Below are 123,974 nucleotides of genomic sequence, written 5' to 3'. Positions count from 1 at the left end.
ATTGGGTTAAAAGTATTTAGTGAAGTAAGGGCTAAATGCCTGGGTTAGAGTGCGTTTGACTGCTGAAGTCATGTTTTAAAAGAATCTTGGTTTGAAAGGCAACAAAGTTATTAGGAGCCTGAGGTGCAATCACCATTGTAAAACGCTGGGGCTAATGCAATTTTGTTTTGATAAAGGGGGTCCCCTGGGAAGTTAATTAGATTTCAGCTTGGTGAGGTCGTGCCATCGCTGAGTGGAGATAAGGCATCAGGCATTTTGAGAAAACATTTTTTCAGTTGAGTTCTGATTCTGGCTGAAGCTGAGACCAAGCAAGGCAGGCTTTGTTTTCTTACTGTAGGTTAGTTAAAAAAGATTAACTGTATTTAAAGCAGTGCAGACTTGACTGAGGACAAGGGGGAGCTGAATCAAGCCAGTTGAAGACAGACATCCAGCCAGAGTTTCTGCAGGGGTTCGGACCAGAGTCAAATCTGTTCTCTAAAGCACCGTCAGGAGAACTCTTTCTCAAAGAATAACTCTGTAAAGCAAGCATTACTCAGTGCTATTGGTATTTAGGGTCGATTGTGAACTGAGATGGTCTATTTTCTTGTTGTTTAAGTTTAATAAGGTTTGCAGGTAAGGGTATTGTATTCACTGCATTGAATAGTATTATTTAAGGGGTAATTGTAAGCTATTTTCTGGTGTGCTGTTAAACAGGTTGTAATACTGTGTTAGGAGTAAACTTTGTTTTAAATACCATATCCCTATTTCTTGCTGCATTCACTCCTGAAGTGAAGTATCCTTTACTCACAGTCTTATAAAATAAAAATAAAATATTGGGGCTTTGATGCAGTATCCTAGCCACTTTTGGGGTCTGGTCTGGGATCGTAATCTACATACATGAGGATGCTCTGCAATCCTTTTAGTTTAAATGGAAAGGCGCTGTAGGAATGGCCCATGTCATCTGCAAACTTTGGAATTGTGCCCTGCACACTGAAGTCTAGGTCGTTAATATGTATCAGGAAAGACAGTGGATCTTGTACTGATCACAAAGCCACAGAATCACAGAAAAATACAGTGCAGAAAAGGCCCTACGGCCCATCGGGTCTGCACTCCCGCATGAAAGTCACCTGATCTGTCAATTCTAATCCCATTTGCCAGCGCTCGGCCCATAGCCGTGAATACTAAGTCGTGCCAAGTGCTCATTCAGGCACTTTTTAAAGGATGTGAGGCAACCCACCTCTAGCACACTTGCAGGCAGTCCATTCTCACCACCCTCTGGGTAAAAAAAGGTTTTCCTCAAATCCCCGCTGAACCTACCACCCCTCACCTTGAACTTGTGTCCCTTCATAACCGACTCCTGGAATCCTTCCTCGAGTCCAAAAAAGCAGCTGGTCACCATTAATGTGTCTCCTGTCGTTCTGCCTGCTTTATATGCATGCTGTCCCTTTTTCCCCCAAGGTCTTTATCTTTGCTGACAAATCTATTTTGTGGCATTTTTCCCAAATGCCTTTAGCAAGTCCATGCAAACCACACTAAATGTAAGTTCAGGAGGCCTTTAAGTGGTCTTCAATTTTTCATTTCAGAACCTCAATAGGCCCATGGGCGAACGGACTGTTTGCACTCCACCAACCCCACGTAAAATTCCAGTGGATGCATGGAGGAAATGGGCACAGCACTGTCATGATATGTATATTGATTGGGATGTAAAGAGTTAACAGGTTAATGATAATGCTGCTTACCACGAGAGGGAACCACAGAACAGTCATATATATATCATGTGACTTTGGGGATTCAGGGAATGAGAAGGTAGTAGAAGATGGTGAGGCATAGGAGCAGTTGTGTATACTTGAGAATTCTGTAGTTGGACATAGCATAGTTTAAGAGAGTAATCTTCTACTTTAGGAATGTGAACGAATCTTAGTTAGTAGTGTAAATAAATTTATAGTTTTGTTCGTTAACAAAGCTTGATGCTCTTTATTCAGCGCTATGCATCAAAGCCATGCAGGTAAAGCAAAGTAGAGAACACAACAAGCGCCACCGCCATGACACCCAAATATACGCCGTACGACCTGCCAACCCACTCCTGGGGGGTGTTGCGGAGGATTGGTGTGGACTAAAGTGACATGTTAGCTGAAAGGTACACTTCCTTCCCTAAAGAACAGCAATGATCTTGTTCGGTTTTTAACAATAAATCTGATGTTTGCACAGTTGTTTTCTTGTTTTTGGGTCGTGTTTATTGAATTCAATTTTGAACGTTACATTTAATGAGTTTTATATTGACACTATCAAAGCGCAATGACGCTATCATTCCTGAGCTATAACCAAAATTACCCTGAGTACTCCAAAGGAACCAAAGGCCATGCACAGGGACAATGTCAGACCTTTGATTTGTGTTCTATTGCGCACATTATAGAATGCAAGATTCCATTTGCTTTACCTACAGCTGCTGCACACTTCAAATGGTCTCAGTGATCCATTCCCCACTACTCCCGCTCCTCTTCCTATGCTACATCTTGTGGACTAATTCCATGTAATTTATATTTTCAACTTTTGTTCTCTTTCCCCAGTGCAAACACTTTAGACTGACTAAAATTAAATGTCATTTGTTATATTTCACTCCAGCTTCTCAGACTAAAAGAACCCCTCTGCATCTTTATTTAAATTAATTCATTGGATGCCAACCTTGATTCCAGTGAGCAGTGTCCACCTGGTGGAATGTTTCATACAGAGGCCTAACCAGTGGCATTTTAGAGGCTATTTTGAGAGTATGTGTTAAATTGATTTGATGGTTCCTGCAGCTCCAGGAGAGGTGTGTAAGTTCCTTTCTTGACTGCATGCACGGTAGGACACTGTGGCTTCACAGCGCCAGGGTCCCAGGTTCAATTCCCCGCTGGGTCACTGTCTGTGCGGAGTCTGCACGTTCTCCCTGTGTCTGCGTGGGTTTCCTCCGGGTGCTGCGGTTTCCTCCCACAGTCCAAAGACATGCAGGTTAGGTGGATTGGCCATGCTAAATTGCTCCTAGTGTCCAAAAAGGTTAGGAGGCGTTTTTGGGTTATGGGGATAGGATGGAAGTGAGCGCATAAGTTGGTCGGTGCAGACGCGATGGGCCGAATGGCCTCCTTCTGCACTGTATGTTCTATATATCTACGTATCTATGCATGGAAATCATCCTGCCCACAGCTACTCCTGATCAGAAAATTGGTGACTGGCTTCAATGAACAAGCTGTTAGAGTCCCCCCCTCCTGGATGGGCCAACTTGTCTTTTAAAAGGTGGGAGGGTGGGGATCGTTTCTGGATTGTCAACTGCTGGTTCAGTGTAAACTCTCCGCACCTCGAGTTCTGAAATTTTCAGACTGCTCCTGCCTACCTCTCGCTTTCTACATATAACTTGGAAAAGAACAATCAGGACTTCACAATGGTTTCTTCAAACTCAGAAGCAAGCCCTCAGCCGAGTTGACAGTGGACCATCTGTGCCCATGGAGCTCGGAGGCAACAGGAATGAGAAAGCTAGTTGGAAAGAACTGTTTTGAAAAAAAGTGAAATAAGTAGCATCATGGCTAAATGATTACTCAAATCCAGATGCAGTCACCACTGTAAAAATAGTCCAGAAAGTCTGAAATTACCATGCATATTTTATTATGTGTTACAGAAGCAAAATCAGCTTGCTTTTCGATAGCAGCATGATATGTATCTCACCAAATGTGCAGTTAATCTATTATTAAGTGCGAAATCTGGAGCAGGAACATCATCTTAATTGGACTGGAGAGAATGTAGGAATTCCAGCCCATTGTGCAGAAACCCCGGTTCAGTCATCACGGTGATGTTCAGCATTTTTCAAAGGAACAAGCTTCCAGGAGCTCTGTAAGAGAGAGGATCAAATGCTGAGAATGTGGCTGTAAGAAGCAATTCAGCTTTTACATTTCTGTAGTGTCCTTGATGGTTTGTGCTCCTCCAAGCGGTGAGAAATGGATCGTTTTATTTTTATTACCTTTTCAAATTGTGTGTGGGGGGGGGGGGACTGAAGTGACATCACAATAAAGCTGTGACCTGATTGGCTGGTTGGGAATCTACACTAAATTGAAAAATTAAGCATTGTTAAACTAATTAAACATTATTATTTAATTACTTAATTATAATTTAGAGGGGTATCTAAGCCAGAGATCGGAGAGGACTGTATTTAGCTTTCACATTTATAGTAGAAATCTAGTGCTAGAAAACATATAGGGGGGCCATCCTCCGATATTGAGCCCAAGTGTTCTCGCCGTCGTGAGCACCGTCGCATTTCACGACGGCGCAAATAGAGCCCGGACACCACCTATTCTGGCCCCCACAGGGGGCCAGCACGGCGCTGGAGCTGTTTATGCCGCTCCAGCATCCTTACGCAGCGCCAAATAGGCGCCACGCCAACCCGCGCATGTGCAGTTGGAGCAGCCCAATCCTACACATGCGTGGGGAACGTCTTACGCACGCTGGCTCCTCACCAACATGGAGCCGGTGTTCTGGGGCAGCACGCGGAAGGAGGTAGGCACAGGGGGGCAGAGGCCCGCCCGCCGATCGGTGGGCCCCGATTGTGGGCTAGACCCCATCGGAGGCCACAAGGAGCCCCCCTTCCCCTCCCACAGGCCCCCCCCCCCCCCAGCGTTTCCGCAGAGTTCCCGCCGGCAGCGACCAGGGGTGGACGGCACCGGCGGGAACCTTTCGTGTCGTAGCGGCCCGGTGCGAATCGTGCGCCGCTGGTTTCCGGGGGGTGGGAGAATCGCGTGCGGGTATCAGGGCGGCGTGGCGTGATTGGCGCGGCGCCCTGGCGATTCTCCCACCCGGCGTGGGGGGGAAGAATAGCGCCCATAGTTAACAGTAACATTAAAAAACAAAATGTAACTTTAATTTACTAATTAATTGATGCAGTGTCAATTATAAGGGTGCAGTGCCCTGACTGTGAGATGTGGCTGGTCCAAGAGGCTTCCAGCGTCCCGGATGGCTTCATCTGCAGAAAGTGCACCCAACTAGAGCTCCTCACAGACCGCATGGTTCGGTTGGAGCAGCAGTTGGATGCACTTGGGAGCATGCAGGTGGCGGAAAGCGTCATAGATAGCAGTTATAAGCACACCCAAGGTGCAGGCAGAGAAATGGGTGACCACCAGAAAGGGCAGGCAGTCAGTGCAGGAATCCCCTGTGGTTGTCCCCCTCTTGAACAGGTATACCCCTTTGGATACTGTTGGGGGGTAGAGCCTATCAGGTGAAAACAGCAGCAGCCAGAGCAGTGGCACCACGGCTGTCTCTGATGTTCAGCAGGGAGGATCAAAGCGCAGAAGAGCAATAGTCATAGGGGACTCGAAAGTCAGGAGCACAGATAGGCGCTTCTGTGGACATGAAAGAGACTCCAGGATGGTATGTTTCCTCTCTTGTGCCAGGGTCCAGGATGTCTCCGAACGGGTAGCGGGCATCCTGAAGGGGGAGCGCAAACAGGCAGAGGTCATTGTACATATTGGTACTAACGACATAGGCAGGAAGGGGCATGAGGTCCTGCAGCAGGAGTTCAGGGAGCTAGGTAGAAAGTTAAAAGACAGGACCTCTAGGGTTGTAATCTCGGGATTATTCCTGTGCCACGTGCCAGTGAGGCTAGAAATAGGAAGATAGAGCAGCTAAACACGTGGCTAAACAGCTGGTGTAGGAGGGAGGGTTTCCGTTATCTGGACCACTGGGAGCTCTTCCGGGGCAGGTGAGACCTGTATAAGAAGGACGGGTTGCATCTAAACTGGAGAGGCATAAATATCCTGGCCGCGAGGTTTGCTAGTGTCACATGGGAGGGTTTAAACTAGTATGGCAGGGGGTTGGGTACCGGAGCAATAGGTCAGAAGGTGAAAACGTTGAGGGAGAACTAGGGAATAGGGACAGTGTGGCTCTGAGGAAGAGCAGACAGGGAGATGTTGCTGAAAACAGGGGGTCTGGTGGCCTGAAGTGCATATGTTTTAATGCAATAAGTATAACGGGTGAGGCAGATGAACTGAGAGCTTGGATTAGTACTTGGAACTATGATGTTGTGCCATTACAGAGACCTGGTTGAGGGAAGGACAGGATTGGCAGCTAAACGTTCCAGGATTTAGATGTTTCAGGCGGGATAGAGGGGGATGTAAAAGGGGTGGTGGAATTGCACTACTGGTTAGGGAGAATATCACAGCTGTACTACGGGAGGACACCTTGGAGGGCAGCGAGGCTATATGGGTAGAGATCAGGAATAAGAAGGGTGCAGTCACAATGTTGGGGGTTTACTACAGGTCTCCCAACAGCCAGCAGGAGATAGAGGAGCAGATAGGTAGACAGATTTTGGAAAGGAGTAAAAACAGCAGGGTTATTGTGATGGGAGACTTCAACTTCCCCAATATTGACTGGGACTCACTTAGTGCTAGGGGCCTGGACGGGGCAGAGTTAGTAAGGGGCATCCAGGAGGGCTTCTTAAAACAATATGTAGACAGTCCAACTAGGGAAGGGGCTGTACTGGACCTGGTATTGGGGAATGAGCCTGGCCAGGTGGTAGAAGTTTCAGTAGGGGCGCATTTCGGGAACAGTGACCACAATTCAGTAAGTTTTAAAGTGCTGGTGGACAAGGATAAGAGTGGTCCTAGGGCGAATGTGCTAAATTGGGGGAAGGCTAATTATAACAATATTTGGCAGGAACTGAAGACCCAAGATTGGGGGAGGATGTTTGAGGGTAAATCAACATCTGACATGTGGGAGGCTTTCAAATGTCAGTTGAAAGGAATTCAGGACCAGCATGTTCCTGTGCGGAAGAAGGATAAATACGTCAAATTTTGGGAACCTTGGATAACGAGAGATATTGTAGGCCTCGTCAAAAAGAAAAAGGAGGCATTTGTCAGGGCTAGAAGGCTGGGAACAGATGAAGCCTGTGTGGAATATAAGGAAAGTAGGAAGGAACTTAAGCAAGGAGTCAGGAGGGCTCGAAGAGGTCACGAAAAGTCATTGGCAAATAGGGTTAAGGAAATTCCCAAGGCTTTTTACACATACATAAAAAGCAAGAGGGTAGCCAGGGAAATGGTTGGCCCACTGAAGGATAGGCAAGGGAATCTATGTGTGGAGCCAGAGGAAATGGGTGAGGTACTAAATGGATACTTTGCATCAGTATTCACCAAAGAGAAGGAATTGGTGGATGTTGAGTCTGGAGAAGGGTGTGTAGATAGCCTGGGTCACATTGAGATCCAAAAAGACGAGGTGTTGGCTGTCTTGAAAAATATTAAGGTAGATAAGTCCCCAGGGCCTGATGGGATCTACCCCAGAATACTGAAGGAGGTTAGAGAGGAAATTGCTGAGGCCTTGACAGAAATCTTTGGATCCTCACTGTCTTCAGGAGATGTCCCGGAGGACTGGAGAATAGCCAATGTTGTTCCTTTGTTTAACAAGGGTAGCAAGGATAATCCAGGGAACTACAGGCCGGTGAGCCTTACGTCAGTAGTAGGGAAATTACTGGAGAGAATTGTTCGAGACAGGATCTACTCCCATTTGGAAGCAAATGGACGTATTAGTGAGAGGCAGCATGGTTTTGTGAAGGGAAGGTCGTGTCTCACTAACTTGATTGAGTTTTTCGAAGAGGTCACAAAGATGATTGATGCAGGTAGGGCAGTGGATGTTGTCTATATGGACTTCAGTAGGACCTTTGACAAGGTCCCTCATGGTAGACTGGTACAAAAGGTGAAGTCACACGGGATCAGGGGTGAGCTGGCAAGGTGGATACAGAACTGGCTAGGTCATAGAAGGCAGAGAGTAGCAATGGAAGGGTGCTTTTCTAATTGGAGGGCTGTGACTAGTAGTGTTCCACAGGGATCAGTGCTGGGACCTTTGCTGTTCGTAGTATATATAAATGATTTGGTGGAAAATGTAACTGGTCTGATTAGTAAGTTCGCAGACAACACAAAGGTTGGTGGAATTGCAGATAGCGATGAGGACTGTCAGAGGATACAGCAGGATTTAGATCGTTTGGAGACATGGGCGGAGAGATGGCAGATGGAGTTTAATCCGGACAAATGTGAGGTAATGCATTTTGGAAGGTCTATCGCAGGTAGGGAATATACAGTGAATGGTAGAACCCTCAAGTGTATTGAAAGTCAGAGAGATCTAGGTGTATAGGTCCACAGGTCACTGAAAGGGGCAACACAGGTGGAGAAGGTAGTCAAGAAGGCATACGGCATGCTTGCCTTCATTGGCCAGGGCATTGAGTATAAGAATTGGCAAGTCATGTTGCAGCTGTATAGAACCTTAGTTAGGCCACACTTGGAGTATAGTGTTCAATTCTGGTCGCCACACTACCAGAAGGATGTGGAGGTTATAGAGAGTGGGCAGAAGAGATTTACCAGGATGTTGCCTGGTATGGAAGGCATTATCTATGAGGAGCGGTTGAATAAACTCGGTTTGTTCTCACTGAAACGACGGAGGTCTACAAAATTATGAGGGGCATGGACAGAGTGGATAGTCAGAGGCTTTTCCCCAGGGTAGAGGGGTCAATTACTAGGGGGCATAGGTTTAAGGTGCGAGGGGCAAGGTTTAGAGTAGATGTACGAGGCAAGTTTTTTACACAGAGGGTAGTGGGTGCCTGGAACTCGTTGCCGGAGGAGGTGGTGGAAGCAGGGATGATAGTGACATTTAAGGGGCATCTTGACAAATACATGAATAGGATGGGAATAGAGGGATATGGACCCAAGACGTGTAGAAGATTTTAGTTTAGACGTGCAGCATGGTCGGCACGGGCTTGGGGGGCTGAAGGGCCTGTTCCTGTGCTGTACTTTTCTTTGTTGTTTGTTCTTTGTTCAAACAGCCAGGAATACATAGTCAATGCTTGGATTTCAATGTGAGAGATGCAGCCCAACCTAAACTCAACTAGATCAAGAGCTAGATTTCAGGAGACTAGAGAAAACTAATACAACTGCATGAAAAGGACAAGCGTGGAAACTTAGCACTTGCTTCTGGTACCAACAGGTGCAGAGCAAACCCAGACGCCAAACTCTCCAGTCACCTCATCAAGATGAACAGGGAATGTGTACGCTTTTATAGTGCTTGGTGCCAGCAGAAGGTCTGTTTGGATGCATTCCTATTCCTATGGCTGTCGTATGACTGGATAGTCTCATTCTTCCAGATCTCAGTTTAGATCCATAAAGGATCAGTGAAGCTGCACAGAGCTTGGGCTTGAGACTTAGGTTACAGTAAATGGACTCTATACCTTCAACCCCCACTTGGCAAGATCTGGCCACTAAGAATTATACATTGAATGAATCACGTCACCCACAAACTCCATCATTGCAGAGATTTTTCTTTGGATAGTGGGCTTGGCATTGACAGAGGCCATGACTCGTATTGTCATTCCCAATTGGGCTCAAAGAATGTTGAGAAGATACCTGCACCCAACATCCCAAGCATTATCATTGCTTCTCCCAGAGTATCTGAACTTGATCTGGACCCATGCATCCCTTGTTTTAAAGTCCCGCTAAAAATCCAACAAGCCTTAGGAAAGGAATCACATTGATTGAAGTCTTTAATTCACTAATATTTACCACGAGGTTCACAGGACTGGATGCCTTCCATTACACTGATGTAGCTGTCACCCAGGTAGCTTTTGTAATCACCGATGGGAACTTCAATCAGGCACTGAGTGGAGTCCTTAAAAAGGAGGTCCTTCCCCGAAAACAACACCGAGTTGAACATTGCGAATTTGCTTTCGTCCAATCCACCACGACCGTGTTTCACCTGGAATTGGAAGCAAACCTGTTACTGGTGATGACAGCAAACCCGCTCCAATGGTCTGAATGTGTCTTATATCAAGAACCCGCAAACAGGAGGCAACCATTCAGCCCCTCGAGGCTGTTCCACCTTTCAACTGTGTCACAGCTGATCATTCATTTATGGGATGTGGGTGTCACTGGCTTGGCCAACATTTGTTGCCCATCCCTAATGGTCCTTGAGAAGGTAGTGGTGTGTTGCCTTCATGAACCTCTGCAGTCCCTGAAGTGTAGGTACGCCCAGAGTGTTTTGTTTTTTGGGGGGGGGGGGGCAATATTCCAGGATTTTGACCCCGTAACAATGAAAGAATGGTGATATATTTCCAAGGCAGGATGGTGTGTGAATTGGAGGGGAATGTCCAACTCCATTTATCTGCCTTTGCTCTATATTCTTTGACACCTTCATGAAACAAAAAATTATCAACCTCACTCGTAAAAGACTCAATTGTTCCAACATCTACAGCCTTTTGGTGGACAGAGTTCCAGATTGTCACTATTATGAAAATGGTTTCGCACTTGACTGATCTAATTATCACAAGGATGCATTGGAATGCTGACCGTCACCATTGTCTAACACATACCAACACCTAGAGGATCCCCCACTGTACACTCTTCTGCTTGCAGGTTGCCTGTGGTTTGATTTTTCTGCAGTACCTGTTTGTCTTCATGGATGTCTCCTTTGCGAGGCTGAAGAACTAACAAGGCTGGGAATGTCACTGAGCTGGGTGTGAGCCTTGACTGAATTTGTAACAGGAGGAAATTAATAAAAATTAATCTCAATGCCTGCTTCTTGGTTGTAGGGACAAGTGGAATCGAAGTACTGACACTATCGTTCAATTCCCAAATTCAGGCAGGGTCCTGGCAATGATGGCTAATGATCTTCCGCCATTTTGCCATGGAAACGTTCGCCGGTCCTAACGACTGGATAACTGGAGTAGGCCTTGGATCAGCTGGCATGTCCACTCCAATGAGAAATTTGGGCGTGTTCATGTCAGTAGAGCCTTAATCACCTTTTTGACGAGAACCAGGCAGAGTCTGCGCATTGGACACTCTGACCAGTGTCGGCCAGAAGCCCAACCACGAGGATCCTGAAGCTAAATTGCTCTTTCCATTTGAGATGTGAGTGGTTATTTGGGAAAACTGGGGCGAGATTCTCCGACCCCCCGCCGGGTCGGAGAATCGCCGGGGGCTGGCGTGAATCCCGCCCCCGCCGGTTGCCAAATTCTCCGGCACCAGATATTCGGCGGGGGCGGGAATCGCGCTACGCCGGTTGGCGGGGCCTCCCCTGCGATACTCCGGCCCGGATGGGCCGAAGTCCCGCCGTTAAAATGCCTGTCCCGCCGGCATAGATTATACCACTTACATTACCGGCGGGACAAGGCGGCGCGGGTGGGCTCCGGGGTCCTGGGGAGGGCGCGGGGCGATCTGGCCCCGGGGGGTGCCCCCACGGTGGCCTGGCCCGCGATCAGGGCCCACCGATCCGCGGGTGGGCCTGTGCCATGGGGGCACTCTTTCCCTTCCGCCTTCGCGCATGCGCGGGAATGCCGTCAGCGGCCGCTAACGCTCCCGCGCATGCGCCGCCCGGAGATGTCATTTCCGCGCCAGCTGGCGGGGCACCAAAGGCCTTTTCCGCCAGCTGGCGGGGTGGAAATTCGTCCGGCGCGGGCCTAGCCCCTTAAGATTGGGGCTCGGCCCCCCAAGATGTGGAGCATTCCGCACCTTTGTGGCGGCGCGATGCTCGACTGATTTGCGCCGTTTTGGGCGCCAGTCGGCGGACATCGCGCCAATACCAGAGAATTTCGCCCCTGATCTCTGACGGTTTCTACTTGCTCCAATTCACCAATGAAATTTGTAATGGACCATATGTATTTCCTAAAGAATAAAGAATAAAACACTCACCAACTCATTTTTGAGCAATTTGAGAACTTTTGCCCTCTTTTCTGGACGTGTCATGACGGCGTGTGATGGGGCTTCCGCCAGGTGGCAGCTCATGAACTGATTGATCGGGACTGTGATGCCATTTTTGCACAAGAGGTAATAATTAGAAGATTTCAGATTCTGATTCCAGTTGGCCTTTCCATTCCCTAAGAGAGAAAGTGATTTCAATAATTATCCTCTTGTACCATTTGAAAGAATTTTCAATCAAGCCTTTAGTGAGCTATCTCAAATAAGATTTTCGAAAATGGAACATACGCTATATTCACTGCATTTACTTTATCTGTCCAGCCGGTCACTTCATCCAGAAAATGTTGTTAAACCTGTTGAACACGACTTCTTTCTTGTCTTTAAACAAATCCTTGTTGGAGGTCTGTACCGTAAATTATTCCATGTCTCCTGATTAACCCGTGATGTTCCAAATCCTGATTAAATTCACTTCAAATTACAGGGGTTAGTTCTGGGTGATGATGTGGTGGGATGGATCCCTGCCCATTTGTATAGTGCACCCAACTTTCATTCCATTCAAATGCCCAGGTGATGCAGGTACACGTTACTTTATCACTGACCTCTTTCAGTCATTTAAGGTACATATTATCCACCTTGAGTTCTGCTCACTATTTCAGAACTGACCCCATATTTGTCAGTACACTACCAGTGATCCTTGAGTAGGTCTGCATTCTAACTATCAATAACAATTGTAAAAATGTTTAATATCTACTTTGTGCCTTTACTCTCCATAATTAAATTTCCTCATTCATTCAGGAAGGGCAGTCATACCCTCCAACTATTCCTTTACTTTCCAAATATTTATAAAAGATCGTCCTTTCATATTATCTGTTAATCTTTGCTTGTATTTACTCTTAATCTCCTATCTCTCGCTCTCTCCACATCCAAACTACAACTGGTTTATTGCACACTTTGGTTGGAATTTTCCGATATTTTTTCAAAGTATTGGTCCCAGCGAGAAAACTGGGGAGAATCTTGCTGACGCCGATAGTGGGAAAACGTGACGTGTTTTCAGCCCTTAAACAATTTTTCTTTTTCATGTGATTCGCACCGCGCTCGTGGTGGCTTGCCTCTGATTTGCTCGCCCTGGGAAAATTTAATCTTTGTAATCAGTGGAGCGCTCCTTTTAAAAGACTTCGCTGTGCTTGTTCAAAGTCCAGTCTGGGGTTGGGGTATTGGGAGGGGGTGCCAGGAAGACAGCACCACGTTTCACGGAGGGAGCCTTTACCAAACCTCTGGATGATGTCGAGCAGAGGAATGACGTCCTTTATCCGCGATCGACCAGACATCCAGCAAACAGGGTCACTACCCCCGTTGGGAGGCAGTGGCAATGATAGTGAGATAGCTCGCTCCAAAAGAGGATGGTGGTACAGTGCGGAGAGAAGGTGGATGACCTTCTTTGTGCAGTGAGGGTAAGTCTGCCTCCTCCTGTCTCCCGCTGAACCAGTAACACACCCATCACACCTCCACAGTGATCTCTCACCCAGCAACATCACAGGTTCCTAACACTTCTCATGGCCCCACCCTCCTCCCCCACGCCCCATGGTCCCCTCAGTAGATAGTCTGCTTTTTAAAAATTCATTTACAGGATGTGGATGTCGCTAGTTAGGCCAAAATTTATTGCCATCCATAGTTGCCCTTCAGAAGGTGGTGGTGAGTGGTCTTCGTGAACCACTGCTATCCCTGAGGTGTAGATACACCCACTGTGCTGTTAGGGAGGGAGTTCCAGGATGTTGCCCCAGTGACAGTGAAGGAATGGCGATATATTTCCAAGTCGGAATGGAGTGTATCGACCCCTGAGAGCCTCAGTGGTCTGCGGGTGTGTGTGGCCCCCTCCCCCCCACCGCAAAGGTGAGGAGTAATGCAGTTGAGTGCATTCAATGGATCCGCATTCTGACCTCATGGGGAACCAGACGCTGCCACCCGTCATCGACTGAACAGTGTGACTGATGTGACTGATGGGAGAAATCACCATAACACCTTGCATTGGGGACTTCTCTGTCATGGAGAAATGAGTAATAGCCTTTGAGTTCAATGCAAGGGGCTTCGGCTTCCAACTTGAAAAACATAAATAACCAAATAAACAAAATCAAATAAACTAAGGGACAAATTAAAGGGACAGTCCCTTAAAGGGAAACTGCCTTAAACAAAAGCGAATCACAGATGAGAGTTAGAACATAAAATCAAAATGTGATTATCGCAGTCAATAAGGCACCCCAGCCCATGCAGCGGCCAACGGACACGGAAGGCCTCGATGGTGCCAGTGGACACCGCATGCTCCCTCCCCAGGGACAGCCAGCCGTGAATGTAGCTGTAGTCGATTGCCCGCTGCCTGGACCTGTTGATGGCAAGTTTGACCAAGCCCAGGAACAGGTTCGCAAGGAGGTCTTCCTCCTTCCTCTCTCCCCACCTAGTATCCATAGATCAGGAACATGGGATTTCCAAAGGTTAATAATTAGGCGGAAATCAGTGGCAAACTCATGCATTGCAATGTTGGCTAAATTGGCACAATTGATTTGCCAAGGAAAGGTCAGGGAGCTCATTAGCCGACTGGCTTTCACTTGTGGCAGGCAAGACACACCTGATGTGTGTGAAGACTGCAATTTACAGTGAATTTAATCTTTAGAGTTTAGATAAGCCTTACAACTTGAAGACCTAGCCACCCAGACACGAATTCCTGAGAACATGACCTCTATAACCATAACCATGAATCTCCAGACATCCCCTGGCTTGAAAGTGCAGCCTGAGTGTGGAAGTTCATTCTAACTGTACTCATCCTTCCCATTGTGTGAGGGTCTTCAGCCCTCATGAGCTGGAAACCACCCCTTGTCAGAGTCCCCCATTTTGCAGCCTGGCATCTCTACCCAGGTACTTCACAGTTGACCCCTAGGCTGACCCTATGGATTCACCTGCTCCCACCCATTTTTCAGCTGCCACTCTGGAAGGGTGCATGTTACATGCACCACACCTCAGGAAGGACATACTGTCACTGGAGCGGGTCCAGCGGAGATTCACACGGATGATCCCAGGAATGGTAGGCCTAACATACGATGAACGTCTGAGGATCCTGGGGTTATATTCATTGGAGTTTAGGAGGTTGAGGGGAGATCTAATAGAAACTTACAAGATAATGAATGGCTTAGATAGGGTGGATGTAGTAAAGTTGTTTCCATTAGCAGGGGAGACTAGGACCCGGGGGCACAGCCTTAGAATAAAAGGGAGTCGCTTTAGAACAGAGATGAGGAGAAATTTCTTCAGCCAGAGAGTGGTGGGTCTGTGGAATTCATTGCCACAGAGGGCAGTGGAGGCCGGGACGTTGAGTGTCTTTAAGACAGAAGTTGATAAATTCTTGATTTCTCGAGGAATTAAGGGCTATGGAGAGAGAGTGGGTAAATGGAGTTGAAATCACCAATGATTGAATGGTGGAGTGGACTCGATGGGCCGAATGGCCTTACTTCCACTCCTATGTCTTATGGTCTTATGGTAATCCCTCAGCGGTGATATCGCCACAAACCCAGCAAGCAGGACCCTGCAAACCAGCCAGCAGATCCCTTTAAATCTAAAGGCTCACAGCCATGATGGATCGCTAAGGCCTGCAAGCGACCCACCCCCCCCCCCCCCCCCCACATGTCCGAGAATGAACCCCCCCCTCTCCCCAGCCCCATGTTTCATTTCTCTGGGTCCCTCACATCCTCTCCGGTGCCCTCTCTGCAATTGGCACCTTAGAGGATGATGGCCAGGTTCTTATTGATACAGGTGTCATAAACCGTGATGTCACACAAGGTATCTGATAAATATTCAGCATGGGGAAAGATGTCCCAACAGGCGGACTTGCTAATGATATTATAATGTGTTAAAATGATGTCCCCCGCCTTCCGCCACAGATTTCTCATCGCATCACCGAAGCGCCTGGAAAATCAGAAAACGTGATCTCGCCATTCTCGATGACGGCTAACGCTGGCTGAAAATTGGCCCCAAATCTTTAATCCAGGGACTAACACTCCAGTTGAAATTAGTTATAACGCAAGTCAGGAATCAAAGTTGGAACCTCTGGTGTATGTGGCTCAGGGTGGATCAACTCAAGGTCATCGAGAATATCACGTACCATCAGTGTTCTCAAGCACGGTGGTGTGTTTAATGAACGCAACGTCACCCGCTTCCACCAGGCACCTGAAAGAGATTTGGGCAAGTTAATTTGGAAATCAGAATAAGTGGATTCATTGTTTCCCTTGTTCTCCAATCTTCTCTCTTCTTCAGGAGAGTCTGGCCCTTGCTCACATCTACCAGCTGTCTTGCCTTTGTAAAAATTTGAGTGAGACAATGACAATCCTAACTCACCAGGTGGGGAGAACATGGAATCAGATGGAACATTGATTTTACATCCACCCAATATTATTTGTCGGGGATAGAAAACCAACATTGTACCTAGTCTGCATGAGACCTACGGGGATGGACCAATTAGCCTCCCTTTAAGCATACGAGCCTCCCCACTGGAGGACGGGGAGTAATGGCCCGAATGGGAGACGAGCAGAGTAGTCTGGCTGGGACCTGAAGTGTATTGTGTAAATAGATGTTTATTAATAAAAACAAGTATCTTTATGCCTCTGATTGTGGCCTCCTCTGTGGCCACTAATTAGTGAAGAGGGTAAAGGTGGAGCTGCAGACGGCGCTGCTAACTGTTGGGAGCACTGCCATCTCTTCTCGTACTGCTGGGATAAAGTTTGCACTGATTTGAAAATGGCCCTCTTTGTGCCACTAAAGTACCCAATCCCGTCAAGCTTCCCACTTGGGTGAATTAGGTTCTCCCCGAGTGTCAGCAGGCAATTTGGCTCAACTGGATTTACACCCGAACTGGGTTCTGTCCAGAACCATAACCACCCCTTCACTTTCCAGCAGCAATCACTCTCTGTTCAATCAGGTGGCTACGATTTCCTCTCTCAATTGTAGCAATCTTATTCACCCAGTCAGCTTCAGTTACGTGCTAAACAGCTCATGCCATTGCTCCCGCCATTTTCTATTTTCACTTCTGATGGTGTTTGCTGGATCATTTCAACAATATGCATCCTTTCTCACCCATGCTCTTGAGTCAGAAGGTTGTGGGTTCAAGTCCTACTTCAGAGGTTTGACCCAGGCTTCAGCACAGTACCAAGGGAGGTGTTGTCTTTCAAAGAAGACATTAAATCAATGACCCAGCTGCCCGTGCAGCGATGCGGACATAAATGATCCACACAAACGGTAGTAGAAGTTTGGAACTCTCTTCTGAAAACAGCAATTAACGTGAGATAATTGTTAATTAGGATTAAGAAATTTTGGTTAGCTGAAGGTACTAGAAGGACTGCCAAATGAAGAATGATTAAAGAAGTTGGGTTTATAGTTCAAAAGAATGAGAGGTGATATGATTGGAATATAGAAGAATAGGGCAGCACGGTGGCGCAGTGGTAGCACTGCAGCCTCACGGTGCGGAGGTCCCAGGTTCGATCCCAGCTCTGGGTCACTGTCTGTGTGGAGTTTGCACATTATCCCTGCGTTTGCGTGGGTTTCGCCCCCACAACCCAAAGATGCACAGGGTAGATGGATTGGCCACGCTAAATTGTCCCTTGATTGGAAAAATGAATTGGGTATTCTAAATTTATATTAAAAAAAAAGAAATATAGAAGAATCTTTGGGGGTGGGACAGGGTAAATGTTGGGAAGATGTTTCCACTCAAGAGTGTAGGGCCAGAGGGCAGAGTTGCAGAATAAGAGCTTGCTCATTTAAAACGGTTTTGAGGAAGAATTTCTTCAATCAATGAGTGGCGAATCTTTGGAATTCTTTACCCCAGGAAGCTGTGGAGGACGAGCCCTTGAACATTTTCAAGGCTGAGGTCGATAGGTTTTTTTAATCAGCAGAGCAATTAAGGGTTACTGAAAGAAGGCAGGAAAGTGGACTCTGTGAATGTTAGATCAGCCACGATCTTATTAAATGGCAGAGCAGGCTAGAGGGGCTGAATGGCCTATACTCCTGCTCCTATTTCTTATGGTCTCATCACAGCAAAAAAAAATAATCACTGTAGATGCTGGAAATACAAACTAAAAACACAAAATGCTGGAAATACTCAGCAGGTCAGCCAGCATCAGTGGAGAAAGAAACAGTTAACGTTTCAGACTGTGGGCTTCTCATCGGACAAAGGAAATGGGGCAAAGCCTGGTACATGGCGTTAAATCGCAGACCAGCCACAATCTCATTGAATGGCAGAAAAAGCTTGAGGGGCTACACGGTCTCCTCGTGTACTTATTTTCTTGTGTTCCTATCCCATTCCATTATTTTGAAGGTAGCCATGATGTGGAGATGCCGGCGTTGGACTGGGGTGAGCACAGTACAAAGTCTTACAACACCAGGTTAAAGTCCAACAGGTTTGTTTCGATGTCACTAGCTTTCGGAGCGCTGCTCCTTCCTCAGGTGAATGAAGGAGCAGCACTCCGAAAGCTAGTGACATCGAAACAAACCTGTTGGACTTTAACCTGGTGTTGTAAGACTTCGTATTATTTTGAAGAAAAGCAGAGATTTTGTCCAAGTACCCTTGTTAAGATTTATCCCTCGACCAGCATCACTAAAACAGGTAATCTGCTCATTATTTCAGCATTATTTGTGGGAGTTTGCTGCGCGCAAATCGGCTGCCATGTTTCTTACATTTCGATAGTGACCACACTTCAAAAGTACTTCATTCGCTCCAAAGGATTTTGAAAGGTGCTCAAGTGTTTGTTTTTTTACCTGAAGGCGCCGCTGTAGCTGTAATATCTCTCATTGTTGTTGGCTGCACACTTGTCTGTAGGTGGCATTGCACCTTGACTACCGATGCACAGAGAACATAGCTTGGGGTGCAGGGCTGCATTTGCTCCAGGGGCACAGCTCTCACTGAAATATGTCGCTTAATTAAAACAGAAAAGATATATTAATTTACGTGTCAGGTTCTGGCTGGACTGTGTCACTAACGGAAGTTTATAACATTGCTGGTTGCTGTGTGATATCACACAATCTGGACCAATCTAAGCCTGGCATTAGTCCGTGCCAATCACTGCCACCATGAACCAATCAGATAATTGGGAAAAAGGTAGTTCAATCATTTTCTTGGTCATGTTGGTTCTCGGTAACACCATCCGTATCCGGGTCATTCAACCCATTATGCTGAGCAGCTGCTCCCTACCAGAAACCGCTCCCAGCCTCTTCTCCAGCACCATTCTGCCTCCTCCAACTCTCTTCTCCCTCTCTGGGGATGTATCCCACTTTCCACAGTTTCTGGGTCCCTTCTTCCTCCACCATTCAAAAACCACTCAAAATCCACCCACTGGCCTGCAGAAACATCCAACTGTGCTTCTGAAGAGCCATTATCTTTTACAAGCCTCTTGATTGACAGGTGGATCTAGATCACAATCCATCCACACTTAGAAATGTTTATGGAGCCAGGGGAGAAACCCAACGAGATGAGAGCTGGCATGTCTGGTTTCACAGAGATCGGGGCATCGTTATTAAAGGGTGCTCCAATCTTAGAATAACAATACAACGCCCACCCAACTGCTGGCAGTTGGCACTGCCAGGCTATCGTGGGCTACACTCAGACAGAGCACCTGGTCTTTCTAGGTTGCACTTTAAAACAGAGGACACCGCAGCAGTAAAAACTGTGGTTAGAAACAATCCCTGGGCTTTGTAGGAAACACTTACTTCAGAACAACGATAAAGCTTCTATAAAAAAAGTGTGGTTAGAAACTACACCTGCTCAAAAGAGAAAGCACTTCAGAGTTAATGGACCGTTCCCCTCCAAGTCATTTCTTTTTTAAAAAAAAATATTTTATTCAACTTTTTCGGCCATACAAAACAATACAAAGGTTTTTCCCCTTTTTACAACAGCAAAACAATATAAATAACCGTGACCGTATTTTAACAAATAAATAAATAATATATAAACTAAATGGCAACTGCCATAACAAAAATAATAGCTCTCCCAAATAATAAAATCAGCACTTCAATTCAATATACATAACCAAGTACCAATATCTTGACAAAAACACCCCTGAGGACCCACTTGAGCCCCCCCCCCCCCCCGAGCCCCCCCCCCCCCCCCCCCCCCCCCCGAGCCCCCCCCCCCCCCCCCCCAACCGGGTTGCTGCTGCTACCTTCCCGTTTCCTTTATCGGTCTGCGAGGTAGTTAATGAACGGTTGCCACCGCCTGGTGAACCCCTGAGCTGAACCCCTTAGTGCAAACTTTATCCGTTCCAGTTTTATAAACCCTGCCATGTCGTTTATCCAGGTCTCCACGCCCGGAGGCTTGGCTTCCTTCCACATAATCAGTATCCTTCGCCGGGCTACTAGGGACGCAAAGGCCAAAACATCAGCCTCTCTCGCCTCCTGCACTCCCGGCTCTTCTGCAACCCCGAATATAGCCAGCCCCCAGCCTGGCTCGACCCGGACCCCCACCACCTTTGAAAGCACCTTCGCCACCCCCACCCAGAACCCCTGCAGTGCCAGGCATGACCAAAACATGTGGGTGTGGTTTGCTGGGCTTCTCGAGCATCTCCCACACCTATCCTCTACCCCCAAAAATTTACTGAGCCTTGCTCCGGTCATATGTGTCCTGTGCAAAACCTTAAATTGTATCAGGCTAAGCCTGGCGCACGAGGACGAAGAGTTTACCCTACGTAGGGCATCTGCCCACAGCCCCTCTTCGATCTCTTCCCCCAGCTCTTCCTCCCATTTTCCCTTCAGCTCATCCACCATGTTCTCCCCCTCGTCTCTCATTTCCCTGTATATATCTGACACCCTACCATCCCCCACCCATGTCCCTGAGATCACTCTATCCTGAATCTCCTGCGTCGGGAGCTGCGGGAACTCCCTCACCTGTTGCCTCGCAAAAGCCCTCAGTTGCATGTATCGAAATTCATTCCCTTGGGGCAACCCATATTTTTCCGTCAGCGCTCCCAGACTCGCAAACGTCCCGTCCAAGAACAGATCCCTCAGTTGCACAATCCCTGCTCTCTGCCATGCTCCAAATCCCACTTCTATTCTCCCCGGGACAAACCTATGATTATTTCTTATCGGGGACCGCACCAAGGCTCCCGTCTTTCCCCTATGCCGTCTCCACTGCCCCCAAATTTTCAGTGTTGCTACCACCACTGGACTTGTGGTGTATTTCTTCGGTGAGAACGGCAGCGGCGCCGTCGCCAGTGCTTGTAGGCTGGTTCCTTTGCAGGACGCCATCTCCAATCTCTTCCTCGCCGCTCCCTTCCCTTCTCCCATCCACTTACACACCATTGAAATATTGCCGGCCCAATAGTACTCACTTAAGCTCGGTAGTGCCAGTCCCCCCCTCTCCCTGCTACGCTGCAAGAACCCCCTCCTCACTCTCGGGGTCTTCCCAGCCCACACAAAACTCATAACGCTTTTCTCGATCTTCTTGAAAAAAGCCTTCGTGACCATCACCGGGAGGCACTGAAACACAAAAAGGAATCTCGGGAGGACTACCATTTTGACCGCCTGCACCCTCCCCACCAGTGACAGGGGCACCATGTCCCATCTCTTAAAATCCTCCTCCATCTGTTCCACCAATCGTGTTAAATTAAGCCTATGTAAAGTTCCCCAACTCCTGGCTATCTGGATCCCCAAGTACCGGAAATCCCTTGTTACCCTCCTCAGCGGTAAATCCTCTATACCCCTGCTCTGCTCCCCCGAATGTACCACAAACAACTCACTCTTCCCCATGTTCAATTTGTACCCCGAGAATTCCCCAAACTCCCCGAGCGTCTGCATTATCTCAGGCATCCCCTCCACCGGGTCCGCAACATACAGCAGTAAATCATCTGCATGCAATGATACCCGGTGTTCTTCTCCTCCCCTGAGTACTCCCCTCCACTTCCTGGAGCCCCTCAGTGCTATGGCCAGGGGCTCAATTACCAATGCAAACAGTAACGGAGACAGGGGACACCTCTGCCTCATCCCTCTATAAAGACGGAAGTAGTCAGACCTCTGCCTGTTCGTGATCACACTTGCCACCGGGGCCCTATATAGCAGCTGTACCCATCCAATGAACCCTTCACCGAAACCAAATCTCCTCAACACTTCCCACAGGTAGTCCTACTCGACCCTGTCAAATGCTTTCTCGGCATCCATCGCCACCACTATCTCCGCCTCCCCCTCTGGCGGGGGCATCATCATCACCCCTAGCAGCCTCCGTATGTTCGTGTTCAGCTGTCTCCCCTTAACGAACCCAGTTTGATCCTCATGGACCACCCCCGGGACACAATCCTCTATCCTCATCGCCATTACCTTGGCCAGGAGCTTAGCATCTACATTCAAAAGGGAAATGGGCCTGTAGGACCCACACTGCAGCGGGTCTTTATCCTTCTTCAAAAGTAACGATATTGTCGCCTTCGACATAGTCGGGGGCAACTTCCCCCTTTCCCTGGCCTCATTAAAGGTTCTCGTCAAAAGAGGGGCCAGTAGGTCTATATATTTCCTATAAAATTCCACCGGGAACCCATCCGGCCCCGGGGCCTTCCCCGCCTACATGCTCCCAATCCCCTTTACCACCTCCTCCACATCAATCTGTGCTCCCAGTCCCGCCCTCTCCTGCTCCTCCACCTTCGGGAATTCCAGCTGATCCAGGAAATGCATCATTCCCTCCTTCCCTTCCAGGGGCTGAGCCTTATACAACCTCTCATAGCATGTCTTAAACACCCCATTCACTCTCTCCGCTCCTCGTTCCATCTCTCCCTCCTCATCCCTCACCCCACCTATTCTCCAAGTCATTTCTGACTTTGACACAGTTACCATCCATTTATCAGCACAGGTTCCAATTCCTGGAGCTCCCTCTCCAACAGCACGAGCAAGAGGCAGCCATGGAGAGAGAATGATTACTTTTAACTTGAACCCAGAACAATTTAACAGGAGAAGCGTAAGCTCGAGCAACATGCCAAACCACACCTACAATTGTACATGTCACATGGGCTGATTTTTCCCTCCGCAATCAGGAGTCCCATGGGCACGTTCCAGCCAGCAGTCCGCCCCACGGCTGTGTGACAGGATTTCTTCCCTTTCAGTGTTTCCCAGGTCAGCTGTGGATCCTTTACAACTGCCACGGCGAAGTAAGAGGCTGTGGGAAGAAAACAAACAATGTCATACTTTCACTGGAAAAGGGAAGCAGGATTCAGGGCAGTGGGAAGACAGCAGGGCAATGGGTTAGTTTTAGATTATTCTGGAACAGACACAATGTGCTAAATGGCTTCTGAGGCAGAAAGCTAGTGGTGAGGGGGTGGGGGGTTGACTCAAGCCCCACTTAAGGATTTGAACATATATTGGGCCCGATTTTGACTCTGTGCGAGGGGGTGAGTATTGAATAAGTTAAATCATTATAATGTTTGTTCGTACTCTTGTGCAGTACTCAGAGAGCATGATTTGTTCGCAGAATCAGCTTTAGATCTTAACATTGGTGATACTTCAGCTCAGTGTTAGGACACCCTCCCCCCTTTCCCACTCCCGCCTGTCTCCCTGGGCAGAATTTTCTGATTTTCTTTCCATGTTTTGTCTGAGGTGGGAAAAGTGGAGGGCAGCCCGCTGGCTGCCTTGCAGGCTTTTCCAGTCATACTTTGAAACGCTTGGATAAAAGAAGTGAAAGATGTGGTCCCACGACAGCCCCGATTAAATAACAATAAAAACAAAAACACCCCACCCAGGGCACAGACTCCCCAGGCCCATCACCCCAAAATGGACATGGGGGCATTGCCAGGGTGCAGCCTGGGCATGGCCACCTCTCTCCTGGGTGCTGTTGGTTACCTGTGCACCCCCAACAGGGGCTGTTCACCCTTTCCCTATTTTTTCAAAACACGTTGTAAACCCCACCAACGAGATGTTACGGGGTGGGGGGAGGGGTGTGCTTGGAATTCCCCATGTGGGTGGATGATGCTGCAGGGAGGCCTGTTAATGTATTTGAATGAGGTTCCCATTCATTGCAGGGCAAGAACCCCGTTACATCATTGGCGGGGGTGCAAGGACAACTGAGCAGGGAAATCCCACCAGCACAAAAGTCGGTTTGGGCTCCCCCCCCCCCCCCCCCCCGGAATTCTCTGCACCCAACACCATTCTGGCCTGTTGGAAACAAGAACAGAAAATCCCCCCCACTTGGATGTAGAGCCCTTGAAGTCATTTCAGTGAATCTGTTGTTTTGAGTGTCCTGGAGAGGGAGAATGCAATGGGTAGAGTGGAGTTTCAGAGAGGGACACTGTAATGGAAAATGAGTGGGACAAATGAGAATGCCTTCCGGGTATCTCAGAGGTCTGCCGTTGGTGAGGAGTCACTGAGGAGCATCCTGGGTAAACTCAGCTCGGTCACCATTTCCAAGGAGGGGATTGCAGAGGACCCAGCATCAAAGAGAGGCAAAGCCTCAAACATTACATTCCTGTAGTGTTTCCCTCCCTCCCTCCCCCTCAAACCAGAAACAGAGAGAGAGATGTTATTCGCTAAGTGTTTGCAGCTTGGAAACAGCAGGGGCCCAGCAGTGTGCATCATCTGATTGGTTGCATCAGAGGCTCCAGAGACCATCAGCTTTCGGAGGTAACATCACAGTTCAGAAAGTGACGTGGGACCAAAGTTCAGAAAGTGACGTGGGACCAACCAAAGCAGCTGATTGGTGAGTAAGTCCTGTGACTACTTTCAATCGATTAAAGTAATTCATTGCTTAATACTAAGGTAGGGACTTAGTAAAAAGGAGTGTAGAATAGTACTGTACAATTATAATAGAAGTGTTTGGTAAGAAACAAGGTTCCTATCCAATGTAAATGAGGCCCCTAACCAATGAAAATTGTTCAAAGGAGTAACTAACTTAAGCAAGAGTGACGTCATGGTAGGATATGCTCCTCCTGCACAATGTGGGAAATGAGGGATGCTTCCAGCATCCCTGATGACCATATGTGTAGAAGATGTGTCCAAATGGAACTTCTAGCTAACTGGATTTCAGAGCTGGAGCTATGAGTGGACTCACTGGGGAACATCCACGATGCTGAGGAAGTCGTGAATAGCACGTTTAGCGAGGTGGTCATACCGCAGGTGAGGTTTGCACAGGCAGAAAGGGAATGGGTGACCATCAGGAACAGTAAAAGATTTGGGAAGGTAGTGCAGGAGTCCCCTGTGGTCATGCCCCTCTTAAACATAGATATCACTTTGGATACTGTTGGGGGGATGGCCTCTCAGGGGAAAGTATCAGCTGCCAAGTTCACAGGTGGCTCTGCTGCTCAGAGGGGCGGGAGGAAAATGAGTGGCAGGTCTATAGTGATAGAGAATTTAATACTTAGGAGACAGTCAGATGCTTCTTTGGCTGCAAACATGAATCAAGGATGTTGGCTCCCTGGTGCCAGGATCCGGGATGTCACAGAGCGATTGCAGGCCATTCTGGGGAGGGAAGGTGAACAGCGAGTGGTTGTGGTACACATTGGTACCAACGACATAGGTAAACTAAGGGATGAGGACCTGCAAGTGGAGTACAGGAAGTTAGGAGATAAATTAAAATACAGGGCCTCAAATGCAGTAATCTCAGGGTGACTCCCAGTTCCATGCACTAGCGAGGGCAGGAATGAGAGAATAGACTAAATGAACACGTGGCTGGAGCGGTGGTGTAGTCAGGAGCCACTAGGAACAATGGGGAGGGTGGGACCTGTACAAACTGGACAGGTTGCGCGCAGGCAGAGCTGGGACCAATGTCCTTGTGGGGGCTTTTCCTAGTTCTGTTGGGGTATGTTTAAACTAGTGCGGCAGTGGTGGGATCCCAGGAGTAGGATCAGGTAGGTCTGATACAGGTCGGGAAAATGGAGGTAGAACATTAGCGAATGATGTCGAAGATGTAGTGATAGACTAGGAATTACAAGAGAAGTAAAGTTTAAAAAGTATCCAGCAAGGGAAAATTGTGGGATTAAACTGTTTATACTTCAATGCAAGGAGTATTACAAACACGGTAGCTGAGTTAAGGGCACAGGTAGACACATGGCAGCAGGATGTCAATGCTATAATGGAAACCTGGCTAAAGGAGGGTTAAAATTGGCAGCTCAATATCCCTGGTTATAGAGTTTTCAGACAGGATAGAGTGGGAGATAGAAAATGAGGGGAGTAGCACTAATGGTTGAAGAATCAATTCCAGTTGTGGGAAGGGATAATATATTAAGCAGCTCAACAAACAAGGCTTTATGGGTTGAGCAGGGGCAGTCACACTACTGGGAGTATACCACAGACCTCCAAATAGTGAAAAGAAGATAGAAGAACAAATATGTAGGCAAATCTCTGCCTGTAAGAACAAGAGGGCAATAATAGGAGGAAACATTATCCCAATGTCAACTGGGATTCAAACAATATAAGGGAACTGAGGAAGAAAATTTCATGCAGTGTGTCCAGGAAATTCTTTTCAACCAATTAGTGACAAATCCAACGAGAGGATATGCAATTCTACACCTAGTCTTGGGGAACGAAGAAGACAAGTGGGTGAAGTGACAGTTGACGACCATATCACGGATAGTGACCACAATTCAGTTAGATTCAGTATTACCATGGAAAAGGTTAGAGATAAAACAGGAGTAAAAAAATTAGGGGAAGGCAAATTTTGCAGGAATGAGAAGGGACTTGGCTGAGGTGGACTGGACAGCACAGCTAGAGGATAAATCAGTGGATAACCAATAGGAAGCACTAAACAGCGAGATCCTAAATGTAGAATGTAGTCATGTCCCCTCCAAAAATAAGAGTGGTATTGACAAACCTGGACCCCCCTTGTTGTCTAGAGGAATACAGGGGAAGATCAAGCAGAAAAGGAAAGCGTACAACAGGCTCAAAGAGCTCAGAACTTCAGATGGCCTAGACAAGTATAGTAAGTGCAGGGACAACGTCAAAAACGAAATAAGGAAATAAAAGAGAGGGCATGAAAAAAGATTAGCAAGTAAAATTAAAGAAAATCCAAAGGTGTTTTACCAATATATTAATGTTAAAAAGTTAGTTAAGGAAAAAGTGGGACCTATCAGAGATAAAGAGAGGAACTTATGTGTAGATGCAGAGGCTGTGGGAAGGGTTTTAAATGAATATTTTGTCTCCATGTTTACAAAGGAAAGGGATGATGCAAATATAGTAGTCCAGGAGGAACACTGTGATTGAGTGGGATAATCGTAAAAGAGAGACAATGTCAAAGGGTTGGAATCCTTGAAAGTTGATAAGTCGCCAAGGCCAGATGGATTGTTTCCGAGGCTGCTGAAGGAGGTCAGGGAGGAGACAGCAGATGCTCTGAGGATGAGTTTCCAATCCTCACTCGATACAGAGGAGGTACAGGCAAATTGGAGCAATGCAAACGTGGTTCCATTGTTTAAAAAGGGATCAAAGGAAATGCCAAATAATTATAGGCCAGTTAGTCTTCCGTCGGTGGTGGGAAAATCAGTAGAATCAATCCTGAAAGATAGGATTAACTGTCATGTCGAAGGCATGGACTAATCAGGGATGGTTAGCATGGATTTGTTAAAGAAAGGTCTTGCTCACAGATTTGATTGAATTATTTAAGGAAGTGACAAGGAGGGTTGATGAGGGTAGTGCAGTCGGTGTGGTGTACATGGATTTTAGCAAGGCGTTTTACTGGGTCCCACATGGCAGATTGGTCAAACAATAAATGTCCATGGGATACAGGGTAATGTGGCAAACTGGATAAAAGATTGGCTCAGTGACAGGAAACAAAAGGTAATGGTCAATGGCTGCCCTTGTGAATAGGAAGTTGTCTCAAGTGGTGTTCCACAGGGCTTGGTGTTGGGACCCTTACTGTCTGTGTTATATCGTAACAATTTTGACATGAATGTGGAGGGCACGATTTGGAAATTTGCAATAGTGGATACTGTAAACGATAGTTATAATCTCCAAAATGATATAGATGGGTAGCTAAAGTGGCAGATGGAGTTAAACACAGAGAAGGTCATGCATTTAGGGAGGTCAGACAGTTATCGGAGGTACACAATAAATGGGAATATTCTAAATATATTAAGAGGGGTAGATGAAGTGAGAGATCTTGGTGTACAAGTACACAGGTTCCTAAAGGCAGCAGTTCAAGTAGACAAGGTTGTAAAGAAAGCATTTGGAATTCTCTCCTTCACTGGCAGAGGTATAGAATATGAAAGTAAGGATATAATGTTGGAATAGTATAAAACACTGGTGAGGCCACAACTGTGTGCAGTTCTGGTCACCACAATATAGTTATTGCTCCGGAGAGAATGCAGAGGAGGTTTACAAGGACGTTGCCAGGGCTGGAAAAGTGTAGCTGCGAGGAGAGATTGGATAGGTCGGGGTTATTTTCCTTGGAACAACGAAGCTGAGGGGTGATTTGATTGAGGTGAACAACATTATGAGGGGAAGAGAGAGAGTGGACAGGATAAAATTGCTTCCCTTGGTGGAGAATTCTGGAACCGGGGACATAGATTCAAGATAAGTGGCAGAAGGTGAAAGGGGAACTTGAGGAAAAATTTCTTAATGCAGGGGGCAGTGGGTGTCTGGAATTCGCTGCCCGAGTTGGTGGTGAAGGCAGAGACCCTAAACTCTTTTAAAAAGTACCTGGATCTGCACCTTAGGTGCTGTAAGCTGCAGGGCTATGGACCGGGTGCAGGATTGTGGGATCAGAAAGGGCACCTGGGTGTCCTCAGGTTGGCAGAGACAAGATAGGCTGTGCTTTCTGTGGTTCTATCTCCGTGCTGCTGGTAAAACATTTTGCAAAACTTCTGACATTTTCCATATAGGCCCAGTTTTTTTTAATTTTTAAAATACTAATCCAATTTTCTCTGCTTGTAACAGCACTGGATGCCGGTGGGTGCATAGATATGTTAGGAATTCAGCATTGTTGATCCAACAGATTTAAAAAAAATTATTCCTTCATGCGATGTATGGATGTCGCTGTTGCCCATTCCTAGTACCCTCAAACTCAGTGGCTTTTACAGCCATTTCAGAGCACAGTTAAAAGTCAACCACACTGGTGGTGTCTGGAATCACATAGAGGCCAGACTGGGTAAGGAATGCAGATTTCTCTCCCTAAAGGATGTCAGTGAACCAAATGGGTTTTTACAACGATTGATGATAGTTTCATGGTTACCATTATTGAGATTAGTTTGCAATTCATTGACTGATGGGCTTTAAATTTAAAGCCCATGTCCCCAGGGCATTAGCCTGGGCCTTGCCCAGTGGATTACTTGTCCAGTGACATTACCACTACACCACCACATACTGCAGTGAAGAATGAAAGTTAATGAATGATATTTACCAGTTACTTAGATATTATAATATATTGTACTACATTTGCATATATGAGGACATATCATTTGCTACCTGCCACTTGTGGTAGTAACTTGAATAGATGTAAAAATGACCTTAAACTGGCAGAACAGTTTCACAGCACATTTCCTACCTCTTTCCACCCTAGTTCCACCCAAAAATCAGTGGAGGAAGTTTGAAGTATCTATGGTAACATGTGTTCCATTGTCATCGGTGGTCTCCTTTGATTGAGATGCTTAACCGTGGCCTTGTTTGCCACCATTAGAGATCATTGATTAAAGGAAGCTCTGGGTTCTGGAGAACTTCAGGCCCTCTTGGTGCCTTGGCCAACATTCCTCTCTCAGACACTTACCACAATCATTCTTGTAACTGCTATTTATGACATCTATGTTAGTGCAAAATGGCTGCCTACTTAAGAACTGTGACTGCACTTCAAAGTAATTATTGTAAATGGAGCATTTCCCAAAGGTGATGCTGAGGTACTATAGAAATAAAAATTCCTCCTCCACCCACCCCCAACCCCACTTCCTCAGCACACATGGGGAATTATACCTGGAACCTTTTGTCCTGTTTGATACACCATCATATTGTGATTTTAGTCACTTGGCTAGCAAAGATCCTTCGGCTTGGAGGGCCGAAGGGCCTGTTCCTGTGCTGTATTGTTCTTTGTTCAAGGCTGAAGAATTGAACCGCAATCGTGTCATTAGATTTTAGTCTGTATCCAACAGATCCACACTCTGTCTTATTTTGTCCTCAAATGCCAGAGGAAGCTTGAGGTTGACCTGCATCTTAAGCCACCTCTACCCCCTTTGCTTGATTCCCAAGAAGCTTGATCCAGGCTCGCCTTTGGGAAATATAACACTCTGCATTCAGTATGAGCCTTCTCTCGCCTGAGAAGATATTCCGCTCAATTGTATTTCCAGCATTGGACCAAGGTTGTGTTATCCTAAAGGACCACCTTGTCAGGTAACAGCATGGCACTGTTTCAATTGTGTGGAGCTCACTGGCAGCTAGGAGCATGACAATGTTTTCAGTGGGGTGGAGCGGAGCTCATGAGTAGCGATTCCACCGAGCCAATGAGATTTGCCTGAGAAGTAAAGGTTTTAGCACTTACGTATTTTGGTGTTCACTGCTGTGGATTTGCATGGTTCAAGATCAGCTATGGGAAGAAAGGTTCAAGAAAATAATTTTAAACACTAATTGGATCTTTGACATTCCTTACATTAAGAGGCAGGCAAACAACCTCAATGCACGGGTTTTCCGCTACCCGCTGAAGCCAGGCAATCCAACGCGATCCAGGGAAATCTCCCTGAGGTGTTGTGTCAAATCATTACACTTCTTGAACAAATCAATGTTGGGTAAACCCATTGGGTTTTCATATGTATCATGGCTTTATAAAATGTGGGATCGCCTGAAGGCACATTGAAACATGGGCTACTTCTTCGATGGCTAGAGAACACTTCAGCGGAACACCATGGCACCCCAGGCATTGTTGCTATTCAGGAGTTCTACAGGAAGAAAATTAAACCTTGCAGCCTTAAATATGATGCAACGAGTGCACACAACCGACAAGGAATGCTGTGGGAGGTTAAAGTCCCCCTTAAGGCTGGGTGCAATGTTCCAGGATATGAGGAGAGGCTGGTGTTGCCACTTCAAGAAACCAGACTGAAATTCTACACAATATATGAGACCATTTACTCCTTATCAAATGCAATGGGTTCTCATGAGGGATTAGCTTTAGCCAGATCAACTGTGCTCGGGTCCCAGTGACTTTCACACAGAGATCCTTTCCACATGCTGTTTTCAATCCCACTTCAAATAAAAGCAAATTGGAATGCTGTGAGAGATACTTACTTGTGTTATAATACTCTGCCATGACTGGGACAAGACCACACTTTCCTCCAACATAAACCTCTCCCCCATCAAAACTTGCAGCATCAGCATCTCCAAACTGCAACCAAAAGATTTGATTAAAGTCTCTTTCTCTAGTCTCGCTCACTCTCTTTCTCTCATTCCCATTCTCTGCATCCTAAATGCAAAGCTTCTCTCCACGCTTGAAGTTAATGATTCCGAGTGTGCAGTCAGGAAAGATTCCAGCCCTTCCCCCTCCTGCTATGAATGTAGCCAGGGATTGCGACTTTCTTGAATTGCCAAGAGGTCACTTGATTTTACCGAGACTTTCATCACTATCAGCGACTGGGAGTATTCTGAAATATTCCTGAAGTAGAGGCTGTTCGCATCCATAAGATTCTTGTGGACAAAACAAAGATAAATGGACAAGTTAAGGGTAGGGTTCCTTGGGGAACTTTAGCCATAACGTTAATGAGTTTGATTGTCAGCCCCACTATGAGTGAGGAGACCATGAGTGAAGAGACTAGGGTGTGTGGTTGTTTAAGAAGGTGGATGTTGGAGGAGTGAGTGACCAGCTGATGAGGTTGGACTGGGAATGGTTCTTAGAAGACCAAAGCTGGAGGAGTGGTGTACTTTTAAATGCAAAATGTAAGGATTATTAAGTAAATTTATACTCTGTATGTGCCCTTGATTCTTGGAATAGAGGTGACGCTACCAAGGCTACATTTATTGTCCATCCCTAGTTGCACTCAATAAATGGGCCTTCTCCTTGAACCACTTAAAGTCCTTGTGGGAATGGTGTTAGATGATGAATTCCAGAATATTGGCCCAATGATGTTGAAAGAACAGCAATATACATCAAAATCGGAATGGTGTGTGACTTCGAGACAATGGTGTCACATTTATATTATTGCTTTTCTTCAAAGTTGTAGAAGTTTTGATGATGGTGGCATTGGGCATGATTGAACGGCCTCGCTGTGCCCGACTTGGGCCTCGAGAGGCCTCTTGCGAGATTTATGAAGCTTGTTATGTTGCAACTTGGATCCTGCGTACACTTAAATATGTTTACGCCGGAGTTACCCAAGGCACAGAGCATAATGGCCTCGCCTCAGAGACCCTGTACAGGCGCCGCTGAGCACTGCTTTCCACCAATGTGAATCAGGTGTACCAGCACTTGGGGGAGGGGGGGGGTCTCCCAGGCAATTGGGGGAACTTGGGTGGTCAAGTCCTCCACAGGGTGGTACCCTGGAACTTTTGTGCCACCCAGGCACTGTGGTACTGCTAGCCTGGCACCCTGGCACTGTCACACAGGTACCCTTGCAGTTCCACCTGGGTGGCACTGCCAGGCTGGCAGGAGCACTGCCAGGCTGACAGGGGTACTTCCAGTGTATCAGGATGGCAGTGCCAAGGTACCCAGGTGCCATCTTGACCATGCCAGGGATCAGGCCTAAAGGTGTCCTGTCCTTATGAGGTGGGGCATGGGGGGATTGAGGATCTCCTCATTGCTAAGTTGGGGTATGGGGGGGGGGGGGGGGGGGGGCGGACCTGGAGGCTGCAGTTGGTGTTTCAGAGATGGGGCACCCCAATCTCTTTCTGCACTGGGGAGCTGAGCTTGTTAATGCAGGAATGTGCCCAAGTGCGGCCTCAACAGTGAGTTCCTTCCTGAGGCCCAAAAATGAAGCAGCGTCCCATTGAAAAACGGGGTCGTTCTCGGCGCTCCAAGTGCCGCGAAACGCCCCGCTAAGCATGTCCAAAGTTTCATTTCCATTAAACTGCGCCCATTGTCAAATTATGTTTCTGGGTGTGCTAGTTGCAGAGTGGGCTGAATATTGAGTTCAGGGATATGAGGGCCACTCAAATAAACTGCTTCCTTTGAATGCTAGTGAATCTGTTGAGCCATGTTGCGGCAACACACATCCAGGTGAGTGGTGAGTATTCCATCTCACTCTTAACTGACGTTTAGATGGAGACAAGTCTCTACCCTGTTCTATTAGCCATGGAGTCAATATGCCTGGTTCCTGTTGAGCTCCGACACGGACTCTGCAGATGCTACCCGACCTGCTGACTGTGTCCATTGCTTTCAAATTTTATCCCAGCTTTCTAGCAACTGGAGCATTTTGCTTTCTGGGACTGAGACGAAGGGGCTGTGCAGATGGAATTTTAGACGGTGTCCAACCTGAGCTCAGCTCAATCCCAGGGTCTAAAGGATAGGAAAATGTTCCACTTGTTAATTTTACAAACACAAAATTCATTCAGCCCCTAAAAAAAGTGATGTCTAACATTGCTGTTACTTACCATAATTTTTTTGATGCAGTCCTCAGCACTGAGGCCCATCACACAAATTACAGCCCCCCAGCTGTTACACTTCTTTTGTTCAAGCTTACCAATAGTGCACCAACGTATCTTACAAGGATTCAAGGTACTCCTGTTCCCTGCAACATAAGCATTTTGAATGGGTTATTATCTTTCCTTAATACATTATAATCTACAGACTGGGGCAGCCTTGCCATCTGTGAGTCCGTGTAGAAATAGTCTGGTAATGCCTCACACACTGACAAACTCAGAGCTCCAGCATCCTACAATACAGAGAAGGAACAGGGAACATCCTCATCTCCAGTAGCCCCATTGGTAAAAGTCATCGTGGAACTTTGTTTCACTCCGCAGAGTTAGGAACTTCTGAATTGTTAGATGAAAAGAAACCAAAGTCCTTCTCATTCACCTCACAGGTGATACAACAATGAAGTAGTTGACTAACCATGGGAATTAATCTCTGCAAATAGTCGACAATAGACCCAGTCGTGAGGCAAGGCAAACCCTAGTGGTGGAGAACTTTAAGAACCATTGGTCTAAAGATGCATTCTCCACTTAACGCATTATGTCTCAAATTACTCATATAGAGAGGACTGCAAAATGTTACTTTCTTGGTCCTTTAGTTTGGACAGCCGATGGGGTACAATATGGGTTTCAGCACCCCTGGACTAGGCAGATGAAAAATCAGCTGAGGTCTTCCCACTGGATCCCTTACCAGGGATCCTTGTTGGGATTGAGCATGCCTTTATACCCACTGTGATTTTTTTTCATCAAAAAACAAATTGCAAAAAAAAACCTGGACAAGTTCCTCAAAAACCACTTGTTACGCAACAAACAGAAAATGGACGTAAAAATCAACCATGACTTGCAATAATTTACCCAGTTCACAAACCTGACGTTAACGGAACTCAGCATCAGAATCTTCCTCGATAATATATCACCACTTGCCTGCCGCAAAGTCTTACAGTGCAGTGGATGGCATCCCTGCCTCTAAACCAGCAGCACCGAGTTTGAATATCACCCCAGGACCTGATGGCCATTGAAGATGTGTTGATAACGTAGCTAAACAATGGCTCATAGAATCATAAAATTTACAGTGCAGAATGAGGCTATTCGGCCCATCAAGTCTGCACCGGCCCTTGGATAGAGCACCCTACTTAAGCCCATGCCTCCACCCTATCCCCGTAGCCCAGTAACACCACCTAACCTTTTGGATACTAAGGGGCAATTTAGCACGGCCAATCCACCTAACCTGCATATCTTTGGACTGTGGGAGGAATCCGGAGTACCCGGAGGAAACCAACGTAGGTGCGAGGAGAAAGTGCAAACTCTGCACAGACAGTCACCCGGGGCCGGAATTGAACCCGGCTGGAGCTGTGAGGCAGCAGTGCTAACCACTGTGTTACCATGCCGCCCTCCAATTCCTTCCAACACACACCAATGGCAGGTGGCACGAATGGGAGACATTCCTGGTCAGCTGTGTAATGGAAAGAATGTTGTAGCCTCTACCATCGTAATCCACGGCTTCAGACTCCAGCATGCATCCAAAAGTGCATGTCGTCATCGCAACCCGGACTCCCTGTGTGACCTGTGACACACCACCACCTGCTACCATGAAGGTGATAGAATAAAGATTGAAGATTACCCGAAGAGGAATCATCATGTTCATGTTTTCGGAAAACAATGCTTTGTGCGTGAGACTTCTATCCGCTATCGGTATGGTAAATGTACCTGGTTTTCCTTTCTCCATATCTAACTAGGATTGGAAGACTGAGGTTGGTTGGAGGTCAAAAAAATATAATTCCCTGATGGAGATCCAGATGCACTTCAAAACAAATCTAAATCAAACAGTTTCTTTAAAAATGAATGGGAGTCCAGAGATGCTTACACCATATGACTGATGTCAGCACTGTATCTGTAGCGGGCAGGATGTGTATACTGATGGATAGCTATACTCATGGCTCTGGGGAGTTCCCGGTGGGACACACCCTACCCAAAATCCCAAGAATAGGCATCCACCAGCACATTGTATTACCTTTCCCTGATCTCTAGTCATATGGAGGATGCCAGAGGCCACATCCTAGCACTCGTACTAGGAGCTCACCCGTGGATTCCCAAAGCCAGGATGTTTACTAATAATCTTCATCAAAATGCCTACCACTTTCAAAAGTCTGGAGAGCATTTGCATATTCGCTGCCGAGATACAGAAGGGAATCCATCCCTTTGGGGAGTTCAATGAGGTTCTTTGTTGAATCTTTGAACAACAAGTTCTTCTTTCCATATTCTGTTGAGTTGAAGATATTGAAAGATGCCTGACTCAACGGCCCAAATAATTCCTGGAAAACATATTTGCAAACTCAGTGGTGTTATATGACACAAGCATTTAGATTCTTGCAAGGAATTTTCACCCTGCCATTTTTTTTCAATGCTATAATATTCCACCAGCATTTAAAGGCACCTGACGCTGTTTTTAGTCTCTTCTGCAAACTAGACTCAATGCCAAGAGTCAAACATTCTCCTGGTTGACAATAACGATGACCAACCCATTGCTCAAGATAAAAACATTAAAGCAGAAAATCTGAAACAGGGAACCTGAAAATAAACATCAAGAGAATAAATGGAGTGAGAACCTGAAGTGTGGACTCGTCGGGTGGGATTTTCAGCCGGCGGGATTCTCCGTTTGGCCGGTGCCCGGGGGTTTCCCGACGGCATGGGGCTGTCCCACAATGGGAAACCCCATTGACCGACCAGAGTTACGGAGAATCCCGCCAGCGTGTCGAGGCTGAAAAGTGCCGTGGCGGGACAGAGAATCCAGCCCTTCATTATTGAAACTTGAAGAGTGTATTCTCAGGTCTGAAGCCGGTCTTCATTAATAGTCCCAAAATGCAACTTGTCCTGCAAATACTCTGTCACCTTCATCACATCCCACAACAAGTTGCATTTAGTGCATTTAACATGTTCCACTCACATCACCCCCATCCTTATTAACCTTCATGGAATGGGATCTCTCAACTCACGAATTTCAAAATCCCATCCTCTTTTATAAGTTGCCTGTAGGCCCTGACCCTTCCCCTCAACTCTGTGTTCCAGCAATACTCTTCACTCTTTTCTCTTTTCTCCTCTCTTCCCTGTAAATATATTGTTATAGCTTCGATCAGTTGTGTTCCCACACTCTCAAATGCTCTCCATATAAATGCGTCTACTCTGCTCCTTCTCTGCTCCTTCAGACAGAACCTCAATCATTGATCCTGCCTCCATCCACTTCCTCGACCATTTTCTCAGCTCCTGTTCTCAGCTGTCGTTGCTTGATGTGTAGTATTTTCTTTTAAATTTCATCTCTGTTAAACTCTGGTCAACACATTACTAGAGAGGCTACAGATGAGATTTACAGCAGGAATGAAGCAAATGAGATTTACAGATGAGATTTACAGCAGGTTTAGCGACAAGGAAAGACTGGATGGGTTGGAGTTTCCGTCTTTGGACAGAGCAGGTTGTGGGGACATTTAATTTAGGTGGATAAAAGTATGATGGACCTAGAGAAGTGGATAAGGAAGATCTGCTAGATCAGAGAGGTCAATAACCAGCGAATATAGATTTAGTGTAATTGATGGAATTATTATAAGTGAGTTGAGGAGGAATTTCTTTCATCCAAGGGATGATAGCATTCACTCCCTGGAAAAGTGGCCAACACAATTACAACACACAGACACAATGGGCTCAATGGTTCACGTAGAAATAGTGGGGGGATATTTTGCCAGCATTCGCCGCGGGGATGCCAGCGGGAAAGCCCACGAGACCGCGAGAAATAGGATCTCGATGGCGTGATCTCGTTTTCTGATGTTCCCTGCCCCTCGCCGGTTACATGTCGAAGTTCCCACCCAGAAAAGGTGGGAACCTCATTTAAATAAATTAACATATAGTTAAAGGGCTTCCCCACCATTTGTTCCCCCCAGATAACAAACTCCCCCTTTGCTGATGTGATGTCACGTCGGCGAGGTAGACAACAGGTATTGAGAAATGTGAAGCAGTGGAGGGGAACCTGCCAGTGGCACAAAGCCCCGGGGGGAGAGGAACATGCCCGGGCAGGAGCCCTTGGCAGTTCCACCCACGTTGGCACTGCCAGGGGGCAGTGTTAGGGTGGGCTCTCAGAGGAGCGCCATTACAGGGGTTTCCCTTATGTATGGAGGGTGGTTTCCCATGCTGCTTGTTGGGGGACATTGCCCCAGTGCTTGTGAGCGAGGGTTGCCTCACAACTTGTGGGGTTGCCCCAGTCCTTGTGGGTGGGGGTTGCCCCGCATCTTGTGGTGGGGGGGATTGCCCCACTGTGTGTGTGGGGGGGGGGGGATTCCCATTTCCGTGGCAGTGGGGTGGAAGATTTGTTTTAATATAAGTTTTTTAAAGGGCACCCTGATCTTTGGGGAGCCAGCATTGCCCACATTATCAAGCCTCGCCGATCAACGTGACGGTAAAAACTGCACCCCCAGATGAGCCAGAGAATCTGGATAGAAAACTCAGTTGTGCGGGTGGAGAGCCACATGTGAGTTTTCTTGTCCCTGCCAGCATTCTGTGCACAGAGTACAAAATGCCGCCAAGTGGCTGGTATTTTACAGGACCCCACAGGCAGGTTTGAAGGTGCCCGACACTTACCCTTCTGCCTTCGACCTCTCTCCAATTTTTTACAGGGAGCAATGGAGGCATTGGACAGTCCACCCATCCTTGGGTCCACTGAGGTCCTTAAGGTAGTCCTACCCCGTATTTTATCTTCTCCGTCACAGCCTCTCAGAGCCAATCCCCTTGCTGCGGCTAGCCAGCCAGGCCCCATCGATACACACGATTCGCCTTCAGTCCGGCCTCCATTCACTCCTCCTCTTCGGGCACTGGCTGTAGTCCCAGCAGTGGCTGTCACTGGAATCTGGCGCCCGATTGGACAGCAGCTCTCTAAGGCAGAACCTCATCCCCAGATGGTTGCAGATTTCCTACCTGAATCTAATTAACTGCCGCCAGATGTTAAATGACTACAAGGCAGACCATTTGGCCAGGGGTGTGTTCCCCGCAGACTCTTCAGTTGGTGCAGCGGGAAATCCTGCAATCAAAAAAATCCTGCCAATGGAAAATGTATGGCACAGAAGGAGGCCATTCGACCCGCTATGCCTGTGCTAGCCAATAATTAGAAAGTAAATGTGATCAGCATAAATAAATCTGCTAGGCAGTTAAGTCTGTCACAGAAACAATGGACTGAAGTTGTTACAATTATGTGACCTTTACCGTCGGTTTTCTGACAGTCAGCTACAAAATTCCAAAAGTATGCTAGCTGCCCTGAATCTGAACCAAAACTGGAGCTGACACCAAAGGTCAAGCTTAAAGCTAGAGCCTGCAGATGCCATTGATCACTCAGTCATACCTGGGCTAATGAGAGGAATCTCAAAATCGCTTTATTCTTCTCACCATCCATATCCCCACTTCGTACCACTACTGCGTGAGATGGTACTTTTGCCCAGTGACAGTCCTTGTAAGCTTCAATTGGCATTCTGCTTCCATTGAGGCACAGGAGCTCATAGTCTTGTCTCTCGGAGACTGGGAACAAGAATACAAAATTACAGGTGACCAGGTCAGTTTGTGCACTACCCCAACACCTTGTTCCAGTGCTTTCAGAAACAGCATAAGTTATAGGTCAGAGTTTCATAAATATTGTGACGCAACACACTGACACAGTCACGGAATTAACAACTGACATAGTCACGGAACTAACACACTGGCTGTGATGAACGGTTACTGTAATACTGTACCCTTGTCATCATGTAAGGTGATGTGTCCCCTTTAAGACCGGGCTTGGAATCCTGGGGGACTCAGCCTCCGGCTCCGCCCATCTGGGAGCCGTATATAAGGGGCCACCTTGTGGGCAGTGCAGCAGTTAGCACACGTCTCGGCACCAGGCTAGTTCTTAGCTTCTTAAAGCCTCCTTTACCGTTTACACTCTAAGCGTCGTTATTGAGGGTACAACACTGGCATAGTTATGGAACCAGCTCATTGACACAACTAAAGACACTAAACACTGACATAGTCGCAGACACAACACACTGACACAGTCATAGTCACAACACACTGACATAGTCACAGGCACAACACCTGACACATTCACAGACACAACATACTGACACACTCACAGACAGAACACTTTGACTCAGTCACAAGCGCAACACACTGACAGTCACAGAAATAACACATTGAAACAGTCACGGACACAACACTCTGAATCAGTCACAAACACAACATACTGACTCAGTCACAGGCACAACACACTGACACAGTCACAGCCACAACATGCTGACACAGTCACTGACACAACACACAGACAGTCACAGACACAACACACTGACACAATCACAGATGCAACACACTGACACAGTCACAGAGGCAACACACTGACAGTCACAAACTCAATGCACGGACACAGTCACAAAGACAACACACTGACAAAGTAACAGACAAAACACACTGACATAATCACAGACAATGCACTGACATAGTCACAGACACAGCAAACTGACAAAGTCACAGCCCCAATGCATTGACTCAGTCACAGACACAACACAATGACCCAGTCACAGGTGTAACACGCTGACTCAGTCACAGACACACACTGACACAGCCACAGGCACAGACAGACTGACAAAGTCACAGACACAACATAATGACTCAGTCACAACACACAGACTCAGTCAAAGGCAAAACACACTGACCGAGTCACTGACACAACACACTGGAACAGTGACGGACACAACACACTAATATAGCCACAGACAAAACATAATGACACTGTGATGCGATCAATTCACACTAGACAGAGAGTTGATGTGAACAGTGGCTTTAATCAACTAGAACTGTGCCTGCCTGCGTCTGCTCTTCAATGAGAGCCGCCTACAGGGCAGCTGCTCTTTATGCCTCCCCTCAAGGGGGCGGAGCCAGGGGCAGAGCCCACAAGGGCACCAACATGATACAATCAGTGTAGTACAGTACAATGGTCCATAGGTGGAGCACACATGGGCAACAGTGTGGTACAATGTAGTACAGTGGTGAATGGTTACTATAATACGTTCACCACATTCACCCCCTGTTAAAAAATTGAAGTCCGGCGGGGGTGAAGGGCTCACGGGTTCAGTCTGTCCGGTGCCCTGATCATGCGCTGCGATCGCCGGAGCTCTGGTTTCGCAGTGGGCACGGTGTCGAACTTGTCACTGCGGGCATGGGTGGTGAACTCATCGATGCGGGCACAGGTGTGGACTCCGGGAGCGTGTCTTCAGGAGCTTCATTCCTGTAGGTCGGCGAGGGGGTATAGGAGGGGGTGTGGAGGCCATGCAGGGGCGGGGGCGCTGTTTGGTGTAGGTTGGGGGGGGGGTAGGTTGGGGTGATGATAGGGGATCCTGCGGGTGCCAGGTCCCGGAGGGAGACCGTATCCTGTCAGCCGTCGGGGTGCTCTACGTATGCGTACTGGGGGTTGGTGTGAAGGAGCTGGACCCTCTCGACCAGGGGGTCGGACTTATGGGTCCTCACGTGTTTCCGGAGGAGTACGGGCCCCGGTGTCGTCAGCCAGGACGGAAGCGAGACCCCGGAGATGGATTTCCTAGTGAAAACAAACAGGCGGTCATGAGGGGTCTCATTCGTGGCTGTACAAAGGAGTGAACTAATAGAGTGGAGCGTGTCGGGGAGGACCTCCTGCCAGTGGGAAACTGGGAGATTCCTAGACCGTAGGGCCAGGAGAACGGCCTTCCATACCGTCGCGTTCTCCCTCTCCACCTGTCCGTTTCCCCGGGGGTTGTAACTGGTAGTCCTGCTCAAGGTGATGTCCTTACCGAGTAGGTACTGATACAGTTTGTCGCTCCTAAACGAGGAGCACTGTGGATATAAGTGGGGAAACCGAACAAGGTGAAGATACTATGTAGGGCCTTAATGACGGTGGCTGCGGTCATGTCAGGGCAAGGGATTGCAAAGGGGAAGCGGGAGAACTCGTCAACGACGTTGAGGAAATACGCGTTGCCTTTGGCGGAGGGGAGGGGCCCTTTGAAGTCGGTATTGAGGCGCTCAAAGGGCCAGGATGCCTTCACCAGGTGGGCCTTATCCGGTCGATAGAGGTGTGGCTTACACTCCGCGCAGATTTGGCAGTCCCTGGCCATGGCTCTGACCTCCTCAGTGGAGTAGGGCAGGTTGCGGGCCTTGATGTAGTGGAGAAGCCGGGTGACCCCCGGGTGGCAGAGGTCATCGTATTTGGCCCGGAGTCGGTCGTCGTGCACGCTGGCGCATGTGTCGCGGGACAGGGCATCTGGGGCTCATTGAGCTTCCCAGGACGATACACTATATCGTAATTATAGGTGGAGAGTTCGATCCTCCACCTCAAGATCTTATCGTTTTTGATCTTGCCCCGCTGTGTATTGTTGAACATGAAGGCTACCGACCGTTGGTCGGTGACGAGGGTAAATCTCCTACCAGCGAGGTAGTGCCTCCAGTGCCGTACAGTTTCCACAATGGCTTGGGCTTCTTTTTTGACTGAGGAGTGTCGAATTTCGGAGGCGTTGCGGGTACGGGAGAAAAATGCTACTGGCCTGCCTGCCTGGTTAAGGGTGGCGGAGAGGGCGCCCTCTGACATGTCGCTCTCCAACTGGAAGGGGACGGACTCGTCCACCGCGCGCATCGCGGCTTTGGCAATATCTGCCTTGATGCGGCTGAAGGCCTGGCGGGCCTCAGCCACCAGTGGGAAGATGGTAGCTTTGATCAGTGGGCGGGCTTTGTCCGCATTATTGGGTACCCACTGGGCATAATAGAAAAAAAACCTGAGGCATCTTTTCAGGGCCTTGGGGCAGTGGGGGAGGGGGAGTTGCAGGAGGGGGCGCATGCGGTCAGGGTGGGGCCATAGGACTCCGTTTTCCACGACATAGCCGAGGATGGCTAGTCTGGTTGTATGGAAAACACATTTCTCCTTGTTATAAGTGAGGTTCAGGGCTTGGGAGGTTGTCGTCGTGGTCCTGCTGGTCGTGGCCGCCAATGGTGACGTTGTCCAGATACGGAAATGTGGCCCACAGTCCGTACTGGTCCACCATTTGGTCCATCGTTCTTTGAAAGACCGAGATCCCGTTGGTGATGCTGAAGGGGACCCAGAGGAAGTGGAAGAGGCGGCCGTCTGCCTCAAAGGCCATGTCTTGGCAGTCCTCCAGGCGGATTGGGAGCTGGTGGTATGCGGACTTCAGAACTACCGTGGAGAACACCCGGTAGTGTGCAATCTGATTCACCATGTCCGCTATCCGGGGGAGGGGGTACGCATCGAGGTGCGTATACCGGTTTTTGGTTTGGCTCTAATCTACAGCCATCCGGTTTTTTTCCCCGGTCCTGACGACCACCGCCTGAGCTCTCAAGGGGCTATTACTGGCTGCGATGATCCCTTCCCGCAAGAGTGGCTGGACCTCGGACCTGATAAAAGTCCTGTCCTGGATACTGTACCGTCTGCTCCTGTTGACGATGGGTTTACAGTCGGCGGTGAGATTTGCAAAGAGCGGGGGAGGGTCGACCTTCAGGGTCGCGTGGCTACATACGGTGAGAGGGGGTAGGGGCCCGCCGAACTTCAAGGTCAGGCTCCTGAGGTTGCACTGGAAGTCTAGTCCCAACAGAAGAGGAGCGTAGAGATCGGGGAGTACATATAGCTTAAAGTTTGCGTATTCGACGCCTTGTATCGCGAGGTTTGCGACAGTGTACACCCGGATCTGCACTGAGTGCGATCCGGAAGCGAGGGCAATTGTTTGAAGTGTGGGGGAGATTTGGAGCGAACAGCGCCTTACCGTGTCTGGGTGAACGAAGCTCTCTGTGCTCCCGGAGTCAAACAGGCAGGGCGTTTCGTGTCCATTGACCCGGATGGTCATCATGGAGTTCTGGAGGTGCTTTGGGCATGACTGGTCGAGGGTGACCGCGCCGAATTGCGGGTACCCGGCGTGGTCAGAGGTGGTGGTGTGGTCCCAAGATGGCGCTCCCATCGGTCGCAGGTGTCGGTCGGTGTTGCAGATGGCGGCCAAGATGGTGGCCCCACTCGGTCCCACGTGTCAGGCTGCGAGGAAGATGGCGTCCAAGATGGCGGCTCCCATGAGTCGCACATGGCGGGCCGCGTGGGAGACGCTGGCCAAGATGGCGGCCCCCGTGAGTCGCACGTGTTGTGCGTACTCGAAGATGGCTACGCCCACAGACAGCACGAGGCGGGTGACGCGTCCGAAGGGGGCAGAGCCGGCAGGCACGCAGCCACGCCGCGGGGTCCGCGGGCCTGTGCGTCCGAGGGTCGGGCCTATGGTTTGGAGGACTTGGACCTGGCCAGGCAAACTTTGGCAAAGTGTCCTTTCTTGCCGCAGTCGCTACAGTTCGCGTTTCGAGGCGGGCAACGATGCCTGGGGTGCTGGTGCTGGCCGCAGAAATAGCAGGGTAGCCCCCCGGGTTGGGCGGGCAGCCGCGCGGCACAGGCCTGGGGTACTCTCTGGTCGGGCGTCCATGAGGGGGTCGCGTGATCGGAAGGGAAAGCGTTGAGGCTCTGTAACGCTACTTCTAGGGAGGTGGCTAGTTTTACCGTCTCTTCTAGGTCGAGGGCGCCCTTCTCGAGCAGGCGCTGTCTGACGTAGTTGGACCGGACCCCAGCCACTTGGGTGTCCCGGACGATGAGTTTCATGTGTTGGGAGGCCGTGACGACCTTTTAGTTGCAGCTTCGCGCGAGGACCTTGAGGGCGCGTAGGTACTCCTCCGGCGATTCCCTGGGGCGTTGGCGGCGAGTGGTGAGGAGGTGCCCTGCGTACACTTTGTTCACCGACCTCACATATAGGCGCTTCAGCATCGCGAGGGCGTCTGTGTATGTGGGCGCTTCCTCGAGTTGTACGGAGATTCGATGGCTCACCCGGGCGTGGGGGAGGCTCAGCTTCTGTTCGTCGGTGACGGAGGGCGAGGAGGAGGCGGTGAGGTAGGCCTCGAAACATCGGAGCCAGTGCGAAAAAATCCCTTTGGCTTCCGCGGCCTGTGGGACGAGTTCCAGTCGGTCAGGTTTGAGGGCTGCTTCCATCGCGATGTTGTAGTTGATTAAATTGTGGCGACCATCAATTCACGCGAGACAGAGAGTTGAAGTGAACAGTGGCTTTAATCAACTAGAACAGTGCCTGCCTGTGACTGCTCTGCACTGAGAGCCGCCTACAGGGCAGCTGCTCGATATACCTCCCCTCAAGGGGGCGGAGCCCACAAGGGCACCAACATGATACAATCAGTGTAGTACAGTACAATGGTCCATAGGTGGAGCCCACATGGGCAACAGCGTGGTACAATGTAATACAGTGGTGAATGGTTACCATAATACGTTCACCACACACTGTCACAAACACAACACACTGACTTAATCGCAGCCCCAATGTGCTGACACAACACACTGATAGTAGTCACAGAGCCAACATACTGACACAGTCATAAACTCAACACACTGACACATTCACAGAGCCAACATACCGACTCAGACACAAACAGAACATACTGCCAGTCACAGACACAACACACTTACAAAGTCACAGCCCCAATGCATTAACACAGTCACAGACACAACACACTGATACATTCAAAGATGCAACACACTGACACAGTCAGACAGAACATACTGACATAGTTACAGGCGCAGCACACTGACACGGTCACAGGCACACACACCGACTCAGTCACAGATGCAACATACTGACAAAGTCACAGACACAACACACTGACACAGTCACAGAGGCAACACGCTGACAGTCATAAACACAATGCACGGACACAGTCACAAAAACAACGCACTGTGTTTCAAAGACAAAGTAACAGACAACACACTGACATAGTTACAGCCTCAGCACACTGACTCAGTAACAAACACAACACGCTGACACAGTCACAGACAAAACACACTTACAAAGTTACAGTCCCAAAAAATTAACTTAGTCACAGACACAACACAATGACACAGACACAGACCCAACACACTCACGTAGTCACTGACACAACACACTCATGCAGTCACAGACCCAACACACTCACTCAGTCACTGACACAACACACACACTCAATCACAGACACAACACACTCACTCAGTCACTGACACAACACCCTCACTCAGTCACAGACCCAACACACTCACTCAGTCACTGACACAACACTCTCACTCAGTCACAGACACAACAAACTCACTCAGTCACAGACCCAACACACTCACTCAGTCACTGACAACACACTCACTCAGTCACAGACCCAACACACTCACTCAGTCACTGACACAACACCCTCACTCAGTCACTGACAACACACTCACTCGATCACAGACACAACACACTCACTCAGTCACTGACACAACACACTCACTCAGTCACTGACACAACACTCTCACTCAGTCACTGACACAACACACTCACTCAGTCACTGACACAACACACTCACTCAGTCACTGACACAACACACTCACTCAGTCACAGACCAAACACACTCACTCAGTCACTGACACAACACACTCACTCAGTCACTGACACAACACACTCACTCAGTCACTGACACAACACGCTCACTCAGTCACTGACACAACACACTCACTCAGTCACTGACACAACGCACTCACTCAGTCACAGACACAACACACTCACTCAGTCACAGACCCAACACACTCACTCAGTCACTGACACAACACTCTCACTCAGTCACAGACACAACACACTCACTCAGTCACAGACCCAGCACACTCACTCAGTCACTGACAACACACTCACTCAGTCTCTGACACAACACACTCACTCAGTCACTGACACAACACACTCACTCAGTCACAGACCCAGCACTCTCACTCAGTCACTGACCCAACACACTCACTCAGTCACTGACACAACACACTTACTCAGTCACAGACCCAACATACTCAGTCACTGACACAACACACTCACTCAGTCACTGACAACACACTCACTCAGTCACTGACACAACACACTCACTCAGTCACTGACACAACACACTCACTCAGTCACAGACCCAGCACACTCACTCAGTCACTGACACAACACTCTCACTCAGTCACTGACACAACACGCTCATTCAGTCACTGACACAATACGCTCACTCAGTCACTGACACAACACTCTCACTCAGTCACAGACCCAACACACTCACTCAGTCACAGACCCAACACACTCACTCAGTCACTGACACAACACACTCACTCAGTCACTGACACAACACACTCACTCAGTCACTGACACAACACTCTCACTCAGTCACTGACACAACACTCTCACTCCGTCACTGACACAACACGCTCACTCAGTCACTGACACAACACACTCACTCAGTCACTGACACAACAAACTCACTCAGTCACAGACACAACACTCTCACTCAATCACAGACACAACACACTCACTCAGTCACTGACACAACACACTCACTCAGTCACTGACACAACACATTCACTCAGTCACTGACACAGCACTCTCACTCAGTCACAGACACAACACACTCACTCAGTCACTGACACAACACACTCACTCAGTCACTGACACAACACACTCACTCAGTCACTGACACAACACACTCACTCAGTCACTGACACAACACTCTCACTCAGTCACAGACACAACAAACTCACTCAGTCACAGACACAACACGCTCACTCAGTCACTGACCCAGCACACTCACTCAGTCACTGACACAACACATTCACTCAGTCACTGACACAACACTCTCACTCAGTCACAGACACAACAAACTCACTCAGTCACAGACACAACACGCTCACTCAGTCACTGACCCAGCACACTCACTCAGTCACTGACACAACACTCTCACTCAGTCACTGACACAACACGCTCACTCAGTCACAGACACAACACGCTCACTCAGTCACTGACCCAGCACACTCACTCAGTCACTGACACAATACGCTCACTCAGTCACTGACACAACACTCTCACTCAGTCACAGACCCAACACACTCACTCAGTCACAGACCCAACACACTCACTCAGTCACTGACACAACACACTCACTCAGTCACTGACACAATACGCTCACTCAGTCACAGACACAACACGCTCACTCAGTCACTGACCCAGCACACTCACTCAGTCACTGACACAATACGCTCACTCAGTCACTGACACAACACTCTCACTCAGTCACAGACCCAACACACTCACTCAGTCACAGACCCAACACACTCACTCAGTCACTGACACAACACACTCACTCAGTCACTGACACAACACACTCACTCAGTCACTGACCCAGCACACTCACTCAGTCACTGACACAATACGCTCACTCAGTCACTGACACAACACTCTCACTCAGTCACAGACCCAACACACTCACTCAGTCACAGACCCAACACACTCACTCAGTCACTGACACAACACACTCACTCAGTCACTGACACAACACACTCACTCAGTCACTGACACAACACTCTCACTCAGTCACTGACACAACACACTCACTCCGTCACTGACACAACACGCTCACTCAGTCACTGACACAACACACTCACTCAGTCACTGACACAACAAACTCACTCAGTCACAGACACAACACTCTCACTCAATCACAGACACAACACACTCACTCAGTCACTGACACAACACACTCACTCAGTCACTGACACAACACATTCACTCAGTCACTGACACAACACACTCACTCAGTCACAGACACAACACATTCACTCAGTCACAGACACAACACACTCACTCAGTCACTGACACAACACATTCACTCAGTCACTGACACAGCACTCTCACTCAGTCACAGACACAACACACTCACTCAGTCACAGACACAACACACTCACTCAGTCACTGACACAACACATTCACTCAGTCACTGACACAGCACTCTCACTCAGTCACAGACACAACACACTCACTCAGTCACTGACACAACACGCTCACTCAGTCACTGACACAACACACTCACTCAGTCACTGACACAACGCACTCACTCAGTCACAGACACAACAAACTCAGTCACTGACAACACACTCACTCAGTCACTGACAACACACTCACTCAGTCACTGACACAACACACTCACTCAGTCACTGACACAACACACTCACTCAGTCACAGACCCAGCACACTCACTCAGTCACTGACACAACACTCTCACTCAGTCACTGACACAACACGCTCATTCAGTCACTGACACAATACGCTCACTCAGTCACTGACACAACACTCTCACTCAGTCACAGACCCAACACACTCACTCAGTCACAGACCCAACACACTCACTCAGTCACTGACACAACACACTCACTCAGTCACTGACACAACACACTCACTCAGTCACTGACACAACACTCTCACTCAGTCACTGACACAACACTCTCACTCCGTCACTGACACAACACGCTCACTCAGTCACTGACACAACACACTCACTCAGTCACTGACACAACAAACTCACTCAGTCACAGACACAACACTCTCACTCAATCACAGACACAACACACTCACTCAGTCACTGACACAACACACTCACTCAGTCACTGACACAACACATTCACTCAGTCACTGACACAGCACTCTCACTCAGTCACAGACACAACACACTCACTCAGTCACTGACACAACACACTCACTCAGTCACTGACACAACACACTCACTCAGTCACTGACACAACACACTCACTCAGTCACAGACACAAAACACTCACTCAGTCACAGACACAACACACTCACTCAGTCACTGACAACACATTCACTCAGTCACTGACACAACACGCTCACTCAGTCACTGACACAACACATTCACTCAGTCACTGACACAACACTCTCACTCAGTCACAGACACAACAAACTCACTCAGTCACAGACACAACACGCTCACTCAGTCACTGACCCAGCACACTCACTCAGTCACTGACACAACACTCTCACTCAGTCACTGACACAACACGCTCATTCAGTCACTGACACAATACGCTCACTCAGTCACTGACACAACACTCTCACTCAGTCACAGACACAACACACTCACTCAGTCACAGACCCAACACACTCACTCAGTCACTGACACAACACACTCACTCAGTCACTGACACAATACGCTCACTCAGTCACTGACACAACACTCTCACTCAGTCACAGACCCAACACACTCACTCAGTCACAGACCCAACACACTCACTCAGTCACTGACACAACACACTCACTCAGTCACTGACACAACACACTCACTCAGTCACTGACACAACACTCTCACTCAGTCACTGACACAACACACTCACTCCGTCACTGACACAACACGCTCACTCAGTCACTGACACAACACTCTCACTCAGTCACAGACCCAACACACTCACTCAGTCACAGACCCAACACACTCACTCAGTCACTGACACAACACACTCACTCAGTCACTGACACAACACACTCACTCAGTCACTGACACAACACTCTCACTCAGTCACTGACACAACACACTCACTCCGTCACTGACACAACACGCTCACTCAGTCACTGACACAACACACTCACTCAGTCACTGACACAACAAACTCACTCAGTCACAGACACAACACTCTCACTCAATCACAGACACAACACACTCACTCAGTCACTGACACAACACACTCACTCAGTCACTGACACAACACATTCACTCAGTCACTGACACAACACACTCACTCAGTCACAGACACAACACATTCACTCAGTCACAGACACAACACACTCACTCAGTCACTGACACAACACATTCACTCAGTCACTGACACAGCACTCTCACTCAGTCACAGACACAACACACTCACTCAGTCACAGACACAACACACTCACTCAGTCACTGACACAACACATTCACTCAGTCACTGACACAGCACTCTCACTCAGTCACAGACACAACACACTCACTCAGTCACTGACACAACACGCTCACTCAGTCACTGACACAACACACTCACTCAGTCACTGACACAACGCACTCACTCAGTCACAGACACAACAAACTCAGTCACTGACAACACACTCACTCAGTCACTGACAACACACTCACTCAGTCACTGACACAACACACTCACTCAGTCACTGACACAACACACTCACTCAGTCACAGACCCAGCACACTCACTCAGTCACTGACACAACACTCTCACTCAGTCACTGACACAACACGCTCATTCAGTCACTGACACAATACGCTCACTCAGTCACTGACACAACACTCTCACTCAGTCACAGACCCAACACACTCACTCAGTCACAGACCCAACACACTCACTCAGTCACTGACACAACACACTCACTCAGTCACTGACACAACACACTCACTCAGTCACTGACACAACACTCTCACTCAGTCACTGACACAACACTCTCACTCCGTCACTGACACAACACGCTCACTCAGTCACTGACACAACACACTCACTCAGTCACTGACACAACAAACTCACTCAGTCACAGACACAACACTCTCACTCAATCACAGACACAACACACTCACTCAGTCACTGACACAACACACTCACTCAGTCACTGACACAACACATTCACTCAGTCACTGACACAGCACTCTCACTCAGTCACAGACACAACACACTCACTCAGTCACTGACACAACACACTCACTCAGTCACTGACACAACACACTCACTCAGTCACTGACACAACACACTCACTCAGTCACAGACACAAAACACTCACTCAGTCACAGACACAACACACTCACTCAGTCACTGACAACACATTCACTCAGTCACTGACACAACACGCTCACTCAGTCACTGACACAACACATTCACTCAGTCACTGACACAACACTCTCACTCAGTCACAGACACAACAAACTCACTCAGTCACAGACACAACACGCTCACTCAGTCACTGACCCAGCACACTCACTCAGTCACTGACACAACACTCTCACTCAGTCACTGACACAACACGCTCATTCAGTCACTGACACAATACGCTCACTCAGTCACTGACACAACACTCTCACTCAGTCACAGACACAACACACTCACTCAGTCACAGACCCAACACACTCACTCAGTCACTGACACAACACACTCACTCAGTCACTGACACAACACACTCACTCAGTCACTGACACAACACTCTCACTCAGTCACTGACACAACACTCTCACTCCGTCACTGACACAACACGCTCACTCAGTCACTGACACAACACACTCACTCAGTCACTGACACAACAAACTCACTCAGTCACAGACACAACACTCTCACTCAATCACAGACACAACACACTCACTCAGTCACTGACACAACACACTCACTCAGTCACTGACAACACACTCACTCAGTCACTGACACAACACACTCACTCAGTCACTGACACAACACACTCACTCAGTCACAGACCCAGCACACTCACTCAGTCACTGACACAACACTCTCACTCAGTCACTGACACAACACGCTCATTCAGTCACTGACACAATACGCTCACTCAGTCACTGACACAACACTCTCACTCAGTCACAGACCCAACACACTCACTCAGTCACAGACCCAACACACTCACTCAGTCACTGACACAACACACTCACTCAGTCACTGACACAACACACTCACTCAGTCACTGACACAACACTCTCACTCAGTCACTGACACAACACTCTCACTCCGTCACTGACACAACACGCTCACTCAGTCACTGACACAACACACTCACTCAGTCACTGACACAACAAACTCACTCAGTCACAGACACAACACTCTCACTCAATCACAGACACAACACACTCACTCAGTCACTGACACAACACACTCACTCAGTCACTGACACAACACACTCACTCAGTCACAGACACAACACACTCACTCAGTCACTGACACAACACACTCACTCAGTCACTGACACAACACACTCACTCAGTCACAGACACAAAACACTCACTCAGTCACTGACAACACACTTACTCCGTCACTGACACAACACGCTCACTCAGTCACTGACACAACACATTCACTCAGTCACTGACACAACACTCTCACTCAGTCACAGACACAACAAACTCACTCAGTCACAGACACAACACTCTCACTCAGTCACTGACACAACACACTCACTCAGTCACTGACACAACACTCTCACTCAGTCACAGACACAACAAACTCACTCAGTCACAGACACAACACTCTCACTCAGTCACTGACACAACACATTCACTCAGTCACTGACACAACACTCTCACTCAGTCACAGACACAACAAACTCACTCAGTCACAGACACAACACTCTCACTCAGTCACTGACACAACACACTCACTCAGTCACAGACACAACACTCTCACTCAGTCACTGACACAACACACTCACTCAGTCACTGACACAACACACTCACTCAGTCACTGACACAACACGCTCACTCAGTCACTGACCCAGCACACTCACTCAGTCACTGACACAACACTCTCACTCAGTCACTGACACAACACGCTCATTCAGTCACTGACACAATACGCTCACTCAGTCACTGACACAACACTCTCACTCAGTCACAGACACAACACACTCACTCAGTCACAGACCCAACACACTCACTCAGTCACTGACACAACACACTCACTCAGTCACTGACACAACACACTCACTCAGTCACTGACACAACACTCTCACTCAGTCACTGACACAACACTCTCACTCAATCACAGACACAACACACTCACTCAGTCACAGACACAACAAACTCACTCAGTCACAGACACAACACACTCACTCAGTCACTGACACAACACACTCACTCAGTCACTGACACAACACTCTCACTCAGTCACTGACACAACACTCTCACTCCGTCACTGACACAACACGCTCACTCAGTCACTGACACAACACACTCACTCAGTCACTGACACAACAAACTCACTCAGTCACAGACACAACACTCTCACTCAATCACAGACACAACACACTCACTCAGTCACTGACACAACACACTCACTCAGTCACTGACACAACACATTCACTCAGTCACTGACACAGCACTCTCACTCAGTCACAGACACAACACACTCACTCAGTCACTGACACAACACACTCACTCAGTCACTGACACAACACACTCACTCAGTCACTGACACAACACACTCACTCAGTCACAGACACAAAACACTCACTCAGTCACTGACAACACACTTACTCCGTCACTGACACAACACACTCACTCAGTCACTGACACAACACATTCACTCAGTCACTGACACAACACTCTCACTCAGTCACTGACAACACACTCACTCAGTCACAGACACAACAAACTCACTCCGTCACTGACACAACACGCTCACTCAGTCACTGACACAACACATTCACTCAGTCACTGACACAACAAACTCACTCAGTCACAGACACAACACGCTCACTCAGTCACTGACACAACACATTCACTCAGTCACTGACACAACACTCTCACTCAGTCACAGACACAACAAACTCACTCAGTCACAGACACAACACACTCACTCAGTCACTGACACAACACTCTCACTCAGTCACAGACACAACAAACTCACTCAGTCACAGACACAACACACTCACTCAGTCACTGACACAACACGCTCACTCAGTCACTGACACAACACATTCACTCAGTCACTGACACAACAAACTCACTCAGTCACAGACACAACACACTCACTCAGTCACTGACACAACACACTCACACAGTCACTGACACAACACACTCACTCAGTCACTGACACAACACACACACTCAGTCACTGACACAACACTCTCACTCAGTCACAGACACAACACACTCACTCAGTCACAGACCCAGCACACTCACTCAGTCACTGACAACACACTCACTCAGTCACTGACACAACACACTCACTCAGTCACTGACACAACACACTCACTCAGTCACAGACCCAGCACTCTCACTCAGTCACTGACCCAACACACTCACTCAGTCACTGACACAACACACTTACTCAGTCACAGACCCAACATACTCAGTCACTGACACAACACACTCACTCAGTCACTGACAACACACTCACTCAGTCACTGACACAACACACTCACTCAGTCACTGACACAACACACTCACTCAGTCACAGACCCAGCACACTCACTCAGTCACTGACACAACACTCTCACTCAGTCACTGACACAACACACTCACTCAGTCACTGACACAACACTCTCACTCAGTCACTGACACAACACGCTCATTCAGTCACTGACACAACACACTCACTCAGTCACTGACACAACACTCTCACTCAGTCACAGACCCAACACACTCACTCAGTCACAGACCCAACACACTCACTCAGTCACTGACACAACACACTCACTCAGTCACTGACACAACACACTCACTCAGTCACTGACACAACACTCTCACTCAGTCACTGACACAACACTCTCACTCCGTCACTGACACAACACGCTCACTCAGTCACTGACACAACACACTCACTCAGTCACTGACACAACAAACTCACTCAGTCACAGACACAACACTCTCACTCAATCACAGACACAACACACTCACTCAGTCACTGACACAACACACTCACTCAGTCACTGACACAACACATTCACTCAGTCACTGACACAGCACTCTCACTCAGTCACTGACACAACACATTCACTCAGTCACAGACACAACACACTCACTCAGTCACAGACACAACACACTCACTCAGTCACTGACACAACACTCTCACTCAGTCACTGACACAACACACTCACTCAGTCACTGACACAACACATTCACTCAGTCACTGACACAGCACTCTCACTCAGTCACTGACACAACACATTCACTCAGTCACAGACACAACACACTCACTCAGTCACAGACACAACACACTCACTCAGTCACTGACACAACACACTCACTCAGTCACTGACACAACACATTCACTCAGTCACTGACACAGCACTCTCACTCAGTCACTGACACAACACATTCACTCAGTCACAGACACAACACACTCACTCAGTCACAGACACAACACTCTCACTCAGTCACTGACACAACACATTCACTCAGTCACAGACACAACACACTCACTCAGTCACAGACACAACACATTCACTCAGTCACTGACACAGCACTCTCACTCAGTCACTGACACAACACATTCACTCAGTCACAGACACTACACACTCACTCAGTCACAGACACAACACATTCACTCAGTCACTGACACAGCACTCTCACTCAGTCACTGACACAACACATTCACTCAGTCACAGACACAACACATTCACTCAGTCACAGACACAACACACTCACTCAGTCACAGACACAACACACTCACTCAGTCACTGACACAACACACTCACTCAGTCACTGACACAACACATTCACTCAGTCACAGACACAACACACTCACTCAGTCACAGACACAACACACTCACTCAGTCACTGACACAACACACTCACTCAGTCACTGACACAACACACTCACTCAGTCACTGACACAACACATTCACTCAGTCACTGACACAGCACTCTCACTCAGTCACTGACACAACACATTCACTCAGTCACAGACACAACACACTCACTCAGTCACAGACACAACACACTCACTCAGTCACTGACACAACACACTCACTCAGTCACTGACACAACACACTCACTCAGTCACAGACACAAAACACTCACTCAGTCACTGACAACACACTTACTCCGTCACTGACACAACACGCTCACTCAGTCACAGACACAACACACTCACTCAGTCACTGACACAACACACTCACTCAGTCACTGACACAACACACTCACTCAGTCACAGACACAAAACACTCACTCAGTCACTGACAACACACTCACTCAGTCACTGACACAACACGCTCACTCAGTCACTGCCACAACACACTCACTCAGTCACAGACACAACACATTCACTCAGTCACAGACACAACACTCTCACTCAGTCACTGACACAACACATTCACTCAGTCACTGACACAACACGCTCACTCAGTCACTGACACAGCACTCTCACTCAGTCACAGACACAACACTCTCACTCAGTCACTGACACAACACACTCACTCAGTCACTGACACAACACGCTCACTCAGTCACTGACACAGCACACTCACTCAGTCACAGACACAACACATTCACTCAGTCACAGACACAACACTCTCACTCAGTCACTGACACAACACATTCACTCAGTCACAGACACAACACACTCACTCAGTCACAGACACAACACCCTCACTCAATCACTGACACAACAAACTCACTCAGTCACTGACACAACACACTCACTCAGTCACTGACACAGCACACTCACTCAGTCACAGACACAACACCCTCACTCAGTCACTGACACAACACACTCACTCAGTCACTGACACAACACACTCACTCAGTCACTGACACAGCACACTCACTCAGTCACAGACACAACACATTCACTCAGTCACAGACACAACACTCTCACTCAGTCACTGACACAACACATTCACTCAGTCACAGACACAACACACTCACTCAGTCACAGACACAACACCCTCACTCAATCACTGACACAACACTCTCACTCAGTCACTGACACAACACATTCACTCAGTCACAGACACAACACATTCACTCAGTCACAGACACAACACTCTCACTCAGTCACTGACACAACACATTCACTCAGTCACAGACACAACACACTCACTCAGTCACTGACACAACACACTCACTCAGTCACAGACACAACACATTCACTCAGTCACAGACACAACACTCTCACTCGATCACAGACACAACACACTCACTCAGTCACTGACACAACACACTCACTCAGTCACAGACACAACACTCTCACTCAGTCACAGACACAACACATTCACTCAGTCACAGACACAACACTCTCACTCAGTCACTGACACAACAAACTCACTCAGTCACAGACACAACACACTCACTCAGTCACTGACACAACACACTCACTCAGTCACTGACACAACACACTCACTCAGTCACAGACACAAAACACTCACTCAGTCACTGACAACACACTTACTCCGTCACTGACACAACACGCTCACTCAGTCACTGACACAACACATTCACTCAGTCACTGACACAACACACTCACACAGTCACTGACCCAACACACTCACTCAGTCACTGACACAACACTCTCACTCAGTCACAGACACAACAAACTCACTCAGTCACAGACACAACACGCTCACTCAGTCACTGACCCAGCACACTCACTCAGTCACAGACCCAACACACTCACTCAGTCACAGACCCAGCACACTCACTCAGTCACTGACCCAGCACACTCACTCAGTCACTGACACAACACGCTCACTCAGTCACTGACCCAGCACACTCACTCAGTCACAGACCCAACACACTCACTCAGTCACAGACCCAGCACACTCACTCAGTCACTGACACAACACACTCACTCAGTCACTGACACAACACACTCACTCAGTCACTGACACAACACTCTCACTCAGTCACTGACACAACACTCTCACTCCGTCACTGACACAACACGCTCACTCAGTCACTGACACAACACACTCACTCAGTCACTGACACAACAAACTCACTCAGTCACAGACACAACACTCTCACTCAATCACAGACACAACACACTCACTCAGTCACTGACACAACACACTCACTCAGTCACTGACACAACACATTCACTCAGTCACTGACACAACACACTCACTCAGTCACAGACACAACACGCTCACTCAGTCACTGACACAACACACTCACTCAGTCACTGACACAACACTCTCACTCAGTCACAGACACAACACACTCACTCAGTCACTGACACAACACACTCACTCAGTCACTGACACAACACTCTCACTCAGTCACAGACACAACACACTCACTCAGTCACAGACCCAACACACTCACTCAGTCACTGACACAACACTCTCACTCAGTCACTGACACAACACTCTCACTCAGTCACAGACACAACACACTCACTCAGTCACAGACCCAACACACTCACTCAGTCACTGACAACACACTCACTCAGTCACTGACACAACACACTCACTCAGTCACTGACACAACACAGTCACTCAGTCACAGACCCAGCACTCTCACTCAGTCACTGACCCAACACACTCACTCAGTCACTGACACAACACACTTACTCAGTCACAGACCCAACATACTCAGTCACTGACACAACACACTCACTCAGTCACTGACAACACACTCACTCAGTCACTGACACAACACACTCACTCAGTCACTGACACAACACACTCACTCAGTCACAGACCCAGCACACTCACTCAGTCACTGACACAACACTCTCACTCAGTCACTGACACAACACGCTCATTCAGTCACTGACACAATACGCTCACTCAGTCACTGACACAACACTCTCACTCAGTCACAGACCCAACACACTCACTCAGTCACAGACCCAACACACTCACTCAGTCACTGACACAACACACTCACTCAGTCACTGACACAACACACTCACTCAGTCACTGACACAACACTCTCACTCAGTCACTGACACAACACTCTCACTCCGTCACTGACACAACATGCTCACTCAGTCACTGACACAACACACTCACTCAGTCACTGACACAACAAACTCACTCAGTCACAGACACAACACTCTCACTCAGTCACTGACACAACATGCTCACTCAGTCACTGACACAACACACTCACTCAATCACAGACACAACACACTCACTCAGTCACTGACACAACACACTCACTCAGTCACTGACACAACACATTCACTCAGTCACTGACACAGCACTCTCACTCAGTCACAGACACAACACACTCACTCAGTCACTGACACAACACTCTCACTCAGTCACTGACACAACACACTCACTCAGTCACTGACACAACACACTCACTCAGTCACTGACACAACACACTCACTCAGTCACTGACACAACACACTCACTCAGTCACTGACACAACACATTCACTCAGTCACTGACACAACACTCTCACTCAGTCACAGACACAACAAACTCACTCAGTCACAGACACAACACGCTCACTCAGTCACTGACCCAGCACACTCACTCAGTCACTGACACAACACTCTCACTCAGTCACTGACACAACACACTCACTCAGTCACAGACACAACACGCTCACTCAGTCACTGACACAATACGCTCACTCAGTCACTGACACAACACTCTCACTCAGTCACTGACACAACACACTCACTCAGTCACAGACCCAACACACTCACTCAGTCACAGACACAACACACTCACTCAGTCACAGACCCAACACACTCACTCAGTCACTGACCCAGCACACTCACTCAGTCACAGACACAACACACTCACTCAGTCACTGACCCAGCACACTCACTCAGTCACAGACACAACACACTCACTCAGTCACTGACACAACACTCTCACTCAGTCACTGACACAACACTCTCACTCAGTCACTGACACAACACTCTCACTCAGTCACTGACACAACACTCTCACTCAGTCACAGACACAACACACTCACTCAGTCACAGACCCAACACACTCACTCAGTCACTGACACAACACACTCACTCAGTCACTGACACAACACTCTCACTCAGTCACTGACACAACACGCTCATTCAGTCACTGACACAACACTCTCACTCCGTCACTGACACAACACGCTCACTCAGTCACTGACACAACACACTCACTCAGTCACTGACACAACAAACTCACTCAGTCACAGACACAACACTCTCACTCAATCACAGACACAACACACTCACTCAGTCACTGACACAACACACTCACTCAGTCACTGACACAACAAACTCACTCAGTCACAGACACAACACTCTCACTCAATCACAGACACAACATACTCACTCAGTCACTGACACAACACGCTCACTCAGTCACTGACACAACACACTCACTCAGTCACTGACACAACAAACTCACTCAGTCACAGACACAACACACTCACTCAGTCACTGACAACACACTCACTCAATCACAGACACAACACACTCACTCAGTCACAGACACAACACTCTCACTCAATCACAGACACAACACTCTCACTCAATCACAGACACAACACACTCACTCAGTCACTGACACAACACACTCACTCAGTCACTGACACAACACACTCACTCAGTCACTGACAACACACTCACTCAGTCACTGACACAACACACTCACTCAGTCACTGACACAACATACTCACTCAGTCACAGACCCAGCACACTCACTCAGTCACTGACACAACACTCTCACTCAGTCACTGACACAACACGCTCATTCAGTCACTGACACAATACGCTCACTCAGTCACTGACACAACACTCTCACTCAGTCACAGACCCAACACACTCACTCAGTCACAGACCCAACACACTCACTCAGTCACTGACACAACACACTCACTCAGTCACTGACACAACACACTCACTCAGTCACTGACACAACACTCTCACTCAGTCACTGACACAACACTCTCACTCCGTCACTGACACAACACGCTCACTCAGTCACTGACACAACACACTCACTCAGTCACTGACACAACAAACTCACTCAGTCACAGACACAACACTCTCACTCAATCACAGACACAACACACTCACTCAGTCACTGACACAACACACTCACTCAGTCACTGACACAACACATTCACTCAGTCACTGACACAGCACTCTCACTCAGTCACAGACACAACACACTCACTCAGTCACTGACACAACACACTCACTCAGTCACTGACACAACACACTCACTCAGTCACTGACACAACACACTCACTCAGTCACAGACACAATACACTCACTCAGTCACAGACCCAACACACTCACTCAGTCACAGACCCAGCACACTCACACAGTCACAGACCCAACACACTCACTCAGTCACTGACACAACACACTCACTCAGTCACTGACAACACACTTACTCCGTCACTGACACAACACGCTCACTCAGTCACTGACACAACACATTCACTCAGTCACTGACACAACACTCTCACTCAGTCACAGACACAACAAACTCACTCAGTCACAGACACAACACACTCACTCAGTCACAGACACAACACACTCACTCAGTCACAGACACAACACACTCACTCAGTCACAGACACAACACACTCACTCAGTCACAGACACAACACACTCACTCAGTCACAGACACAACACACTCACTCAGTCACTGACACAACACACTCACTCAGTCACAGACACAACACGCTCACTCAGTCACTGACCCAGCACACTCACTCAGTCACTGACACAACACTCTCACTCAGTCACTGACACAACACGCTCATTCAGTCACTGACACAATACGCTCACTCAGTCACTGACACAACACTCTCACTCAGTCACAGACACAACAAACTCACTCAGTCACTGACACAACAAACTCACTCAGTCACAGACCCAACACACTCACTCAGTCACAGACCCAACACACTCACTCAGTCACTGACACAACACACTCACTCAGTCACTGACACAACACACTCACTCAGTCACTGACACAACACACTCACTCAGTCACTGACACAACACACTCACTCAGTCACTGACACAACACACTCACTCAGTCACTGACACAACACACTCACTCAGTCACTGACACATAACACTCACACAGTCACAGACCCAGCACACTCACTCAGTCACAGACACAACACTCTCACTCAGTCACAGACGCAACACACTCACTCAGTCACTGACACAACACTCTCACTCAGTCACTGACACAACACACTCACTCAGTCACTGACACAACACGCTCACTCAGTCACTGACATAACACACTCACTCAGTCACAGACCCAGCACACTCACACAGTCACTGCCACAACACACTCACTCAGTCACTGACACAACACACTCACTCAGTCACAGACCCAGCACACTCACTCAGTCACTGACACAACACACTCACTCAGTCACTGACACAACCCACTCACTCAGTCACTGACACAACACACTCACTCAGTCACTGACACAACACACTCACTCAGTCACTGACACAACACACTCACTCAGTCACAGACACAACACACTCACACAGTCACTGACCCAACACACTCACTCAGTCACTGACACAACACTCTCACTCAGTCACAGACACAACAAACTCACTCAGTCACAGACACAACACGCTCACTCAGTCACTGACCCAGCACACTCACTCAGTCACAGACCCAACACACTCACTCAGTCACAGACCCAGCACACTCACTCAGTCACTGACCCAGCACACTCACTCAGTCACTGACACAACACGCTCACTCAGTCACTGACCCAGCACACTCACTCAGTCACAGACCCAACACACTCACTCAGTCACAGACCCAGCACACTCACTCAGTCACTGACACAACACACTCACTCAGTCACTGACACAACACACTCACTCAGTCACTGACACAACACTCTCACTCAGTCACTGACACAACACTCTCACTCCGTCACTGACACAACACGCTCACTCAGTCACTGACACAACACACTCACTCAGTCACTGACACAACAAACTCACTCAGTCACAGACACAACACTCTCACTCAATCACAGACACAACACACTCACTCAGTCACTGACACAACACACTCACTCAGTCACTGACACAACACACTCACTCAGTCACAGACACAACACGCTCACTCAGTCACTGACACAACACACTCACTCAGTCACTGACACAACACTCTCACTCAGTCACAGACACAACACACTCACTCAGTCACTGACACAACACACTCACTCAGTCACTGACACAACACTCTCACTCAGTCACAGACACAACACACTCACTCAGTCACAGACCCAACACACTCACTCAGTCACTGACACAACACTCTCACTCAGTCACTGACACAACACTCTCACTCAGTCACAGACACAACACACTCACTCAGTCACAGACCCAACACACTCACTCAGTCACTGACAACACACTCACTCAGTCACTGACACAACACACTCACTCAGTCACTGACACAACACAGTCACTCAGTCACAGACCCAGCACTCTCACTCAGTCACTGACCCAACACACTCACTCAGTCACTGACACAACACACTTACTCAGTCACAGACCCAACATACTCAGTCACTGACACAACACACTCACTCAGTCACTGACAACACACTCACTCAGTCACTGACACAACACACTCACTCAGTCACTGACACAACACACTCACTCAGTCACAGACCCAGCACACTCACTCAGTCACTGACACAACACTCTCACTCAGTCACTGACACAACACGCTCATTCAGTCACTGACACAATACGCTCACTCAGTCACTGACACAACACTCTCACTCAGTCACAGACCCAACACACTCACTCAGTCACAGACCCAACACACTCACTCAGTCACTGACACAACACACTCACTCAGTCACTGACACAACACACTCACTCAGTCACTGACACAACACTCTCACTCAGTCACTGACACAACACTCTCACTCCGTCACTGACACAACATGCTCACTCAGTCACTGACACAACACACTCACTCAGTCACTGACACAACAAACTCACTCAGTCACAGACACAACACTCTCACTCAGTCACTGACACAACATGCTCACTCAGTCACTGACACAACACACTCACTCAATCACAGACACAACACACTCACTCAGTCACTGACACAACACACTCACTCAGTCACTGACACAACACATTCACTCAGTCACTGACACAGCACTCTCACTCAGTCACAGACACAACACACTCACTCAGTCACTGACACAACACTCTCACTCAGTCACTGACACAACACACTCACTCAGTCACTGACACAACACACTCACTCAGTCACTGACACAACACACTCACTCAGTCACTGACACAACACACTCACTCAGTCACTGACACAACACACTCACTCAGTCACTGACACAACACATTCACTCAGTCACTGACACAACACTCTCACTCAGTCACAGACACAACAAACTCACTCAGTCACAGACACAACACGCTCACTCAGTCACTGACCCAGCACACTCACTCAGTCACTGACACAACACTCTCACTCAGTCACTGACACAACACACTCACTCAGTCACAGACACAACACGCTCACTCAGTCACTGACACAATACGCTCACTCAGTCACTGACACAACACTCTCACTCAGTCACTGACACAACACACTCACTCAGTCACAGACCCAACACACTCACTCAGTCACAGACACAACACACTCACTCAGTCACAGACCCAACACACTCACTCAGTCACTGACCCAGCACACTCACTCAGTCACAGACACAACACACTCACTCAGTCACTGACTCAGCACACTCACTCAGTCACAGACACAACACACTCACTCAGTCACTGACACAACACTCTCACTCAGTCACTGACACAACACTCTCACTCAGTCACTGACACAACACTCTCACTCAGTCACTGACACAACACTCTCACTCAGTCACAGACACAACACACTCACTCAGTCACAGACCCAACACACTCACTCAGTCACTGACACAACACACTCACTCAGTCACTGACACAACACTCTCACTCAGTCACTGACACAACACGCTCATTCAGTCACTGACACAACACTCTCACTCCGTCACTGACACAACACGCTCACTCAGTCACTGACACAACACACTCACTCAGTCACTGACACAACAAACTCACTCAGTCACAGACACAACACTCTCACTCAATCACAGACACAACACACTCACTCAGTCACTGACACAACACACTCACTCAGTCACTGACACAACAAACTCACTCAGTCACAGACACAACACTCTCACTCAATCACAGACACAACATACTCACTCAGTCACTGACACAACACGCTCACTCAGTCACTGACACAACACACTCACTCAGTCACTGACACAACAAACTCACTCAGTCACAGACACAACACACTCACTCAGTCACTGACAACACACTCACTCAATCACAGACACAACACACTCACTCAGTCACAGACACAACACTCTCACTCAATCACAGACACAACACTCTCACTCAATCACAGACACAACACACTCACTCAGTCACTGACACAACACACTCACTCAGTCACTGACACAACACACTCACTCAGTCACTGACAACACACTCACTCAGTCACTGACACAACACACTCACTCAGTCACTGACACAACATACTCACTCAGTCACAGACCCAGCACACTCACTCAGTCACTGACACAACACTCTCACTCAGTCACTGACACAACACGCTCATTCAGTCACTGACACAATACGCTCACTCAGTCACTGACACAACACTCTCACTCAGTCACAGACCCAACACACTCACTCAGTCACAGACCCAACACACTCACTCAGTCACTGACACAACACACTCACTCAGTCACTGACACAACACACTCACTCAGTCACTGACACAACACTCTCACTCAGTCACTGACACAACACTCTCACTCCGTCACTGACACAACACGCTCACTCAGTCACTGACACAACACACTCACTCAGTCACTGACACAACAAACTCACTCAGTCACAGACACAACACTCTCACTCAATCACAGACACAACACACTCACTCAGTCACTGACACAACACACTCACTCAGTCACTGACACAACACATTCACTCAGTCACTGACACAGCACTCTCACTCAGTCACAGACACAACACACTCACTCAGTCACTGACACAACACACTCACTCAGTCACTGACACAACACACTCACTCAGTCACTGACACAACACACTCACTCAGTCACAGACACAATACACTCACTCAGTCACAGACCCAACACACTCACTCAGTCACAGACCCAGCACACTCACACAGTCACAGACCCAACACACTCACTCAGTCACTGACACAACACACTCACTCAGTCACTGACAACACACTTACTCCGTCACTGACACAACACGCTCACTCAGTCACTGACACAACACATTCACTCAGTCACTGACACAACACTCTCACTCAGTCACAGACACAACAAACTCACTCAGTCACAGACACAACACACTCACTCAGTCACAGACACAACACACTCACTCAGTCACAGACACAACACACTCACTCAGTCACAGACACAACACACTCACTCAGTCACAGACACAACACACTCACTCAGTCACAGACACAACACACTCACTCAGTCACTGACACAACACACTCACTCAGTCACAGACACAACACGCTCACTCAGTCACTGACCCAGCACACTCACTCAGTCACTGACACAACACTCTCACTCAGTCACTGACACAACACGCTCATTCAGTCACTGACACAATACGCTCACTCAGTCACTGACACAACACTCTCACTCAGTCACAGACACAACAAACTCACTCAGTCACTGACACAACAAACTCACTCAGTCACAGACCCAACACACTCACTCAGTCACAGACCCAACACACTCACTCAGTCACTGACACAACACACTCACTCAGTCACTGACACAACACACTCACTCAGTCACTGACACAACACACTCACTCAGTCACTGACACAACACACTCACTCAGTCACTGACACAACACACTCACTCAGTCACTGACACAACACACTCACTCAGTCACTGACACATAACACTCACACAGTCACAGACCCAGCACACTCACTCAGTCACAGACACAACACTCTCACTCAGTCACAGACGCAACACACTCACTCAGTCACTGACACAACACTCTCACTCAGTCACTGACACAACACACTCACTCAGTCACTGACACAACACGCTCACTCAGTCACTGACATAACACACTCACTCAGTCACAGACCCAGCACACTCACACAGTCACTGCCACAACACACTCACTCAGTCACTGACACAACACACTCACTCAGTCACAGACCCAGCACACTCACTCAGTCACTGACACAACACACTCACTCAGTCACTGACACAACCCACTCACTCAGTCACTGACACAACACACTCACTCAGTCACTGACACAACACACTCACTCAGTCACTGACACAACACACTCACTCAGTCACAGACACAACACACTCACTCAGTCACAGACCAAACACACTCACTCAGTCACAGACCCAGCACACTCACACAGTCACTGCCACAACACGCTCACTCAGTCACTGACACAACACTCTCACTCAGTCACAGACGCAACACACTCACTCAGTCACTGACACAACACTCTCACTCAGTCACTGACACAACACACTCACTCAGTCACTGACACAACACACTCAGTCACTGACATAACACACTCACTCAGTCACAGACCCAGCACACTCACACAGTCACTGCCACAACACACTCACTCAGTCACTGACACAACACACTCACTCAGTCACAGACCCAGCACACTCACTCAGTCACTGACACAACACTCTCACTCAGTCACTGACACAACACACTCACTCAGTCACTGACACAACACACTCAGTCACTGACATAACACACTCACTCAGTCACAGACCCAGCACACTCACACAGTCACTGCCACAACACACTCACTCAGTCACTGACACAACACACTCACTCAGTCACAGACCCAGCACACTCACTCAGTCACTGACACAACACACTCACTCAGTCACTGACACAACCCACTCACTCAGTCACTGACACAACACACTCACTCAGTCACTGACACAACACACTCACTCAGTCACTGACACAACACACTCACTCAGTCACAGACACAACACACTCACTCAGTCACAGACCAAACACACTCACTCAGTCACAGACCCAGCACACTCACACAGTCACTGCCACAACACGCTCACTCAGTCACTGACACAACACTCTCACTCAGTCACTGACACAACACACTCACTCAGTCACTGACACAACACACTTAAACATTCACGGACACAACACACTGAAACATTCACAGACACAACACACTGGCACAGTCACAGACACAACATACTGACACCATCACAAACATTAGAACCACATCGCACTGATAGTCACTGACATAACACACTGACACAGTCAGAGAGTGAACACACTGACTCAGTTACAGAGCGAACACACTGACACAGTCGCAAACAGAACACACTGACACAGTCAGAGAGTGAACACACTGACTCAGTTACAGAGCGAACACACTGACACAGTCGCAAACAGAACACACTGACACAGTCAGAGAGCGAACACACTGACTCAGTTACAGAGCGAACACACTGACACAGTCTCAAACAGAACACACTGACACAGTCAGAGAGTGAACACACTGACTCAGTTACAGAGCGAACGCACTGACACAGTCGCAAACAGAACACACTGACACAGTCAGAGAGCGAACACACTGACTCAGTTACAGAGCGAACACACTGACACAGTCAGAGAGTGAACACACTGACTCAGTTACAGAGCGAACACACTGACACAGTCGCAAACAGAACACACTGACACAGTCAGAGAGCGAACACACTGACTCAGTTACAGAGCGAACACACTGACACAGTCGCAAACAGAACACACTGACACAGTCAGAGAGTGAACACACTGACTCAGTTACAGAGCGAACGCACTGACACAGTCGCAAACAGAACACACTGACACAGTCAGAGAGCGAACACACTGACTCAGTTACAGAGCGAACACACTGACACAGTCAGAGAGTGAACACACTGACTCAGTTACAGAGCGAACACACTGACACAGTCGCAAACAGAACACACTGACACAGTCAGAGAGCGAACACACTGACTCAGTTACAGAGCGAACACACTGACACAGTCAGAGAGTGAACACACTGACTCAGTTACAGAGCGAACACACTGACACAGTCGCAAACAGAACACACTGACACAGTCAGAGAGTGAACACACTGACTCAGTTACAGAGCGAACACACTGACACAGTCGCAAACAGAACACACTGACACAGTCACAAACAGATCACACTGACACAGGCATTACACAGTGATGCAGTCACAGCCTTAACGCACTGACATAGGTGGATTGGCCATGCTAAATTGGCTAGTGTCTGAAGAATTGCATGGGCTTAAGTAGGGCGCTCTTTCAAAGAGCCGGTGCAGACTCGATGGGCCGAATGGCCTCCTTCTGCACTGTAAATTCTATGACACAACCTACCTGGCACAATGGTGTGTTTCGTAAAGGCCACTTCTCCAGCACCATCCTTCAAACATCTAGAAAGATATAACCATACCAATCAATTTACCTATGCGTTTCGTCTTAATAAATGAACACAGAATTTGTTTACCAAATCCGTTATGCATGATTGATCCGTTATATCATTATAAAAACTCAACATTCCTGCAGTTTTGCAATCCTCATTCCTTGTCATTAATGTTTCAGCCGCACTCGTCCGTTCAGTCCTGGGCCCCCTACACTCCTCCATTGAAGCTTAATGGATGCTTCAGGACACCTCTCTTTCAATTGGGCTCCTTACAGCCTCCCAGACTCAACATCGAGTCCAACAATTTAAAATCAGAAAAGTTACCCACTTTTGTTTTGGATAGCAGCTGTTAGTATTGATTCTGCTATTCTCTGTCTCCACCTCCCTGAGGACCATCCATTGTTTCTTGTCTTGTTCCACCATCTCTTTGACAATTAATCCATTCTGCCTTTCAACCTATCACAGGCCTTCCTTTGTTATCATAGATAATCATAGAAGCCCTACAGGGCAGAAGGAGGCCATTCGGCCCATCGAGTCTGCACCAACCTGCTGAAAGACCACCCTACTTCGGCCCACCCCGCCATCATATCCCCGTAACTCCGCACATTGAACATGGCCAATCCACCTAACCTCCGCATCTTTGGACTGTGGGAGGAAACTGGAGCACCGGGAGGAAATCCACGCAGACATGGGGAGAACTCAGCCGAGGCTGGAATTAAACCCGTATGCCTGGCGCTGTGAGGCAGCAGTGTCATCTTACAGTCTTCTCCTCCTGTCTTTCCCTGCCCCGTACATGCTGAAACCATGTTACATCTAATAATAATATAATAATCGCTTATTGTCACAAGTAGACTTCAATGAGGTTACTGTGAAAAGCCCCTAGTCGCCACATTCCGGCACCTGTTCAGGGAGGCTGGTACGGGAATTGAAACTGCGCTGCTGATGTTGTTCTGCATTACAGGTCAGCTGTTTAGCCCACTGTGCTAAACCAGCCCCTAACTTTTCTCTAACTTGCTCTCTAACGTTTCGCAGTTCTGATGAAAAGTCCCCGACCAGAAATGATAACTGTGTTTCCCGCTCCACAGATTCTTCCTGACCTGCAGAGTATTTGCAGCATTCTTTGTTTTTATTTCAGACTTCTAGCATCTATGATATTTTGCTCTTCTGATATATTTTGCTCAACATATCTTCAAAACCGAACAATTAATAAGGAAGAGATTTCAGCTAAGCTAGTCCAATGACCAGGAGAATGGAACTTGCTGTACAGAAAGGTCTGATGAATCCTGTCCTGCACAATGAGGAATACCTACTGAAATGCACCGGAATAATCATAGTAGGGTTCAACATGTGATCGCTTGCAATGATTCCCATCTGTTCCATTACACAGTTCACACAATCCAGGGAAAGCTGGAAGGGCACCTGGGACACAACTGGAGGAGAAGAAGTTTTCCACAACTGGAAAGCAAAATGGTAGCAAACATGCAAATGAGATATTGGACTCCGTGCATAGCTGAGCAAAAATGCAAACAGTAATCACATGAACAAAAGGAAAAGTAATTTTACAAAGTGAACAAAAGGCCCTAATTACACTACATTTCTGGTATCGGAACACCAATCCCTCCAAACTTCCATTGCCACTGTGGCAACTCCACCCTAATCCCTCCCACTGCCCCGATAGACCAGCCCACGTCCTGCCCTTCAGAACCAGCAGCCTGACCTGATCCCAGCAGAGCTCCTTCGGTCATTCCCTCCCTCTCCCTCCCACTACTCGGAGTCCCAACCTGATCCTACTGCCTTCCCACCCCCGAGGTCTGACATCTGTGAGAAAAATGTAGGTGAGACACACAAAGATAATGAGAGAAACTATTTTCTGGACTTAAACTATTTCCTTCGGACTGACTTATCAATAATCCGTATTAAAAGATTCAAGAAGCTAAACCTTAGGATAGATCCATTTGCAAAAGCTTTTATGAAATACTGAACTAGTTCCACATCCACAATTCTATTAGCTTTATAACTGCTCTACCAAATAACTGCAATTTGCAAATGTCAGACGTACCATTGCTTCCAGGATTTTGTCACATCTTCTTTTGCTAATTTTATTCATTGTGGCACACCTTCGTGTTTGTTGGAATTAAATTAAATCTGTCTCGCAAGCAATTGCACGACTGACCTGAATCCCTCCACAAAGGGAATTAAATGCATCCTTTATTTTGATTGACCTCAAATCTGAGAAAGCTTTTGACAAAAGAAAAAAGGCGACATTTACCTTTTTCAACCGGGGTCAATCTATCCCAAGTAGTCAGGTTGTATTTCAGGATAGTTGCCACCGGGATGATCCAGCCAGCAGATTTACCTAGGCCAGTGTGACAGGACCTTTTCCCTTTCAGATCTTTGAAGCCAAAGTTGCTCCCCTGCTTTACCACAGCGACAGCGTAGTAGCAGGAGCCCTCTGTAATATAGAACACACTGTCAGTCAGACCAGAAACATTTCTGACACCTTTACCATTACATCTTCCTAAATGCAATGCTGGTGGTGGAATGAGATGCTTGTGGAAACTGGAAACAAAAGCTCTGGAAACGAATTTGAAGCGATAACCATGTTCGGAATGTCTTTTGTAAGGTACATTGAGGATAAATTATTGAGATCGTTGTTGAGAGGAGTCTGTCATAGGTTAATGGGATTACTGCCAGAAGGAATATTGCTCAGGAAATTGAGATGCTGAGAGTATGTGAGAGACAGAGAAGTCAATCACAGACATCTAGAAGCTAAGTGGTTTCGATCACCTGAAGCGGTTGCGGTGGAGTTTTGATTTGATTTATTGTCACATGTACCGAAGTACAGTGGAAAGTATTTTTCTGTGGCCGAGGGAACGTACACAGTGCGTACTTAGTAGACAAAAAGAATAATCAACAGAGAACATTGACAAATGGTACATCGACAAACAGTGATTGGTTACAGTGCGGAACGAGGGGCCAAACAAAACAAATACTTGAGCAAGAGCAGCATCGGGTGTCATGAATAGTGAACAGATCAGTCCGAGGGGGAGTCGTTGAGGAGTCTTGTAGTTGTGGAAAATCTTCCGGTACAGCTGGGGTTTTTTTGCAACCTTACCTGCCAAATAGTATAATGAGTGACTCAGGTGTCCTCATTTTATGCAAGAAATCGAGGACAAGTGCACACCCATTCCTCAAAGAGAGAGCTTCAAAGAAATAGGCTGTCAAAATCGAAATCCTACTCCCTTCAAGCGACTATTGAAGCCATTAAAATGGCCACCAGCGGTAATCCATCAGCTAGCTTCAAACTGAGAAAGTCTATGTTGGAGCAGTATATACTGATCATTGTTCTAAGGACAAGAGCTCGTGTGAGAGTTTTCAACAAAGGGGGTAGTTCGTGGGAAGGGCAGGATGTACCCCACTTTGCAATCTGAAGACTGCTGGAACATTCTAGGTTGTCGATTTCACATTTCCGCATGTCGCAACTGCTATCAACGAAACGCCACAAATTGGAATCTTTCTTAATCACAAACAAAACATTTGTCTCACAATACCTTGTGCAACCAGGCAGTGACAATGTGGTGGGTTCTGCTTATGAAATTTATAAGACAGATCCAGATGGCAGGTTCACCATATTGCTACCGAGCAACTTCAGATTTCAGTCATTGAAGTTAAAGAATCCCTAGAGTGCAGAACGAGGCCATTCGGCCCACCAAGTCTGCACTGACCCTCTGAAAGAGCAGCCCACCCGGGCCCACTACCCCACCCTCTCCCCATAACCCCATCCAACCGGCACCCCCCCCCCTGGACACTAAGGGGCAAATCCACCTAACCTGCACATCTTTAGACTGTGAGAGGAAACCGGCGCACCCGGAGGAAACCCACGTGACACAGATAGAAAGTGCAAACTCCACACAAGGCTGAAATTGAACCCGGGTCTGTGAGGCAGCAGTGCTAACCACCGGGCCACCTTGCTGCGGTTATATCAGCCCTGTTTTGCATAAAGTACAAGTACCGCGCTGCTGTTTCATTTTTAAGAACAGTTTTGCTGTCAGCATTTCACGAGCGATTAATTACCTGTGGTATTCTCAGCGGCAATCGGTTTCAGCCGTGGTTCGGGCAAGTGTCCTCCTTTGAGTATAGCTGCAGCATTCGCAGTTGTAGCATCTGCCACTCCGCTCTGAGAGTGAGAAATATGTACATTATTAATAGAAAGCAGGTCCCTTCTTTTCAGTCAACGCAGTGACTGGACACATCACCTGTTTTTCCCTCTCAGTATTTTCTCTCCTCTCTTCAAACCCTGAGTTAGGAATGTTGAAGTATTAGGAGCAGGAAGAAGCCGTTCAGCATGTCAGGCCTGAGCCACTATTCTATTAGATCACTGGTTCTTGAACCTTTCCATCAGTAGGTCATTGGGAAGTCAAAAGACCACCTACTGGCCCCCTGCTCAGCAGGCTTTTGTTTACCACCACACAAAATCTCATCAGAACTAATGGGAAGAATGGCATTGCTTTGGATGCGACACTAAAGGAGTGATGCCTGGCTCCAAGGTGGAGAGTTCCAGTCTCATGTTGGGCTCCATCTTCATCCCCACCAAGTATTGAAAACCTGCACTTGTATGTTGTAACTGTAACAGGAATCTTGCTTATAAAGCGACACTTGTTGCTCACGCTTATGACAACTTGTCCTGTGCACACGGGAACTGTTCCGGCTATGTGACATCATGCGATTGGTGGGAATAAGGTTCTGGCCTGTTCTCCCGTTTGGACTTTTTCGTGAGGGCCACAAAGAATCCAGAACGAGTTTGCAGAGTCAAACAGAAAGTAATTTTATTTTCAAGATTATATACACAGGGCCAGTCTTTCACTACTGGTTCCCTCTCTAGCCAGCACCACACTGGTCAGCTCTATTTATACAGTTGCACTACTTCATTGGGGAGCTCATATTATCCAAGTAGAATGGGGTAACAAATTGTCCCCAGCCAATAGGATCCAGGCAGGTTATAACAGCCTAGATGTTGGCGTTGCACGTCAGTGACTTGCATTTTGGACCAGCCCACGGATCACTTGGACGATCCTTGTGGACCACACTTTGAGAGCCACTCTATTATATCATGACAGAACAGTATCTCAACTCCAAGAACAACCATTGTTTCATACCTTTGCCTAACAAAAAGCCATCTCTGTCTTGAATACAGGTGACCCAACATTCAGGAGCTTTCAGAGGAGAGAATTTTATAGTACGCTCGGAGTGAAAACGTGCCTTCTGAAAAAGTTCCTGAATTGCCTAGATTTACATTTAAATTGTGTACTGTTGCTCCAATGACACATACACTCCAATTTGCCATGTTAGTACGGGTATTTCAACAATGACTTCTTTTTAAAATGACCATTTTTTAAATACAAGCACTTTGTGGGAAATTCTAACCCCAAAAATGGGTGGATTGAGAATAGGTAGGACATTGGGAACCTCCTTTCCAGCAGCTGGATTTACTATTTAAATATTATAGTGAAGTTGTGTGCCTCATAGTTAACCAGCTTTAACCCTGGCCGGCTGGATTTCCCAAACCCCGGACAAGCCAACAGCTAAAGGGAGGCAAGGGCCGCTTCTGGGACAAGATAAGTGTCTTGACAGCACTGCTTGCTGGGTCAGGTACTGACCTGGCACAAGGAGTAATTGGAATACTGCGTACAGTTCTGGTCACCAAAAAGATGATGGAGGCAATGGAATAGGTACAGGAAAAATTCTCAGGGACGATACCAGAACTGTGAGCTTTTATCTATCAAGAAAGGATTGAAAAGCAGGGTCTCTATTCGCTTGTGAAGAGAAGGCTCAGAGCTGACCTGATAGAGATATTCAAAATTCTGAAAGCTTCTGCTAGAATGGATACAGAGACAGTTTTCCCACTTGTGGAGAGGGGCAGAACTAGAGATTGTCAGTATAAAATAGTCACCAAGAAATGAAATAGGGAATTCAAAAAAGAATTTAATGTGACGAGTCTAATTCAGTTTCTGATCAATGGTAACCCCCAGATATTGATTGTGGGGGATTCAGCGATGGTAATGCCATTGAATGTCGAGGGGTGGTGGCTAGATTTTCTCTTGTAGGAAATATTCATTGCCTGGCACTTGGTGTGGCATGAATGTAACTTGCCACTTGTCAGCCCAAGCCGGGATATTGTCCAGGTCTTGCTGCATTTTGACATGGACTGCTTCATTATGTGAGGAGTCAAGAATCTGAGGAGGTGCTGAACATTGTGCAGTCATCCGCAAACATCCCCACATCTTACCTTATGATGGAAGGGCGGTCATTGATGATGCAGCTGAAGATGGTTGGGCCTAGGAGAGTGCCATGAGGAACTCCTGCAGTGATGTCCTGGAGCTGAGGTGATTGACCTCCAACTACCCCAACCATCTTCCTTTCTGTTAGGTATGACTCCAACCAGAGGACAGTTTTCTCCCTGATTCCCATTTACTCCAGTTTAGCTAGGGCTCCTTGATGCCATATTCGGTCAAATGCTGCCTTGATATCAAGGGCAGTCACTCTCACCTCACCTCAACGAGAGCTTTGGTCACTCAAGGATTCAAGGGGATCTGGGGAGCAGGTAGGAAAGTGAAGTTGAAGCCTAAGCTGAGAGCTGTGATCATGTTGAATGCCAGAGCAGATTTGATGGGCCGCAGAGCCTAATGCCGCTCTTATTTCTTATGTCCTTATACTCTTGCGGTATGGACTGTTTAGGCCGAGTGATCTATTTCTGGGCGATATACACTATGCAATTCTAAATAATCTCTGATCGTAGAGGCAGACAGTGAAACACAGCAACTATTCACTCCCTCCTCCTACTGACAAACAATGAGAGGAATCACAGGGTTAAGGAATTAAAGTTAAGCCATACATTGCCATGAAAGTGAGTGCATTGAATACACAGGCACCCTCTGCTGCCTGGGCAAAGTCAAATTCTGGTTGCGTGATCTTGCAAAGTAACAGTTCATCTGGGATGGGCAGAGTAAATTGTGGAAAAGTGCCGTGAAATTCATGGATGTGGATTTAGGGACAGCATTCATTTCCTGTGGAGGGGAGGCGTCAACAGGGCAGAGCACACAGCTTTCATCAGATCACAGCCTGATCTTGAGAGCAAAGCACCACACAAGATGTTGACGTGGACATGTGGCTTTGTCATATCAACGCCATGACCGATGTGTTATCAGTGGGAGCGCGGTTCCTTTAAGGGGGCAGGCTCATGGGCCCAGGTGTCAAGGTCAGAGCCAGTCGCGCAGGAGAGCGCGAATCCCGGGCAATATCGCAGTAGCGCCGGGCCTGGGTGCTGGGGGGTGCCAGGCAGAGTGAACCCTGGAGCAGGGGAGCGAGCACCTGTATATAGTTGCTCACTGTCTGTATGGTACCCTTTGTCTTCCTTAATAAACCCTTTTGATTGACACCATAGGCCTCCAGCGTGCATATCTCAAGCCACCACATTGACGATGAGGTACAAAAAAATTCTGCAGCGGAATGCTGTGTAATCAAGGGGGGAAGGAAAGACACCCCAAAGAGGGAGATGTCCAGAAAACTCAAGAAAACCCGGGAGTCAGCAATTCGGCGAAAAAAGTGAGTCAAAATGTCGATCATGGGTTAATTGGAACCATTTGTCCAGGGAGCTGAGGATTTTGGAGTCAATACATAGAACAACTCCATTACTTTTTCACTGCAAATGAGATTACTGATAAAGATAATAGAAGGGGATCCTTCTGATACTCTCTGAGCCGCAAACCAACAACTTAATTAGGAATCTGACATCCCCTGAAGCACCCGAATCGAAGTCCTTCGACCAACTGGTCAAACGATTGAAGGTACATAGAACTTGGAACATAGAACCTAGAACATACAGTGCAGAAGGAGGCCTATAGGTCCAGCGAGTCTGCACCGACCCACTTAAGCCCTCACTTCCACCCTATCCCCGTAACCCAATAACCCCTCCTAACCTTTTTGGTCACTAAAGGCAATTTATCATGGCCAATCCACCTAACCTGCACATCTTTGGACTGTGGGAGGAAACCGGAGCACCCGGAGGAAACCCACGCAGACACGGGGAGAACGTGCAGACTCCGCACAGATAGTGACCCAGCGGGGAATCGAACCTGGGACCCTGGCGCTGTGAAGCCACAGTGCTAGCCACTTGTGCTACCATGCTGCCCTACACTTCAACCCGAGGCCCTCAATCATTCTTCAGCATTGTAAATTTAACTCAGCAGTCAGGGACCCTGAGCTGTCCATCTCGCCCTTCACTGGCAGACTTCGACATCTCGCTGAGCACTGTGAGTTTGGGACCGCGCTTAGCGACATGCTTCGCGACCGTTTGGTTTGTGATCTGCAGAATGTCCATATTCAAAAGAAGCTTTTGCTGAGACCACAGCAACACTGGAGAAGGCGATTGAGATCACACAAGCGACGGAGTGCGCAGTGAAGGGTGTCAGCAAATTCCAGACTATCGCTGAATGGGAGATAAATGTAGTTTGGGGCAGTATGGTCACAAGACGAGCGGAAGGAGCAACAGGCACAGTGGAAAACCAGGCTCGGTCCTGAGTACCAGGACCTAATTCAAAGGATAGGGGATCGGTTGGGTGTCAACCCTGAATGGAAGAGGGCTGTGATCCTTGCGGAGGGGACCATCATCAAGAGAATTGTCCTTGCAGGTAATTCTTATGTTTTAGATTCATGCACTATCAATTACTACAAGACGAGAGTAGAGAATAATCGAGGCTTCATTAAGCAGAGATGTGTGGCCTCCTGCAGCTGCTACCAGAATTGGAGCAGCTCTGGTGCACACACATTTATACTCCGCCTACTGGGCGGAGCCAGCAGGCAGGGATTTACCCCCGTACTTCTAGTACAGGAGCCTTACCGTACTACATCTACTGTACAGTTATTACATCTAATATACAGTCATGGATGACTACCACATTCACCCCCTGTTAAAAAAAGAGTCCAGCGGGGGGGGTGGAAATATTTACAGTTCAGGCAAGATTTACAAGTTCAGGCAAAATCTACAGGTTCAGTCGGTCGGGTGCCTTGATCCTCCGCTGTGATCACTTTGGTCCCGGTGGTGATGCGGGCACCGACTTGGTCGCCTGTGACTCTGGGAGCGTGTTGGCCTCGTTTTCACCCTTGAGTGGAACCAGTGGGAGGATGGGTCGTCCTGGGGCGGGGGCTGTGGTGAGGTGTGCTGGGGGAGGGTGAGTGGCGCCGGGGCAATCGGAGAGGGGGCTGTCTGGTGGTGGGCCGTGGGTGGGGATCCAGCTGGTGCCGGAGGGAGACTGTGTCCTGGCGCCCGTCGGGGTGCGCCACGTAGGCGTACTGTGGGTTCGCGTGCAGTATTTGTACTCTTTCAACCAACGGGTCCGACTTGTGGGTCCTCACGTGTTTGCAGAGGAGGACAAGTCCAGGAACTGCCAGCCATGTTGGGAGAGAAACCCCGGAGGTAGACTTCCATAGAGGGGTGGATAAAGCTTTCCGTGCTCCCGGAGTCAAGAAGGCAGGAAGTCTTGTGTCCATCGATTTTCACCGCAGTCGTCGCGGTTGTGAGGCCGGGACTGGTCGAGGGTGATGGAGGCGAGCTGCGGCTGGTGCTGGTAGGCCCTGGGCTGGTCGGCGGTGGTGGCAGGCGATGAATGGCCAGATGAAGTTCTCGACGAGGCGCCGTCCAAAATGGCACCGAAGATGGCGGCGCACATGGTGGGCGGCATTAAAGATGGCAGCGCCATGCGCCGCACGTGGTCTGTAGGGAAGAAGATGGCGGCGCCCACGGGCCGCAGGTGGTCTGTGGGCCAAAATTGGCGGAGCCCACGGGTTGCACGTGGGGGGTGTAGGAACGCTGGGCCTAGATACAGCAGCGATCGACTGGGCCTGGCACACAGCAGCAAAATGTACCTTCTTTCCGCAGGTCTTGCAGGTTGCGTTCCGCGCCGGGCAGCGCTGCTACGGGTGTTTGGTCTGCCCGTAGAAGTAGCATTTGGGCCTCCCGGGGTTGGCTGGCTGTCGCACAGCGCAGGCTTGAGGTGGGCTGGGGGCGGTAGCTGGTGGGGCCCACGATGTCCATGAGGATGCCGTGCGGTGGGGGGAGTACGACTGTACATTACGGGAGGCTACTGTTAGCGAATCCGCGAGCTGCCTGGTTGTCGCAAGGTCAAGTGTACCCCCTTCTATTAGACGCTGGCGGATGTACTCCGACCCCATGCCCGTAACAAAAGCGTCTCTGATTAAAAGTTCCATATGCTCGACTGCTGAAACTGCTTGGCAGTCACAGTTCCTCGCCAGGATGTGCAGGGCATGCCAGAAATCATCTAAGGATTCACCGGGGAGTTGCTGTCTCATGGACAGGAGGTGTCTGGTGTAGAGTTTGTTAACCGGCTGAACGTAATGTCCTTTCAGGAGCTCCATCGCTTCAGTGTGAGCGGGTGGCATCCCGGATAAGGGGAAAAATATCAAAGCTCTACCGTGAGTAAAGGACCTGGAGCTTCTGTGCGTCCGAGGGTTGTTCAGTCGATGATCGGAGGTAGCTTTCGAAGCAGGCTAGCCAGTGGTCGAAGGCGGACGTGGCGTTGGCTGCTTGAGGGTGCAGCTGTAGGCGATCAGGCTTGATGCGTAGTCCCATCGCTGTAATATCTCTGCTTAATAAATTGATGCACTATCAATTACTACGAGACGAGAGTAGAGAATAATCGAGGCTTTTTCAGCAGAGATGCCTCCTGCAGCTGCTACCAGAATGGGAGCAGCTCTGGTGTGCACACACATTTATGCTCCACCTACTGGGTGGAGCCAGCAGGCAGGGATTTACCTCCGTACCCCTAGTACAGGATCCTTACCGTGCTACATCTACTATACAGTTACTACATCTAATATACAGTTTGTGGTGACTACCACATAGATGCAATCAGAGAGGCCACATCCAAACAGGTTGTTGGGGAAAAAAGGGCGCGGCAATGCATAAAAACGGAATGGGAGCAGTCTGCACAGCCACTTAACTAAGTTGGGGGGAGCCCTGATGAGGAGCACATCATGCACAGATTAAACCTCATTCAGGTGAAAACAACAAATCCTATCGAGATTATTTTGAATACAAATGACCAGCCTTTAAAAATGGTCGTTCATACCAGAACTTGGGTGACCGTTGTGGGTGAGCAAACCTTTAATTATATAAGGGCGGGAGCCCAGGTCCTGCAACTAAGCAGCAGCAAGGCTAAACGGTCAATGTTTATGGAGGAGATCCTTCAGATCCTGGGTACTGCGGAAACTTTAGTGGTTTACGGGAGGCACAAAGTTAGTCTGCCTTTAGTTGTTGTTGGTGAAGGGAACAGGCCAAGCCCTCTGGGAAGGGATTGGTTGAAACTGGTCAGAGATTTTTTAAATTTCCAACAGCATACTTAAAAAAAATAAAAACATTTTAATTATCCAATTATTTTTTCCAATTCAGGGCGATTTAGTGTAGCCAATCCACCCACTCGCACATTTTTGGGTTGTGGGGGCGAAACCCACGCAGGCACAGGGAGAATGTGCAAACTCCACACGGACAGTGACCCAGAGCCGGGATCGAACCTGGGACCTCAGTGCCGTGAGGCAGCTGTGCTAACCACTAGGCCACCGTGCTGCCCTCCCAACTTCAACATGACTTACACCACTATAAAGCCGACTTCCACAGTGAACTAGGCCTTATTAGAGGGGTGAAAGTAAAAATTTACGTAAACCCAGATGCTATGCCTAGGTTTGTTTCGAGCCAGACCAGTTCCCTATGCCCTGCGCCTGAAGGTGGAAGCTGAGTTAAAGTGCCTCGAGGAGCTGTCAGCACAGTGGGTAGCACTGTTGCTTCACAGCTCCAGGGTCCCAGATTCGATTCCTGGCATTCGTCACTGTCTGTATGGAGTTTGCACGTTCTTTCTGTGTCTGCGTGGGTTTCCTCCGGGTGCGCCGGTTTCCTCCGACAAGTCCCAAAAGACGTGCTGTTAGGTAATTTGGACATTCTAAATTCTCCCTCTGTGTTCCCGAACAGGCGCCGGAATATGGCGACTAGGAGATTTTCACAATAACTTCATTGCAGTGTTAATGTAAGCCGACTTGTGACAATAAAGATTATTATTATCATTTTCATCAAGCCAGTCCAATTCTCATAATCCCTGTCCTCAAGCCGGACAAATCCATCAGAATTTATGAGGACTACAAGATGATAAACCAGGCAGCCCAGGCGAACTGGTACCCCGATCCCAAGAGTCGAAGACCTTTATGTCAAGTTCGCAGGAGGCCTTGGTTATTCAATGTTGGGCCTCTAACTAGAACTGGATGAGGAATCACAAAAATATTCCACCATAAACACCCACAAGGGATTGTATCAATATACAAGATTGTCATTTGGAAAAGCTTCGGCTTGCATAGCTTCCAGCGCACAATGGAAAATCTCCTCCAAGGAATTCCAAAAGTAATGGTTTCCATTGATGACATATTGGTTACACGAACCACCCTGGAGGAACATATGCCAAGCTTGGAGGAGGTATTAACACAATTTTGAGATGCGGGTGTTCGCCTCAAGAAGGAGGAATGTACTTTCCAGACCTGGGAGGTCAGTTATTTGGGTTCAGAGTGACACAACCAGATTACACCCCTCAAGGAGAAGGTAAAGACTATTTGTGAAGTGTCAGCTCCAGATCGAGGGCAGCTATCTCACGCAAATTTGCAATCCCTAGTCAGGTGTGCAGAGCAAGAGGCAAAGAAACAAATACACCGACAGCTTAAGAAGCAGACAAGCATAGATTTGAGAATAACACCAAGGTGTAGGCTACTCTCAAGAACTATGAACATTCGAGAGCCATGATTACCAACACTGTAAAATATAACACCTGAAGACGAAAACGTCAAGTGTACACTAGCTCACGCTCTCTGGGAAAGCTTTTCCAGTAGCAGTAACCCTACTCCAATTAGAGGCAGGGTCTATCAACAAAAGTGTACTTTGTCCAATGTGCATGGGCAGCTGGAGTTCGACCACAGATCAGCCATGATCTCATTGAATGGCGGAGTATGCTCAAGGGGCTGAATGGCCTCTTCCTGTTCCTATGTCCAATACGCAGGGGTACAATTGCTGAATTGTAACATTGGAGATAATTCCATTAACTTGAATATATCTGCTTCAGGTAAGCCTGGAACTCTGGAACAAAATGAATAAACCACAGTCTTAAGCCCAAGTCTTCAAAGTAAAGCCTTACCTTGATAGCAGTCAGACAGATTTCATCATTGTCCTTGATTGTACATTGGAAGTTGAATGGCTGATCCATCATTGCCTTACTCAAATCATTACATTTTGATAATTCTTCTTCGGAGACTGTACACCATGTGATATCTGTGCTATTGGCAAATGAAAGAGCTGGAAAAAAGCAAACAGCAATGATGTAGTGATATAGAACAGGGATTATTCAAGAGGCGGAAAGAGAAAGAGGGAGAGTGTGCAGCAATTGTACATAGCAAAGAGCACAATGATTATATGGGGAGAGCAAGAACACAATGTTTATTGTATATGAGGCAGGACATTGATTGGCTGTTGGGATCCTCTTTCCCCGCCGGCAGCGCACCCCCGCCCTTGGAGTTCCCGCGGCGTGGAGTGACTTCAATGGGAAATCCTATTGACAAGTGGCGATAGTAGCGAATCCCACTGCCAGCGAACGGTGTGCCAACAAGAAACACACGACTGGGGGGAGGGTCCAGAGAATCCCACCCAGTATGTTAGAGTCTCTGAAATGGGAACATGCACCCATGACCTTTTGGCAAAGGGGTGAGAGTGCAACAAACATGTCACTGCCGACGCTGCTGAAGAGGAAAAGGCCAACCATTAAAAGAGGAGCTGGAGGGAAGCAGTTCTACAGGTAGTGAGAAATGAAGGAGATCTGCCAGATAATGAAATGGGAGGAAAAGGAAATGGAACCTAAACAGGAGAGAGAGGGCAGAGATATTTGGAAAAGAGCAGGGATGGTGATTAGACAGAGAGGGAAAGAGATAGATACTGACTATGAGAGATGACAGCAATTGCACAAGAGACAGGAGCAGAATTACATGAGATGGCAGAGATAAAAGAGTCGGGAAGAACAGTGACATGTAGGGGAAAGTGAGCAATTACACAAAAGAGAAAGGGGGAGATTAGTAATATCAAAGCGATGGGGAGAGAGAAAGACAGGAATTATACAGTTTGTTTGGGCAGCACGGTAGCATGGTGGTTAGCACAACTGCTTCACAGCTCCAGGGTCCCAGGTTCGATTCCCGGCTTGGGTCACTGTCTGTGCGGAGTCTGCACGTTCTCCCCGTGTGTGCGTGGGTTTCCTCCGGGTGCTCCGGTTTCCTCCCACAGTCCAAAGATGTGCAGGTTAGGTGGATTGGTCATGATAAATTGCCCTTAGGGACCAAAATTACCCTTAATGTTGGGTCGGGTTACTGGGTTATGGGGATAGGGTGGAGGTGTGGGCTGGGTAGGGTGCTCTTTCAAAGAGCCGGTGCAGACTCGGTGCAGACTTGATGGGCCGAATGGCCTCCTTCTGCTCTGTAAATTCTGTGATTCTAAATTCTATGATTCTATACAGGAGAGAGAGGATTGTAATATCTGAGAAAATAATCAATATGGGGGTCAGAAGGCAAAAATACTATTGCGATTGAGAGAGAGAGAAGTCAGCAATTGAACAGCGAACAGAGAAAGTGAAAGATTGCAGTATATATGTGAGAGACAAAGCAGCACTTATACCGAAGAAATAGAGAGAGAAAGAACAATAGTTATATAGCTGTTATAAACAGCAGTATATCGGAGTGACAGAAGCCAATGGGTATTCATGAGAGAGAGGGGACAGTAATTGCATAAGGGAGAGGTAGAGAATGGAGGTAGAACTATTCTTCGAGAGATACCAAAGTGGGAGTGAGCAGTGAGATTGATCATACTGGTATAAGTTTGAAATATTTGTGTAATTGCTCACTTTCCCCTCCTGACTCTTATATCTCTGCCATCTCATGTAATTCTGCTCCTGTCTCTTCCATTTTCCTCTGTCGCTCAGTTAAGTGATTAAATCTATGTATGTGTGTTTGTATCTCTGGCTCTGTCTCTCTCTCTGTCGCCTCATTCAGGCCAGAAATTAAAATTGTTAATGCATCAGATGGAAACTTATCTCTTTGTGTAATATTCCATTACCATTTTAATAGAGGCATTAAACTGCCAACTCCAGGTACAGGAGGTCACATGAGTATTGCCTGCTATTATCACCAAAAGCAGTTGTTAGCGTCCTATAGATATCTCTCTCTCTCCCATCCTGTCCCCCTTTTGGATAATTTGTAACTGTACATCTGTACATCAGTCTGAAATCGGTTGATAGGTTTTCCAATCTCCTCTTCCCCCCCGCCCCACTTTAGTCAGAAGGCGTTGTTAAGAATTTATATTTCCATAGCGCCTTTTTACAACCTCGGGATGCTCCAAACCGTTTTTTAGCCAATTAATTGTTATTGCAACACAGTTGCTGTTGCAATGTAGGAAAGATGGCAGCCAATTTTCACACAGCCAGCTCTCGCAAACAGAAACACCATAATCCGTTTCCATGATGCTATCTGCAGATGGAATAGCCACAAGGGAAAGTCCGTCTGCTTTTCTTTGAATAGTGTCAAGAGATCTATTATGTCCATCAGAAATGGGCTTAGCTTGATTGTTACAGAAACCTGTACGGGGGTTTAGCCCACACTATTGAAGCAGGTCTGAAGCATCTTCGTTTAGAGAACTGAAAGTTTACGATAAATAATTATACATAGCAGTGAATAACACATTTAGAAAGACTCCTTCAGATAACTGCCTGCAAAGTAATTAATTCTAATACTCACAGATTATTCCCGAAAGTATAACAGCGTAGAGTAAAATCATCTTGCTAGGTAGGCTGTGGACTGAAGAAATCGAGAACAGCTTCTGTCACCAACCAGCTTTGCGCAGCAGGGTTTGTGATGAGGCTTCAGTCCGCCTTCCCTCCTTTATAAAGTCTAGAAATTAGAGAGTTGGCAGAGTGAGATATAAAACTGACCTTGATCTGTGTGGGTCAAATTTCACAGGTGCACTTACCGAAACACAGCCTCCTTGTGATACGTTCAAACAAACCTTTGTTTAAGCCACAAGGAATGCAGAGAAGGAACAGAGAGTAGTCCCAGAGGGTCGGGAAGGGGTTTGCCATTAATTCTTGAAATTAGTCAGGTAAGTTGGTAAATAAAGATAGTACTGATTGGACAATCGGAGAAATTCCATTTCTATTCACCTCCCTTCTGTTTTTCCCACTATTTCAACATTGCCTTCTTTCTTTACTTGTCTCCTTTCCAAGCCTATATTTTTGATCCTCGTTTCCTTTTCCGATTTGCTACTCCTGTGGGATTGTTTACTCACAGGAGGTAAAGAGTACAGCGCCATTTTTACTGGGAGGCCCAAAGCCCCTGACTGAGGCCCTCGCGACAAATCCCTGTTTCCAACTGACCCGACCACTACCTCAGGCTGAACCCAATCATTTGCCAACCTTGGCCTTCAGTTCGATGTGAAGCTAGGGTTCCAGCCCGAGCTCCACTTTCTTCCATCTCCGTAATATTGAGCTACCACAATCCGATCTTGATTGAAACCCTTCGTCACCCGTGGCCTTGAATGTTCCGAGCATCTGCAAAAGCGCCCAGCCTCTTCAAAGCTCTCCTGCCTGTGCTATTCTCTTATGTGGAACTTGATAATGGTTTCTAGAATTTTTCCCACTACTGGCCGACAGGCTGACTGGTCTATAATTCTATTTATTCTCTACCTCCTTTTTCAAATAGTGGAGTTACACTGGCTACCCTCCTACAGATTGTAGGAACTGTCCGAGAGTGTACAGAATCTTGGGAGATGACAATCAATGTATCCACTATTTCTCGAGCCACTTCCTTAAGTGCTCTGGAATGTAGATTAACATTAGGCCTTGGGGATTTATCGGCCTCCAATCCCACCAATTTCCCCAACACCATTTCTCTTATTAATGTTGATCTCCTTCAGTTCCTCCTTCTTACTAAACTCTGTGCTCCCCAACATTTCTGCTTAGTTATTTCATAGAATCATAGAATTTACAGTGCAGGAGGAGGCCATTCGGCCCATCGGGTCTGCACCGGCTCTCGGAAAGAGCTTCCTACTGAAGAAAACACGAGGGAATTTTAGCCACCACTAATGGGTGGTTTAAGGGCAGATGCATGGCTAAAATAATTGGTCACAGTCATGACTTAGCTCCAACATGCCCATTTTCAACTTCAACGGAGACAGATGTGGATGCATGCGAGTAACCGGCTCGCCCCAGCCAGGGCATTCATTGGTGAATATCGCTAGGTTGTGATTGCAGCAATTCACATCCATATTTGGTTCTTAAATATTGAATTACATTGTACTGTCATGTGGGAGTACCTTTAAGACATGGAAGTTTAAGCAATGTACCTTTAAGAAAACAGTGATGTCAGAGAGTGGGTGGAGCTGAGGTCAGGTCAGCCATTTTGCAGTTTGGGTTTTGCAGGTTGGAGGAAAAGAGCTGGGTGTGTGTCTGTGTTTTGCAGTGAGCTGGATCTCTGCCATAAAAGACCATCTCTGGATCATTTGGGTGATTTAAACTCATAATAGTAAAGCCTTTAACCTGATGTGATTCTGTTTAAAGGTGTTAAGTCTCTTGGAAGTTTGAAGGAACATTTTAAGGAATTATTTACTGTTGCAATATTTTCTGAGTTATCTTTGAAGTAAGGGGTGTTAAGAGATCCAATGTTTATTTAAGATGTTAAGTTGAGTTCATGGAATAAACAGTGTTTTGTGTTTAAAAACCCACGTGTCCATAATTGTAATCCCACACCTAGGAAACAAGCCGTGTGCTCGGAAAAGCAACAAATCCATTCAAGGGAGAGGTTGGTTGAACTCCATGATACATTTTGGGGTTCCGAAAACACCTCGCCCATAACAATTGGGGACTCGAGGGGGATAAAAGTCTATCTATTGGATTGGCTTTTGTGAACTTAAAGACAGTGAAGGATTGTTGCTTTTCCGATGTGGTATTTTAGTTTAAGTGGGGAGAGTGTTGTGAACAATGGCTCTTTCAGAGGCTCAGAAGTTTTTGGGGGTGGAGAGTGTCACACGTAGTACGTTACGGACAGAAACAAAAAGCAGACTGTTAGATTTGGCAAGAACATTGCAGTTAACATTACCTGATAAAATGCGAAAAGATGAGGTAATTATGGCGGTGGTTAAGCATTTAAAGTTGCCTGAGATAGAGTTTGACTCATTGGAAATGGCAAAAATTCAGTTGCAAATTAAACAAATGGAACATGAGAAAGAATTAAAGCGGCTTGAATATGAAAGAGAGAGAGCGGAAAAAGAAAGAGAGAGAGAGGAAAAAGAAAAGGAGATCAGATCAGGGACAAAGATAAAGAGAGGGAGTTTGAAATTCAGAAACTGGCCATGAAACATAACAATCAGTTAAAATTGGCAGACGTAAAGGGAAACGTACAGTTGGATTATAGTGATGAGGATAGTGAGAAAAAGCATCATAGTCGAAGGCTTGGTGGGAATCTATTCAAATATGTCCAAGCATTGCCAAGGTTTGACGAGAAGGAAGTGGAAGCCATTTTCATTTCATTTGAGAAGGTAGCTAAACAAATGAAATGGCCACAGGACATGTGGGTGTTACTGATTCAAACAAAGCTGGTAGGTAGAGCTAGTGAAGTGTTTGCATCACTACCGGAGGAGGTATCTGGAACGTATAAGGAGGTGAAGAAATCCAAAAGAATTTGGTCAAACAAACATGGAGTTTGAAAGGCTCAAACAGAGTAATTTGGATAGGTGGATAAGGGCCTTGAAAATAGACCAAACGTATGAAGCTCTCAGAGAAATTATACTTTTGGAGGAGTTTAAAAATTTAGTTCCTGATGCAGTGAGAACTCATGTGGAAGAACAGAGGGTTAAAACTGCGCGATTAGCAGCGGAAATGGCAGATGATTATGAATTTGTTCATAAATCAAAGATTGGTTTCCGAAATCAGTTTCAGCTGGTGAGGTATAGAAACTGGGGACATGAGAAATACTCAAGTGGTAAAGGTAAAGGTGATCTGATGGGAGACAATAAAGAGAGTGTACCTCAGATTAAAAGAGAAATCCAGGAGGGTAGAAAAGAAATGAAAAGTTTCAGATGTTTTCACTGTAATAAACTAGGCCATGTAAAGTCACAGTGTTGGTGGTTGAAGAAAAGCACTGGGAAGGCGGATGTGGTAAAACAGGATAAGACAATGGGGTTTGTTAGAGTGGTAAAGGAAAGCCCAAGGGAAGCGAAGGAGGTGCAAACAATTGTACAGCCTGTTCAAGAAATAATTGTTAAGAAGGTGCCAGATGTCTTTAAAGAATTTACTTGTGTGGGTAAAGCTTACTCATGTGTATCAGGAGGAGCAGGTAAAGATGTCACAATTTTAAGAGATACGGTAAGAGATGAGGAATTATATAGTTTGGGAAGAATGTTGCCAGAAAAGCTGGTGATATGGGGAATTCAGGGTGAGAGGAGTAGCGTTCAATTATATAAGATAAGGTTGGAAAGTCCAGTGAAGAGTGGTGAAGTGGTAGTAGGCGTAATAGATAAACTATCTGGTCCAGGAATACAGTTTATCTTGGGTAATGATATAGCTGAATCGCAGGTGGGAGTGATGCCTACTGTGGTTGATAAGCCATTGGAAAATCAGTCAACTGAAGGGTTGATGAACGAATATCCTGGGATTTTTCCGGATTGTGTAGTAACAAAGTCACAAAGTCACAGGTTAAGACAAGAGGAGAAATCAAAGAGTGAAGATGAAGTTGAAGTGCAATTAGCAGAAACAATTTTTGATCAGATGGTTAAAAAAGAACAAGAATAGGTGGAGGATGAGGCGGATATTTTTAGTTCAGGAAAATTGCCGGATATTCAACAGAAAGATGTAGGAATAAAACGGATATATCAGAAAGCATATACGGAAGAGGAATCTGAGAGTATACCAGAGTGTTATTACCGTAAAAGTGATGTCTTGATGAGAAAATGGAGACCTGTACACATGCAGGCGGATGAAAAGTGGGCAGACGTTCATCAAGTAGTATTGCCGGTAGGGTATAGAAAGGAGGTGTTGTGAGTTGCACATGAGGTACCAGTGGAAGGTCATTTGGGAATAAGGAAAACTCAAGCTAAAATCCAGAAACATTTTTATTGGCCTGGACTACATAAAGAAGTAGTTAAATTTTGTCAATCATGTCACACATGCCAAGTGATAGGGAAACCTCAAGCATTGATAAAACCAGCGCCCTTAATACCCATTCCAGCATTTGAGGAACATTTTACGAGGGTCCTAATTGATTGTGTAGGACCGCTTCCTAAAACAAAAAGTGGGAATCAATATATTTTGACTGTAATGGATGTGTCTACTAGGTTTCCAGAGGCCATTCCAGTATGTAATATTACAGCTAAAAGGATTGTGGAGGAGTTACTTAAATTCTTTACTAGATATGGACTACCCATAGAAATTCAATTGGATCAAGGATCAAATTTTACTTCAAGGTTATTCAAAGAAATTATGGATAGCTTAGGAATAAAACAATTTAAATCAACTGCGTACCATCCAGAATCGCAGGGAGCATTAGAGAGGTGGCATCAGACATTAAAGACAATGTTGAGGGCGTATTGTCAAGATTATCCAGAGGATTGGGATAAAGGAATTCCATTCGTATTGTCTGTAATTAGGGATGCACCTAATGAGTCTACCAAATTTAGTCCTTTTGAACTAATTTTTTGTCATGAGGTAAGAGGACCATTTAAATTGATTAAGGAAAAATTGGTGGGTGTGGAATCGGAAATTAAACTATTGGATTACGTGTCAAATTTTAGGGAACGATTAAATAGAGCAGGTGAATTGGCTACACAACATTTGAAAGTTGCACAAAATGTGATGAAACTAATAGTATAGTTAATAGTGTAGATGTGTCGTGTAATCTTTACTGAACTAATTCCTACGTAATATGTTCGAATCTAATTGACTGTACTGTAATAAATTAGCTTTGCTTGTTAAACACTGCTTGCTGTTCTTTGTTTATACTACAACCTTCACCATCCTGAAAGAACAAATACAAAGAACACAACATTTATGATTGAGTTGGTATCCTTCATCTTCTCCACTATTGTTGAGAGTGAGCGTGGTACATCTGTCACTATCTGGCTGAGTTGCTGATGCAGGTTTAACACAATGATCCTGCTATTCACCTCGTCAGCTACTTCTAACCACATTTCCCCAGTGAGAGTTGTAAGTTTCTTCCTGCCAACCCTGGGAAAAGCAAATCCCCCCCCCCCCCGCCCCCCGCTCCTGACAGCACCCAGCAGTAATTGACTGACGCGCCATTAAAGTTGAGTGCTGTACTTGCACTTAGTGTGGCATCCATTGTGAATACCTCCTGGGTCCTCCAATTGCCCTTTGAATGGAGTATAGATGTGGTTATGGTCAACCCACCCCCTCCCCCATTATCCACCCCCTACAGTGCAACTTGGGAGTGTAAAACCTCAAAGTCAAAATGTATCATTTCCATTTCTTTGATTTTGTGGATTCCCCCTGCTGACATTACTGACATTACTTCCTTTTGGGTTTTGCCCCCTGCCTGGAAGCCGTCTTCACATTAGCTCCAAGCACAGTGTTTCCATTGTGACTCAAGCTATTTCAGAACAACCTGATTTGTACCTTGCTACATCTAGATGAATTTAGATAGCATATAGCTATAAACTCTTCAATAGAGTGCATATGATTCTTAATTACTGAAAGAAACATGACTGCCCTGCTTGAGCTGACAAAGCCTCTCATTGTACTGCTTGCTGAAGTGCTCCAGGGTAAGCTGGGAACAAAGATAAACTTCAAACCTTTCATCAGCTCACAAGCTGCTCTTGCATCGAATGATACAAGGGGCTGGATTCTCCGCAGCCGCTTGCCGAACTCACAAAACGTGATCGGCTGGACAATCGGCTCCGATGGCAAAATCGGCTTTGACGCCGGTTTCGCGCCGATTTCCAATTCTCCGGACCCCCGAACATGAGGGAATCGCGACACCCACTGCGCGGCCCGGAGAATCACATTGGGTGCTCTGACGACTGATTCTCCGGGGCCTGAGTGATTCTGTGGTCCGGATGGGCTGAAGTCACGATAACGTGGTTCTTAACACCTATAGAAATCGTGATGCCGGTGCGCTAGCTGATGCGACGGCAGGAGAAGGTAGGAGTTGGCATGGGGGGAACCACAGGTCCACGTAATGGACACCAGTCTTGCTTTCTGCGGGTGTGGGGGGAACCTGCCGGGGTCGGGGGAGGGGAGGGACCGGCTTGGCAGTCAGGGAGACCCGACATGGCAGGGCGGTGCTCATGCAATGGGCGCCATTACAGTGGGCATCTTGGTGGCCACCCACCCCGGGCGCTGGGTGAACGCACGGTTAACGGCCGTATGGGTGGGTGTCACCACCCCACCCCGACCACCCGACCCAACCGCCGACACCCACCGGGGGACCACCCAGGCCCACACCGATGTCAGCTCCCAGTGAGGGCAGTGCCATCAAACGGTGGCCCTGGCAGCAGGCACGGGTGCCAGGAGTGGGGAAACCGACGGGGCCGGGGTGGGGGACATGCGTGGTTGGGGCGCCCGGTGACAACCGGAGCCACCATGTAACGCACGGTACCTGGTTGCACACAGGTGTATGCACCATGATAACATTGTGTCCCCCTGCAGTTCATAATGGGCAGCACGGTAGCATTGTGGTTAGCACAATTGCTTCACAGCTCCAGGGTCCCAGGTTCGATTCCGGCTTGGGTCACTGTCTGTGCGGAGTCTGCACATCCTCCCCCTGTTCAGCCCACTGCCCACCAGATGCACCAGGGACGAGAGGGGGGGAGTCCAAGGTGCTGCGGTGTTCTAGCACCTCCCCTGCAGGAGTCGCCGGCATGGGCCCCAGCACCTCCTCCTCCCTCGGAGTGTCCGGTGGCCTCCGGGCTTCTCCGTGGGGTGACGGTGCGAGCGATGCTGTCCCCGAGGCCCCCACCCACCTGGTGCTGCCAGTCCTGGAGGCCCGCTGTGGTATCGACCAGAACGTTAGCGGCCATGGAGCTCAGGGCCATCCCTGTCTGGGTCTGTGCTACGTCAGTCAGCACCTGGGCAATGGCGCCGATGCTCTCAGCCATGGCCTGCTGAGACTGGGCCACACTGAGGAGCGCTGCTGCAATCTGCAGCTGGCTCTGGCACATGGCTGCCTGTGAGTGGACAGGCATGTCCTGGGCCACAGCCCCCGCCTGCACAGATAGCCCCAGGCCTTGCATAACCTGACCCATGTCCGACACCTTTGTCCCCAGTGCCTCCACCGCAGGCACCACCCGTGCCGTTTCGGCCTGGGTTCGCATGACCGGCACCATTCCCTGCTCCTGAAGGCGGTTGGACTCCTCCACCTGCGCCTGCAGGTGCTGGAAGCCGACCGTCATCCCGTTCTCTCGTTCCTGGGTCTGTGACTGCACCTGATCTATGGGTGGGAGTGGATATTTCAGGAACCCGGGACACATCTTGGCTGCAGCTGGTTGTTGGGGCCGGGCTGCCCTCCGACAGTCCGGCCACTCGGCTGCTCCTACCTCCACCTGCTGTACCGGAACGGCTGTGTGGTGCGCATCAGTAAGTGTACCAAAAGCCTCCTCACTAAAGAGCCCAGCTGAGGTGATAACATCTGCGATGGTGGAGGGTGCAGTAGACAGCAGTGATGGAAGGTCTATGTCATCATCGGACCCAAAGTCTGTGGTCTCCTGGGTCGTGGTGTGCTGTGTGTCCGTCCCCTGTGTGTCTGTCCCCTGTGTGTCTGTCCCCTGTGTCGTTGTGTGCTGTGTGTCCGTCCCCTGTGTGTCTGTCCCCTGTGTCGTTGTGTGCTGTGTATCTGTCCCCTGTGTGTCTGTCCCCTGTGTCGTTGTGTGCTGTGTGTCTGTCCCCTGTGTCGTTGTGTGCTGTGTGTCCGTCCCCTGTGTGTCTGTCCCCTGTGTCGTTGTGTGCTGTGTGTCTGTCCCCTGTGTGTCTGTCCCCTGTGTCGTTGTGTGCTGTGTGTCTGTCCCCTGTGTGTCTGTCCCCTGTGTCGTTGTGTGCTGTGTGTCCGTCCCCTGTGTGTCTGTCCCCTGTGTCGTTGTGTGCTGTGTGTCCGTCCCCTGTGTGTCTGTCCCCTGTGTCATTGTGTGCTGTGTCTGTCCCCTGTGTCGTTGTGTGCTGTGTGTCTGTCCCCTGTGTGTCTGTCCCCTGTGTCATTGTGTGCTGTGTGTCCGTCCCCTGTGTGTCTGTCCCCTGTGTCGTTGTGTGCTGTGTGTCTGTCCCCTGTGTGTCTGTCCCCTGTGTCATTGTGTGCTGTGTGTCTGTCCCCTGTGTGTCTGTCCCCTGTGTCGTTGTGTGCTGTGTGTCCGTCCCCTGTGTGTCTGTCCCCTGTGTTGTTGTGTGCTGTGTGTCTGTCCCCTGTGTGTCTGTCCCCTGTGTCGTTGTGTGCTGTGTGTCTGTCCCCTGTGTGTCTGTCTCCTGTGTCGTTGTGTACTGTGTGTCCGTCCCCTGTGTATCTGTCCCCTGTGTCATTGTGTGCTGTGTGTCTGTCCCCTGTGTGTCTGCCTCCTGTGTCATTGTGTGCTGTGTGTCTGTCCCCTGTGTGTCTGTCCCCTGTGTCGTTGTGTGCTGTGTGTCTGTCCCCTGTGTCATTGTGTGCTGTGTGTCTGTCCCCTGTGTGTCTGTCTCCTGTGTCGTTGTGTACTGTGTGTCCGTCCCCTGTGTGTCTGTCCCCTGTGTCATTGTGTGCTGTGTGTCTGTCCCCTGTGTGTCTGCCTCCTGTGTCATTGTGTGCTGTGTGTCTGTCCCCTGTGTGTCTGTCCCCTGTGTCATTGTGTGCTGTGTATCTGTCCCCTGTGTGTCTGTCTCCTGTGTGTCTGTCCCCTGGGTCGTTGTGTGCTGTGTGTGCGTCCCCTGTGTGTCTGTCCCCTGGGTCGTTGTGTGCTGTGTGTGCGTCCCCTGTGTGTCTGTCCCCTGGGTCGTTGTGTGCTGTGTGTCTGTCCCCTGTGTCGTTGTGCGCTGTGTGTCCGTCCCCTGTGTGTCTGTCCCCTGGGTCGTTATGTGCTGTGTGTCCGTCCCCTGTGTGTCTGTCCCCTGGGTCGTTGTGTGCTGTGTGTCTGTCCCCTGTGTCGTTGTGTGCTGTGTGTCCGTCCCCTGTGTCGTTGTGTGCTGTGTGTGCGTCCCCTGTGTGTCTGTCCCCTGGGTCGTTGTGTGCTGTGTGTCTGTCCCCTGTGTCGTTGTGTGCTGTGTGTCTGTCCCCTGTGTCGTTGTGTGCTGTGTGTCCGTCCCCTGTGTGTCTGTCCCCTGTGTCGTTGTGTGCTGTGTGTCTGTCCCCTGTGTGTCCGTCCCCTGTGTGTCTGTCCCCTGGGTCGTTGTGTGCTGTGTGTCCGTCCCCTGTGTGTCTGTCCCCTGTGTCGTTCTGTGCTGTGTGTCCGTCCCCTGTGTGTCTGTCCCCTGTGTCATTGTGTGCTGTGTGTCCGTCCCCGGTGTGTCTGTCCCATGTGTCGTTGTGTGCTGTGTGCCTGTCCCCTGTGTGTCTGTCCCCTGTGTCGTTGTGTGCTGTGTGTCTGTCCCCTGTGTGTCTGTCCCCTGTGTCATTGTGTGCTGTGTGTCCGTCCCCTGTGTGTCTGTCCCCTGTGTCGTTGTGTGCTGTGTGTCTGTCCCCTGTGTCATTGTGTGCTGTGTGTCCGTCCCCTGTGTGTCTGTCCCCTGTGTCATTGTGTGCTGTGTGTCCGTCCCCTGTGTGTCTGTCCCCTGTGTCGTTGTTTGCTGTGTGTCCGTCCCCTGTGTGTCTGTCCCCTGTGTCATTGTGTGCTGTGTGTCTGTCCCCTGTGTGTCTGTCCCCTGTGTCGTTGTTTGCTGTGTGTCTGTCCCCTGTGTGTCTGTCCCCTGTGTCATTGTGTGCTGTGTGTCTGTCCCCTGTGTGTCTGTCCCCTGTGTCGTTGTTTGCTGTGTGTCCGTCCCCTGTGTGTCTGTCCCCTGTGTGTCTGTCTCCTGTGTCATTGTGTGCTGTGTGTCCGTCCCCTGTGTGTCTGTCCCCTGTGTCGTTGTTTGCTGTGTGTCCGTCCCCTGTGTGTCTGTCCCCTGTGTCGTTGTGTGCTGTGTGTCTGTCCCCTGTGTGTCTGTCCCCTGTGTCGTTGTGCGCTGTGTGTCTGTTCCCTGTGTGTCTGTCTCCTGTGTCGTTGTGTGCTGTGTGTCCGTCCCCTGTGTGTCTGTCCCCTGTGTCGTTGTGTGCTGTGTGTCCGTCCCCTGTGTGTCTGTCCCCTGTGTCATTGTGTGCTGTGTATCTGTCCCCTGTGTGTCTGTCCCCTGTGTCGTTGTGTGCTGTGTGTCTGTCCCCTGTGTGTCTGTCCCCTGTGTCGTTGTGTGCAGTGTGTCCGTCCCCTGTGTGTCTGTCCCCTGGGTCGTTGTGCGCTGTGTTTCCGTCCCCTATGTGTCTGTCCCCTGTGTCGTTGTGCGCTGTGTGTCCGTCCCCTGTGTGTCTGTCCCCTGGGTCGTTGTGTGCTGTGTGTCCGTCCCCTGTGTGTCTGTCCCCTGGGTCGTTGTGTGCTGTGTGTCTGTCCCCTGTGTCGTTGTGTGCTGTGTGTCCTTCCCCTGTGTGTCTGTCCCCTGGGTCGTTGTGTGCTGTGTGTGCGTCCCCTGTGTGTCTGTCCCCTGGGTCGTTGTGTGCTGTATTTTCTTCCCCTGTGTGTCTGTCCCCTGGGTCGTTGTGTGCTGTGTGTCCGTCCCCTGTGTGTCTGTCCCCTGGGTCGTTGTGTGCTGTGTGTCTGTCCCCTGCGTTTCTGTCCCCAGGGTCACGGTGTCCTGGCTCATCTCGGGCGCAGGACTGTTGTTACGGCTGCCCACCCCGTTGGTGCTTGGGTCCCTGGGGGGCACCGACTCTGCCACTGGCTAGGGGCGGGGCACGCCGGATGGAACGGCACCATCGCCAGCTGGTCCTGCAAGACACAAGACAGCAGGCATGGTTAGTCAGATAGGCGAGGGTGAAGGGTGATGTGGTGAGGGTGATGTGGTGAGGGCGATGTGGTGAGGGGGGGGTGGGGTGAGGGGTTGTGGCGAGGGGGGTGGGGTGAGGGGTTGGTGTGAGGGGATGGGGTGAGGGGATGGGGTGAGGGGGTGGGTTAAGGGGGGTGGGGTGAGTGGATGGGGGTGAGGGGATGGGGTGAGGGGGTGGGGTGAGGGGATGGGGTGGGGTGGTGGGGTAAGGGGGGTGGGGTGAGGGGGTGGGGTGAGGGGGTGGGGTAAGGGGGGTGGGGTGAGGGGATGGGGTGAGGGGATGGGGTGAGGGGGTGGGGTGAGGGGGTGGGGTGAGGGGGGTGGGGTGAGGGGGGTGGGGTGACGGGATGGGGTGAGGGGATGGGGTGTGGGGGTGGGGTGAGAGGGTGGGGTGAGGGGGTGGGGTGAGGGGGGTGGGGTGACGGAATGGGGTGAGGGGATGGGGTGAGGGGGTGGGGTGATGGGGGTGGGGTGAGGGGATGGGGTGAGTGATGCATGATCAATTGCACAAAGACTAAAGTTAGGTACAACTGTGGCTTTATTACAGTCAGATGTGTGGCCTCCTGCTGCAGCTGGCGAAATGGCAGGGCACTGGAGGTCAGGCATATTTATACAGTTCTCCGTGGGCGGAGCCAGCCGGCAGGAGCTACCGGCGATCCTGTAGTGCAGGTCCTACCTTACATCTCCTATTACAGTGGTTCACCACATTCACCCCCTGTTAAAAATGAGTCCGGCGGGGGTGACGTGAAACTATATACAATTAGTGCAATTATGTCCAGTGGTAGGGAAAGATAAGTCCATGTTGACGGTCCGGAGTCCGTCAAAGCTTCAGCCGGTCCGGTGCTTTGGTGCTTCGTTGGGAGCGGCGTAACGGTGGCGGCGAAGTCGGTGCTGGTGGTGGTGGAGGTGGCACCGATGGCGGCGGTGGCGGTGCTGATGCTGGCCAGTCATCGAGGAACTCCGGGAGCTTGCAGAAGTCCTCTTCATCCTCTTGTGCGGAAAAGGGGAGGGGGGTGTGCTCTGGTGGTGTCAATATTGGCGGCGCGGTGGGAGGTGGGGGGGGGGTGCATTGGTGGGGGTGGGGTGTTGGGGTGGAACCTGACGGTGCCAGGTCCCTGAGTGAGACAGTATCTTGGCGGCCGTCGGGGAACTCAACGTAGGCATATTGAGGGTTGGCGTGGAGCAGGTGAACCCTGCCCACCAAGGGGTCCGCCGTGTGGAGTCGGACGTGCCTACGGAGAAGGACCGGTCCTGGAGCAGCGAGCCAAGTCGGGAGCGACACCCCGGATGTGGACTTCCTGGGGAAGGTAAAATCACATTCATGGGGCGTCATTCTCCGACCCCCCAGAGGGTCGGAGAATGGCCGTTGGCCGCCGTGAATCCCGCCCCCGCCCCCGCCGAAGTCTCCGAAGGGAGAAATGTCGGCGGGGCGTTAATGGCGCCGCTGCCGCGGAGAATGTCACGGGTCTGCGCAAGGCAGCCGATTTTCGGCCTGCCGATATTCTCCCTTCCGGATGGGCCGAAGTCCCGTCGACGTGATGACCGTTCACGTTGACGTAAATTAAACCTCCTTTTCATCGGCGTGACCCTGTGCTCCAGGTTCACGCCGACCAGCGAGGAGGTGAGTGACGGCCTGGGGGGTTGGCTCTGGGCAGGAAATGGCGTGGCCGCAGTCTGATTGCGTGAGGAGAGGTGTGTCTCGGGTTGTGTGTGTGTGTGTGCGGCGGGGGGGGGGGGGTGGTTAGAGTAGGCTGGGCTCCGGGGGAGTGCCGGGAGGGGTCCGTGCCGGGGAGGGGGATGGGGGGGGGTCCGTGCCGGGGTGGAGGTTGGGGGGGGGTCCGTGCTGGGGTGGAGGTTGGGGGTTGGGGCGGGGGTCCGTGCTGGGGTGGAGGTTGGGGGGGGGGGTCCGTGCCGGGGTGGAGGTTGGGGGGGGGTCCGTGCTGGGGTGGAGGTTGGGGGTTGGGGGGGGGGGTCCGTGCTGGGGTGGAGGTTGGGGGGGGTCCGTGCCGGGGTGGAGGTTGGGGGTTGGGGGGGGGTCCGTGCTGGGGTGGAGGTTGGGGGGGTCCGTGCCAGGGTGGAGGTTGGGGGGGTGTCCGTGCTGGGGTGGAGGTTGGGGGGGGTCCGTGCCGGGGTGGAGGTTGGGGGGGGGTCCGTGCTGGGGTGGAGGTTGGGGGTTGGGGGGGGTCCGTGCTGGGGTGGAGGTTGGGGTTTGGGGGGGGGTCCGTGCTGGGGTGGAGGTTGGGGGGGGGTCCGTGCTGGGGTGGAGGTTGGGGGGGGTCCGTGCCGGGGTGGAGGTTGGGGGGGGTCCGTGCCGAGGAGGGGGATGGGAGGGCAAGTGAGTTGGTCCACCTGGCCAGGTGCCAGCCTCCAACAGTTGGACCCATGCGGTCCATGCCACCTGGCTGTGGGGAGGAGGGGATATGGGCAATGATGACATGTCGTCGTTCCCCTCCCCCCCACCAGGCCGTCATGTTTTCAGATCATCCAGCGATGTTGGCCGCCGTGGTGGCAGCCGCTCATGTCTATGTTGCCCTGGATGAGGAGGAGGAGGAGGAGGAGGAGCGTGCCAGAGAGGCGGCGCAGGCTGCCGCAGAGGGGCAGGCGGCAGCCGCCCAGGCTGAAGGGACACCTGACCGACAGGACGAGGAGGGGGAGGAGGACGTCGCGGCCCCACGGCAACGGAGGCACTCGAGGGCGCCCCGTGTGTACCGGCCCCGGCAGTCATACCAGGACCTCACGGACCGGGAATGCAGGAGGAGACTCCGGATGAGCCGGGAAACCGTGGCACACATCTGCCACCTGCTGGCACACCTGTCACCGCGTGGCACTGGCGGGGGACACCCTCTCCCCGTGTCCGTCAAGGTTACAGTGGCCCTGAACTTTTATGCAACGGGGTCATTCCAGGCACCGAGTGGGGACCTGTCCGGCATATCGCAGACATCGGTGCACCGGTGCATCCGGGCAGTGACAGATGCCCTTTATGCCATGGCGCACCGCTACATCCGCTTCCCCGTGGACCGGGCCAGCCAAGATGCCCGGGCCGTGGGCTTCTCTGCCATTGCCGGGTTCCCCATGGTCCAGGGCGCGATCGATGGGATGCACGTCGCCGTGCGGCCACCTGCAGATAACAGGGCCGTGTTCACTAATAGGAAGGGGACCTATTCGATGAACGTACAGGTGGTCTGCGACCACCGCATGATGATCCTGCACGTCTGCGCCCGTCACCCAGGCAGTGTACACGACTCATTCGTGTTGTCGCGGTCATCCATCCCCGGCATGTACGAGGGACGCCATCCCCGGCTGAGGGGCTGGTTGCTGGGCGACAGGGGCTACCCATTGCGATCGTGGCTGATGACGCCTATACGGAGGCCACGCAATGAGGCGGAGAACCGCTACAATGATGCCCATGTAGCGACAAGGGGAGTGATCGAGAGGTGCTTTGGCGTGCTGAAGATGCGTTTCAGGTGCCTGGACCTCTCTGGGGGCGCCCTCCAGTATCGGTCAGATAGGGTCGGCCGCATCATTGTGGTGTGCTGTGTCCTGCACAACATAGCCCAGCAGAGGGGCGATGTGCCGCAGGCAGAGGAGGGCGGAGTGGAGGAGCAGCAGGAAGAGGCGCAGTCCTCCCCAGATGAGGGGGATGGGGGCAATGGTTAGGGCAGACAGGGTAGACACAGGCGGGTGGCTGTCCACCATTACCGGCTGGCCCAGCGGGCACGGGACAGACTGATAGCCGCCCGCTTCACTGACTAGATGGGCGTGGGAATCGGGTAGTATGGCCAAAGAACGCACACCATGGCAACAGCCAACCACCCACACCCCCCACCCATCCACCCACCCAGCACCCTCACTCCCCTCCCCAACCCCACCCACCCCACCCGCATGCACACCACCACCCCCCCCATTGCCGATCCACCGGCGGCACAACGGGCCGGGCTCACACAGTTGCGGGTGGACGCGTGTCTATCGCAGGCCATGGAGGATGATGACAACCCGCCCTGCGATGAGCTCCTGGCTCTAAATCGTTGGACTATGTCTGACCCATGGCCACAGTACCACCATCCACCCGGACCATCCCTGCATGCGGCTGTGACACTGCAGCGCACGGTCCCGTCCTCTGCCCGGGGGATGTTGATGGCGGCCCAGGGGGAAGGGGGCAGACTCACCTGGGGCTGAGGTAAGATCACCCCTCACACACACACTTGCGCTCAATGTACATGACACCCCCGCACACTTTGGACAGAGCACAAAGGCAGCTTCGGTAGGTGTAACATTGACTTTAATAACCAAAGGAGTTCATGCACGTGCCCTAGCCCCTAAAACTCATCTGTGCCCTGCACCCGTGCCAACTTACTCAGTGTCTAATTGTTTGGCCTTACGGGCCCTTTGACTACGTCTACGTGGTTCCCCAGACGGTACAGCAGAACTGGAGGTGGACTCCTGTGATTCCTGCCCTCTGACACTGGATCCCTTTGGCGGCCGTTTCCTGGGGCGTCCTGGCCTAGATGGGCCAGGCTGCGGCCCGGGCGACTGGGATGGCGAGCTGCCAGCCTGTCCTGCCCGTTGCCCACCCGATGCACCTGGGACGGAAGGGGGGGTGTCCGAGGTGTCGCGGTGTACCGGGACCTCCCCTACAGAGGGAGCCGGGACGGACCACACCACCTCCTCCTCCCTCGGGGTGCCCAATTGCCCCCAGGCCTCTACATGGGTGGGGGATGTGAACGGACTGGCCATCCGACGGCCCCCCGACATCTGGCGCTGCCAGTCCTGGAGGCCCGTGCTGGTATCGACAGGGGTCTGCAGGTTTGCAGACATGGAGCCCAGGGGGTTGGCAAACCCTGTCTGTGACAGTGCGACGCCGGCTCGCACATGGCCACTGGCGCCGATGCCCTCAGAGATGGCCTGCAGAGACTGGGCCATGGCCTGCTGAGACTGGGCCATGGCCTGCATGGCGCTGGCACTGGCTCATGGCCTCCTGTGAGAGGGCAGCCATTTCCTGGGCCACAGACGCCGCCTGCACGGAAGGCCCCAGGCCTCGCAAACCGTTCCCCATGTCTGACACCGTCGCACCCATTGCCTCCACCGCGGACGCCACCCGTGCGGTGTCAGCCTGGGTGGCACGCATGACCGGCACCACTCCCAGCTCCTGGACGCGGGTGGACTCCTCCACCTGCGACCGCAGCCGTCGCAAGCCGCCCGTCTTCGCTCGTCTGCGGGTCGGTGGTTGCATCGGATCTATGTGTGGGTGTGGTAACTGCAGGAACCCGGGATCCATCTGGGCGGCAGATGTTCGCTTGGGCAGGGCTGCCCTCCGACCGCCCGGCTCCTCTGCTGCTCCTACCTCCACCTGCTGTACCGGGACGGCTGTGTTGTGCGCACCAGTGAGTGTACCAGACGCCTCATCACTAAAGTGCCCAACCGTGGTGAGTGTTTCTGCGATGGTGGAGGGTGTTGGTGACAGCAGTGGCGTTGTGTCGTGCTCTTCGTCCCACTCTGAGTCCATGGCACTTTGGCGTGGGGGTTCGTCTCCACCCATCCACTCTGACTCACTGTCCGGTATTTCGTCTTCCTGGGTAGTGCTGTCCCGGGTAGGGGTGTCCTGGGTAGTGGTGTCCTGGGTAGTGCTGTCCCGGGTAGGGGTGTCCTGGGTAGTGGTGTCCTGGGTAGTGGTGTCCTGGGTAGTGCTGTCCCGGGTAGGGGTGTCCTGGGTAGTGGTGTCCTGGGTAGTGGTGTCCTGGGTAGTGGTGTCCTGGGTAGTGGTGTCCTGGGTAGTGGTGTCCTGGGTAGTGGTGTCCCGGGTAGGGGTGTCCTGGATAGTGGTGTCCTGGGTAGTGGTGTCCTGGCTCGGATGTGACGGGGGCCTGTGGCTGCCCCCCTCATCGCTGGGTGGTCGCTCCCGCACGTGACGGGGGTGTCGTCTCCCTGTTGCTCCAGGTCTCTCCGTCTCCCGTGGTCTCCGAGGGGCATCCTGCGGGCGTCGCATGCTGGAGGGTCCGGGTCTCTCCGTCTCCCGTGGTCTCCGAGGGGCATCCTGCGGGCGTCGCATGCTGGAGGGTCCGGGTCTCTCCGTCTCCCGTGGTCTCCGAGGGGCATCCTGCGGGCGTCGCATGCTGGAGGGTGCGGGTCTCTCCGTCTCCCGTGGTCTCCGAGGGGCATCCTGCGGGCGGTCTGCATCTGCGGGGATGGGTGCCTGGACGTTTGGTCCTGCGATACACAATGAAGCATGCATGGTTAGACATCAGGCAGTGATCAGGTGATACGGGGGAGGGGGATATAGGGGAGGGGGGTATGGGGACGGGCTGTCGGTGGCTCACTTGCTACTACGCCCCCGACCTCTGCATCAGCAACCTCCCGGTCTTCAGGTCCACCAGCCAGTTCCAGGGCCCTTTCCTCGTGTACGGTCAGTGGCCTCTCATCAGCGGGGCCTCCTCCAGTCCTCACATGCTCCCTGGTGTTGTGTGCGCGCTTCTCCTGTGGGTGGGGGGGGGGGTGGCAGGGGTAAAAGGCAACACTGTTAGGCAGGTATATGAATGCACGCCATCGGTTGCGCGTGCATTGCAAAGGTTAAGGTTAGGGCTATATTCACTTGGGGATATGGGGGAGGGGGGATATGGGGGAGGGGGGATATGGGGGATATGGGGGAGGGGGATATGGGGGAGGGGGGATATGGGGGAGGGGGGATATGGGGGATATGGGGGAGGGGGGATATGGGGAGGGGGGATATGGGGGATATGGGGGAGGGGGGATATGGGGGAGGGGGGATATGGGGGAGGGGGGGATATGGGGGATATGGGGGGGATATGGGGAGGGGGGATATGGGAGAGGAGGGGATATGGGGGATATGGGGGAGGGGGGATATGGGGGATATGGGGGAGGGGGGATATGGGGATTATGGGGGAGGGGGGATATGGGGGAGGGGGGATATGGGGGATATGGGGGAGGGGGGATATGGGGGATATGGGGAGGGGGGATATGGGGGAGGGGGGATATGGGGGATATGGGGGAGGGGGGATATGGGGGATATGGGGAGGGGGGATATGGGAGAGGCTCACCCTGCCTGCTCTGACGAGGTCGCTCACCTTCTTGTGGCACTGGGTGCCTGTCCATGGTGTCAGGGCCACAGCGGTGACGGCCTCTGCCACTTCCCTCCACAGACGCCGGCTGTGGCGTGGGGCAACTCTGCGACCGTGCCCGGGATACAGGGCATCCCTCCTCTGCTCCACCGCGTCCAGGAGCGCCTCCACATCGCGTGACACGAACCTCGGGGCTGAGCGGCGGCCAGCCATCCAGTCGGGTGTTGCGGTCGGGTGTTCCGGTCGGGTGGGGGGGAGCAGCGCGGCCTTATGAGCCGTCACGCCGTGCAGCGCGTATGACGCTGCACGGCGTGAACCACTGCGCAAGCGCGGATCCCGTTACGTCGCTGCTAGCCCATTTCGGGCCGGAGACTATCGACCCATTTTTCCGACGTGACGTAAGTCGGATTTGCGCCGTTTTTTGCGCCGATCGGCGGACTTTCCGCCGATAACGGAGAATTTTGCCCCAGGGGTGTGTTATTAGTGGCGGTGCACAATAGTGACCGGATGGAGTGTAGAGGGTCAGGGAGGACCTCCTGCCAGCGAGAGGCTGGGAGGTTCCTGGACCGTAGGGCCAGCTGGATGGCCCTCCAAACCATCTCATTCTCCCGTTCTACTTGCCCATTTCCCCGGGGCTTGTAGCTGGTCGTCCTGCTGGAGGCTATACCCCTGCTGAGCAGGAACTGACGCAGCTCATCGCTCATGAATTAGGATCCCCTGTCACTGTGGATGTAGGCGGGGAAACCGAACAGAGCGAAGGTGGTGCTGAGGGCCTTAATGACGGTGCAGACGTCATATCGGGGCATGGGATGGCGAAGGGGAATCTGAAGTACTCATCAACCACACTGAGAATGTACGTGTTACGGTCGGTGGAGGGGTGGGGCCCTTTGAAATCCACGCTGAGGCGTTCAAAGGGGCGGGAAGCCTTCACCAGGCGCGCACGGTCTGGCCGGTAGAAGTGCGGCTTGCACTCTGCACAGACGTGCAGTCCCTGGTGACTGTCCTTACTTCCTCGACGGAGTAGGGCAGATTGTGAGCTTTGACCAGATGGTACAATCGAGTGACCCCCGGGTAACAAAGGCTGTCGTGTAGGGCCCGGAGTTGGTCCACTTGTGCGCTGGTACATCTACCTCGGGAGAGGGCGTCTGGGGGCTCGTTGAGTTTACCGGGGCGATACAAGATCTCGGAATTATAAGTGGAGAGCTCGATTCTCCACCGCAAGATTTTATCATTTTTGATCTTGCCCCGCTGTGTGTTATTGAACATGAAGGCTACCTACTGTTGGTCCGTAAGGAGAGTGAGTCTCTTACCGGCCAGGTAATGCCTCCAATGCCGCACAGCTTCAACGATAGCTTGGGCCTCCTTTTTGATGGATGAGTGTCGAATTTCCGAGGCATGAAGGGTGAGGGAAAAGAATGCCACGGGTCTGCCTGCCTGGTTTAGAGTGGCGGCAAGGGCGACGTCTGAAGCATTGCTTTCTACTTGGAAAGGCAGTGACTCGTCCACTGCGCGCATCCCGGCCTTGGCGATGTCTGCTCTGATGCGGGCGAAAGCGTGTTGTGCTTTGGCCGCGAGGGGGATTTGGGTGGACTGAATGAGTGGGCGGACCTTGTCCGCATAGTTTGGGACCCACTGAGCGTAGGTCTCCTGGGTCTAACCAATGGTCATCAGCCTCTCAGGTATCGCAATACCTGGTCCTACCACATTCACCCCCCTGTTAAAAAGAGCCCGGCGGGGGTGGTGGCCAGCATTAATAGCCGCCTTTAGCATGGTATGACCAGGTATGGAGGTACCGTGATGTCGAGGATATTTACAAAGTGTTCATAGTGCAGCAATCAGTCGATCGGGTGGCCTGGTCGTCCTTCTGGAGCGTCTGGGCTTTGGCGGTGATGCTGGTGGGGGTCCCGGCGGTTGCGACTCCGGGAGCGTGGTTTCGGCCTCCCTGGCAGCTTCGTCACCCCTAGGCGGCGCTGTAGGGGCAAAAGGTTGACAGGGAGGGGGGGCGCCTGTAGGGGGCATCGGTGGGTGGTCGGGCCTAGGCAGGAGCGGCGGGAGTACTGACCCTCCAGTGAGGTGCTGTGGGGGTGGGTGGGGGTGGGGCAATGGTTCGGGTGCTCTTGGGGTTCCTGCGGGCGCCAGGTCCCGAAGGGAGACTGTGTCTTGCCGGCCGTCGGGGAACACCACGTAGGCATACTGGGGGTTAGCGTGCAGCAGGTGGACCCTCTCGACCAACGGGTCCGACTTGTGCGCCCAACGTGCTTCCGAAGCAGGATGGGTCCGGGTGTCGCTAGCCAGGTTGGGAGCGAGGTCCCGGAGGAGGACTTCCTGGGGAAAACAAGGAGACGTTCATGAGGCGCCTGATTTGTGATTGTACAGAGCAGCGACCGGATGGCGTGGAGGGCCATTGGGAGGACCTCTTGCCAGCGGGAGACCGGGAGATTCCTGGACCGTAGGGCCAGCAGAACGGTCTTCAAGACCGTTCCGTTCTCCCTCTCTACCTGCCCATTTCCCCGGGGGTTGTAACTGGTTGTCCTGCTCGAGGCGATGCCCCTGCTGAGCAGGAATTGACGTAGTTCGTCGCTCATAAAGGAGGACCCCCTGTCACTGTGTATGTATGCGGGGAAACCGAACGGTGTAAAGATACCCTGGAGGGCCTTGATGACGGTGGTTGTGGTAATGTCTGGGCAGGGGATGGCGAATGGGAAATACGTGTTGCGGTCGATGGAGGGGAGGGGGCATTTGAAGTCCATGCTGAGGCGTTCAAAGGGACAGGAAGCCTTTATCAGGTGCGCCCTCTCTGGCCGGTAGAAGTGTGGTTTGCACTCCGCGCAGATTTGGCAGTCCCTGGTGACTGTCCTGACCTCCTCGATGGAGTAGGGCAGGATGTGGGTCTTGATAAATGAAAAAAACGAGTGACCCCTGGGTGGCAGAGGTCCTCGTGGAGGGATCGGAGGCGGTCCACTTGTGCAGTGGCACAAGTGCCGCGGGACAGGGCATCAGGAGGCTCGTTTAGCTTCCCCGGACGGTACAAGATCTCGTAGTTGTAGGTGGAGAGTTCTATCCTCCACCGCAAGATCTCGTCCTTCTTAATCTTGCCCCACTGTGCATTATCGAACATGAAGGCCACCGACCGTTGGTCCGTGAGGAGAGTGAATCTCCTGCCAGCCAGGTAATGCCTCCAGTGTCGCACAGCCTCTACTATGGCCTGGGCCTCCTTTTCGACTGAGGAGTGGCGAATTTTGGAAGCATGGAGAGTGCAGGAGAAGAAAGCCACGGGCCTGCCCGCTTGGTTGAGGGTGGCGGCCAGAGCTTCGTCGGGCGCGTCGCTCTCGACCTGGAAGGGGAGGGACTCGTCGATGGCACGCATCGTGGTTTTTGCGATGTTCGCTTTGATGCGGCAGAAGGCCTGGCGGGCCTCCGTCGACAGGGGGAAGGTTGTGGACTGGATTAGGGGTCGAGCCTTGTCTGCGTAATTGGGGACCCACTGTGCGTAATAACTGAAAAACCCGAGGCAGCGCTTTAGGGCCTTGGGGCAGTGAGGGAGGGGGAACTCCATGAGGGGCGCATGCGTTCAGGGTCGGGGCCTATGAACCCATTTCGCACAACGTAGCCTAGGATGGCTAGACGGTCGGTGCTAAACACGCATTTCTCTTTATTGTAGGTCAGATTAAGGAGATTCGCGGTCTGGAGAAATTTTCGGAGGTTGGTGTTGTGGTCCTGCTGGTCATGGGCGCAGATGGTGACGTTATCAAGATACGGGAACGTTGCGCGTAAGCCGTACCGGTCAACCATTCGGTCCATCTCACATTGGAAGACCGAGACCCCGTTCGTGACACCGAAGGGAACCCATACAAAATGATAGAGCCGCCCATCTGCTTCGAAGGCGGTGTACTGGCGGTCACTGTTACGGAGGGGTAGCTGGTGGTAGGCGGACTTGAGATCCACCGTGGAGAAGACCTTGTGTTGCGCAATCCTGTTCACCAGGTCGGCTATACGGGGGAGGGGGTATGCGTCCAGCTGCGTAAACCGGTTGATGGTCTGGCTATAGTCGATGACCATCCTATGTTTCTCCCAGGTCTTTACCACCACTACTTGAGCCCTCCAGGGGCTGTTGCTCGCTTCGATGACCCCTTCCTTCAGCAGCCTTTGGACTTTGGACCTGATGAAGGTCCGGTCCTGGGCACTGTACCGTCTGTTCCTGGTGGCGACGGGTTTGCAATCCGGGGTGAGGTTCGCAAACAGGGAAGGTGGGTCGACCTTAAGGGTCGCGAGGCCGCAGACAGTAAGTGGGGGTATAGGACCGCCAAATTTAAAGGTGAGGCTTTGTAGGTGGCACTGGAAATCCAGCCCAAGAAGGGTGGCTGCGCAGAGGTGCGGCAGAACGTACAGGCGGAAATTGCGGAATTCCCTGCCTTGGACAGTGAGGTTCGCTAGGCAGAACCCCTTTATCTGCACTGCGTGTGACCCGGAGGCCAGGGAGATCCTTTGTTGTACGGGATGGGTGACAAGAGAACAGCGCCTTACCGTGTCAGGGTGAACAAAGCTTTCCGTGCTCCCGGAGTCGATCAGGCACGACGTCACGTGGCCGTTGATGGCGATCGTTGTGGTGTCTTTCGCTAGCGTCCGGGGCCGACTCTGAACCAGGGTAACGGAGGCCAGCTGCAGCAAGGTGGCGTTCTGGTCGGGCAGCGTGTAGTCAGCTGTGCTGGGGGCTTGAGAGTTCTGGTCGGGCAGCGCGTAGTTAGCTGTGCTGAGGGCTTGAGAGTTCTGGTCGGGCAGCGCGTAGTCAGCTGTGCTGGGGGCTTGAGGCCCCATCCAAGATGGCGCCAGCCATGGGTCGCACATGGAGTCCGGGGACGGGGATTCCGAAGATGGCGGCGGCGAGGGACAAAATGGCGGCGCCCACCCATCCAGCGTGGTTGCCGGGGGGGCAAAATGGCCGTGGCCGCGGGTCGCACGCTGCCTGGGGAGAGAAGATCGGCGGTGGGCCTTGGACGGCCGGGACCTGCAAGAAGGACGGCGGTGGGCCTTGGATTGCCGGGACCTGAAAGAAAGGCTGCGGTGGGCCTTGGACTGCCGGGACCTGAAAGAAAGGCTGCGGTGGGCCTTGGACAGCCGGGACCTGAAAGAAAGGCTGCGGTGGGCATTGGACGGCCGGGACCTGGAAGAAAGGCTGTGGAGGGCCTTGGACGGCCGGGACCTGGAAGGTAGGCTGCTGATAGTCGCTGGAGACCGCGGCCACGGCGCGGGCCAGGCATCCGCGGCATAGTGGCCTTTCTTGCCGCACCCTTTGCAGGTGGCGGTGCGGGCCGGGCAGTGCGCGCGCGGACGATTCGCCTGGCCGCAGAAGAAGCAGCGTTGGCCGGCGGCAGTAGCGGGATGTCTTGCCGCACAGGCCTGCGGAGTTAGCGGGTAAGTCTGGGGGGCTGCCGCGGCGGGGTGCCATGCAGCCCAGGGGGGCGCCGTGCGAGCGGGGGCAAAAGCCAGTGCGTTTCTGTACGCAACGTCCATGGACCCTGCCAGTGCCCGTGCCTCAGTGAGGTCCAGTGTGTCCATTTCAAGGAGCCTTCTGTGGATGTCGGGGGAAGTCATACCTGTCACGAAAGCATCGCGAATTAAAAGTTCCGTGTGTCTGTTCCCCGTCACTGCTGGGCAGCCGCAGTTTTGGCCCAGCACTATTTGTGCCCGATAGAAGTCTTCCAGTGTTTCATCTGGGCTCTGCCGTCTCGTTGCAAGCAGGTGACGGGCGTCGACCTGGTTCAGTGGACGGATGTAATGTCCTTTTAGCAGCTCCATAGCTGCAGCATAGTTCGCCGCCCCTTCGATCAGGGGGTAGATCGCCGGGCTGACCCGCGAGCGTAGGAGGTGTATTTTCTGCCTTTCCGTGGGGGTGTCGGCAGCAGTGTCGAGGTAGCTCTTAAAACACGCCAGCCAATGCTTAAAATTAGCAGCGGAGTTGTCTGCGTGGGGGCTGAGCTGAAGGCACGCCGGCTTGATGCGGAGATCCATCCTTCAGAAGTACTAGCTGATTAAATTGATGCACAATCAATAACTCTCAAGACAAGTGGAGTCATCTCTAATTGGCTTTAATCAGCTAGAACTGTACCCAGCAGCGATGATACAGAAAGTGAAGGCTGCTGGGACGGCATCGGGTCTTATACCCTGCCTCTCAGGGCGGGGCTATGTACATTATCCAATGGTAGACCCCTCAGTCTAGCCAATGGTCATTCACCTCTCAGATACTGCAATACCTGGTATTACCACAATCTTGTATTGTGCGATCCTGTTTACCAGGTCGGCTATACGGGGGAGAGGGTCGCAACCAGCTGCGTAAACCTGTTGATGGTCAGACTGTAGTCTATGACCATCCTATGCTTCTCCCCGGTCTTTACCACCACTACTTGAGCTCTCCAGGGACTGTTGCTAGCTTCGATGACCCCTTCCCCCAGCAGCCTTTGGACCTCTGACCTGATGAAGGTCTAGTCTTGGGCACTGTACCGTCTGCTCCTGGTGGCGACGGGTTTGCAATCCGGGGTGAGGTTCGCAAACAGAAAAGGCGGGTCGACCTTAAGGGTCGCGAGGCCGCAGGCAGTAAGGGGGGGGGGGTATAGGGCCGCCGAATTTAAAGGTCAGGCTTTGCAAGTTACATTGGAAGTCCAGCCCCAGGAGGGTAGCCGCGCAGAGGTGCGGCAGGTCATAAAGGAGGAAATTGTTGAATTTCCTGCCTTGGACAGTGAGGTTCGCGAGGCAGAACCCCTGTATCTCCACCGAGTGTGACCCGGAGGCCAGGGAGATCCTTTGATTTACAGGGTGGGTTACAAGTGAACAGTGCCTTACCATGTTGGGGTGAACAAAGCTTTCCGTGCTCCCAGAGTCAATCAGGCACAACGTCTCGTGGCCATTGAATAGGACCGTCGTTGTAGCCGTTGCGAGTGTCCGGGGTCGACTTTGGTCCAGTGTCACCGAGGCCAGATGAAGCAATTGCGAGTTCTGGTTGGGCCGCGTGTAGTTGGCCGTGCTGGGGGACTGGGGCCCCATCCAAGATGGCGTCACCCATGGGTCGCACATGGTGTCCAGGGATGAACAAGATGGCGTCGGCGATGGACAAAATGGCGGCGCCCACCCGTCCAGCGTGGAGTAGGGGGGGCAAGATGGCCGCGCCCATGGGTCGCACGTGGCCCTAGGATAGGGGGGTGGCGGTGAGCGCTGGCTGGTCGGGGCCTGAAGGGGGGCTGCCGCGGCGGTCCATAGTCGCTGGAGACCGCGGCCACGGCGCGGGCCTGGAAGACCCCCACAAAGTGGCCCTTCTTGCCGCACCCTTTGCAGGTGGCGGTGCCGGCCGGGCAGCGTGGGCGGAGATGGTTCGCCTGCCGCAGAAGAAACAGCGGGGCCCGGTGGCAGGCCTGCGGGGTCATGGGGAAGGTCTGAGGGGCTGCCGCTGCGGGGTGCCACGCAGCCGAGGGGGCCTCCGTGCGATCGGGTGCAAAGGACAGCGCGTTTTTGTAGGCAACGTCCATGGACCCTGCCAGGGCCCGTGCCTCTCTAAGTCCCAGAGTGTCCCTTTCTACGAGTCTTCGGCAGATATCAGGGAGCTCATACCTGCAACAAAAGCATCCCTGATTAAAAGTTCCGTGTGCTCGCTCCCCGAAACTTGCGGGCAGCCACAGTTTCGGTCCAGCACCAGTAGCGCCCGGTAGAAATCTTCCAATGTTTCCTTGGGGCTTTGCCGCCTATTCGCAAGCAGTAGACCTGGTTTACAGGGCGGATATAATGTCCTTCTCGCAGTTCGATAGCGTCAGCATAGTTCTCCGCCTCTTCGATAAGGGGGTAGATCCCAGGACTGATCCGGGAGCGCAGGAGATGCATCTTCTGTCCTTCCGTGGGGGTGCCTACGGCCGTGTCGAGGTAGCCCTTAAAGCACACCAGCCAGTGTTTAAAAATAGCAGCAGGGTTCTCCGCGTGGGGGCTGAGCTGGAGGCACTCCGGTTTGATTCGGAGAGCCATCCTTCCAACATAAATTGTAGTAGATTAAATTGATGCGCAATCAATTACATTCAAGACGAAGTGATTTCATAAGTGAAGGCTTTAATCTACTAGAACCTTTTCCCCAGCAGCTTCGATACAGAAAGTGAAGGCTGCTGGGACGGCACCATCTCTTTTTCCCCGCCTTCAGGGCGGAGCTACGTAATACAGCCAATGGTAGACTCCTGGGTCTAACCAATGGTCATCAGCCTCTCAGGTACTGCAATACCTGGTACTACCACAAATGGCTAACCGGGTCGTGCTGAACACACACTTCTCTTTGTTGTAGGTCAGGTTGAGAAGAGTGGCAGTGCGGAGGAATTTATCGAGGTTGGCGTCGTGGTCCTGCTGGTCATGGCCGCAAATGGTGACATTGTTTCAGTACTGAAAGGTGGCCCGCAAACTGTACTGGTCGACCATTCGGTCCATCTCTCTTTGGAAGACCGAGACCCCATTTGTGACACCAAAAGGGACCCTAAGGAAGTGGTAGAGGTGACCGTCCGCCTCGAAGGCGGTGTATGGCTGGTCCGACTTCCGGATGGGGATCTGGTGGTAAGCGGATTTCAGGTCAATTGTTGAGAAGACCCGGTACTGCGCAATCTGATTGACCATATCAGATATGTGTGGGAGGGGGTACGCGTGGAGCTGCGTGTACCGATTGATGGTCTGGCTGTAGTCAACGACCATCCTGTGTTTCTCCCCAGTTTTAACCACCACCACTTGGGCTCTCCAGGGGCTGTTGCTGGCCTCGATAATACCCTCCTTAAGCAGCCGCTGGACTTCGGACCTGATGAAGGTCTTGTCCTGGGTGCTGTACCGTCTGCTCCTAGTGGCAACGGGCTTGCAAGCCGCAGTTAGATTGGCAAAAAGGGAGGGGGGATCGACTTTGAGGGTCGAGAGGCCGCAAACGGTAAGGGGGTTAAGGGCCCGCCGAATTTGAGGGTGCACTGGAAGTCCAGGCCTAACAGCAGTGCAGCACAGAGATTAGGAAGGACATAGAGGCTGAAGTTACTAAATTCTACGCCCTGGGCCGTGAGGGTGACTGTACAAAACCCTCGGATCGGGACGGAGTGGGATCCGGATGCGAGGGAGATCCTTTGATTGGCAGGGTGGACCGCGAGGGAGCAGCGCCTTACCGTATCTGAGTGAACAAAGCTTTTGGTGCTCCCGGAGTCCAGCAGGCACGAGGTCGCGTGGCCGTTGATTTTAACCGTCGTCGACGCAGTGGCCAGGCTGTGCGGGCGAGATTGGTCCAGCATCATCAAAGCGAGCTGCGGGTAGCCATCGGATGCTTCGGGTGGCGAGCGAGTGCGGTTCCAATGTCGGGATGTCCGGAGACCCTGTGGGGGACAAGATGCCCATGGTGCGCACATTGCGGGGTCGGGACAAGATGGCGGCGCCCATGGTGCGCACATTGCGGGGTCGGGACAAGATGGCGGCGCCCATGGGGCGCACGTGGCCGAGGGGGGACAAGATGGCGGCGCCCATTGGTCGCACATGGACCCGGGAGGAGAAGATGGCGGCTCCCATTGTGCATTTGGCGTGGGGGAGGTGGCGATAGCGGGCGCAGTTGCAGCGACTGCGCGGGCCTGGCACACCGCCGCAAAGTGGCCCTTTTTACTGCAGGCTTTGCAAACTGCAGGCGTATTGGGAAGGCAGGGCCCCGGCTGAGGAAGTCGTCGGCGGGGTCCAGGAGGGGGAGGAAGGAATAGAAGGGTGGGCAGCGCGGCGGGAGGGGTACGATTGTACGTTACGGGAGGCGACCGTCATGGAGAGCGCCAAGGTTTTCGTCTCCGCCAGTTCGAGCGTGGCCCCTTCCAATAATCGTTCTCAGATGCGGTCCGCCGCATGAGGCATCGCGCATGAGGAGATTCGTGTGTTCGGCGGCCGTAACGGCCTGACAATCACAGTCCTGGGCGAGTGGAATTAGGGCCCGCCAGAAGTCTTTGATGGACTCACCAGATAGTTGCGAGCGGGTGGCGAGTACATGCCTGCCGAAGAGCGTGTTTGCCTTCTGCGTGTAGTGTTCCTTAAGGAGTTCCATTGCTTTTGTGTAATTTGTGGCTTCTTGGATCAACAGGAACATGCTGGAGCTCAGTCTGGAGTACAGAACGTTTATCTTCTGAGCCTCCGTTGGCTCGGGGTCCGCAGCCTTGATGTAGGCCTCAAAACATGCTAGCCTGTGAGTAAAGTCTCTTCTGGCGTTGGGCGAGTGCGGATCCAGCTGCAGGCGATCGGGCTTAATTCTGATATCCATTCTGTGGAAAATCTGACTGTAATAAATTGATACACGATCAATTGCACAAAGGCTAAAGTTGGGTACAACTGTGGCTTTATTACAGTCAGATGCGTGGCCTCCTGCTGCAGCTGGCGAAATGGCAGGGCACTGGAGGTCCTGCATATTTATACAGTTCTCCGTGGGCGGAGCCAGCCGGCAGGAGCTACCGGCGAACCTGTAGTGCAGGTCCTACCTTACATCTCCTATTACAGTGGTTCACCACAGTGAGGGGATGGGGTGAGGGGGATGTGGTGAGGGGATGGGGTGAGGGGGTGGGGTGAGTGGGATGGGGTGAGGGAGTGGGCATACATGTGTTGTGGGGGCCGCATATAGGCAGGGGGTTCTCACTTGATTGCACGCCTCCGACCTTGGCATCGTCAACCTTCCGCTCCTCCGGTCTGCCAACAATGTCCAGTGCCCTCCGCTCGGGCACAGTGAGGGGACGTAGTTCCGGTGGTCCTCCTCCAGTCTTCTCCCGCTCCCGGCGGTTATGCGCGGACTTCTCCTAGGGTGGGGGGGGAAACACAATCAGCAGTGGTGTTAGGCAGTCCGATGTATGCAGCCCAGGGGTTGGGTCTCTGATGACGTCAGTGCACAGGGCACCCGGCCATTGCGGCTGGCATGGGTGGGTGCAATCATGTCGATCAGGGTGGGGGTGGGACCGTCCCCCTGGATGGGGGGTGGGTCACATGTGTGTGGGGGATAGGGGGTTTGGTGCCGGGGCACAGTGCTGTGTACTCACCCGGGCTGCCCTCAGGAGATCGTGCAGCTTCCTTCGGCAGTGGTCTGAGGCCCGGGCCACTGCCCTGACGGCGCTGACGGCGTCGGCCACCTCCACCCAGGCACGGCAAACTATGGCGCCTGCTGTCCTGCATCCCGGCTCGGGGTACAACACCGGTCTTCTCTCCTCCATGGCATCCAGGAGGGTCTCCAACTCGCCGTCACTAAATCACGGAGCTGCTCTTCTGGCGGCCATCTTGCCTGCAACGCTGAGTGTGTGGGACGGGGCCGAGAATGGTTATGAGCAGCCGCAGCGTCGTGTGAATGACGGACCCGTCGTATCGGCGACCTCGGGCGCTTCACGTTGCGCCCGTGCTAGCCCCTTGTGGGCCGTTGAATACCTGCACCTTGGGGCCCGATGACGCCATCGTGGAACTCCACGGTTTTCACGACGTCGTCAACACTTAGACCCATTTTCGGAGAATCCAGCCCAATATAGGGAAATGCTACTTAGAATTTGCTCTGCATAGAAAAAGGTCCGGTCATAATTCTCTTTTTTTTTTGTGCTTGATATCCACTTGGGTTGCACGCTATTGACCATTCCAATTAATATTATCAATTCTGATTGGATAGGGACTTCCAGCGTGACATGTAGGCGGGAGGTCGCGCTTTGGGAGCTTCGATCGGGATCCGATTTAAAAAATAATTTTTGTCTGTTTTTTTGGAGGTTATCCACCATGGTGTTGCAGAGATTGGCAAAATAGGCTCCCCCCGTGCCGATCCCATGACCAAACACAAAGGAAGGTAGTCCAGGAAGCCTGAAATTGGCCTGATCGGGACGGACTCTGGAGCTTGGTGGAACGCCTCTGCACCTAAGATGGCAACCGCAGGGCAACAGTCAGCAGCCGATCACATGAGACACACTTTCCGATGTGCTGGCCAAAGAATTCATTAAACAATTCAACTTACACTTCGAGAAGCTGTGGAAGCTGATCTCCGACAAATCATGTAAGTCAATGGAGGAGAGGCCAGTGCATACGGTCCCAATTGGACGATGTGGGATTCGCAAAGAAGGTGTTTGGGGCCATCCCCGACTTGGACACACACAAACTGATAGTGGGGGGGACTGGAACTTGGTGCAGGAGCCAAGGTGGGACAGGTCACGGCCAAGCTCGCTGGTCCCATCAGGGGGCGTTGGCTGGGCTAATGGTGAAAATGGGAGGGGTGGCCCCTTGGAGGTTCCTGCACCCAAGGGAACGGGAGTACTCATTTTTCTCAGCAGTCCATAAGGTATACTCGCGGATCAACTTTTTTGTGGTGGGGAAGGCTTTGCTGGCTGGGGTTAAGGAGTCGAAATACTCGGCAATTGCAGTGTCAGATCATGCTCCGCATTGGGTGGATATGGTACTGGAGAAGGGGGTAGCGCAGAGGCCGGGGTGGAAATTAGATGTGGGACGTTTGGGGGACCAAGTGTTCTGTGACAAAATTGAAAAGGTAATTAAGGAATATGTAGGTTTCAACTGTACGGGTAAGATGTCGAAGGCAGTTCTCGGGGAGGTTCTAAAGGCGGTGGTGAGGGGGGAGGTGATTTTGTTTAAGGCCAGGTTGGACAAAGAGGAGAGGTTAGTGATGTGTTGGGTGCTTTGGATCCGTGGAACACACACAGGCCACCAACACTTAAAATAGTGCAACACTATTTTATTAAGTTAGAAACTGTTGAACATACTTTCACTGTGGGTTAACATGATGTTAGATTAAACTAAAGACCTATGCCTTGTCCTAACCAGTCTATGCACTCAGCACATGGTGAAGATCTGTGCTGCAAACTGTAAGCTCTGTCCTACTAGGAGGCTGCATCCCGAATGAGCGGGAACTTTCTGATGCCCTCTGTCTTTATAGTGCGTGTGCTCTAACTGGTGATTGGCTGCGGTGTTGTGTGTGTTGATTGGTCCCACTGTGTGTCCATCAGTGTGTGTGTATCTGCACCATGATATACTGGTGTATATTATGACAGCTGGAGCGGCAGAGGGTTATAGATGAGATGTAGGAGTTACGCAGAAGATGGAGATCCAGCAAAGCTGGAAAAGAGGAAGGAATTACAGGCGAGCTTTGACCGACTATCTACCAGGAAGGCGGTGCGCCAACTGAGACGAGCAAGGGGGGCAGTTTACGAACATGGAGATAAGGCCATGTTAGCAGGTCAGCTCCAAAGGGAAGCAGCGGCAAGGGAAATTGTTCAGGTGAGGGATAGGGCAGGGAAGTTAGTGGTGGCTCCGGAGCTGATTAACAAGGTTTTTAAGGAATTTTATGAGAGGTTGTACAAGTCAGAGCCACCTGGGGGAGACCGGGAGATGCAGGAATTTCTAGTTGGGTTGGAGTACCCGAGGTTAGGGGAGGGGGACAGGGCTACATTAGATGGAGCAATAGTGGTGCAGGAGATAAAGGATGCGATTGAGAGGATACATCCGGGGAAGGTGTCAGGGCCGGGTGGGTTTCCGGTGGAATATTATAAAAAATTCAAGGACAAGCTGGCACCCCTGATGGTGGGATGTTTGAAGAGGCGATAGGGAAGGGGGTGTTGCCACAAACTTTGGGGCAGGCGTCGATTTCCCTGTTGCTAAAAAAAGATAAGGATCCGACGGAGTGTGGGTCGTATAGGCCCATATCACTTCTGAATGTGGATGCAAAAGTATTGGCGAAGGTGCTGGCGGGTAGGCTGGAGGAGTGCCTCCCGAAGGTGATAGGTGAAGATCAGACGGGGTTTGTGAGAGGGAGGCAGCTCTTTTCAAACATTAGGAGGGTATTGAACGTGGTTATGGTATCGGCGGAGGGGAAGGAAACAGAGGTGGTTGTGGCATTGGACGCTGAGAAGGCGTTTGATCGGGTAGAATGGGGGTACTTGATGGCAGTTCTGGAGCGGTTTGGGATTGGACCAAGATTTGTGAACTGGGTAAAGCTACTATACAAGGAGCCGAGGGCGAGAGTCCGCACAAACAACATCAGCTCGAGATACTTTTCTCTCCACCGTGGGATTAGGCAGGGATGTCCTATGTCCCCCCTGCTGATGACACTCGCGATTGAGCCGTTAGCCACCGCAATAAGACGTTTGGGGGTATGGAAAGGGATAGTGCGGGGTGGGGATAGAGCATAGGGTGTCCTTATATGCCGATGACTTGCTGTTATACGTGTCGGAACCGAGTGTGTCGATAGGGGGAATATTGGAGCTGCTTCGAGTGTTTGGGTCTTTCTCAGGGTACAAACTAAATCTAGACAAGAGCGAGTATTTTGTGGTATCTTGGCCGGGGGTGGGGCAGGGGTGGGGGGTGTTGCCATCCCGTAGGTACTTTAGGTACCTGGGGGTGCAGGTTGCCCGGGAGTGCACTGTATTCTTCTGCACTGTAAATCCTATGATTTAAAACAAATTCTATGAGTGGGGGGGGGCTCTGCAAGTACAACATTTCTAGTTTGGTGGGGAGGGTGAAAGCTGATCTGGTAAGGTGGGATGGTCTCCCTCTGTCACTGGCGGGTCGGGTACAGGCGGTTAAAATGAACGTGTTGCCACGATTTCTGTTTATTTTTCAGTGCCTGCCGATTTTCCTGCCAAAGGCTTTTTCAGAGAGATTGAGGGAAGGATTACGTTGTTCATATGGGGAGGGAAGGTGGCCAGAGTTAGGAAGGTGCTGCTACAGAGAGGAAGACAGGCAGGGGGTTTGGGTCTTCTGAATCTGATGTATTACTACTGGGAGGCTGTCAACAACAACGATCCCATCTACCCACCCACCCACAAACCTCAACCCGCATGTTTACATAAACAAATGACAAAAAGGAATCAGGGATTACCCGTAGTCACCCTTAATCTAACACAGCACCCACCCCCCACCCCCCACCCCAGGTCTCCAGCTCCTCCCGTCCACTGCCTCTTGTAAAACTCCTCCCCCTACCCTCGGTTCCTTCCCCCCCAACTTTCCACCCCGGCTAGACCACTCGGACCCTGTTCTGCCAGGCTCCGATGGCCGCAGCCCCTCCCCCACCTCACTCTCGTTCACTGGCCGGCACAAACCGGCCAGCGTGGAGGCCCCCACCCGGGTCCCTTTCCCACTTGCCCAGCCCCAGGAAAGCCCAAAGATCCCCTTTTAGCACACAAACCCCGCATATCCACCTACGCCCCAAAGAACTCTCATTTCGAGTGAAAGTCCCATCACTTCCCTTGTCCAAATATATACAACATTGGCTCCTTTAATCTCTACACCTGCGCGCAGTGATATAAAAAAGAAGAAAATACAGTCATGAGGTTACATCGGCACATGGCCATTCCTCAGTTTGTCAGTTCTGCCACAGTCCTTCTGCTTTCGCAAACTCCTCCGCTGCTTCCGCCGTTCCAAAATAAAAGTCCCTGAGCTTGTAAGTCACCCTCAACTTCGCTGGATATACAATGCCGCACCGCACCTTGCTAATGTACAGTGCCCTCTTCACCCGGTTGAAGGCAGCCCGCCTCCTTGCCAGCTCCACCGTAAAGTCCTGGTATACACGTATACCAGCTCCAGCCCACTACACCACCCGCTTCTGCTTGGCCCAGCACAGGAACCTCTCCTTCATACTGTACCTATGGAAGCACAGAGTCACTGCCCTTGGCGGCTCACTCGCCTTTGGTACAGGCCTCCACGACCGATGAGCCCGATCCAGTTCATATCGGGAGGGGTCCTCCCCCTCCCCCAGTAGTTTTGCCAGCATCGCGGCAAAATACTCAGTCGGCTTCGGTGCTTCAACTCCTTCCGGCAGCCCCACAATCCTCAAGTTCTGTCGCCTGGATCTATTTTCCAGGTCTTCCATTTTTCCTCGCAGATCCTTGTTAGTATCCATCACCTTCCGCATCTCTTTCCCCATCGAGGCAAGTTGATCACCGTGCTGCAATAACGTCTCCTTCACTTCCTTCAGCGCCTCCCCTTGCTCTCGCACCTCCGCCACTGCACTCGCCACCTCCGTCCTCACCAGGGAAACCGCCTCTTCCACCAGCACACTCAAAACCTCCCTCATCTCCTTCCTCACTGTCTCCATGCATTTCGCAATCTGCGCCAACTGCTTTTCAAATTCCGCAGCCATCACCTTGGTTATTTCTTCAGCCGTAAGCAGTGCGGCCTTCCCTGGTGCTCCAGCCTCCATTTTTCCTGGTGACCCGCAGTGACCTTTGCACTCCCCGACGGACCTCCAGCTGGTTTTTTTGCTCACCCTCAACATTTTTCTTTGGGTTTTTTTTCCCTCCTGTGTCTTCTCAGTGCCTCCTCCGTGCCTTCTCCCTGCTTCTACCGCCTCCATGGACTGGGAGGCTGTCATAATATGCACCCATGCACATCATGAGGTAAAAGCAGGCAGTGACAGACACTCAAGTGAGCCAATCAATGTACAGAACAGAACACGACCAATCACAAGACAGGACACCAGTGGGGAAGGACGTACACCTATAAAACACACGAGGCATCAGCACTCTGCCCTCTTTCCACTGGTGATAGCTATAGTGATAGTCAGGGTGTACAAATCATTCAACACCTCCAACACGTGGATCAGAGCTAGCCTGGTCTAGATAGTTAGCTTTAGTTTACTGAGGGTAGTAGAGAGTCAACCCACAGGCAGCTGTGTGTTTTGTTGCTAGAGTTCAATAAATCTTTTATTGAACCAACGCCTTTGTTTGGTGTATACTTGATCAGTTAATTGCATCGTGTGCAATCCGTGTTACCCCAGGGTGAACAACAGGGCAGCACGGTAGCACAAGTGGATAGCACTGTGGCTTCACAGCGCCAGGGTTCCAGGTTCGATTCCCTGCTGGGTCACTGTCTGTGCGGAGTCTGCACGTTCTCCTCGTGTGTGCTTGGGTTTCCTCCGGGTGCTCCGGTTTCTTCCCACAGTCCAAAGAAGTGCAGGTTGGGTGGATTGGCCATGATAAATTGCCCTTAGGGACCAAAAAGGTTTGGAGGGGTTATTGGGTTACGGGGATAGGGTGGGAGTGAGGGCTTAAGTGGGTCGGTGCAGACTCGATGGGCCGAATGGCCTCCTTCTGCACTGTAAGTTCTATGTTCTATGTCTATGTTAACACGACATGGTACCAGAAGTGGCTACTGCCTCTATGTAATTTACCTTTGAAAATTCTCTGAAGACCAGCAACTGCCTTCCTGTGGCATGGAAAAGATCCAGGCACCTCCGCATATCCACATCTCCGGGAACCTTGGCGCCAACTGGCGGGCCTTCGAGCACAAATTCAGCCTATACCTTGAGGCCTCGGGCTTCGAAAGTGCCTCCGATGCGCGAAAAATCATCCTGCTGCTGTCTACTGCGGGGGACCAGGCCATCCAAATCTTCAATACGCTCACTTTCTCCGACGGTGAGGACAAGGCAAAGTTCCAGACTGTCCTCGCAAAATTCGACAGTCACTGCGAGGTCGAGACAAACGAAAGCTTTGAGAGTTACATATTCCAGCAGCGCCTTCAGGGTAAGGATGAGCCTTTTCAGTCTTTTTTTACTCATCTTCGCATTCTAGCGCAGTCCTGCAACTACGGAGACACCGCTGATTCCCTCATCAGGGATCAGATTCTGTTTGGCGTCCACTCCGAAGCTCTGCGGGAGCAGCTCCCAAATATAAAAAATATGATCTTGCCAGTGGCCATCGAGACGTGCAAAGTCCACGAACTGGCGAAAAGTCGCTATTCCCGCCTGAAGTCGGCAGAGCAGGACCAACTCACTCCCCACGAGGCTGAAAGTGTACAGGCCATCGCCCGAATGCGGGGCCTGAGCATCGATGAAGACGGCCATTTTGCGCGCTTTTCCAGGGCTCCCACACATGCACACCACGGTAGGGAAAACAAAGCGGCCGTAGACTACACTGCGCAGGTGCGATTGGTGGCTGACCGCACTGCGCAGGCGCGACGACACGACGAACGTCACAACGTCGACGTAATGACGTGCCCCAACTGCGGCACAGCCCATTTAAAACGACAATGCCCCGCGAGAGGCTGGCGATGTCTCAACTACAAGAAGCTTGGCCATTATGCTGCTCTGGGCAGATCTGCACCTCCGACAGGGGGCCAGCGGTACCAGGTCCAACGAAACGAGTTCGAAGTGTGCAGCAAGGGCTGCTGGACTTGGAACCGGATCCCATCACCGATCCAGAGCACAACTGCCCGGAGTCCACGTATCGAGAGGGCATCATCACCATGCATAACCATGCCTCCTCACTTCCACCAACCTTAAAGTGGATTGTGCGGATCAGTGGCGTGCCACAGTATAGGTCAACAATTGTAGCATCCCGTTCAAGGTCGACAACGGTGCTTCGGCCAACCTAAGGTCCAAAGCAGATCTGGCTCGCATCCGGAGGCAGCCTTCCATTCTTCCACCGGCTTGCCAGTTGCTCGAGTACAATGGGAATCCCATCACAGCGCTAGGGTCCTGTCACCTGCAAGTATCGAACAGGGCCGTCAAGGCCACTTTGTGGTTTGAGATCGTCCAGCCCGGCAAGGCTGCTCTGCTGGGTGCCCGAGCATGCAAGCTCCTTCAGCTAGTTCAGCGTGTACATGCCACGTCCTCAGCTGACAACACTCTGCAAGCTGACATTGAGGAGCTCCTACTGCAGTACCCGGATGTGTTCACGGGGATGGACACGCTGCCCAACCGCTATAAAATTCTGCTCAGGCCTGATGCCAGGCCTATCATCCATGCACCGCGCCGGGTGCCGGCGCCCCTCAAAGACCGTCTGAAGGCGCAACTGCAGGATCTCCAGGATCAAGGGATAATATTCAAGGTGACGGAACCAACTGACTGGGTCAGCTCGATGGTCTGCCGCCGCTCACACCTGCGTAGTGTAGTCTTCGGCCCCTTCGTTTTCCCGACAGTGGTGCGCATGCGTGGGAGCCCTGGAAAAGCACGTGAAATGGCCGCCTTCATCGGTGCTCAGGCCCCGCATTCGGGCGATGGCCCGTACACTTTCAGCCTCGTGGGAGGCGAGTTGGTCCTGCTCTGCCGACTTCAGGCGGGAATAATGACTTTTCGCCAGTTCGTGGTCAAGAAGCCCTCGGGAGAACTGCTCATTTGCATCGATCCTACATTATGAGGGAACACTATCCGATCCCAAGGCGGGAGGAGCTGACGAGTGAAATGGCGCATGCCAAATATTTTACAAAGCTGGACGCATCGAAGGGCTTCTGGCAGATACAGCTGGACGAGTCCAGCCGGAAGCTATGCACATTTAACAGTCCCTTCGGGAGATATTGCTACAACCGAATGCCACTTGGCACTGTGTCAGCCTCCGGAATCTTTCATCGAATAATGGAGCAAATGCTCGAGGGCATTGTCGGCGCACGGGTCTATGTTGACAATGTCATCATCTGGTCCACGACCCCGGAGGAACATGAGGCGCTGAAGCTCAACAAAACTACATGCTCCTTTGGCAGGTCGTCAATTAAATTTCTGGCCGATCAGATCTCACAACAGATTCAGACAAAGTCCAGGCAATTAACACCGTGATGAATGGGTAATGTGCCTTTAAGACCGATGCATGTAATGCCCTTTAAGACTGAGGTACCCTCAATAATGATGCTTAGAGATTAAACTGTAAAGAAGGCTTTATTAGGCTAATAACTATGCTACAGATTTGGACGAGAGCTGACTGCTATACAGACCATGAGGCAGGCCTTTATGTATGGCTCCCAGATGGGCGGAGCCAGAGGCGGAGTCCCCAGGGTTCCAAGCCTGGTCTTAAAGGGGACATCACCTTACATGATGATAAGGCAGTAACCGTTCATCACAAAGACCAAGTTTGGAACCCTGGGGGACTTCGCCTCCAGCTCCACCTCCAGGGTTCCGGATATAAGGTAACGTCCTGTGGGCGGCGCTCAGTGAGCACTCTTCTCTCAGGCTAGCAAAGTTCTCTGCTTATTAAAGCCTTCGTTTACGAGTACATTCTCTCGTGACATTATTGAGGGTACATCAATTTAATAAGCAGATTACGAAAGGATGGATAGCGGTCTCAAACCAGAAAAGCTCGACCTGGGCGCACGTACGCCGGAAGCCAAAAAAGTTATGGACACTGGCTCCGGTGTTTTGAGGCCTACCTGGACTCCTCGTCGGGCCCCGTCGCCGAGCCTCGCAAGCTGCAACGACTCCACGCCAGGGTGAGCCAGAGAATCTCTGGCCTGATCGAGAAGGCGACCAACTACAGCGCCGCGATCGAGATTCTGAGGAAGCGATTCGTAAAGCCCATCAATGAGGTACATGCACGGCATCTGCTCTCTACTCGCCGGCAGCGCTCAGGGGAATCGCTGGACGAGTACTTGGAAAAGCTCACCATGCTCGCTAGAAACTGCTACCATCAAGATGTGACCACGGAGGTCCACATGAACATACACATCTGTGAAGCCTATGTGTCCGGAATACGTTCAAACTATATTAGGCAGCGACTCCTGAAAAATGGGGCGAAAGATCTGC

At 50.5% G+C, this 123,974-nt stretch overlaps 1 protein-coding gene across 1 annotated transcript; it reads right to left on the bottom strand.

The window, feature by feature from the left end:
- Positions 1–3,598: 3,598 nt before the first annotated feature.
- Positions 3,599–85,329, bottom strand: LOC140390005 (serotransferrin-1-like). The gene is made up of 17 exons (XM_072474771.1): positions 85,177–85,329; positions 82,542–82,699; positions 73,375–73,477; positions 71,570–71,752; positions 70,611–70,755; positions 69,255–69,310; positions 38,563–38,735; positions 35,320–35,497; positions 33,147–33,283; positions 30,855–30,951; positions 30,115–30,159; positions 22,663–22,827; positions 18,456–18,612; positions 15,811–15,875; positions 11,661–11,845; positions 9,537–9,729; positions 3,599–3,838 (listed from the first exon to the last, which is right to left on the bottom strand). Exons 1-17 carry the CDS (start codon positions 85,214–85,216, stop codon positions 3,804–3,806), a joined length of 2,115 nt encoding a protein of 704 aa, XP_072330872.1. The 5' UTR covers positions 85,217–85,329; the 3' UTR covers positions 3,599–3,803.
- Between the last annotated feature and the right edge of the window lie 38,645 nt (positions 85,330–123,974).

This window comes from Scyliorhinus torazame, chromosome 14 (genome assembly GCF_047496885.1).
Source record: "Scyliorhinus torazame isolate Kashiwa2021f chromosome 14, sScyTor2.1, whole genome shotgun sequence".
Lineage (NCBI taxonomy): Eukaryota > Metazoa > Chordata > Chondrichthyes > Carcharhiniformes > Scyliorhinidae > Scyliorhinus > Scyliorhinus torazame.
The sequence above is the reverse complement of the archived record's forward strand: the minus strand, read 5'-3'. Positions and strand labels throughout refer to the sequence as shown.

Excerpts from the sequence above, each read along its gene's own strand:
- LOC140390005 (XM_072474771.1), bottom strand. The coding sequence starts at position 85,216 with ATGATTTTACTCTACGCTGTTATACTTTCGGGAATAATCT. Across the intron at positions 22,828-30,114 it reads AGCAGTGAACACCAAAATAC|CCTCTTACTTCGCCGTGGCA; the intron begins GTAAGTGCTAAA and ends TTCTTCCCACAG. Across the intron at positions 3,839-9,536 it reads CCAGTCCTGTGAACCTCGTG|AGCTCCTGGAAGCTTGTTCC; the intron begins GTAAATATTAGT and ends TCTCTCTTACAG.